At 40.3% G+C, this 121,896-nt stretch overlaps 1 protein-coding gene across 12 annotated transcripts; it reads right to left on the reverse strand.

The window, feature by feature from the left end:
- Window positions 1–37,856: 37,856 nt before the first annotated feature.
- postn (periostin) lies at window positions 37,857–121,352 on the reverse strand. Of its 12 annotated transcripts, XM_008103837.3 has the most exons (25): window positions 121,152–121,352; window positions 115,744–115,842; window positions 104,044–104,108; window positions 103,370–103,527; window positions 101,446–101,610; window positions 100,147–100,293; window positions 94,823–94,964; window positions 86,551–86,763; window positions 86,013–86,147; window positions 85,155–85,303; window positions 79,358–79,494; window positions 72,718–72,848; window positions 71,194–71,324; window positions 70,753–70,855; window positions 69,419–69,486; window positions 64,774–64,819; window positions 61,507–61,587; window positions 58,272–58,325; window positions 56,670–56,765; window positions 55,839–55,928; window positions 54,819–54,899; window positions 52,307–52,387; window positions 48,959–49,045; window positions 47,961–48,002; window positions 37,857–38,325 (listed from the first exon to the last, which is right to left on the reverse strand). In XM_008103837.3, exons 1-25 carry the CDS (start codon window positions 121,274–121,276, stop codon window positions 38,255–38,257), a joined length of 2,697 nt encoding a protein of 898 aa, XP_008102044.1. In that variant the 5' UTR covers window positions 121,277–121,352; the 3' UTR covers window positions 37,857–38,254. The 12 variants fall into 12 exon arrangements, with proteins under 12 accessions (XP_008102044.1, XP_008102046.1, XP_016846657.1 ...); XM_008103839.3 differs by lacking the exon at window positions 56,670–56,765; XM_016991168.2 differs by lacking the exon at window positions 55,839–55,928.
- Between the last annotated feature and the right edge of the window lie 544 nt (window positions 121,353–121,896).

The following is a 121,896-nucleotide window of genomic DNA, read 5'->3' on the forward strand; positions in this document are numbered from 1 at the left end:
AATGTTCTGAAAAATTACTATTCATGATGCGCTGAAAAGTCTGAAAAGGCCCAGTTTGAGAACTTCATATATCAAGAGACACAGTGATTGTGCCATATAATTGTCAAAATTCTATCATCTAGTTGCAATTAGAATAGGCCCATTGAATCAAAAGAATTGTTTCATGTTTTGACTCAAAAGGTGATTGATACAATGCTACACTAGTTGGGACTAACCAATAAGATTCAGAACACTATTTCCTAACAGTGGGATCATTTCAGCCCAATTACAAAGACTGCAGTGGATAATCCAGCTTGGCTGTTGCTTTTGAAAATCGCAGTCATGTTTCTGAACAAAAGAAAATAAAGCTTTCTGGTTTGACACTATTTCAGTTTTTTTAGTACTGATCATGTGTTTATTATGCTTACATGTACAATGGAGACAGAAAAACCTGTGGATGTGGGTTAGTCTGTATGCTGTACATTGACATTGTCGAAGTCTTTTATGGCTGGAACCTGGCCATATAGCCCGGAAAACATACAACCCACTCTCCGTCCATTATTTCTCAATAATCACTTTGGCACTGTGACTGAAGTTGTGACTGAAGTTGTAAAATGGAAGAATCCAGATGGCTGCTTGACAATTCAAGACAATTGCATCATTGTAAAGAAAGACAAAAAGCAAGAAGGATCTATAATGGGCAGCTCAATTCATTCATCCCTTTATTTCTATTTAAAGTTTTCTTATTAATTTCAAATCTTTTTATTGCAATAGTAAATCCAGCTGGTACATTGATTTTTTTGTTTGATTTGCATTTATCAAGATAATTTATGAATAATTGTTTTTTCTTTTCAGAGTTAATACTTTTAAGAAGTTGTTGTTTATTATGCTGTCTCACACTTTATTGTGAAACAGTGGCGTATAAATCACATTCATTTCCTGGCCCTACTTCTTTGTCATCCGGTACTATTTAATTTTGGATACCGTACAGCTGCAGTTGGAGAACATGCATTTATCCAACCAACATACAAACAGCAATGGGGTTGATGAGGCTGTGGGGGACGGGGGAGAAAAACATACTTTGTTGAGAGGGTCTAGGTCTTGAATCTTTCCTGGTTCCTGTGCATACCTTATATGTTTTTCCAACACGTTTTATTCTTTGCTATGAAATAGAATCCAGATTGTAGTATGTGGTTCCTATTTAGCAGAATATAAAATATTTGATTTTAATCTAGGCTTCAACGGAGTTGGCCAACATGGTGCAGAACTCTGGGGTGTAAAATCCAGTACTGTGGATAATTGGACTAAACGACCATAGTGACCATCCCACAAAGGTCATTTCATTTTTATGAGCAATGATATACTTTCCTTTGCTACTGCAGACAGCTTCCCATATCAAGACATTGCATTGGGCAATTACCTTCTTTAAAATGTAAAAGATCTAACATAGGATGATAAGGCAGATGGTTTGGCAGAACATCCTAGGCTCCTTCCAACGCCCATGAGAACTGACAGAATCTTTCCATTTGTTTCAGTGGTCTCTGGATAGAGACTCCTGTAATTATAATAGCAACTGGAAAACCTGACACAACCACAACATTTTCTCTTTATGTCCCATATTATTTAAAAACATTAAATGGTTTCTGAAAATGCTAGCTTTCAAGCACAAATTCAATCTTTTCCATTGCTGAATGTGACAGAATGAAAGGTTTCTTTTTTAAAAAAAAAACTTTCCAGGATGTGACCTCTGAAGTCCAAGGAATCAACTTTGAATCCCATAATTCCTTTGCAGAATAAATGGTCAGGTAACCCTTTATTCAAAAAATGATTATTTCATTTCATGGGCACAGAGTAATCTTGCAGAGAACCACCTCACTGGCTACTGCTTCAATATCTTTCTTGAATTGCGGTGTCCAGAAATAGACACAGGATTCCAGGTTTGAACAGTACTATAGCATTACTAAAGTATTTTGCTTGTATATTTCATGTTTTACCATCCTGGAGGAGGCTCCTCTCATGTCCCCGCATGGGGAGCTAGAGGCGACACACGGGTGCTCACCTCCCTCTCCCTGGATTCGACTTGTCAGTTAGCAGCCCTTGCCAACACAAAGGTTTAATCCATTGCACCACCGGCGACTCTACTATAGTACTAATGTTTTATTACTTTCCTCAGGCTAGACAGTATACTACTGATGCAGCCAAGTGTAACATTGGCTTTTTTAGTTGCTGCGCCACATTGTTGGTATATGTTCAGATTATCTATGTCTACTAAGACTCCAAGATCCTTTTTCATGTGTTCAAGTGTCAAGGCAGATATCACCTATCCTTTATCTGTGCATTCCACTTTTTCTAACAGTGTAACGCCATACACATCTCTCCCTTTTGAAAGTCATTATGTTAGAGGCCATTTTAGATTCTGATCCTTTCCTTTGGGATATTAGCTATCTCTCCTAGCTGGCTGTCATCTGCAAATTTGATAAGCATGCTTTCAATTCCATTTTCCAAATCATTGACAAAGATGTTAAATAGCATGGAGTCCAGGACAGGGCCAATAATCAGTTCTCTCCAAGAAGAAGAGCCATCGGTATGGAGCCTTTGGATTCAGTTGGTAAATTCATAAGAAATCCTATTTTACTAATTCGTTTGACAAAATATAAGGGATATAACTGTCAGAAATGTTGAAGATGAAAATGGCCATGTGCTTAAATTCCAAGTGTTTTAGCTTAATAAGTTGGTTAATAAGTGAATTATTTAGCTTAATATGTGGGTTAATAAGTGAATTATCCCTATAAGTCTCTTAAAAGCCAAAGGGAACCAAAAATGAATTGGTGTCAGTTTGAATCGTTCCCTATGATTTACATTCCCCCCCAATCTTCCAACCACATATCCAGACCATCTGAAATCAGTAGAATATTTTCCATTGGACTCAGTAGGTGTTGGATAGACCTTCTCTTGTAAGTAAAGACATCTGTTCTGACAGCCATGGAGCACTGAAATATGCCAAAAAATCTAACCATCTCATCGTAGATATATTTGTCAGTATCTTACCAGTAATTAATTATTTAAAGTGACACTTTTCTTTTTACAGAAAGACAAAATCCTTTGGTCTAGCATTTAATAGCTTTATTAATAATAAGGAGCCACAACCACCAAAACTGAAAAAAATGCTGTATTTGTTTTTGTGTGCTTGGGCTGCTATTTTCATATTTTCCTCAATGGAAAATATGAAATATGCTTTAAATAGAAAACAACATTCTTGGGTCTCCAAATATTTGAGCATCTTGATTGAAACTGTGCAAATGTCTCTCTAAACGGTGCTATATGCTTCCAAGTAATATACATTTGCCAGCAAATATGGAAAACACAAGATTGGCCATCAGATTGGAAAAAATCAATTTATATCCCCATACCAACAAAGGGAAACGCTAAAGAACGCTCAAACTTCCGTGCAGTGGCACTTATCTCCCATGCCAGTAAGGTAATGCTCAAGATCCTGCAAGGCAGACTCCAGCAATACATGGAGCGAGAGTTGCCAGGTGTCCAAACCGGGCCTGGAAAGGGCAGAGAAACGAGAGACCAAATTGCCAATATCTGCTGGATAATGGAGGAAGCCAGGGGGTTCCAGAAAAACATCTACTTCTGCTTTATTAACTATTCTAAAGCCTTTGACTGTGTGGATCATAATAAACAATGGCATGTTCTTGGTGGTATGGGGATACCAAGTCACCTTGTCTGTCTCCTGAGAAATCTGTATAAAGACCAAGCAGCCACAGTAAGAACAGATCATGGAACAACAGACTCGTTCAAGATTGGGAAAGGAGTGCGGCAGGGCTGCATACTTTCACCCTACCTATTCAACTTGTACGCAGAACACATCATGCGACGTGCGGGGCTTGGCAATTCCAAGACCAGAGTTAAATTTGCTGGAATTAACAACCTCAGATGATACCATTCTGATGGCCAAAAGTGAGGAAGAGCTGAGGAGCCTTATCACCAAAGTGAAAGAAGAAAGTGCAAAAGCTGGGTTGCAGTTAAACATTCTTGAAAGAACTGGGGGCGGTGACAGCTGACAGGGAGCTCTGGCGTGGACTGGTCCATGCGATCACGAAGAGTCGGAAACGACTATATGACTGAGCAGCAGCAATATACATTCTCAATAGTAGACTGTAGATCAATTAAAAATATAGTCAACATTGTTATCTAAAAGATGTCCTCTTTTTGATCTGAAACAGCACAGGGCAATATTTGCTTGCTGAAAAACTAAATATCCTTTGCTGTAATTGATAAAGCTCCCCTGCCCCTGCCCTCAAATATGTCGTGAGCGAGTTTTGGCTTCTGGAGAGTAAAATCTGAGAAACTCTCAGGTGCACTTAGTTGTGCATGAGTATTGAAGGAACAAATCAGATGCGCTCTTTCTTTGGTAGCAATATACTTATGTCTTCTGGCCAGTGTGCAAAAAGCTTTTCACTAGCCCCTAGCATGCCCTTCAAATCTTCCCTTCCCCAAGGCTGCCAATGACCCCCGGGGAAGAGGTTGCTGCAGGCATTTCCTGTCTGCGGCAGATTCACGCAATGAAGAATGAGACCATTTCAGGGGTAGGCAAAGGAAAATGGAACAAAGTTATCCTAAGTAGACAAAGGTCTGGAGCAGCAGCAACAACACCAGGGGAAAAATGTGGAGCCTGCTCTGAAGTTGCACAGGAGTATGGTGGGAGTAGTGCAGACCAGTGGTCCCCAACCTTTGGTTCTCCATTTGTTTTGATCTTCCAGAAATCTCAGCCAGCTTACCAGCTGTTATGAATTGTGGGAGCTGAAGTCTAAAACATCTAGAAAACTGACGGTTGGTTGGGGCATGACTTGGAATGAGAATTTCCCCTTCAGCTTCTTGTGGGGAAGAAGCAATTTGAGAACTCCACAACCAGCAGTTTATGCCGTTTAGGTATAAAAGTTGTTGGAGGATTAACAACATGAACTAGTATTTGTCTTAGGACTCATCGGCAGTTTCTCAAGACGCTTGTGACATCGGGAAAAGGGCACAATTTCAACACAATTTGGAAATGAAGCCTCACAGAAGTCCCCCCCACCACCCACATGATGTAAGGGCACTTCTGATGGGACTCCGTGTAGCATGCAGCACATGGAACTGGAGCCCTAAAGCTGTCTTCAGGAGTCAGATACCCAATTATTAAGAGCTTAAAGCAGGGAAAGGACTTGGGATGGCTGGCCATCTCAGATGACAGGAAGAGATGGTAGGAAATGAAGGAGGATGGTTTCCTCTGCTTTCCCCCTCTTTTTGCCATTTGTCTGTAAGGCCAACAGTGAATACTAAAGGGAGTAGCAGTTACAGATAAGATAGAGCCTCGGGTAATCATCTTAGCCCCTTTGTGGTATTTCCTGTAGCAATAAAGCTGAAGAAACAATGATAAAAAGCTCTTCCAATTGTATTATAAATAAACTTAGAGACCTCAATGGAAAGCAAGTTATTTTACTCATCACATTTTTGTTTAATCTGAATGTTGTTTATTGTACCGGCCATGACATTAAATAATGTACAACCTTTAAAGTACAATAAAACATTTTCCAATATAAACATTAAAATTATTTCATAAACTGGCTCTTTAAAATTACAGTAGCAGTGACATGATAACAATAACAATCTTTTATTTGTATCATCCCAAACGATTTCCAGTTCCATTTCTAGCCTCCGCTATGGACTTTACTAGTTTAGCTCAGATTTTTTGGGCTGCAACTGTCATATCTCCATTAATTTTAATTTTGGCTCTTTGTTCTGTATATATTCTGTTGTATTCCGTTAATGAATCTTTCCCCTTATCTTAGGTTCTTTAGTGATTCAATGATAAAATTCCAGTTTAGTCAGTCAAAGGCGTTTTCAGCATCCAATAATAAAAGTGCCCCTTTTTAACTTTTGCATTTTGAATGTGTTCAATTATATTTAAGATTATCCTTGTGTTATTTTTAATTTGCCTTCCAGGTAGAAAGCCTGTTTGATCAGATTTGATCCAGTTGTTCAGTGTTGATTTTAATCTATTTGCCAATATTGCTGTGAATATTTTATAATATATACTTAACAGTGAAGTAGGTCTGCAATTTTGAACCAGTTTTTCATCTTGATTTTCTTTGGGGATTAGAATAATGCTGGCCTCCTTCCATGTCTCTGTTATTTGATTTGTTTCCAGTACAGAGTTCATTATTTTTGTAGTATCGGTGTTACTTCATCTTTCATCATCTTGTAATATGTCACTGTATAGCCATCTGGGCTTGGGGATTTATCTGTCTTTAAGTTGTGAATTGCTTCATCGATTTCCTGTACTGTTATTGATCCATTCAAATGTTCCTGTTCTTCTTCAGGGAGGGTTGGAAGCTTTTGAGTTTTATGTATTCTACTACTGCTTCTGTTGAGCCGTCTACATTTTCGTATAGATCCTCATAAAAGCCTTTTAGATGTGGTTTTATCTTTTCTTCTTAGATTTCTTTATCTTCATTTTTCAATGAAATTATATATTTATTTTGATGTTGTGTTTTTAATTTATTTGATAGCCATCTGCCTGGTTTATTTGCATGTTGAAAAAAATTCTGTTTGTTAAATTTCAATATTTTGTCCATTTGTTCAACCAAAATCATTGATGCTTGGATTCTTAGTTCTTCAGCTAGTTTTTTATCTTTTGGTTGTTTCTTATATTCAAGCTCCTTTTCTTTAATTTCCAATTGAATCTTGTGCAGTTTGGTTTGTTTCTTTTTCTTTTCTATTAAGTTGAGATGTATTAATTTACCCCTCATATAGTATTTTGCTGTGTCCCAAATTGTGTATGGTGACATACCCGGAATTGTATTTAACTGTAAAAATTCTAGAAAATCTTTTTTACATTTCTTTAGGATGTCTTCTTTCTTAAGTAGTTGTCATTGAGCCTCCATGTCCATTGTCTGGCTCGTCGTTTTAGTTACATCGAAATGGGGGCATGGTTTGATACCAACCTTAGATGAATATTGGAACTTAATAACTGTGTAGTAATGCTTTTTGTGCCCCAGATCATGTCAATTCTTGGCAGCGAATTGTGTCTGTCTGATCGGAATGTAAAGTCTTTTTCAGGTCCATGCTGAAATCGCCACATGTCTATAAGTTCTAGATCAGTTGCTAATTTCCAAAAACTTTGTGGAAGTTATTTTCCTTTGCTTTGTTTTTTCTTCACATATTTTCTGTCTATGTTCTGTTCCACTACTGAAATCTCCTGGTATAACTAGTTCATCGTAGTTTATATTTTCTATTTCTTTGTGCAATTTGGTAAAGAAGACAGATTGTCCATTGTTTGGGGCATATATATTGGCTAATAATTCTTTTTGTTGTCTAGATCAATTCTGCTCAACTGAAAGTGTCCTTCTTGATCTGCTTTTATTTCGGCAGGTAGTAGATTTTCTTTTATATATGTAGCCACCCCTCTTTTCTTAACATTGTCCGATGCAATGTGGACTTGGCCTAATTTCTTAAATGTGATCAGATCTATATTTCATTTTTTGATGTGAGTTTCCTGAATAGCTATAACATCCACCTCTGATGATCTTAAATATTGATTCCCCCCCCCCTTTTCCTTGGAGAGTTAAGACATTTGGCATTCAGTGATAGTATTTTTAAAATCCTCATTGTTAAGGTTCTAGTATGTGGGTAATCTGGTCGTCTTCTTCCCTGGGTTCTTCTGTTTCCTTTTCTTGGTCTAAGTATTCTGTTGCTAGTTTCTTATTTATTTTCTTGTCTTGAGAAGATCGACTTCCTTGAATCTTTTGATTGGTGGTTTTTTTGCAGATTTCCTTTTGATGAACTACACTGATCCTTATCCAGATCCGGTTCTAGATCTTGAATTATTGTCTTCATAAAGTCCTGGGCTTTCGTTTCTGACAATCCAATGTTTTTGTTCTTTATAGGTAGTCATTACTCCTTCAGATGGTAGCCATTTAAATCTTATGTTGTGTTGTTTAAGCTTTTCAGTTACAAAATAATATTGTTTTCTTTTCTGTATAACTGATGGTGAGAGGTCTTTAATTAATGTTACTTTGTGGTCTTCCAATTGTACAGGTGTATTTAGATTTTGATATATTTGGTCTCTGATCTTTTTTCTTGTAAATGTAACAATTATATCCCTAGGCAATTTATATTTTGATGCAAACGTTGATCTTACTCTAAACACCTGATCAATTTCCTTTTCTGCTTCTTCCTCTGTTTTCCCTAGTGTCTCTGACGTTAATTCCAATATTAGTTGTTCAGTCTCTGTCATCTCTTCTGGGATGCCTCTGACCCAAAGGGAAAAATCTTTTTGTTTTCTTTCGAATTTCTGGAGTTGAGTTTTTGCACTTAGTAATTCTTCTTGCATTTCTTTTTGTTTTCCTTCCATTTCTGTTATTGTTCTCTCTTGATTCTCTTGTTTGTCTTTTAATTCTGAGATGGATGAGGAGATTTTTCTTAGTTCCTTTCTTACTTCTGTTTGGCTTATTTCCATCTTTTCTTCAAAGTTTCCCAGTTTTTTAAATTCATTTTAGTAATTGCTTCTGTTAGAATCTTCAGTTGATCTAAAATTGTTTGGTTTGTATCTTCAGTCTCATCCTCTTGGGATTTGGCCTGCTGTGATCTAAGGCCGGCTACCTTTCTGAATTCTTCAATTTTCGTAAGCCAATTTCGAATGTTTTGTTTGGGATTTTCTATAATACGTATTACATCATCGGCAAAGGCACAGTATTTATAGTCTTGTCTGTCTATTCTAATTCCTTGTAGTCTGTCATCTTTCTTAATTGCTTTAAGTAATATTTCAAAGGCAAATATAAATATTAAGGGTGATAAGGGGCAACCCTGTCTGGTGCCCTTATTAATTTTAAATTTCGCTGTTTCAGAAAATGCATTGGATAGACTACATCAACTCTAGTTTCTTTTTTTAAAATAATTTTTATTATACTTTTGTACATATATATGTATATACAGATAAGATAAAATAATATAAAAAAACAAAAAAAAGCAAAAACAAAGAACACACCATGGGAGGGGGGAGGAGGGGGGAGTAAAGTGGGGGGCAGGGAAAAAAGAAGAGAAAAAAAAAGAAAGAGAGAGAGAAACAATAGGGAAGATGGGGAAGGGGGCGGTCGACTTCCACTTCACTTGGCAGGTAGGTCTGTCTTTTTCATTTTGAAAATTCTTCATCTGTTCCTCTTTACTTGCTTCTTTTCCCATTGCTATTTTATTGTCTTCTTCACGGGATCTGTGATTAGGTTTGGACTCAATCTTAGGGCGTGTTCTGGAATTTCTTCTTCTTCTTCTTCTTCTTCTTCTTTTTTGTATATAAAAAAATAATTTATTTTCTTTATTTAATTATTGTTATTTATATAGTCCTTCCTTTATTCTTTATTTTCCAATCCTATTTTGTAGCCATGTTAGTTCCTAAGTACTTTTCTATTGCTTGCCAGTTTGTTTCTTTCCTTGGTCTGCCCTGATTCTTTGCTATTAAATAGGTTAGCCTATCCACATTTTTTATTTCCGCCACTTTAGTTAACCATTCCTCTGTCTTAGGTATTACTTTCTGTCTCCATTATCTGGCGTATGACATTCTGGCCGAAGTGGTTAGATATGTCATTAGTTTTTCCTCATTTATGTCCTGGGATTCTTTAAAAATTCCTAACAAGTAGGGTTCCGGAGTCTTTTTCACTTTTATATTCAACATATTTTGTATAATTTCATGTGTTTTATTCCAATATTCTTTCGCTTTTTTTACATTCCCACCAAATATGATGGAAGGTTCCCTCTTTTTCACCGCATTTCCAACATTTGTAGTTTTTAGTTTTATTAATCATTCCTAATTTTGGGGGGGGGGTGATATACCACCTGTAAAACATCTTCATCCAGTTCTCTTTTAACTGGTAAAAATATGTGTGTTTTAACTTCCTTCCCCAGCATGCTTCCCACTCTTCCATTTGGATGGGCCTTCCTATATCTGTGGCCCATTTAACCATATTATTCTTTACCTGTTCTATCTCTGTATTCCATTCTAGTAATATTTTGTAAATTCTTGAGATTAGGTGGCCTGTTGAGAATAGTATTTTGTCCCAGAGATTGTTTTTCCCCATGAAACCCTTTATTTCATCTTTTTTATAGTATTCCTTCAATTGGCCATACTGTAACCAAGTTATATTTTTATTAGATCTTCGTATTTGGGCCATTGTGACCAACCTAGAAGTCTCCTTTGGACCGCCTCGAGAGGGGAGATCCATGTCGGGGGTCTTATTATACATTCTTAGTTTATATTTGTTCCAAGTTTTTATAAGCGCCGATCTAATGAAGTGATTTCCAAAAATTTTCTCGATTTTAATTTTGTCGTACCATAAATATGAATGCCAGCCGGCTCTTAAATCAAATCCCTCTAATGTTAATTTTTTTTTATTTTTTAATTGAATCCAATCTTTTATCCAAATTAAGTTACTGGCTTCGTAATACGTCTTCAAATCTGGCATGGCAAACCCACCCCTTCTTTTGTCATCAATTAGGTTTATCCTTTTTATTCGGGGGTTTTTCCCCTGCCATATGAATCTGCTCAAATCTTTATTCCATGTTATGAAGCATTTCTGATTCCTTAAAATAGGTAGGCATTGAAACAAAAATAACATTTTCGGAAGGATGGACATTTTCACTACTGAGATTCTACCCAACAGAGAAATTTTAATTTTTTTTCCAATTTTCTAGGTCTTTTTTTATATTTTTCCAATTTTTTTCGTAATTATTTTTTAATAGTTGGGAATTTTTTGGGGAGATGCTTATACCCAAGTATTTAATTTTGGAGGTTATTTCAATACCCAATGTTTTTGATATTAACTCCTGTTTTTTCTTATTTATATTTTTAGCGAGGGCTTTTGTTTTACTCATATTAATCTTTAATCCTGCAATGTCACCATATTCTTTAATAGTCGATATCCATTTTTCTCCCTTGTTAACTGGATCTTCAATAAAGCATATAATGTCATCCGCATACGCCTGTACCTTATATTGTACTCCTTGGATATTAGCTCCCTGTAATTCTGTATTCGATCTGATGTTAATTAATAGGGTCTCTAGAGTCATTATAAAGATTAAGGGTGATAGGGGACACCCCTGACGTGTTCCTTTTTCAATTACAAATTCTTCTGTTTCTTTCCCATTGACTAAAATTTTAGCTTTTTGATTTTGGTATATAGCCTCAATTGAATTTTGGAGGTAGTATCCCATATCGAGTTGTTGTATTAAAAGTTTGAAGAAATCCCAGTTTACCCTATCAAACGCTTTCTCTGCGTCTACTGCCAAAAATAGAATTTCATGCTGGTTGTGGGATTCGTAATATTCTAATAGGTCTACTACTAATCTTATATTATCTTTAATATTCCTGTTTGGAAGAAAACCATATTGTTCTTCCTTTATCCAACTTCCTAAAAAGAAGGATTTCATTCTTTCTGCAATTATATTTGAAAAGATTTTATAATCAACATTTAGCAGTGAAATAGGTCTATAATTTTTTATCTCCTCTGAATCAGAATTTTCTTTGTGTATTACTGTAATCAAAGCCTCCTTCCACGAATCTGGCATTTTCCCATTTTCTCTTATATCGTTCATTATTTTATGGAGGTACGGTATCAACTCCTTCTCAAAAGTCTTGTAGTAGACAGCCGTCAGACCGTCTGGGCCTGGTGACTTGGAACTGTCAAATTTCTTTATGGCCATTTGTATTTCCTTTTTAGAGATTTCTTTGTTAAGATCTTCTCTCTCTTTTTCTGTGATTTTTTGGAGTTTTAGCTTTCCCAAATAGCTAGTTATCTTTTCCCTTTCTATCGAATCTTTCCCATATAATTGCTTGTAGTATTTTGAAAACTGTTTTAAGATGTCTTCCTCCAGACAATGATATTTTCCCCCTATCTTTATTCTATTTATGTTTGTGGCCTCTTTTTTCCCATAATTTTCTAGAGAGCCATCTCCCCGATTTGTTAGCAGATTCAAAATGTGTCTGTTTAATATAATTCATTTGCTTTGCTCTTTCTTCCAATTTGAAAAATTCTCTCTTTTTTTGTGTCATCTCTAATTTTTGTAGCAGAACAAGGTCATTTTGGTTACTTTTTAATTCTCTTTCAATTTTTGAAATTTCATCAATTATAGATTTAATATGTTTTTGTTTTTCTCTTTTTTTCCAAACTCCCTGCTGAATAAAGTAGCCTCTCATGGTGGCTTTGCTGGCCTCCCAAACTATATGAAGGGGTGTTTCGTGATTGACATTTATTTTAAAAAATTCTTCCAGAAGAGTCCTGTTTTTTCTATATCCTCTTTCCCTTTCAGCAGGTTACTATCCAATTTCCATCTCCAATGCCTTTCCTTTTGATTTAATATTAGCTCTATGGGATTATGGTCTGTATCCAACCTCGGTAAAATTTTAATCTTTTGGACTAAGGGGGATAGGGATTTAGAGACCCAGACCATATCGATGCGTGACCAGCTTTTATACTTTGCTGAGAAGAAAGTGTAGTCTCTTTCATTCTCGTGGTGTGATCTCCACACATCATCTAAATCATATTCCTCTTTGAAGTCCTTGAATTCTTTTGATAAGAGTCCTTTATATTTTTTATCCCTACTCTTTCTACCCGGGTTTCTGTCTTTTTCACAATTCATCACTCCATTGAAGTCCCCCATTAAGATTATCTTATCAAATTCTTTATCGTACATTAATTCCTTTAATTTTTTCACAAATTTTGATTTAGTCTCATTTGGAGCAAATATATTTATCACTAATATTTTTAAGTTTTCTATATTTATTGTAATTCCCAATATTCTTCCATCCATATCTTTAAATGTTTGTTGGGCTTGTAATTTGGGATTAACATATGTTACTGCTCCTCTTTTCTTTTGTATATATGATGAGTGGAATTCCTGGCCTAATTTGAGCTGTGTTAGAAATTTCTCTGGGCCATGCCTTATGTGAGTCTCCTGTAACGAAATTATGTCATAGTCTAATTTCTTAAGAGAGTTATATATTTTATTTCTTTTCTGGGGTGTGTTTAAGCCATTCACATTACATGTATAAATTTTCAAATGTCTTCTTATAGTGCTTCTTCTCTTTTTTCGCCTTCAGTTCTCTCCTCTTCTTCTTCTGAAAGTGTTATTTGATTTTCCTCCTCCTCTTCTTCCCCTTCTTTATCCTCTAACTTTTCTTCCTGATTGTCTTGGCCTTTCTTTAGTTTGCTTTGGTGTTCTAGGAATTCTTGGTCAAGCGCCCTTTTTTTGTATACATTTGCTCGTGACTTTGAAGTTCTGAATTGATCCTCTTCATCCGATTTCTCTTCCTCTTCTGTTTCTTTTTTCAATTTTTTATAGAAGTTTCTTGCTTTCGCTTCGGAGGTAATCCAGTATTTCTCTCCCTTATAAGTGGTCATTAGACCCTCTGTCTTCTCCCATCTGAATCTTATTTTATGTTTTTTTAATTCATCCAGAATGAATTGATACTTTCGTCTTCTATTAAGAGTCTCAGTCGGGTATTCTTTCAAGATCACTATTTTCTCACCTTTAAAAGTTATTGTATTCTTATTATTAATTTTTAATATTTCATCTCTGAATATTTTTTTTGTAAAGTTCACAATCACATCCCTCGGCGTTTTGTTCCTTTTTGCATAGTTTGTGTTGATTCTATATATTCTATCCGTTCTGTCCTCCGCTTCATCAGTAGAACAGTTCAGGATGTTTGCTATAATTTCAATTATGATTCTTCTTATGTTCTCTTTCGCCTCCTCCCAGACATTTCGAAACCTTAACTGATACTCTAGCTCTTTTGACTCCAACAGTTCTTGTCTCGATTTAATTTTGACTGTCTCCAAGTCCAACAATTGTACTTCTTTTCGTATTTTTTCCTGTGAGCTTCTAATTTCTGCCTTTTCCAATTTTAAATCTTGTAATTCCTGATTTATTGTCCCGATTTCCTATTTCATTGTTCTTAATTCCTCCTTAATTTCTTTCTTAAAGTCTAGCATTTGTTCTTGTGCTAACTTTTGGTAGGCATCCTGCTTCTCTTGCATCCGTTGCAATTCCTTGAGAATTGTATCAGTCATGTCTCTTATATTTGGTTCCTCTGAGATAGAGGTCCTTTTTTGCATCATCTTGGGGTCTTTATTGTCTCTATCTCTTAATTTGTATGCCATTTCCCCTTTGATTTGATTTGATTTAATTTAAAATGTTTTATAATACAGGATCAAGGATTTATTTGTTTTTTTTATTATTTTTGCAAAAATTTATCTGTTTTGTTCCTTGGGTATTGTTGGGTATCGCTAATATCCCTCTATTTATGGTTAGCACCTTCTATTATGCCTAGGAATTACAATAGGTTCCTTCCTTAATTGATTGATTAGTGGTACCTTGGGGGAGTATTGCTTCAGGCCTCTATAGTCTGCGCAGTTTTTTGAGATACACTCTTTCACCCCTTACGCCTCTCTAAGGTGTTGTGTTCAGGGGTCTTTCTTCGGGGTATTTGATTGTAGAGAGTTCAGATCTCAGTGCTTGCTCTTCCCAGGGGCATTAGGGGCAATTAAATATTAGGCTTGCCTTTATCTTTGTCTCTTTTCTCCCCAATCCTCTCTCCAACACCCCTCTATGGGCTACTCAACCTTTCTGTTGGTTGAAGTTAAATTTCACTCACTTTACTTCTCTTCCGTGGTCTTCCCAATATCAGTCTCTATATGTTTTCCTTATTATACCTTATTGTTCTCCCTTCCAATCTCACGATACTTCACTCCGGAACTTATGTACTAGCGTGGCTTCCAATTCCACTTTCCCCCAGTCCTCTCGCTTCTTTCCTCCTCTCGCGGGAGTTGGCGTTGCACTCTCGCTCTCCCTTCTCTTCTCTTCCCCCTTGGCTCTGCCTTCACCACTGGGTCCTCCAAGGGCTTCCTTATCTTTACCAAGATAGCGTTTCCAAGGTCAGTAGTCAGCATTCGCCATTTTATTTTCTTTATAGACCTTTCGATCTGTATATTAGTACTTTAGTGCTTTTGTACATTAGGCTCTAAACTTTAAGATTAAGATTAAGGTTGCCTCAAATATAGAGTGGGTCTCTTGTATCCAGACTCTTGTGACCAATCTTACTCGATCTCAGATTGGTTTTCCCCCCCCTCTATACAATTGTATATTGTATGTTCGCTGATCCAAGCAAAGAAAGGTCGAAAAGACAGTTGTTTAGCTTAACCAAGATTAATTAGTTAGTAAGTGGGAGCTTCTCTCACCAATGTAGCTGTTATCATTAATCACTTACCCAGCCGCCAAACCCTCTTCTCTTCACTTTCACTTTCCCCCGCAAACCTCCGAACGGTTATCCAGCTTAGGTTATCCAGCTGATATCAAGTCAAGTAAGATTTCTTACCCACTGTCGGTGAAGTTCTTTCTTTGAAAGTTTTCTTTTTCCAATTTGTGGTTGTTGATGTGTGTGGGCTGGGGAGAATACCGCGATTGCCAGGGGCGCACGCCGGTTCGCCTAAAGCGCGGTTCGCCTTTCCCTGTGGCACCTGAGTCCCGGGTCTTTCTAGGGGATCTCCCTTGAGGGGGGACCTCCTCTATAGACCTTCGGGTGATGCCGTGGGATACGCAGTCTCCTCGTATCTATCCACGCAGGAGAGGGAGCACTTTGCTCTACCCAACCGCTAGGATTAGGCTGGTCCCTGGTTGAGGACACAGAGGACTGGACTCCCCGCCATGTTCCACACACCGGAAGTCCCAACTCTAGTTTCTTAGATAAGGTTATTTTCTGTGGGCAAGCAGATGAAGGGTGGTATACGGCATATGTTCTGTATCTCATAAACTAGAGCTGATAGAGGAAATCTGGTGCCATTTTTGGACTCAGCAGGTCAAATATATCCAGAAACAAGGCTAACATTTGAGGCACCAAAATGTGTGTTGGCTAGCGTTATTAGCAGCATTCCTCAACCTGCCTCAAAAATGAAAACATGGTCAGTGAACTGCATTGATTATAGAAGCAATTCATTAAAAGCTGGGAGAAATTAACTTGGAAAGTTTTCTTTGATTGGACTATAACTGTCATGTGTTCTTCAAAGCAGTGCTTGCAAAGATATTAAAAATACACATTGGTATGCGGAGCTTGGAAAAGTTATTTTTCAGCTAGGGATTTTTTTTCTTATTTCTTATTTGTTAACTGGAATGGCATATTTTGAACAACTTTGCTGAATCTATCAAACTCTTTGATGCTAGGACCTGTCCCCCTCTGTAACATCCAGTTCCCTACATCTTGGATTTTGTCTGATAATGCAGGACCCAAAATGCTGCTGATATCGCAACCCACTGAGCTGTTTTTAAGGATCAGGGCTGCTTATTTTTAATCATGCCATGCAATGTTCTTCCAACAATAAGGTATTATATGAGAAATAAAACAGTATATAAATGGTAAAGGTGAAAATAAATATTTTAAGATATGTTCTCCTTTTATTCATGTTCCTCCTGGAGTCCTTCCACAGTAGCAATTCAACCATGTTAAAATATGAAAACATCCTGATTTTGAACTGCTCAGCAGGAAAATCTTAGCATTTTGTTTTGGACAGTAGTTCTTCTTGGAAGGTGACAAAAAACCACAAGCCAAATTGTCGTTGTTGACCATGACTCACTAATTCATTTCCCTTGTATTGATAAAAACAAGTTACACAGGAAATAGCAACAGCATATGTTGATCTAACCATTATTTGGTTCAGATGACATCATTCAGTAATTTCATGCCTCTAGCATGAAATTTGGAGAGCTTTGTGGCTGTTGTCCTCCATCCAACCATCTTTCCCCCCCTTTAGTGTACCAGTCTATTCTAGAAACCAGATGATTAGGTGACTACATAATTAAGACACAGACAGTAGTGTTATCTATCTCATGCTATATAAAGTAGTTGTTTAATACCACGGAGAGACAAAAGTACTTACATAAGAGATCTGAAACCAGTTTCCTACTTATGCTTGCTTACTTGACTCACCATGAAATACAATAGTGAGAAAAAGTTTGTGAACCCATATGACACATATCACTAAGCAATATCAGAGTGCAGCCGGGATGGCAAAAGGTAATATTAAGGAAGTGTCATTGGTTCCCATGCAGACCAAAAGGAGGCACTAACAGTCAATGGGCTTGATGGGCCTCTCTGATCCATCACAGATTTTTGCCTCTGGGAGATTTGAGAAATCTTCCTAAGCCTGCAAACCCGTACCACTTCCCCTACCACTACCCAGGGCTGTAGCCAAGGGGAGGGGGTTAGTGGTTCAACCCCCCCCCCCCAATTCAGCTTAAAAAAACTGGTTTACTGATTAATTTTAACTGATTAACCAAATCCCCATGAGTGTCCACTGAAGTTTATCTGTCATGAGTGTCCACTGAAGTTTATCGATGGAGCCTGATTTCTAAATAATTAGATGGTAGGGACCTAACAGAAGCTGAAGAGATCAAGAAAAGATGGTGAGAATATACAGAAGATCTGTATAGGAAGGATAATAGAGGATAGCTTTGATGGTGTGGTGAGTGAATTAGAACCAGACATCCTGAGGAGTGAGGTTGAATGGGCCTTGCTAATAACAAGGCAGCAGGAGACGACGGGATCCCAGCTGAGTTGTTTAAAATCTTGGAAGGTGATGCTGTCAAGGTGATGCATGCCATATGCCAGCAAATATGGAAAACACAAGATTGTCCATCAGATTGGAAAAAATCAATTTATATCCCCATACCAAAAAAGGGAAACACTAAAGAATGCTCAAACTTCCGTACAGTGGCACTTATTTCCCATGCCAGCAAGGTAATGCTCAAGATCCTGCAAGGCAGACTCCAGCAATACATGGAGCGAGAGTTGCCAGATGTACAAGCTGAGTTCAGAAAAGGCAGAGGAACGAGAGACCAAATTGCCAATATCCGCTGGATAATGGAGGAAGCCAGGGAGTTCCAGAAAAACATCTATTTCTGCTTATTAACTATTCCAAAGTCTTTGACTGCGTGGATCATAATAAACTATGGCATGTTCTTGGTGGTATGGGGATACCAAGTCACCTTGTCTGTCTCCTGAGAAATCTGTATAAAGACCAAGTAGCCACAGTAAGAACAGATCACGGAACAACAGACTGGTTCAGGATTGGGAAAGGAGTGGAATTTGACCTACAAGATGCTGGTACGCATGGTGGAGCAGCAGAAGGCAGTCCATGACATCTCCCTTACATTGGTTGCACCCGTAAGCAAGCTGGTGCCAAGCAAATAAGAGTGGGGCACCATCTCCCAGCTGGTCAACGTTCTGAGGCCCTTTAAAGATGCCACCAAGACCCTTTCCGCCACGAGAGCACTTCTCAACCAGGGGGTGCCTCTGGTCTTGGGGCTGAAGAGGCACCTGGATATGCTTGGGGGTGGGCGAACGCTCGACTCTGGCTGGGCTGCTGACACCCCAGGTCCAGGAGGTGGTGAGGAAGTTGACCCTTGCTGTCCAGAAATGCCTAGAGCCTCTGCAAAGCAGCAAGGTCCATATGCTGGCAGCCATGTGAGATCCACGGCTAAAGCACACTGCCTGCCCCAAAGACTTTCCAGCATGGAAGGTGTAGCTTGTAACCCTGGTGAGGGAGGCGTACATCGCCAGGGTGGGGGATATGGTCCCCGCTGCCACACCACCACAGATGCCCATAATCCCCAGCACAAGGGGCAGTGCCGAATTCGACAGTCCAGTGGTGTCGGCTGAAAGGTTGCAGAGGGCTTAAAAGCTGCGCCAGCAGTGGCGAGGGGACGCTTTCTTTGAGGAGACGGTGGCCATACTGGCACAGTCGGGAACGTCTCTGTCGGCCAAAGTACGCAAGAACGACTCGGCCAAGTGTTCAGTCAACCGGAGCCTGTCTGCTGCGATCTGTTGGCCTACTGGACTTCCCAGGACCATGTGTGGCTGGATCTATCGCATGTCAGCCACACGTTTCTCAGCTGCCCTCCCACCAGTGTGCAAAGTGAAAGGGTCTTCAGCATTGCGGGAGATGTTGTCACCCCTCACCGTAGCTTGCTGGACCCCCTTTCATTCGAGAAGCTGGTCTTCCTGAAGGCCAACCTCTCAGTTTTGAAGTTTCCAGAGACTCCTTCCCCACCCCGCGATTCTTCAGCTGGGGCCAGATTCCATAATGCAAGAAGGGGTTGTGATAGTGTTGCACCTTGGAGCAGACCCCTGCCCCGTGATCCTTCCGCTGGGGCAAGATTCCCTCCTGTGGTGGGGCGGGGTGCCATGCCAGCCTGTAAAAAGCCAGCCAAGATGGCCCCTGCCCTGTGATCCTTCATCTGGGGCAAGATTCCCTTCTGCGGTGGGGCGGGGTGCCACACTGGCCTGCAATGACCAGGCAAGATGGCCCCTGACCCATGATCCCTTCTCTGGGGCAAGATTCCCTCTTGGGGTGGGGTGAGGTGCCATGCTAGCCTGCAACTGTAGGGCAAAGATGGCACCTGCCCTGCGATCTTCTGGGGCCAGATTCCCTCCTGAGGTGGGGTGGGGTACTACTCTGGCCTGCAACTGCCAGCCAAGATGGCCCCACTGGGGCAAGATTCCTTTCTGGAGGGGCTGAGGGAGTGGAAGCCAGCCAATAGTGGCTGGCTGAGGAAACACCCCTGCCCTGCGATCCTTCTGCTGGGGCAAGATTCCCTCCTGTGGTGGGGTGGGGTGCCGCGCTGGCCTGCAATGGCCCTGCTCCATCATCCTTCAGCTGGGAAAATATTCCTTCCTGGGGTGGGGCGGGGTGTCACTCTGGCATGCAACAGCCAACGAAGATGGCCCCCACCCTGTGATCCTACTCCTGGGTCAAGATTCCCTCCTGTGGTGGGGCGGGGTGCCACACCAGCCTACAAAGGCCAGCCAAGAGGGCCCCCACCCCACGTTTCTTCCACTGAGGCAAGATTTCCTCCTGTAGTGGGGTAGGGTGCCACGCTGGCCTGCAACGGCCAGCCAAGATGGCCCCCACCCCACAATCCTTCAGCCGGGGCAAGATTCCCTTCTGTGGTGGGGCGGAGTGCCTCGCTGGCCTGCAACGGCCGGACAAAGATGGCTCCTGCCCTGCGATCCTTCTGCTGGGGCAAGATTTCTTCCTGGAGGGGCCAGGGGAGTGGAGGCCAGCCAACAGTGACTGGCTGAGGAAACCCCCTGCCCCACAATCCTTCTGCTGGGGCAAGATTCCCTCCTACTTGGAGTAGACCCCTGCCCTGCGATCCTTCCACAGGGGCCAGTTTCCATAATGCAACAACGAGTTGCGATACAGCTCCTTCATGGTGGGGCAAGACTCCTTCCCCCGCCCCGTGATCCTTCCGCTGGGGACAGGTTCCATAATGGAAGAAGGGGTTGCGATACAGGTCCTTCACAATGCGGCAAGACTCCTTCCCACACCCTGCAATCCTTCCACTGGAGCAAGACTGCCTCCTGGAATGGGGCGCTGTGTGCCATGCTGGACTTCAGTGGCCAGTGGAAGATGGCCTCCACCCCTCGATCCTTCAGCTCGGACAAGATTCCCTCCTGCAATGGGGCGGGATGCCTTTTTGGCTATCTGTTGCGGGTCAGTGTTGCACCTCAGACCAGACCCCGGGCTGGCCTTGCTTTGTGGGAGTTGTCTTCTGCTGTTTCCTTCAGTAAGGAAAATATTCCTTCCTGGAATGGGGCAGGATGCCTTTTTGCCTGGCTTTTGGAAGCTGGTGTGGTCCCTTGGACCAGACATAAATCAGCCCATGCTTGTAAGCCAGAGGGAAAGGAATGGCCACTCAGGAGATGAATGTTGTTCCAGCGGATGCACGCTTTACTGTCATCCCAGGCATTGTAATACTTTTCATAAGAGATCTGAGTTTACAGATTAATGATAACTCTTGGGCAGCATGGTTCCAACAGGAGAGCACGGCACCCACAACAATGACATTGTAAATGGTGTCACTCCCATAAAGGTATAGAAACATACCCGTCTGGAAGACATAGAAAAAGACTGGATGCACTCCATAGGCTTTGTGCAGGAAGCATATATAGAATATAACATAACATGTTATGTTATGGAACATAGTGCAGAAATAAACGTGAGAAGCCAGGCCAGGGGTTCATGGGGGCTGCCCATGGAATGGACTCCTTCCCGGATGCCCGCAGCAGCGCATTGGCCCAGGAGAAGTGCCTGCGGCCCAAAAACCCCTGGTCCTCATCACGTGGGGCCACTTCCAGGACCACATGCCACTCCATTGATGCATCTTCCCTTCCAGCAGGCCTGGGGGCCCCAAATGAGAAAGACCTGGCCTCCATGCTCCTGGTTGAAACAGGAGACATGGCACCCGTGAAGCTCTCCCAGCCCTTCTCTTGGTGGGAGGGAACTGGGCGTGTGCTCCCGAGCAGTGGCATACCTTGCTTTGCCCATCCTGTGAGGTCTCTACATGGCTGGGATGTTTGCGGCCAATTTCTTGTAAATGTTTTCCAGGTGGAGTGGCGGACGAGTGTGTTACCGACAGCTGCGGCAGCTGAAGGCGAGGTTGTGGACTTAAGGACAAGAGGACTCACGACTTTCACATTGTGGAAGTCACAGAGTCCTCTCTGCTGGATTTCCCAATTTTGGGGAGCCCAGCCATGCCACGTTGACGTTACATATTTTGAGTTCAAGCCCTCTCCCCCTTTTGGGTTTGCTTGTTTGTTTGCCCTCTTCAAAGCACTGCATGGGTCTAATTTCCAGAAACCCTCTCTGCAGGAGTGGATTCCTTAAGTCTGGGGACCCCAGCCATGTTACACATAGCCGAATCCTTCTTTGGGTTCAAGCCCTCAGGGTTCAAGTCACAAACTCTTGGCTCCAAATAGCCCTGTGAAACGGAAAATAACACTTTCAAGCCAGGAACAGATTTCCTTATTCGGAGGCCAATTGGCCTCTGGTGTGCTATGATTTTTGTTCCTGGTTGATAACTGTCACTTCCTGATTGGTTCTATCATAAAAACATGGGAAAACTTTATTACACTGCCAGAACTTTGTCTTTGCGCAAGAGACATGGTGCTATGATAGCACATTATGGTCCACTGTCCACCAATTTCACAGAGTTTCAGCCACAAAAACAAAGTTTCTGAAGTAGAACAAGGACTTTCAAAGTCAAGACAACCCAGTGAAACAGGAAATAAGACTTTCAAACCAGGGACAGATTTTTGCAATTGTTAAATTTTTTTTTTTACAAAATTCGTCAAAAATCAGAGGATGTTCTGAAATTTGGTGAGCTAGCAGTGGTAAATGTCCACCATTAATGAATTAATTACGAATATTCCGAATTTTTGGAAAGTTTCAAACTTTTTGCTTCAAAATTTGGAAATGACTTTAGAAATGAAATGACAGCGCCCCCTACTTTCAAAGCAAGTTTAGAACCATTTTTTTCATGGATCGCACATGCCCAATTTTTACCTGTCCTTGAATTCAGGGGCTGTTTTCCCTGCCTGATGTAGATGATGTAGATCTATTGTGTAGATGAAGATATGGGACCTAAACCCATGAACAGCAGCATGCATATTATAATTGTACTACATGCTGGAACACATTTTTATTGTCCAAGCCAGATGCTTACAAAAATGTGTCACCTGTAAAAGATAACTATCATACAGATGAAACTGCTGCCCATCATAGCTTCTGAATGATATAATTAACACCTGAAACATCATGACAGAAGGTTTCTTCAGTGTACAGTAAGGACAGAAGAATGAGTCCAAGTATGAAGTAATTTCTTTGCAAAAACAAGCTACTGAACCCAGGTGATCAGTCATTATAAACTTTTAACAGCCACAGTTGTCTGTTAACTGCCCTTAGAGCCAGGCTTTAAGATCTATGAGAAAATAATATATTGATGTTCTTGGCAGGGATCATATAGTTTTCACAGATAGAGAACTTCTTTAATTTTTTGTGGAGAGGGAAAACTTTCTTTCTCATTCCCCTTTTAAAGAGATATATTTCTGAAGTAGTCAGACTTGAGTCAAAGGATCCTTGAAAAAAAGATCTGCAACGAGACATGAATGCAATGATCTTGTACTTCTTTGGATATACATTAAGTATCTTTACAAGTATCTTTAAACCATTTCTAAGTTTTAGTGACTAAAGAAAACCTATTACATTTTTCTCTTGGTAAGTTTGTTCGCTAAATTTTCAAATTTCAATCATGTATGCCAAGAAGGAGTCAGTGTAATGTAGTGGTCTGAGTGATGGACTAGGATTTAGGAGACTAGGAATAAAATCCCAATTGAGCCATGGTAGCCATACTGAACTACTGAGCCTCCTCTATTGGGAAGGCCCTTGTGAACTCAACTCTATGATTCTATGCTCTCTATGATAATTATTTTTGTACCACTTTAAATTAAGTGAACTTGTTTAAATCTTGCATGCAGTTTAAAAAACTTGATCGTTGAGTCTAAAGAGCACTCTGTCTTATTCTGTCCAGAGAATTACTCAAAACGGTGAAAGCATTTTAACATATTTAAAGTGGGAGGCAACTGCACATCTGTGAGATGTCATCATAGTGCCTTGCAATTTCATAACTAATTTCCTATTAATATTAATGTGCTTCCTTTTTGCTGCACTTGTGGGTTAAAGACTAACAAGAGGCATATTTTTTGTCACATATCTTGAATAAAAAGGGTTGATCTTCTGAAAATTCTTAGTATTTCTGTCAAATATTTTGCAATAGGATACACATATGGAAAAAATTGTACCAAGGACTGTTTGCTGAAACAACATCACAATTATTTATGCTACACTTTGATTATTCTCTCCTGGGATGTTTAAAGAAGCACCCCTTCTTTTCTCTGTCTTGCTCTCTCTGTTGTTATTGTAAAGGCTATCAAATAACAGATGAAAGAAAGCATATTGCTTTTATTTGGAAGTATATTCTCCAAAAATGGTTGCAAATAGGAAAACAACAAGATATATGCAGGCTTCAGTCCAAGATTGCTGACTAACCAATGAAATAAGGACACCAGACAACAGCATGGGATAACTGAAGACAACTTTATTTGACATCATCTCTTTGAAAATTTCTTCAAGAACTGTAATTTTTCAAGAACTAGTTTGTCAGGAGTACATGCGAAAAAGATATTCAAGTCTTCGTGGACAACAAGTTAAACATGAGCTAACAATGTCATGTGGCAGCTAAAAAAGCTAATGGGATTTTGGCTTGCATAAATAGGAGTGTAGTGTCTAGAGTCATGCTAGCCCTCTATTCTGCTTTAGTCAGACCACACCTGGAATGCTGTGTCCAATTCTGGGCACCGCAATTGAAGGGAGATGTTGACAAGCTAGAATGTGTCCAGAGGGAGATGACTAAAATGATCAAGGGTCTGGAGAACAAGTCCTATGCGCAGCAGCTTAAAGAACTAGGCATATTTAGCCTACAGGAGAGAGGGCTGAGAGGAGACATGATAGCCACGTATAAATATGTGAGGGGAAGTCATAGGGAGGAGGGAGGGAGTAGGCTTGTTTTCTACTGCCCTGGGGACTAGGACTGGAACAATGACTTCAAACTACTGGAAAGGAGGTTCCAACTGAGAGCTGTTCAGCAGTGGAGTTCTCTGCCCCGGAGTGTGGTGGAGGCTCCTTCTTTGGAGGCTTTTAAACAGAGGCTGGATGGCCATCTGTCGGGGGTGCTTTGAATGCGATTTCCTGCTTCTTGGCAGGGGGGTGGTCTGCTGTTTGTAGTAATCTTTAATCATAAGAGATCTGAGTAGAACCATCACATTTCTGGAATGAATCTGTTGGCTTGATACAATTATTTAATTTAGAAGCATATTAATAATGTACTACTTAACTTAGAGGTTGCATGCCAGGCCGTCTGTCAGGAGATTTTTGATGGTGCCCTTCTGTCTGGAAGAAGGGAGTTGGACTAGATGGAGGTCCCCTCCAACTCTAGGATTTTATGACAATGAAGATTTGGTTAGTATTGGTTTCTTCTATTAGTTAATATTAGAGACATTTCATGTTGTGGCATTAAAAACATTATTGTCAATTTTTTAAAATCCCATAAATCAGTAGATGTATAAATATTTCCGAAACTTGGGGAGAATGACTCCCTGTTACCTAGTGTCATTGTACAGAAAATTCAAGGAGATAGCTCTTGAATTTTTAAATTGTTTATAAAAACCTTGAAAATTCCCTAAAAATCAGTGCATAAGCAAAATGTTTTGAAATTTGGTGGGCTAAGAGTGGGGGATGGGTTATACCACTATAGCAAGTTTTATCATGATAGCTCTAAAAATGAGGGAGAAAGAAGCCCCTGAAGTTTCCCCGCGGACAGCAACAATTTCCTTATTGTGCATTCACAAGAAATGATAACGAAATTTCGTTTGTCACATTAGAGTTATGAAATCTTTACCACCAAAACCTTAGAAACACTTTAGAAATGAAATGCCAGCCCCTCCTAGTTTTGTAAGTACTTTAGAATCATTTTTAAAATTGATGGCACATGCCTACTAGCAGTTATCATTCTTGCTGCCGCAAAATTGTATTGGCCTATTTCTTTATCATCCTGGTTAAAGCTTTCCCTGAATAAGCCCAACAGACACATCACTGAATTTTTTCTGACCTTATTTCACAACATTTTATTTGTTTCCTTAATTATGTTGCTCTAAAATCTTTGAACATCCTCACATGGCCACCACATATGGAAGAACATTCATCTCTGTGTTCATCTCCAGCACTTGTCTTGTTGAGATTTAGCTATTTTTGCAAGTAGGACTGGTTTTCCCTAATTGACCCCACTATTGTAAATTTGAATACTTTCTTCCAGAGTAGTTCCCAGATTTCTAGGTCTATAATTCTCCCTAGGTCCCTAACCCAAATGATCATTGCTGATTTTCTCTATTGTCTTCTAGGTTATAGCCTAGTAAATATTAGTAGTCTGGAGATTAATAGTTTAATCCCTTTTTCCAGTATACTTTCTAATTCTGATTCTCTTATTGAAAAGCCAATTTTTAAAATCTTGCATGTAGTTGATAATGGAAACAACCATTAATGTATAAGTCATTTCTTCTTCTTAGGTTCCATTGGCCTTTTTCTCTAGTTAGATACTCTCTGTATGATTTTTCCCTTGAGGTTGGCCTCATTATTGCTTCTAATGGTCTTAGCCATAGGAGTGTTTTTAGTTCTATAACATATTTATATATTTTCCATATATCTAGGAGACTTTATCTGATTCCATGTCTGTTGAAATCTTTATTTAACTTATCTCTTTCATACGAAAGTGATGCATGCCAGTCATACCTGAGGTCATAGCCCTCTAGATTAAGTAGATTTTGATTCTCCCGGTGGCGAAGTGCGTTAGGTCCCAGGTTCAAACCCCAGGAGCGGCGGGAGCAGCCGCTGTTAGCTCCAGCTCCTGCCAACCTAGCAGTTCGAAAACATGCCAATGTGAGTAGATCAATAGGTACCGCTCCGGCGGGAAGGTAACGGCGCTCCATGCAGTCATGCCGGCCACATGACCTTGGAGGTGTCTACGGACAACGCCAGCTCTTCGGCTTAGAAATTGAGATGAGCACCAACCCCCAGAGTCAGACATGACTGGACTTAACGTCAGGGGAAACCTTTACCTTTACATAGTGTTATTTAGTTTCAACCTGTTTATCCCTGTTGCTTCATGATAGTGTCTGAGAGCTGGTAGATTCAGGCTCCCCTCTCTTTCGCATCCATTACATTTCTCTATACAATCCTGGCTCTTTTTCCTGCCCAAATAAATCTGGTAAAATCCTTTTTCCATTGAGAAAACATTTTAGTGCCTTTGATGATTGGTAGATCTTCAAACAGGAACAGCATTTTGAGCAGTACCATTATTTTTATCATAGCAGGTCTCCCCAATCAAGTTATCGGTAACCTTTGCTATCTAGTCAGGTCTTTTTTGATCTCTGAACACGCTCTCTCATAATTGTCTTGAAAACTGTTTTTCTTTGTGAGCTATAGACCTAAATATTTTACTTTTGTGACTACTGTACATTCTGAATTTTCTTCCAGTTTCATACTACTATTTGTTCCTATATATAAATATTTAAAATCTTAGATTTGTCCTTGTTGATCTTAAGTCCTGATAAGTTTCCATAATTATTCATTTTCTTCAGAAGCTTTTTCACACTCTGTAAGGGGTTAGTTTAGATAGTAACCATGTAGTCGGTGTATGCTCTAATTTTGAATTCCTGTCTTTTAAATTTAAAACCAATACCCTTCTCCTCTCTTATTCTAATGTTTAATATTTTTAGCCTTGGAATAAATAGCAAAGGTGACAAGGAACCTCTCTGTCTGGTCCCTTTTTGGATCTCAATAGTATTTGATAGTTGTCCATTTATGTTTAGCCTAGCTCTTTAATTTGACTATATTGCCCCTACCGCCCTTTCAAATTGATGCCCCAACTCATATCGTCCCAAGAACGTATCTAAAAAATTCCCAACTAATATTATCAAAGGCTTTCTCTGCGTCAACAAAGAATAGTGCCAGATCTCTATTTGGATCTTTTTCAGTCACTTCTAATATATTAAGGATTGTCCTCTCATTCTGGTTATGGTGCCTATTTGGCAGAAAACCTGCTTGGTCCTCATAGTGTCTTTGTTAGTATCTGCCTAAATCTGTTTGCTAAAGTTGTCACAACAACAACAATACAAACAGATTGTATTTGTCATGCAATAATACTACAAATTGTCTGCTATATAAAGAATTTGACTGGCTTTCTTGAATGTTACTATCACTCCTTTCATTTTGTACAATAGAATTAACATTGTTGAATAATTTTCTTTTCTGGCAAAATCATCCATGTTTTCTCCTCATTAATAGTACCTCTGGAATACAAATTTTGTTTGGCTGTACAAACTGCTATTATGCTTACCTCTGGAGTTAATTAGAGATTATTAAACATTTTCATTATTCTGGGCAGATTTGTGAATTGTCTCCAAATGACCAATTTCTCTATCTAGGGAATCAAGCAGTATCAGTTTGCCTTTCCTTTTCAGTGGGAGGTCAGGAAAGAACCACAACAAACACTTTAAAATGTCAGTTAAAAGGAAAAACTAGATGAACCATGAACATTGCAAAATAATATTCTGTGTAAACCCATGGTATTCCAGTAGATTTTTTTAAAAAAACCAGTCTTGCTTAATGTTACAGGAATTTCTGAGGAAAACCTTTGGCAATGATTCCACACTTGTTCTGGACATTTTTTAAAAGTAGATCCAAGGTCAGAAGGAGGGCAAGCTTAGCAATTTGTAAATACAACAGAAGTGTTGAAAATGTTGCATCATTTTTTTTTACAAATGCAAGAACAGCTTTATTATATCAGAAGAAAACATGCATGCGCTGTAGCTAGTATACTGGCAGGGTTTGTAGAGGCCCAGCAGAGATATTGCTATTATTATTATTATTATTATTATTATTATTATTATTATTATAGCTTTAAACTGCTTTTCTCCCATGAATGGGACTCAAAGTGGCATTAGACCACAACAGACACATAATACATAATACAAAACTCCTCATCCCACAATCCAACACATAAACAATGGGCAAATGTGATCCATGAAAAAAATCGTTCAATACTCGCTTCGAAAGTAGGGGGTGCTGGCGCTTCATTTCTAAAGTCATTTCCAAATTTTGAAGCCAAAAAATCTGAAACTTTCAGAAACTTCCAAATCTTTGTATGTACCTTGTTAATGGCATGTGCATGAAAGGAAACATGATTGTCAATAGGAAAATTGAGGGGCTTCTCTCTACCTCATTTTTTGAGCTATCCTAATGAAATTTGCTAGGGTGGTAGAACACATTTACCACTGTTAGCTCACCAAATCTAAGAATGTTTGACTTATCCACAGATTTTTGGCAAATTTTCAAAGTTTTTTTTTTAAATAAAAAAACTTTTTAAAATAATAACAAAAATCTGTTCCTGATTTGGGAGTGTTATTTCCTGTTTCATTGGGTTGTCTTTACTTTGAAAGTCATTGTTCTACTTCAGAAACTTTGTTTTTGTGGCTGAAACTGTTATTTAAAATAATAACAAAAATCTGTTCCTGATTTGGGAGTGTTATTTCCTGTTTCATTGGGTTGTCTTTACTTTGAAAGTCATTGTTCTACTTCAGAAACTTTGTTTTTGTGGCTGAAACTTTGTTAAATTGTTGGACAGAGACTCAACAAACCATAATGTGCTATTTTTATAGGACAATGTCCCTTGTGCAAAGACAAAGTTTTGGTAGCATAATAAAGTTTTCCCATGTTTTTATGACAGAACCAATTAAGAAACGACATTTATCAACAAGGAACAGAAGTCATAGCACACCATCAAACCACTTCCGACAGAGGCCCATCAGCCTCAGAATAAGGAAATCTGTTCCTGACTTGAAAGTGTTATTTCCTATTTCATTGGGTTTTCTGGGGCTGCGAGTGTGTGACTTGCCCAAGATCACCCAGTGGGTTTCCATGGCTAAGTGGGGAAGCAAGCCACAAGTGTAGTCCAACTCTCAAACTACTACACTACACCATGCTTAAGAGCCCCATAAAAACCAACCAGGAAGGGAAGGGGGATTTCTCTCCTGGATAGGAGCAGGTTTAAGATCCCCATAGAAATGCCCCAGGAAGGTAAACAGGCTTTCTCTCTTGGATAGGAGCAAGTTTAAGATCCCCATAGAAATGCCCCAGGAAGGAAAGGGGGTTTTCTCTCCTGGATAGCCAGGAGAGAAAACGCTACAGGCTTGGTTTCTATGGGGCTTTTAAACCCCAATGCTAGCCAGGACATTGGTTGAATTAAAACACTTTCTCATATATCTGAAGGTTATCCAAAAGTATTCCGAGGCATGGGTGCCAACGATTTGAATTAGAAAGTTAAATTCGAAGTGCCAAACCACCTTTTGTGGTTCAGAACCCAAAATAGATACAAATTTATTATGATTAATGACGATTCCGATAAATTTGCCCATGCCTAATAAACAATAAAAAACACTTTATATAAACCCAAATTATAAATTACAATGGTGCTTAAAGGGGAAACACCCAGTCATAAAGATTGTGATGGATGCATTGCTTTGTGACAATATTCTTTGGCTCCAAACTCACAGAATGGTTCCTAGCCCTTCTTATTCTGTGTCACATTCATGAACATTAAAACTTAGCTCACTATTCAACATCTGATTCAATGTGTGTGTTCTAATTGGGATTTTCCAATAGGATTCTAGCCTCCACATGGCACTATTTCTCTTATTTGAAAGAAACTTCTCAGTGGTGTTCCCCTCAAAATAACAAAGCTGGAATTAGGATATTGAAACTGCTGGGGATTTGTGCTATGGTTATTATTAAACAAATGTAACCTCTAAAACCTCCCATTTCTGTTTGGCAGTATCTCAGCAAACCCCTTGAAGGGGTATAACTTCTTGCTTTCAAAATGCAGACCCCTTGTCCAACTTCTTGTTTTCAAAATGGTCCAAAACTGGGAAAATGTAGCAAATGGTGTTTCCCTCATCTTGCCTTGTCTACATCATCAGATGTTACTACGGTGATGAAATTTGATCACTGTAAGATCTTTGACAATATTAATATCAATATTAAATATAATATTAATATAATTCTATTTTTTGGATTCTTGATTGAATCTTGTGAAGCTTTCTTGCTAAAGCACATCCTGCAATAGTATATTTAGGGAGGTAGCTATGTATGTGTAAAATGAGGGCACTGCAATATGAAGTCTTTCCCCCTCAGTGAAAAATTTCCTAAATTGCCTAAACTTTGGACTTACCCAGAAAAAAATCTCTGGCAGTATTGAAACTTTTAATTTCTTTTTGTTTTGATTTTATCTTCATATTTATGGTTTTGGATCCAAACTCTTTCATGGAATATACTGGCTTTTCCCTTCTTCATGTTCTTCTTCATCCTCCTTCAATTGGCTACTTTTCACTTCTAGACTCTTGGAATGTTTCAGATATTGCCTTTCACCAATTTCCACTAAGATTTCTTTTTACTACTCAGGATGTATAGTCAAAACGATAAAAGTGTTTAGCAATATTAAACTAAATTAGCTAAGCATGGGATTATCTTCTTTTATTATTAGCACTGCTCATTCCCTTGCATGCTCATTCTCCTGCATGGGACTAGATGGTCCATGTGGTCTCTTCCAACTCTATTATTCTATGATTTCTGTTGAATTTTCTTACATTAGGCTTCCTGGTTGATGGTCTTCTTAACTACCCCTGGAATAGGATACACAGTGCTATGTGGAATGGAAACAAACATTTTTAAGTGGCTTCCACAAGACCATGGAATGGACAATCTCCACCTCGTGCCTGATATTCATACTGTTTTACATGGTTTTAGAAGATTTGCAGGAATCATCTGTTTTGATTTGTGTTGGACTGCTGTTAGAGTAGATCTGCTGGCTAATCAGATGGTGTTGGCCTACCTCATTTTTGGCACTATTTTATTGTGTTTCTGCGATAATGATTGTATTTCACTTTGAATGTTGCTTTCAGCTTTGGAAAGCTGCAAAAAAAATCAACACACAAATATGTTTATCTTCATAATCATGATCTTCACTCCAATTCCAGAAAACCTCAAATCCCAAAGACTTACTCTCCAGAAGATGTCAGATCCCAAAATCTTCTTTCCAGAAAACTTCATATCCCAAAGTTCTCCACTACTGGCTGCCCACAAATCTAAATGCATAAAGGAATGCCCACAGTAGTATGGACCAGGAGACTGTAAGGGCATGACACATCCCATACTACTCTCCTGCCAAGGTCCTGCTCTTTCAACATCTATCCTTGGATGGATTTCTATTTCTGTTTCAGAGTGCTAAGAACAGATATCGGTTACAATCATTCTCTCCATATTATGAAGACAAAGAAGAAATAATACAAATGACATCTCCACTTTGCATCTTCCTGCATGGACTTTGCCTTCTATTTGATTCTTACTGAGCCATTCAACTTTTTTCATCTCTTCATTGCAGAAGGAGTCACTTGGCTAAAGTCATTGTGAACGGTCCTTAAGATATGGAGGGAAAATATGTCTGGAGGGAGTATATATGTCAGGAGGATTTGGAGGATAAGGAAGGATAACAAAACTGAAGAATTTATATGAGGAAATATGGTAACTTATATAAGAAGGTACGGTAACTGCCACCAATGTGAGGTAATGTCTTTTAACGTAAATGATAAATGGTAAATGGTAATGGCTTTCCCCCAGGCGCAGAGTGAGGTAAGGAGACTGATCTTTATGAACAACAACGAAGTTCAAGTTTATTTGTACATAAGCTTGTGGTTGCAATATATAGACGTTTCAGGATCTTGAGTTACAGTGCAGTCTTATTTGTATGAATACTTCTTAAACAACTTCTCTTCAAAGAACAGTGATCTAACTATCACTTTAACAATCAAGCCGTGGATTGATTTTCCTTTATTTTTTAAAAAACCGACTCCCTCTAGACTAAACTCCCAGTCAGCTTATATCCTCAGCCTTTCCCTGAATGACAATAAGCTGCCGTCTGCTTGTGTGAACAAGCCTCAATTTCCCAGCTTTTCTAAGCTGTCAAAGAGCAACCTCTCTTCAGCTGATTCCAACAGCCCCTAACTTCCTCAAAAGTCGAACAGCAACTAACTTTTTTTTTTTTAAAAAAAGGGTTTAAGCTTTAACTGCCAACTAAGCCATGCCCCCTTTTCCTCCAAAGAGAGGCTATGTTGCTATGGCAACCTGTTGTATACTGTTTCCAGCTGGCTTCTATGCGAGGCCTGCCTTCGTTAATATATAACTCCTTTTTTTCTTTTAACAAACAAATAAAATCATATTAATAATTTCTGTTAACTCATAACATCCTTACAGTCATGTTTCAACAACTCCCATTTGTAACAGTAGAAACTGGCCAAGGGAACTTGGTGGTGTGTTATTGAAATGTCCGCTTTCAAAGAGCTTTACAGATTTGAAATTTGATTAACTTCACCCTTGATTGATTCTGATTACATAAACAAGTGAAAAATGTCATCAGGAATAATTGAATGTCAACAGTAACACTTTCCTCAGAAACCTATTTTTAGAATTAAATAAATTGAAGCTCAACTGGTTTACAAAAAAGAAACAGTTGTTTAGAGCTAGCTGTACTCCTACCGTGTTTCCCCGAAAATAAGACAGTGTCTTATATTAATTTTTGCTCCCAAAGATGCGCTAGGTCTTACTTTCAGGGGATGTCTTATTTTTCCATGAAGAAGAATTCACATTTATTGCTGAACAAAAAAAGTGAACATTTATTATATACTGTACAGTAGTTGTCATCACAAACCAGCATAACCATACAAACTGTGAATCCTATCAAGAATTTCTTGTTACTACCAATATTGCCATGTACAACAATACTCTATGGTACGTACATTTACTGATGCTGAATACTGTGGTGTTCTGTTCGTTGGGCATTCTTCCAAATAAAAACTTTGCTAGGTCTTACTTTCGGGAGATGCCTTATATTTAGCAATTCAGCAAAACCTCTACTAGGTCTTATTTTCTGGGGATGTCTTATTTTAGGGGAAACAGGGTATTTGGAGAGAATTCAGCATTTGCTGATCCTTGAATTGTCCCAAATATATGTAAAGTCACAAACCAGAAGGAAGGTTCAGTTGGAAGACCTAATTCTCCAAGGAGTGGAAGTGTTTGTTCCCTTAAAATCAAAAATAAGGGCTTAAAGGCTCCTCTTATAATCATATGCTGAATTTTAACTCTGTTTACTCTGAACTAGTTATCCACTCAGAATTACTTTCAAGGAGAAGTTTTCTATTTAGGAGTTTTTCCAAAAAGAATAGCAGAAACCAATAGCAAAATACCCAAGAGCCAAACCCACTCACAGCAGGTATCTCACTGGGGCTTCATAAAACTACTCAGAAAGAAAATACTACCCATTGTGTTATATGAAATAAACCACTTATACATGATGTCTACCTCATTATATTGAAGTCCCATGTAAAATGACTCAATCATGCCTATTTGCAATCTGCAAACCTCTTTTTGACATAACTTGGATATTTTGCATTTAGAACTAATTTTGGTAGCATTCGCTGAAGCAGTGCTTTTAGGAATAGTACTTTAGCAACGGTAGAAAAGGATGTCTCTTTGTTTTGGATTTTAGGACACTTTTTAAATCAACATATCTGCCATAAAGCCCACTTGCATCAATATAATCTATTACAGGGAACTCTGTGACATATTCCAAAGCATTATAATTAGAGTCCTTGATGAGTATTTACTTGAACTATTTTGCCTCATAGTGACTCATTGAATTAGGAATGGGCAGTGAAACATACTAACACCTTCCCATGACTGCAGATAGTTGACTGGAAAGCTGCATTTCATGGAACCTTATCAACCAATACTGATGTCACTGGGGAAACACACTTTGTAAACCATTAGCAAATATAATTCCTTTGAATAATAATGGCTGCAATCTGATATGGGTCAGTGTATCATACATTGAGATAGACTCAGTTTCTGAGTCTCTTTGAACATGATTCTGAATGGATCCTATTAGATGATGGCTGTCCCATTCTGTCAGCAACCAATTGGAACCTATCTGAAAAATGTGACAGAAATTGCGTAAGTGCACACAAGCTTCTAATCATGTTTTTTTATTTAATATGTTTCTGAGGTGCTGTTTAGTAAAACCAGTACGTATCCCATCAGCTGAAATCTCATGAAAATGATAGTTCGAGATTTTCAGGCTACATGACTGCACAATATCATAATTTTTTTTAAAAAAAGTTATGTGGGGAGGCATTCTAATGGATTGGGAAGAGCCAACCTTCTGTGGTGTGATGAGTCTAAGTGGAGCAGTTTTAAAATGTAAGAACTGGATGTGATGGGGTAAGTATGCATCTTGTCTGAATACAGTATACATCCAGTCCTTAAAAAAATGGGATGCACACTGATATAAATGGAGTATATCCCAATGTGATACAGTCCTAGGTCCACACTCTTCTAGGCTTAATTACCCCATTTAATTTCTTAATTACTGAACAATCTTTGAGTCTCCCAACATGGCCATTCCATGCTTTGAGGGCAGGTGCAGAGAAATCCCTTATTATGTACCCATAGCCAGACATAAAACATTTGTGTTAACACTAAGAACCCTGGGTAATCTTGGAAGACCTCAATGCAGCAATTATTATTACAGTAGAGTCTCACTTACATAAACGGGCCGGCAGAACGTTGGATAAGTGAATATGTTGGATAATAAGGAGGGATTAAGGAAAAGCCTATTAAACATCAAATTAGGTATGATTTTATAAATTAAGCACCAAAACATCATGTTATACAACAAATTTGACAGAAAAAGTAGTTCAGTATGCAGTAATGCTATGTAGTAATTACTGTATTTACGAATTTAGCACCAAAATATCACAATGTTTTGAAATCATTGACTACAAAAATGTGTTGGATAATCCAGAACGTTGGATAAGTGAGACTCTACTGTATTATTATTATTATTATTATTATTATTATTATTATTACAATGGCCCAGAATTGTACCATTTTCAGTTCCATTTTTGATGGACCCTCCTATTCTGTTTTCCAGAAGAATCCAGAAATTGGGGGGAGGGGGTGTCTTAGAATAATAGAATCAAAGAATAGTAGAGTTGGAAGAGACCTCATGGGCCATTCAGTCCAACCCCCTGCTAAGAAGCAGGAAATCGCATTCAAAGCACCCCTGACAGATGGCCATCGAACCTCTGTTTAAAAGCCTCCAAAGAAGGAGCCTCCACCACAGTCCGGGAGAGAGAGTTCCACTGCCGAACAGCCCTCACAGTGAGGAAGTTCTTCCTGATGTTCAGGCGGAATCTCCTTTCCTGTAGTTTGAAGCCATTGTTCCGCGTCCTAGTCTGCAGGGCAGCAGAAAACAAGCTTGCTCCCTCCTCCCTATGACTCCCCCTCACATATTTGTACATGGCTATCATGTCTCCTCTCAGCCTTCTCTTTTGCAGGCTAAACATGCCCAGTTCTTTAAGCCGCTCCTCATAGGGCTTGTTCTCCAGACCCTTAATCATTTTGGTCGCCCTCCTCTGGACGCTTTCCAGCTTGTCAACATCTCCCTTCAACTGCGGTGCCCAAAATTGGACACAGTATTCCAGGTGTGGTCTGACCAAGGCAGAATAGAGGGGGAGCATGACTTCCCTGGATCTAGACACTATACTCCTATTGATGCAGGCCAGAATCCCGTTGGCTTTTTTAGCTGCCGCATCACATTGTTGCCTCATGTTTAACTTGTTGTCCACGAGGACTCCAATATCTTTTTCGCACACACTGCTGTCAAGCCAGGCATCCCCCATTCTGTATCTTTGCTTTCCATTTTTTCTGCCGAAGTGAAGTATCTTGCATTTGTCCCTGTTGAACTTCATTTTGTTAGTTTCGGCCCATCTCTCTAGTCTGTCAGGGGAAAAAAGAAGAGGAGGAGCCACTACTGCCAGATTTGCGAGGCCATTCACATGCCCCATCGCCCCTATTAACTGAAAGACTGCTTTTGATACATTCCATTTGAGGCTTTGGCTGGGTCCTGCCCAGTCTCTTTTCAGTGATCCAGCTGCCAGATGCTGAATTTTTGAAAATCTCAAATCACCAAATGGAATTCTGCACACCTCTATTATTTAGCATCAGGACATAAGGGACATAGCTGCTACTGCAATCCTGCCCACTTTCCAGAAAGCACTGAATGGACATGTAGACGGTTGCAGAGGCTGTTCTGTTGGGGATCTGAGGAAGAAGGACGAAAATACTAATCCCTGCAGCAACCCAGAAAGAGCATTGGACAAAGGAAAGAAACAAACACGTGCCTAGCAAAATTCCACACATTATTTCTCTTTCAATTAACTTGGCAATTTGTACACTGTTTGTACATTATGAACTACATATTATATATTACAATTTACAGCATTATCATTTAGCAAATTTTAATGAATATTTGTTTCAGAATAGAAATATAAAGGCACATCCTAATTTATTTTGACAAAACATTGTAGAATTAAGGCATCTTTGTGTACTTATGCTATTCTCCTCACAAATACCCTTGCATAGTTGACAGAGAAATATTGTGTAAGCAAATAAACAAGTTATAAAAATGCAATTTACAAACATACCCACATTAGTAATTGAAAATACCAAAGCATCTTTGACACAAATTGATATATTTCTTCTGAACCAAAGCAATTTTGTATACATTTTAATGGTCCATGAGGAATTTAACATTATGTAATCCTTATGATTATTTTCTGTACATAAATGAAAAACTGAGGGTAACTTTATTTTGCTGTTTTATATTATGTAATGAATAGACTCACTAGATCAAATAGAGTTGCATATGTTTGTTGTTACAGAACCTCTGTTGATTTCAATGCACATTTCATAATTCAGAGAATTTCAGCCAGAGAAGCAAATCCACAGACAACACAACAAATGACAAAAAGATGTTCTTTGAATGGAACTGATTTCGTTCCACTGAAGTGAGAATCACTTAGCTTTTTAATTCAGATTCTTCAGAACCTTATAGATCAGTCTTTATCAGACTTACAATTTCAACCAGGGGAAGTGGTGTAACCACAAGAACTTTTAAAATGAGTTTCTACTGAAAGGCCTAAGTCAAAGCTAGAGAGCACCTGGCGAATCAATGAAATTCACCAAAGTTTTCAGCAACTTTCCACTTATTCAGTGAACCAGCTCTAGATATCAACCATCATTTTTTATGCGTGTGTTTTAATTTTGAACTTGCAAATAATTGAGGAACTCCTGAAATTTGGATAATTTTTGAGGAATAAAAACAGGAGAATTTAGTAGGTTCACTGGCAAGTACTTTCATACAGTGATGAAAACAAAGATGCTATGCCAGTGGTTTAATATCCATTTATTGAAGGTAATGTTGTCTGTGCCATAATGACACTTAAATAGGTCATACAAAGATAATCCTCAAATAGTTTTGACGATCTTGATTTACATAAAGAAATGATAGTGTTAGCCTCACATAGTTTACATGCTATGTCTTATAATCAGATGGGATTATATTTAATTTATACATTTCCGATTAATAAAAAAATGATACATTCAGAGTTAATCCCTGCTCATTAAGCGTACTTTTAGGAAGCGCTTCCTATTACATGTTCTCCCATGTGATTATATGGGGTACAGGTTGAAATGCCCAATTGTTAATGAGACCGTGTGGTTCAAAAAATGTTTTTTCTGGTGAAATAAGATCGTCCCTTGTGACTGCTGATTATTGTTTCAGTTCTTCAGTTCTCTTTCTGTGGATTCTGCTTTTTTGCACCAGGACGGACAAGCCGTGTTCTTCTCCGTGGTGATCCTGTTGACCCAACCCAAAATTATTAAAGTTAAAAATGTTCCAAATTAATTCATTACAAATTTTAATATCTTCTCCGCAAATCAATAAATATGGGAAAGTTCAGGAAAGTTCAGGAATGCAGTGGCTGATGGTGGGGGTTCTGGGAATAGTTATTTATCAAGCTCTGCAGAGCATCAAATTTCCAGTCCCCTAGCTCAACTGATTCTTTCCTAGAGATGATACTCCCTCATTTTAGTCGTCATGGATCAGAAGAACTAAATTTTCTTCTGTGACAATCTTCTTAGAATGTTATTTCATTATATAATGGATGTTCAATCCAGCATATACAAAATCTGCATTTAGTGGAAGAACATTTCATATATCTCTGACATAAAACATTTTTTCCTGTGAATACCAGTTAACGCCAAACTTTGGAAGTCACCAGTAACCAGAGCTTGGGGAAATTACTGTTTGCATGACAACTTCCACAGTTGCACAGTCTGCAGCTTACTGTGGCGGGGGAATTGGGTTATTGTTCAAAATGTAATGCCTCCAAGCTGTATATATAAATAATTAATTACTTGTAGCTACTGTATAGATTTGTGCACAAGACAATTTTTTGGCAAAATATCAATCCCCAAAAAGGTCAATTTATTCTCAGTGGTGGACACACTCTTTTATCTCTACCATTTAGTGTACTTGAAGTGGAGCAGAGAGGCAAGATGATTTTGAATTCTGCTCCTGTCTTCTGGAGTACTAGCTATCCCTTCCAATTTGGTGTAATCTGCAAACTTGATGATCATGCCTTCTAACTTTTCATCTAAGTCATTAATAAAGATGTTGAACAGAACTGGGCCCAGGATGGAACCCATGGCACTCTACTCACTTCTTTCTAGGATGAAGAGGAAGCATTGGTGAGCACCTCTTGGTTCATTCACTTAATCAATTACAGATTCACCTAACCATAGTTTTGCCTAGCTCACATTTGGCAGGTTTGTTTGCCAGAAGGTCATGGGGGACCTTGTTGGAGGCCTTACTGAAATCCAGATATGCTAAATCCATGGCATTCCCTGTGTCTACTCAGCTTGTAACTCTGTCAAAAAAAAAAAAACCAGATTAGTCTGGCATGACTTTTTTTTTTGATAAATCCGTTAATTATGAGTGATGACCGCATTTGTTTTTAAGTGTTTGCAGACCGCTTCCTTAATTATCTTTTCCAGAATCTTGCCCGGTATCGATGTGAGGCTGACCAGATGGTAATTGTTTGGGTCATCCTTATTTCCCTTCTTGAAGATAGGACAACATTTGCCCACCTCCAATCTGCTGGAAATTGTCCTGTTCTCAAAGAACTCTAACAGATTATTGCCAGTGGTTCCAAAATGACTTCCACTAGTTCCTTCAAAACTCTTGGATGTTGTTGATCTGGCACTGGGGACTTGAATTTGTTTAGAGTGGCCAGGTATTTCTGGACAAGTTGTTTCCCTATTTGGGGTTGGATTTTCCTCTAATCCTTCATCGACTTCATGTTGCTGAGATTGAGGACAGCTTTCTTTGTGTGAGAAGACCGAGGCAAAGAAGGCATTAAGTAGTTCTTCCTTTTTCCTATTCCCTGTCAGCATTACCCCATCTTCTCCTCACAGAGGCCCTATCACATCCTTGCTCTTTCTTTTTCTACCGACGTATGTGCAAAGAAGCCTTTATTATTTTTAATGTCCCTGCACTTAAGCCTTGCAACAGGAGTTATTTGTTTGAATTCTTCTTTTGTGATTTCTCCCTTTTTCCACTTCTTGTGCATGTCTCTTTTGAGTCTTAGCCCAGTTAGAAGTTCTTTGGACATTCATTCTGGTTTCTTTGCACTTGTCTTGTTTTTTCTCTTTGTTGGTACTGTTTGCAATTGCGCCTTGAGTATTTCACTCTTGAAAAACTCCTGTCCATCCTTAACTCCTTTGTCTTTTAGTATTGCCATCCACTGAATGCTATTTCTTTCATTTTTTGGAAGTCAGCTCTCCTAAATTCCAGAATGTGATTTTGTCTTGTCTTCGTTTTGGGTTTTTTTTGAGCCGACCCAGGATTTTATCATAGTATATTTATTGTATGTTGACCCATGACTTGTTTTATTGTTGATCAATTGTTTTATTGTGATGTTTTTATATTGTTTGTGACCTGGGCTTGGCCCCATGTAAGCCACCCTGAGTCCCTTCGGGGAGATGGGACGGGGTATAAAAATAAAATTATTATTATTATTATTATTATTATTATTATTATTATTATTATTATTATTAGTTTTGGCCTTCCTTTGTATGGCAAACTGCAGGAGCACATGGTCACTTGCCACTAAGAATCTGACCACTTCGATTGCACTGACCTTATTTATTTATTTATTTACCCTATTTATACCCCTTTCTCTATTCTGATGGGGACTCAAGGTGGCTAACATATGGCAATTATTCAATGCCTTGGCACATACTAAATAAGCTTAAATAGATCAATTAAAATTAATACATATTAATATTTAAAAACATTACATTCAATATTAAAATCACATCTTCCAAACTTGTAGTCTGAGGCCATTCCGTAATCATTGCACATGTACCAAACCCTTGTCTCCTCTACCTTCCGAACTATAAAATTGTCTGCAAAGCAAGAGAAAATTTTGTTGGGCTTTGCACTCTTGGCCAAGTTTGTTTTCCAGCAAATATCGGGATAGTTGAACTCGCCCATGACTACTATATCTCTTCTTTGTGCCTGCTTGGTCAACAGTTGACAAAAGGCTTCATTGAGTTCTTCATCCTGGCTCGGTGGTTTGTAGTAGACACCCATGACAAGACCTTTTTGAGTCCAAGTTCCATTGATTCTTATCCAGATGCTTTCAAGCTGGTTTCCCAGATTGCAGTCTTGCATCTCATCTGCGGCATAACTGTTTTTCACTTTTAAGGCTACATTCCAGTGATAGGAGTCATCCCACCAGGCTTCAATGATGCCTATGATATTGTAAATGTGGAGTTCATCTTGTTTATTTCCCATGCTCTGTGCATAAGTGAAAAGACACAAAAGCCCCTGGGATCTTCCCCTGAGCTGTTTATTTGGGGTTACTGTGCTCTCACTGCTTGGTCCTTATTGTGTTTTCTGAGCCTGTTATTGACCTGTACTATTTTTCTGGCCTTTGCAGTCTGCGTCTTACAATGGGGATGAGGGATGAAAAGACCACCTGTACATTACCCTGCTTTAGCTTTGTTCTGAGAGCTCATAAATTGTTTGTGAACTTTTGAAAAGTATGCCAAGCAGTGTAATTTGTTCCTACATGAAGCAACAAGAAATTGCTGTTGTTTTTCTATTAGCAAAGAAAGTGTAATAGCGGGCTGTGTGATGTGGAAGTCCATCTTTGACATTTGGCAGGAAAGAATGTTGCCCTGCTGCTGCTCCTGGAGAAGTTACAGGGCCGGGTCAGTGGGGGATATCTTTTTGGTAATTTTTTTAAGGGAGATTTTATTTCTAGAAAGAGAAGAAATTCCTAAAAATCAGGGGATGACCCAAATGTTATGAAACTTGGTGGGCCAGCAGTGGTAGATGTGTCCTCCAACAGTGGCCATTTTCATCACAATAGCCCTAAAAATGACAGGGAGCTCATGAAGTCCTCCCTCATTGCCGCAAATGGACCAGATCTAGACGTATTTTTCAGCTACGGACAGAAAACGGGATGCACACAAAAATGGATCTGCAGGTCACCTGAAATCCAGATAGCAGAAATGGCTCAAAGTTCAGTTGAAATACACAAGTCTAGTAAGGAGCACAAAGCTTAAGCAGTCAGTCTCTATTAAAAATGGCCACTGCTTCTCTGTCAGAACCCTGCTACTAGAGCCTGGATGTGGCTCTGAGTTTCAGGGTCACTGACATTGATAAGACACCTGCGGCTCAGGACTCGGAGAAGAAACGGCTGCTGGACTTGGCGGGGAATTTGCGCGGGGTTTTACTGAGCGGGAAGAGACTTTTCAAATGAGGGGAGGGTATATAAAGGATGGTTGGCCGGAGCCTCCCATTCTTGGCTTTTTTGATGTTCATGTTTCCTACAGTAAAAGTTTCTGGTGATATCACAGAGAGTCTCGTGTGTTCATTCAGGAGCGGCTGTGGTGAGCTGACACTAAGCCAAGAATACGGACACCATCCCGCTGTAGCGGTGAGGTGTAACATGCAAGTGGAGGATGAAGAGCTCTTGGGCGCAGGAGGAGGAAGGTCGGAAAGGGCCACTCCCGAGCCGGACGCTGAGTTCCACCAGCTGGCGGCCCTGGCGTCATCCACCGCTTATGCCCAGCCAAATGGGGTAACCCAGAGGCGTGGAGTGGTGCGGGGAGACAGCACCGGAGGAGAGGAAGGTTCACCTTCCCCAGGCCCACAAAGGATGGTGTTTCTGGAGGAGAGGATGTCGGCGATGGAGACCACCCTGGCAGTGATGTCGAGGGCGATGGAGCGCCTGGCGTTTTTGGCGGAGCCAGAGAGAGGAAGGGAACTTCGGGCTGGCTCAATGTGGGACGTGAGCGTGGGAAGCGGCCAGGGCTTTGCAGACCTCCCAGCACCGAAGGGAAGGGAAATGCGAAAGGAGCCCGGCGCCCGGCCCAAGACCCAACCAAGCCTGACGCAGGTGGAGGAGAGTGACGACGAAGGGGAAAAACCTCCGAGAATCCCAGCTACGCTCCCAGCTGAGACCCTGGTGCCCCTGGCGAATGCCGGGCGTGGCACAGGGCCAAGAGAAGCAGCAGCGGGGCCCACTGGTCCGCAAGGGGGCTTGCGACGGGCGGAGGATTGGGGATTGCCACCACAGGGACCCCTACCAAGACGAGAGGAACTAAGGATCGAGTTTGGGGGAGAGTCCTCTGAACTGGATTTTTTCCTGACCACGGTGAGGGGCTATATGGAGGACAATGCTCACACTTTTAGAACGGAATCCAGCCGGATACGGGCCATTGGTGCAGTGTTGAAGAGGGGAGCGGCTAGCTGGTACGTTCAGCTGCACGCGCGGCGCGACCCATGTCTGGGGTCACTCCGACGCTTTATGGGGGCCCTGGAGACCCGTTTCCGAGATCCACTGGAACAGATCCGGGCGAGGGAGAAGTTGAAGACCGTCTCCCAGGGGCAGAGGTCGGTATCTGAGTATGCGGAGGAGTTCCAATGCCTCGCCGAAAAGGTGCCGGAATGGTCTGCAGTAACAAAGATAGAACTCTTCAAAGAGGGTCTCAGGCGGGAGATCCTCTCCTGGGCGGTGCATCGTGATGAGCCTGACACACTGCGCGGATGGATTCAGCTGGCGGGGCGCGTCGAGACATCGCTGGCCCAGGCGAGGAGGCACCGAGGAGGGCTACAGCAGCGGCCGCAGATGAAAGAGGGGAGCCGGAAGGAGGGATCAGCCCCAGCCGGGAGGAGAGCGGAGCCGACAGGGAACGTGAGCGCCAGCAGGAGTGGCTGCTTTGTGTGCGGCCGGTTGGGCCACAGAGCTGCCGAGTGCTGGCAGAGAAAAGGGGAAAGCGGAGGCCTGCCCAAACCAAGAGCCGTGGCAGGAAAACGCGCCGAGGAAGAAACACCGATGAGGCACCATTCGGGGGGGTTGGTAAGTCAGGACAAAGCTATGATAGTGGTCCCCATTCAGCTTGAAAATGGCAGCAAACAAGCAACCTGCAAAGCGTTTGTGGATTGTGGATGTTCCAGGAACATCATCTCCCCTGAATTAGCCGAGGGATTGGGATGCGAAAGAACGAACCTAGAATCCCCAATAGCTTTTTCGCAGTTGGACGGATCCACAGCATCGGGATCGTTAGCTAAGTACAGTGCCGAAGATGTAAAGTGTAAGATAGGGAGTTGGGAAGGAAAGGTGTCATTTGTGATATCACAAATAGCCAGCTATAATGTTATACTAGGCATGCCGTGGCTGGGGCAGGCCAACCCGCAAATCAACTGGGAGGATAAGAGCATGATCTTCAGGATGAATTTGGAAGAAGGGAGCCAGGAAGGGGAGAGGGAGCCAGGGAAAAGGGGGGAGGAAGACTCTATCAGAATAGCAGATCTGGCAGATAAATTACCCCCAGAGTATCGGGATTTTGTGGACGTGTTTGATGAGAAGGAAGCAGACAATTTCCCACCGAAGCGGAGAGTTGAAGTGAAAATAGAGCTAGTCCCAGGAGCAGAGCTTCCCAAGGCAAAAATATACCCGATGTCCGCTAGGGAAAAGGAGGAACTGAGAAAATACATTGATAAAAACCTAGCGAGGGGTTTCATAGAGCCTTCAAATTCCCCTTTAGGGGCGCCTGTGTTGTTCAGGCGGAAAAAGGACCAAACGCTGAGGCTCTGCATTGACTACAGGGGCCTAAATGCAATCAGTACTGTAAATAAATACCCCCTACCCTTAGTGAAGGACTTGATCGCCCAGTTATCGGAAGGACAGATATTCACTAAATTGGACTTAATTGAGGCCTACCATAAATTGCAGATCAAACCAGAGGACAGGTGGAAGACGGCCTTCTCCTGCGCATTCGGATTATTCAATTATCGTGTGCTCCCCTTCGGTTTGTGCGGGGGAGGGGCCGCGTTCATGCAATTAATCAACGAAGTATTGCATCCATTGTTGTACAAGGGAGTCTTTATTTTTTTAGATGACATATTGATAATGTCTCGGACTAAGGAGCAACACGTAGAACTAGTCAGGGAAGTCCTACAAAAGTTGAGGGAAGCGAAACTGTATGCGAAGCTTGCCAAGTGCGAGTTCAATAAAGACCAGATAGACTTTCTGGGGTATAGGATTTCCTCCCAGGGAGTGGCGATGGACCCTGCGAAGGTGGAAGACGTGAGGGGGTGGGAAGCCCCCAAAACACGGAAGCAGCTGCAATCCTTCCTAGGGTTCGCAAACTTCTATAGAACATTTATCAAGGACTTTGCGCGCCTCACTTTGCCATTAACGGATTTGTTAAAAACTAAAGGCAGGGGAGAAACAGCCAAAGTGAAGGCCCCAGGGGCCAAACTGACATGGACAATAGAATGCCAGGAAGCTTTCGAAGCCCTTAAAAAGCGTTTTACTGAGGAACCTGTCCTACAGCACCCTGATATGTCTAAGGCCTTTGTATTACATTGCGATGCGTCAGACCGGGCATATGGGGCAGTTCTGCTGCAGAAAGACGAGGGGGGGAACCTGAAGCCATGTGGCTATCTGTCAAAAAAGTTTAGCGATACAGAAAAAAACTGGCCGATTTGGGAGAGAGAAGCCTTAGCGATTCTAAAAGCACTAGAGTGCTGGAGACACTTTCTGGAAGGAAGTGGAACACCGTTTGAGGTGTGGACTGATCATAGAAATTTACAGTATCTAAGATCCCCTCGTAAACTATCAGCGAAGCAAATTAGATGGGCCCAATATTTCAGCCGTTTTGATTTCAGACTCAGATTCTTCCAGGGGAAACATAACATACTCGCTGACGCTCTCTCTCGGATGCCTCAGCACGGGGGAGGAATTCAGGAATCTGAAGGGAGCCTGTTCCTAGATAAGCAGTGGGGCCTGGCAGTACTAACTCGAGCACAAGCGGCCAAAGAAAACAAACGTACTGCCATTTCCACGGGGGGAGGAGAAATATGGGAGGAAGAGTTGAAGCGAGCGTATGGAATGGACAAATGGTTACAAACTAACAAAGAAAAGGGAGAATTGTGTGGGGATTTGGTGTTTGTAAATAAGAAATTGTATATTCCTGAATGTTTAAGACGAGAAATGTTAAGGAAGTGCCACGATAACAAGGGTGCGGGTCATCTAGGCCCCACCAGGACTATTAAACTGTTGGCCAAACAATGCTGGTGGCCCGGAATGAGGAAAGACGCCAGGGGGTACGTCACGCAGTGTGAATTATGCGCAAAGGGAAAAACACCACCGGGGAAGCCCCAGGGGCTATTGCAGAAGGTGGTGGAGCCCATGAGGCCATGGGAATGCGTGGCCATGGATTTTGTAGGCGAACTACCCCCCAGCAGAGGCCACAGATACATTTGGACAATATTGGACCTATTCTCAAAACAGGCACACTTTGTGGCCCTGCCAAAACTCCCCTCAGCTGAAAAACTTGCTGATTTGTATGTGAAGCATGTATATCGCCTACATGGGTGTCCCGACAAAATAATTAGCGACCGGGGAGTCCAATTTACGGCAAAATTTTGGGGAAAATTCTTACAGCTGTTAGGAGCAGAAAGGAACCTGAGCTCGGCTTTTCATCCCGCAACCAACGGGGGGGTCGAACGTACCCAACAGACACTGTGCCAATTCTTGAGGATGTACACCAATTATAGACAGGACGATTGGGCGGACCTTCTACCGTTTGCTGAGATGGCTTTTAACGGGGCCGTACATTCGGCCACAGGTCGTGCCCCATTCGAAATAGTATACGGACAGGAGGTGGCACCTTTCCCCAGGCTACCCGAGTGGAAGGAAGGAGAGGGCCAGACCGACAAGGAATGGCCGGCCAAAATTAAGCAAGGGTGGCAGACCGTGGTGGAGGCATTGCGGGAAACACAAAAGAAGTACAAGCTCTTTGCAGATCGTAGGCGCCGAGAGGGGGACAAATTGGGCGAAGGGGATCTGGTTTGGCTGAGCACAAAAAACCTGAAATTGGGGTTCCCATCTAAAAAATTGGCTCCACGCTATATAGGGCCGTTCAGGGTAGCAAAAAGAATAAACGAAGTGACCTATGAGCTGAGGCTACCTAAGGACCTAGGAAAGGTACACCCGGTATTCCATTGCAGCCTGTTAAAAAAGTATAAAGGAACTCTGGACAGCGGAGAACAATAGTTGTGTTTAATCTTTTCCTTCCAGGACGAAGGGGAGGAGGACGCCATGTCAGAACCCTGCTACTAGAGCCTGGATGTGGCTCTGAGTTTCAGGGTCACTGACATTGATAAGACACCTGCGGCTCAGGACTCGGAGAAGAAACGGCTGCTGGACTTGGCGGGGAATTTGCGCGGGGTTTTACTGAGCGGGAAGAGACTTTTCAAATGAGGGGGAGGGTATATAAAGGATGGTTGGCCGGAGCCTCCCATTCTTGGCTTTTTTGATGTTCATGTTTCCTACAGTAAAAGTTTCTGGTGATATCACAGAGAGTCTCGTGTGTTCATTCAGGAGCGGCTGTGGTGAGCTGACACTTCTCTGCTCCAGCTCATGCACCCATACTGGTGGATGTGTTATATTCTCTAGACTTCCCCACATTGCTGCAGAACATCACTTGAGTGGAAATAGAGGGTAATGGGATGGGAGCACTTCTCGCCTCTGCTTTTTGTACCTGTCTGCACACTGTGTCTGAAAAAGAGACAGCTCCCTTTTTTGCTCTTCTCTCCCCATGTTTTTCCAGGCTACATTCTCATTCTTTTCCTCTTATTTATATTCCCTTCCCTTTCTGCATTACAGATGCAGAAATTTAAAATCATCAATGTAATGTACACTTCTCAGTTAAATAGAGCCTCTCCTTCTCTTTAACTCTTCATAAGTACCTTTGAAAAGAAAGGAAAATTGGTTGCTACGTGTGCTTAGATTTTACCCTTGACTTATCCATGGATCTTAGCAAAATCCATAACTTTGGTCTCCTTAACTTATGCATAAGAGTAGAAATTATCTTAAAGAACAAATGTAACATATACACCCTTCTTACCTTGCGTCCTTCTAGATGTTTGTACTCTCCTTACAGGTGTTTCTTTAAAAAAAAAACATTATTTATTATAAGGGTTTGTTGCAGACAATAAACACTCATGCTAACATTTTTTTTTGTAATTAAATTATTTCTTAAAGTTGACTTTTCAGTACATTGAGGTTATAACTATATAAATGCACATATTTTACCAGTTCTAGGATAATGGTGTTAGTGTATCTTATTCAATAGAGACGAAATGCAATTCTAAAATACTACTTAACTGACTTGATGGCCCATAATCACCTTCCAACTCCCTGAGTTTATGACTCTGTGTTCATATTGGCCAGAGAACCACCAGTCTAACCTCAACTGTAAAACATGTCTGCTTGTGACTTATAATAAATGAAATGTAAGTAGTTGTGTCATAACCATTCTATTACATACTTCCAGGTCATACAGAATGTTGGCTACAAGGTCAACACATGCCCCCCACCCCAACCTTTCTCTTCTTCCAATTTTATAATTCTAGAAAAGGGTTCTAGTCCAAGAAAGAAGAAAATGTGAAAAAACAGTTGACATTTTATGTCTTCTTCCTCCTCCTCTTCTTCTTCTTCTTCTTCTTCTTCTTCTTATTATTATTATTATTATTAACACCCTGATTTATGTCTCCTAAAAGAGACTCGAATCAGCTTAACATAAAAGCAATAGCTGATGTCCATTATCCATAGAGAAAGATACAAGAAATAATTGACAAGTCTGCACTTATTGTTTGCATTGGAATTGAAATTGTCATTTTTGAAATATACTGATCATGATCAATCAAGAATTTCAGCTGTGACATGATATCTACAGCAAGAATTGTTACCATCTAATAAATATAACACAGATTTTCAAGCTGGACATGTAACTAGGCAGGAAACTGTAGCAAGGGGATTTGGCCTTAAAAAATTCCATGAAAATAATCATAAAGCTTTATCGAGAACAACCATTGGCTATGTGGTTGGTTTCATAGAACTAACCTTCTAGATGAATTTTCTTTATTTCTGTCTCAACAACCTTTGGCTCTCCCTGAATTACTTTAGTAACCTTGGTGTACTCAGATCCAGCTATGATAAACATTAAAAACAACAATCAATTAAGAAGCAGATAGCATTTTGACAGAAAAACAATCCAGACCATGTATATCCCTAAAACAACTAAGGCTGGATACAGCTGCATTATAAGAACTGACTGTTCTGTGACATCATCTGTTTTAGGGATAGAAGCTATGCACTGTCATCTCCTGCCATATCCCACAAAATGTACAAAAGGACTTGCACATCTGTACATTCAAATCATGACCATTTCGGGGTTCTATGTCACAACTTGCAAACAGCTTGCTGTGTTGCCTTGGGCAAGGGTAACATTTCCTCTATGGGCTTGTGGCATTTTCAGTTGGAAAGGGGGGAAATCTGGATGAAGTCCAAAATGCCAGTGAGCCAATAATAGCAACCTCTAAATATTTTGAGGTGTGTGTGTCTGCACCAGTGCATGTGTGTGTATCACACATGCACACATTACACTGATTCTGAAACAACTGCATTGGCTACCAATAGAACATTGGATCTCTTACAAGATACTGGTCCTAACATTTAAAGCTCGAAATGGCCAAGGACCATTATATCTTAGGGACCGCCTCATTCCTTTTATTCATCAGTGGTCACCTCGATCCTCCCAGGAAAATCTCCTATACGTACCGGGCCCTAGGGAGGTACACCTGGAAGCTACAAGGCGTAGAGCCTTTTTGACCTATGCTCCAATTCTGTGGAACTCATTGCCTCCATATGTTAGAGCAATGTCGGAGTTGCAACCTTTTGTAAAAGTGCTCAAGACTTGGCTGTTTGGTTGTGCATTTAAGTAAATCAGATCTAATTTGCCAAATAGTCACTGTTGAATGTTTTTATGTTGAATGTTTTTATATTGTGGAATGATATTTTAAATTGTAAGTCGCTCGGAGCACTCTGGTGGAGAGCGACTAATTAAGAAATAAAGTGAAGTGAAGTGAAGTGAAGATAAGGGCATGTGATGGCAGTCTGTGGGAAAGGGTCTAGAACAGTGGTTTCCTAACCTTTGCTCCTACAGGTATTTTGGACTTTAGCTCCCACAATTCCTAACAGCTAGAAAGCCAGAGGACCAAAGACGGAGAACCACTGATCTAGAAAAATTAAAGTGGGGTGAGAAAACTAAGCATCAACAATGGAGGCAGTGCAATTGATAGGCTGACTCACCGAGTCCAAAATAAATAAAGCAAAACAACCGAGTACATTACAAAGTAAACAAGGTAAACATAAGTTGTCAAATCATTCAATGAGGTAAGATTTCTACTTCCTGACAACAAATATGCCAAAAAGTTGTGGTCTCTGTTACGATAATTCTTTCTTGGTTTCTTTATATCCAGACAATGTTTTTGTTGTGCAGTCAACAACCACAAAGCCTTAGCCTTTGCATAGAAAAATGATCTTTTGTAGAAAATACTATTTTCTTAATAGTTTGCTCCACAGTGTTGCTTTTTCACAAATAAGATGCCATATAGGAATGGCTGTGGCTGGAACATTAGTTTGAGCTCTGCAAATGCATTCCAGACTATGGTTGAAACCTGGGCTTCCATATTTAGGTCTGAGTACCTGTGCAAGAATTGTAACTCAATCCTTCCTTATTCCCTATTTATTCCTGTACTACTGTTTTCTGCACTAATATCCCTATACAAGACTTTCAGATGTTAGTAACATCATTCATTCATTCCTGATGAAGAATTTGAAATGATGCACTGCCAGAATCAAGTTTTCCACAACTGGCCAATGTAATGGCATGAAAATTGATGCCTTTCAGTACTTTTTATTTGTGATCTTTGTGATCTCCTTTCTCCAGGTTCTTTATACAATTCTTATGCACGACTCCCACTGCCCCCACCCCAATTCCTGATTAATTCTGCCTGATATTTCAAGATCTGGCTCAATGAAGAGCCAGTTGACTATGATTGATATTGCAATCTTCCGAATTTGCCACTTAGTTAATCATAGCAAAACTAAAGTGGATTCGTTTCATTTGGAGCAACAAAAACATCTGTAGCTTGAAGTTTACAAGGCGTGTCTTTGATAAACTTAGCCAAATATTTTTTTCTTCCTCTCATTATGTATGCCAAATAATTTTGACCTACAAGGATGGATAAAAGATAAAAATTTTAGGCATTACATTTTCAAAAGTTGTACTAGAGGCTTTTTGTGGTATTTCTTGCTGAAGAGTAGACTGTTAAGGTGAAGATGAACAACACAATTCCTGGAACACAGTGTATTCATTATATATGATTTATTAGACTAAGATGCTTTTGGCCAACAAGAGCTGGCAACTCTGCAGCTCATGACAGAATCCTCGCATTGCAAGCACAAGTGGCTGGGTCTGGACACAAAGTCACATAGACTGAAGTAAGTATAAGGACATTGGATGGGTGGTCACTACAGCAGTTTTTTTTTGTTAAGCTTTTGAGTTAGAAGCCAACTGAAAGGTCTTTTGGCCATGGGACAACACTTGCAACTGTTATTATGCTAATCTGGTCTGCCTTTGTACGTGTTTTCATGATGCTACACATAATCATTCTCTGCTTGGTTTCCCATCAGCATTTCTCAGTTACACCCAGTCCCTGCTCCAAACAACAGTTTTCATGATATTCCTATGTCACATCTGCTAATAACATATGCTACTGCCACTGATGTCCTGAGAGTTTGGAAAATTGATAGTGCCAGATTATAATGGTACTACAGTTATTATAAAAAATTTTGAACCTGACAGAATTGGAAACTTCTGACTTTTAACTGAAACAAGTTTACATCAACATGCACCATGCAGCTTAATGATGAATATACTTACTGTAGCATTGAAGATAATAATAAACTTTAATGCAGAGAACCTGTAGACATTTCCAAAGAAGGATGCTAAACATGCCTATATTATGTTATGAGCAATGAACATTTGTTTACAATAAGTAATGTAAAAGATTTGGATATCTTCTTGTATATTTTGTATGTATTTCTTGAAGGTCAATGTTTATTACAGAATACTTGAATCAAAAATAAAATCTTCATTGCTCATGTGAAACTGTTTAAAGACTGAATTAATTTATTATTATTATTATTATTATTATTATTATTATTATTATTACTCAGTGTAGGTTTTGAGAGGTAAACAGAATACTCAAAGATCAGTTTTTCATACACATTAATTTTTGCTCTATATGATTTTGCTCAATAAGATCAGTCTTTAAAAAGTTAAGCGGTTTCTTGTCATTCTCATGAGTTCATTGCAACAAGGTTAGTTGCCTTGCACTCACTAACCTCCCTGGAGGAATCTTTTGATTTCTTCATCTTCAAGCAAATGACCATCACCTTCAATGAGTTTGGTCACCTTGGTAACCTCTGAGAGGACACACGTTTATGGCATGACATTGATTTGTGTCAGACATTGAGAAATTTCAATTGCAGCATATTTAAAAAGCATATTTTATAAATGATACATATTTTGCAATAATAAGCATAATGCCAAACATCTGATGTTTTCAGGAAAAGAAAGCAATGGTTGCCATGTGCCACTAGTGTACAGCATATATTGACTTGAACAAAAATTAAAGTATCATTGAGGTATACATTATTGAGGTAACTCCATCTATACCAGGCATGTGCAAACTTTTTAACTTGGGGGCCACATGGTGGGCCGGAGCGAGGTGGGTGAGCCAGGCGGGGAGGGAGGAAGGAGGCCGGGGGGGGGGGGGTTGGTGCGGTGGTGGGGGTGGGTGGGAGAGAGTTTCACACATGGCAGCTCATCAGCACTAGCAGAGCATCTGCCTGACCTGCATCTTGGTCTCCACTGACACGGGACATGCAGCTGCCTAGAGCTCTCATTCCCTTCCCTCCTGCTCCTGCTGCTCTTCTTTCCGAGGGGGAACTTGCCCTTGAGGAAGGTGGTGGCGGTAGGGAAGAAGGAAGAGGAGATGAAAGAGGAGCTGTCCTGCTCATTGTCAGAGGTAGAAGACTGGAAGAAGGGGAATGTACTGGCTCAACATTCAGGGCGAGCAGTACGGGAGGCGAGGCCAGGACATGGGAGGCGGGGCCAGGTCTGGCCATGCCCCGCCTCCCGCATCGCATGGCCACGCCTCCTGCAGCGCGGGGGGGGGGGCGCAATTTTTACCCCCCGCTTAACATTTAAAATTTTCTCGGGCCGGTCCTGAGGCCAAGGTGTAGGCCAGGTAAAGGCTCTGTCTGGGGCTGGGGCTGCAGCTGTGTGTGACTTCCCTGGTCTCCTCTCAGCATAAGGACGTGGGCAGAGTGCCACATCCTCATGCTTATAGGAAGGTGAAAGGTAGGAAGGCCTGAGAAAAGAGCCCAAAAATCCACCCCCCTCCCCTGGGGCTGGGTTTACCCATACCTGATCTATACTGACCATTCAATGCAGTTAGATAACAAATGCCCACAAAACACATTAAACATGCCCTTAATGTACATCAGTGCTCTGTAATCACCATCCAGACTCAAACTGGTTCCAAAATTTCCTGTGTAATCATTTGCACAACAATACTTTCTGCCCTACAGTGCATCTTGAATACTTTTGCCATGAAGCCTGACTATAGATCACATAAGCATTCACACTGGATGCTTTTTCACGGGAATATTAGAATGTCTAAAAATAGACCTCTCTCTCTGGGCTCTTCAACACAGTCATTTATTTTGGGGCAGGATTTGGATTTAAGAAATCCAGTTCACTTTGGAGTGCCTACACAGGCACCCCTCAAACCTGTTCAAAGATGCCATGGAGGCCCCATCTACACTGCAATATAAAATCCAGATTATCTTCTTTGAACTGGATTATATGACAGTATAGACTCACATAATACAGTTCAAAGCAGATAATCTGGATCATCTGCTTTGATAATCTGGATTATATGGCAGTGTAGATTCAGCCAGAGTTTGTAAAGCTCCACTGATTCCAGATCAAACTGAATCCAGACTTTTTAAAAGCTTTTTCAGTGAAAATCACTAGTTGAAAACAGCAAATTAGTGCTTTAGGTAAAAAATTCTAGCCATTGAAATGCTTTCCTTACAGAAAGAGAGCCATTTGTTTACCTTCACACATGCTCTTAACATGGCTTCCCTCTGTGACTCCCAGAGTTTAACTCTGTCCTGACAAGCATTCCAAATGCTTCTCCTGCTTTCCAACACTGCACTGTTTATACACTGATTGACTTCAGTTCATTTTATGTGTGATGTGAAATTTCCGGTGAGTTTTTTTAAACACTAAGTTTTTGGCTGGATGCCGGTTGGAGGTTGCATTGGGAGGTGTACATTTTGTAGAAACCCCAACCTCAAGCTGGATTCCAGCCAATTTATAGTGCCTGTGTGGTTGGGGCCTTTCTCTTTCTAATCTCCTTGCTCTTAAGACATACAGGTGTGAATCCTGAAAATCATAATTATCTGACTGCCTGGAAATGTTCACAAGTGTATCTGTTTTAAACTCATCATTTTTGGAAGTCTCCTATGTTCCCACTATGTGGGAAAGGCAATTCATAAATTAAATAGATAGATACATACATTTCAAATACTTATAAAATGTATCTAATATTTATCATTCATGCAACATTAACATTAATCAAATTGCATAATACTTACAGTAATACACATGTGTATATTGCTGACCAACATGCTCAAATCGACATTCCTACAAACTCAGCAAGTAACCAAGAGTTCTCTTGCATATACACTATTCCTTTCACACATACACTGGTTGACTGCAGCCACTAAAGCAACAAGTATACAGTTCAGTATTTTATTCTTCCTTAGTAAGATGAATACTAACCTTCTTCCAGCAATTTCTTAAGAGTCTCCTCAGCATCTGCCCCATCACCTGTAGTGATGTGGGTATACTTCAGTTCAGGACCTGAAATGAAAAAGAGTGAATGAGATGCATTCACTTGCTAATTCTTAGAAAGTATTCTCCACAATTTTCATTGTCATGTTGTAATTAGCAGAATCTTCTTCTCAGAAACACAGTAATTGTCATGGAGTGTGTGTGTGTGCGGGATAATGAAAGAAGGCCCTGGTAGAAGACTTGCCTTTCATCAGCACTTACAAGCTAGTGAACGCTCAACAGTTGGCTACAGACCCAGAGATTTCAACATACAACATACAGAACATTGAGGTTTGTAAAAGTGAACAGACATATGTTGCAAGAAATATGTAAAGTGCCGTGGTTGTTCAAAGAGAATTTACTACCACATCTCACATGAAAACTGATATTACACAGCTTCATCAGGATGTGGTTATATTATTTGAGTACATTAAACAGTAAACATTTATTTGATGAACAAACAAACAAACAAGATGCACATGAGATGGCAATGATATCTACATATTTGGACCTAAATCAAAATGTTGGTCCCAACTAAATTAGACTCATTAAATGGTAAATCAATACTTATATAAATCCTACTTATTTAATGGGTCTGTCCTAGTTGGGGCTCACGGTCATATTTAAGTCTTTTAAAATAGGGAATAAAATATTTTTCTGCAGTATTTTAATTGCATTACTTAGGCCCCATGTACATTGCCATATAATGCAGTTTGAATTTCATTATATGGCCAGTGTAGAGTCATATAATGCACATTAAACAGCATTGAACTGGATTGTATAAGTCTAATTAGGTCTGAGGTTTCTTCTTTCTTGTAGGATCCTTTCTCGGGAACTCAGATAGCGTCACCAGACTAGAAAAGCTTGGATCTGCTGGTAATAACTAACCCCAAATGGCCCAGAATCAGATGCGAGATCCATATGATTGTTTGTAAAATTTAAACTTCTGTATATTTTGGTATAGTTTACCTTGGATAATTCTTTCTTCTGTCACTTCTTTTTCAGTTACTTCCACTGGAAAGCCGTCAATTATTTTGGTGTATTTTTTAATTTTAGGTTCTAATAAAAATGTTTTTAAACATTAGAGACAAAGAAATTGACAACTGTGTTTTTTAAATTTGGTTGTTTTGATATTTCTCAATGCAGCCAAAGAATCTTTATTTCAAAACTTGGGCCAAAAGGGATAAATGTTAGAAAATGATAGAACTTAACTGTTAAGTGAAGAGCACGAATGATGCCATTTTCATTTACAAGCATGCTAATGTTGCCAAGGCCAAATATTTATAATCTCAAGCTGTGAACATGAGAGAACTTTTAAAACAAATATTTTAAAGATTCATTTTACGCATTCATTGAGTTTTTAGACAGATGTTCAGATTTTGTTTGCAATGTCAATGGCAACAATATTGAGTTTCTCAAGGTATCAGAGACTGAGATTCTTAGAAGTATATTTAATATATTGTAACATGAAAACAATGGAAAGAGTTGCAAAATGGTTTTTCAACATTTCATCTCATGGCAATGATTCAGGAAGCAGATATCAGAGATGTTAAGAGGTAGCAATGTTTCAGCATGCAAAGTGCCACAGGGAGAACATTGTATGTGATTTTGTTTACTGGTATTGATAAGCAAAGCAATGACAATAATAAAGAAATACTGTAGTATAATACACCATTATAAAACATGCAGAAAGCAAATCCAGCACATAACAGAACTTCTCCCTTCGGCCTTGCAAAAATCATCAACAATATTTTCTAAATCATTCTGGTTAGTAATGCCCAACCCGCAAGATATAGTCACCTCCATGAATCACTTTAGATACTGTTTCACCTTCCCTGACCAGCTTAAATTCTGGTTCCCCTTCAATCACTTTGGTGATTTTTGTAATGGATGGCACTGAAAAGCATTGTTGCAAAATTGAAAACTGTGTTACAGACACATGACAAACATATTGACAAATGGTCAAAACATGTGATGCTCTATGTACAAAGAAAATATGTCCAAATAGCATATATTGTTATTAAAGTTCCCCGTACAAAGCTCAATTTGGCAGTCTGGTACTGCCAAATTGAGCTTTGTACGGGGAACTTTAATAACAATATATGCTATTTGGACATATTTTCTTTGTACATAGAGCATCTTGTGTTTGTGTAGATACTATACAAGTATTCTGGGATTTTGTATAGCAAAACATGTGATGGGACAAGCTTCTAAATGTTAACTTCTAACTTCAGGGCCAATCCTACAATTTCTACGTCAATGAAATGCAAGTCTTCAGAGTATTGCAATACCATCATGACACAAATGTGCTTGAAGATCAATACCTAGAATTCATGATATATACATGCATAGGATTGCTGTCTATGATGTAACATTACAGGTACTGCATGAGTAGGAGTAAGGATCTCTGGGTGCTTCCACACAGCCCTAAAATCCATACCGAAACGGGTTAAAATAACCTGTTTTGGCATGTTTTTTTTGTCTACACCCACTCAAATAGAAATGTAAATATAAATGAGAAAGAGCAGAACTCTTAATATGTCCACCCCTTGCTAGCAGAGGATCCATCCAGACAGGCCCAAAATGCAGGGCCTGTCTTGGTTTTTACCAGAGGCATCCAAACTATGCCTTCGGTAAAAACCTCAGACTTTCCTGGGGTGTGTGTTGAAATCAGAATGGCATGAAGCCACTACGAAATCCTCCATTTCCCCTAAATTTTACCCAAAAAGGTCCCTGGCCTGAAAGCCTCTCCTGGCATCCTCCTGGTGTGAGAAAATGATACCTGAGGAATGGGAGGGATGAGGAGGAAAATCCCTTCTCCTCAGTCATTTCAGGCATAATTTTCCTGTGCCAGGACATGCAGAGACCTCCTAGCAGCCAGGGACCTATTTTTCATAAGCTTTAGGGGGAAGTTGTGGGCTGGGGGGAGGAGGTGGCTCCAGTAGCCCCAAATGTGCAGGATGGCTGTGAAACACAACCAGTCAGTCTCCACAGACCCAATACCTTATTAGACCTGGGCCTTTCAGGAAGGCCAGGATCTAATGAGTTTGGAATAAACCAAGGAAACTTTTATTTATTCCGAATTAATTCATTTTTACCGGAGAGCTTTTGCAAATTAGATCAAATAGCAGTAAATCAGGACATATGGGACTTATAGTCATTGGAAGTATCCCTGAAAATTCCTTTTTGAAACTACATCTCCCTCATTATCTCAACAACTGTGAGGCCTTGCTAGGCCATCATTCCCTAGCTGTGTGACTCCCCCAACCCCTTAACATCCCTATTTATGACTTCACCTAAGATTTCTATTAAGAAAATGATTAGTGAAAATAAAAGTGTGTGTGAGGCCAGGATACCACTACAACTCAAATGTGCTCCACTAGTGTTTCTCATTGTACTTACCTTCAATCTCTTTGCGAATGGTGCTACCAACAACTCTTGTTATTGTTTTAACATCTGTGATAGGCAATGATAAAAATATATAGCTTTAGAGAATTATTATTATTATTATAGAATTATGTTTTAGCTTTTAAAGAAAACATTTTAGCTGCAGTAATTTTATTCATTAATCATGTAATTCTAATCATAGCAGGGTGGTGGTGATGGAAATGCAACAGCGGGGAATAGAGCTAGTGCTGTCCTCTTGTTTGGTTAGTCATTCAATGCACTTGAAAACATCTAAGTAGGGGCCATATGACATCTGAGTAGGGGCCTTTGATTTTCAAATCACAAATATCAAAATCCCTAAAAAGTGAAAAGAAGTATGTTTCAAACAGGATATTTAAATGTATGTTGTACTTTTATTTTACCCACTGTATACAGCTGAAGGAAGAAAAAGGAGGCTACACCTTCTTCTGGATGGGACTGCCTGAAGAAGAGCGAAGAATACACAGAGGTGGATTTGCTATCAGAAATGACCTGGTGAAGCACCTGACTGAAGCACCCACTAGCATCTACGAAAGAGTCTCAACCCTCCGAATTACCTTGCCAAAAACCAACAGGCAACCATCATATGTGCCTATGCACCAACACTAGATGCTGACGAAGAGATCAAGGAAAAATTTATTGTCAGCTGGATACCGTCCTATCGGAGATACCTAAGGAGGACAAAATCAACCTCCTGGGGGACTTTAATGCAAGAGTCAGACGGGACTCCGACCTGTGGCCAGTGATCATAGGAAAAGACGGGGTTGGAAACAGCAACTCGAATGGCATCTTGCTATTTGGAGAGCACAACCTTGTCATCACCAACACACTCTTCCACCAGAAAAACAAGCTCAAGACATCATGGAAGAACCCCTGGTCAAAGCACTGGCACCTCTTGGACTATGTAATTACATTTGCCAGAGACCGCCGCGATGTGCTTCTCACAAGAGCCATGACAGGTGCTGATGACTGCTGGACGGACCACAGGTTAATCCGATCCACGATGGCTATCAAGATCGCCCCCAAAAGCAGACTCCGATGAAGAAAAATAAGGCGTAAAATGAACACCCAAGCCCTTCAGGAGCCCTCCAAACAAGCCCTTCTCCAAACAACACTCAAGGATCATCTACCCACAGAACACCCAGAATATGTTGAGGAACATTGGAACAAACTGAAGACCTCCATCATCACAGCCTGCAAAGAAACCATTGGATACCAAACTAAGAAACATCAAGACTGGTTTGGTGATAACGACAAAGAGATCCAACAGCTAATTGATAACAAAAGGAAAGCCTTCCAAACATGGCAGAGAGCCAACTGTGCTGCTAAGAAAAGGATCTATGCCAGTGCAAAAGCTGAGGTCCAAAGAAGGACCAGAGAACTCAAGAACATCTGGTGGACAAAGAAGGCTGAAGATATCCAACACTTTGCAGAAACCCATGATGCTCAGGGATTTTTCAAAGCCACAAAGATCATCTACGGACCAAGAAACCATGGCATACAGCCTCTACGCTCATCAGATGGAACCAAACTTCTGAAGGACAAAACATCAATTGCACTACGTTGGAAAGAGCACTACTGCTGAATTGCAGATCCAATGTGGCCAAAGAGGTTCTCTCACAAATCCCGCAACAACAAACCAGGGATGAGCTTGCAGCACTGCCTAGTTTGGAAGAAGTCAGCAATGCCATCACCCAACAAAAAAACAACAAAGCCAGCGGACCTGATGGGATCCCGGCTGAAATCTTCAAAGAGGGTGGACCTGAGCTGATACAACAACTCCACCAGCTCATTGAAAAAGTGTGGGTGACTGAGAAAATCCCAGAATACTTCAATGATGCCACCATCATCATCCTTTTCAAGAAAGGGGATAGAACAGACTGCGGGAACTATCGTGGTATCTCCCTTCTAACCTCTGCTGGGAAAATCCTCACAAGAATCCTTGCAAACCACCTTCTCCCTGTTTCAGAAGACACCCTCCCAGAATCCCAGAATCCCAGAATGGCTTCCGCCCCTCCAGAGGAACAGTGGACATGATCTTCACTGCACGACAGCTCCAAGAAAAATGCAGGGAACAAAACCAACCTCTGTACATGGCATTCATTGACCTTGCAAAGGCATTCGACACAGTGAATCGCAGCGCTCTCTGGACCATCCTCCAAAAAATCGGGTGCCTTGAAAAATTTGTGAACATCCTGTGGCTCCTCCATGATGACATGATGGCAACAGACTTGGACAGCAACGGCTCCCAAAGTGACCCATTTAAGGTGAAATCAGGTGTCAAGCAGGGATGTGTTATTGCCCCTACCTTATTTTCCATCTTCATCGCTATGATACTTCACCTTGTTGATGGGAAGCTTCCCACCGGAGTGGAACTCATCTATCAGACAGATGGCAAGCTATTTAACCTCAGCAGACTGAAAGCCAAAACCAAGGTCACCACAACATCTATGATAGAACTCCAATATGCCGATGACAAGGTAGTCTATGCACACTCAGAAGAAGACCTACAAGCCACTCTAAACACCTTTGCAGAAGCATACGAGAAGTTCGGGCTCTCATTGAACATCGAGAAAACCAAAGTGCTCTTCCAACAGGCACCAGCCAATCCCTCTGCAATGCCAGGAATACAACTTAATGGTGTAACATTAGAAAACGCTGTGGCAAGCAGTGCTGCGGAGTTTGAAGAGGCACAAATGGAAGGCTTAAGGGAGAAATGTGCCAAGAGGAAGGCCCATCAAGCCAACCCTGACCAGGACCGCCTTCCACATGGAAACTGATGTCCTCACTGCGGGAGAACATGCAGACCAAGAATAGGTCTCTTCAGCCACCTAAGAACCCACCCTCAAGACCCCATGACTGGAAGACCATCATCCTCGAACTACGAGGGATCACCTAAGTAAGTGTCTGTATACTTGCTGTGGCTTTTTGTGCCCTAGCAACAAACATGGAGAAACAAACAAGGAGTTGGAGCTAGGAAGATCTCAAGACACTAGTGAGGTTACCTTCTCAATTCCTCAGTACATTTCTTGTCAGTCATTGCAATCATTGCTGTAATTGTAGTAATCTTTTCATTAGTTTTACCACATTTCTTACACTTGTTAACAGTTAGTCTTACAATAAACTGTAGATGCTTATAGCTACTTAATTACATTTTAATCCTATTGTGTTTACTATCCTTCTTGCTACTTCATCAGATCAACCATTTTACCTTCATTTCCAAGAATGGGTTCAAAGCTGCCTTCAATTACTTTAATCTTTGGATCTACAACTTTAGTAATAATGCGGGTGGCTGAAAGAATAAAAGAAATAGTGCAAATTAGCAAACATATAAGTTTTTGAAAAAAATTTAAATTCATCATTTGTTTTGAATTTGCCATCAATAACACTATTTTATTTTTTTATTTTATGTCAAAACATTGCATTAATAAATAAGTATAAAACTAATAAAATAGAGGGAACACAAGCAGCTGAATAATTGTAGACCAAAAACTGGCAACAGCAACTGCAATAACACTATGTAAATGTTATTTCCTAATTGGTTCTATCATAAAAACATAGAAAAAGTTTATTAAACTGCAAAAACTATAGCAAATTTTTCTATAGTTTTTCAATGAATTTTCAATGAATATCTCATATTCTCAACCAATTCAACATAATTTGTGGCAGCCGCAAAAATGAAGTTTCTGGAGTATAACAACCACTTTCACACAATTTAACAGGAAATAACACTTTTAAACCAGGAACAGAAATGTTTTTAGGATTTTGTAACATTGTGTAATCAAAGATAATTTCCCTGTCTTATATACATATTTCTATCACCAACACTGTGATTGTATCTTCATTTTATAAATGTAAAGCATTTTATTTAGTTTATTTTATTTATTTTGTTTTATATCCCGCCCTCCCTCCCTCATTGAGGGACTCAGAGCAGCTATCATATGGCACAATTCAATGCCATTCAATGATCCATCTCACATTCAAACAAAAAAAATCAATACATATAAAATCTATAATACTCCTTTAACAACAACACTACATGGTAAACATTATAAAACTAACTATAATTAAAATTCAAAATAGCTTCTATCTCATTTCCATTTTCCACATCCATTGCACCTAACCCAGTTGACTATTGTCATCCACAGAAAATATTTTATCTGATATCTAAAGGACTACAGGTAAGGTGCCATTCTGATATCTGGAGAGAGTTTCAGAGCTGAAGAGCCACTTTTGAGAAGGCCCTCTCTTTCATTCCCACCAGCCGCACATGCGACAAGGGTGGGACCGAGAGTCGGGCCTCCCCTGCCAATCGAAAGGCTTGGGCTGGTTCATATCGGGAGATGCGGTTGGATAGGTAGGTTTTTATTTATTTATTTATTTACATCATTTATATTCCGCCCTTCTCACCCCGAAGGGGACTCAGGGCGGATCACATTACACATATTAGGCAAACATTCAATGCCTTTTTAACACAGGACAAAGACAAACAAACATAGCTCCTAGCGGGCCTCGAACTCATGACCTCCTGGTCAGTGACTCATTGCTCTCCCGTCTGCGCCACTGAACTGTTCAGAGCTTTAAAGGTTAAAACCAGCACCTTGAATAGTGCCCAGAAGTACACTGGTAGCCAGTGGAGCTGCCATAACAAGGGGATTATTCACTTCCTATATGGCGCTCCAGTGAGCAATCTGGTTGCAGATCTTTGTATCAGCTGCAGCTTTCAAATGGTCTTCAAGGACAGCCCTACGAAAAGCTCATTACAATAATCCAGTCTGGATGTGACAAGGTCATGGACCATGATGGCCAGATCAGACTTCTCAAAGTACGGGCACAAGTTTTAATTGTGCAAATGCTCCTCTGGCCACTGTCAACACCTGAGGTTCCAGGGTCAGTGATGAGTCCAGAAGAACATCCAAACTGCAAACATGCATCTTCAGGGGGAGTGTAACCCCATCTTACACAGCTGTAACCCTACATCCTGATTGGCCTTCCGACTGACTAGGAGGACCTCTGTCTTGTCAGGATTGAGTTTCAGTTTGTTCGCCCTCATCCAGTCCATTACTGTTATCAGGCACTGGTTCAGGATTGTGATGGCTTCCTTGGAATTGGGTGGAAAAGAGTAGTAAAATTGGGTGTCATCTGCATAGAGGTGGCACTGCACTCCAAAACTCCAGATGATTTCACCCATCAGCTTCATTTAGACGTTAAAGGGCATTGGGGGATAGAACAGATCCCTGAGGAACCCCACAGGACAAAGGCCAGGTGTTCGAACAGGAGTCCCCCAGCACTACCTTCTGGGATCAGCCCTCCAAGAAGGACTGGGGCCACTGCAAAACAGTGCCCCCTAGCCCTATCTCGGTGAGTCGGCCCAGGAGGATACCATGATCGATGGTATCGAAAGCTGCTGAGATGCTGAAGACAATCAACAGGGACACACTCCCCCTGTCAAGCTGGCTGCAGAGGTTATCCACCAAGGTGACCAAAGCCATTTTAATCCCATGGCCAGGCCTGAAGCCGGACTGCTATGGATTTAAATCATTTGTTTCTTCCAAGAATCCCTGGAGTTGCGAAGCCACCACACATTCCAGAACCTTGCCCAAAAAGGAGAGATTTGATACTGGCCAATAATTGTTCAGTTGGGTGGAATCCAGTGATTGTTTTTTAAAACAATGGTCTTACAACTGCCTTTTTCAGGCTTGCTGGAATTTTACCTTCTCTTGCATTCACCACCACCTTCACCCACTCTGTCAGTCCCCTCTGGTTCTTTTGATCAGTCAGGGACATTGAAGTCCCCCAGCACTATTAGCCAGTGGGACTCCAATGCCAGGCTAGCTCAGGCAGAGATACTGTTGAGAAGCGGAGTGGACAGTGCACCAACAGTATCCCTATTCTGTTCCAGTCACGCACCCTGAGGTAGACACATTCAAATGAGGTTGAATGTTGAATGATGGGGCACCTAGTCAGGGAGATGGAATCTCGATAGACCACTCCACCTCCCTGCCCCTGAGGTCTAGCCTGCTGCTGCACTGAGAAATCTGATGGACAGTTGGGTAAGATTGACTCCCCCAGCTTCGTTCAGCCAGGTCCCAATGCCAGGTTGCATGCTCATCCCGGATTAGGTCCTGGATGATAGTTGTCAAACAGCTTACAGACCTGGCATTCAGCAACAGCATTTTCAACCCAGAGGGACTCCTGAGTTGTCAGAGTGGACAAACATTAGCTTGCCTAATTAAGTTCTGTATAGCATATGTAAGTATATGCAATTTTCAAGATGCATAGATTTTGAATACCTTTAAGATTCCACTTTAAAAAATATTTAAAGTGACTACCCCATAAGGCAAATGTTCAGTTCCTTAGCAGTTTTTTGACCATCCTAATAACCTGTGGAGTCCACTGAATTTCACAACATTGTCATCCAGTTGCATACCCAAAATTCTGATTGTTTACCTTGTATTATAACTTTTAAAGTACTTACTGTAAAATGTCATTGGGATCTCTTTGAATGTGCTACCTCGGACAAACTGGGTGGGGAAAGAGAAAAAGAAGACTTTAATTCAGTATACACAAACTAGAAACTGGAAAATAAAAATATCTGAGTTGCAATTCATTAGGTGACTTATCTTCTGATATTTGAAAGTATATAATTGTTTTTATTGTCATCATCTTTCCCCCCTCAAAAACAAGAATTGGTAACACCTTTATTAGACCATTAAAATATTTTAAAAGGTAAAATTTTCAAATTCTCAAGGACTCTTCATCAGATTATGTGTGGGAAGAGAAAATGAAAATTCAAAAAATCTTAGCTAGACATTGGTTAGAAACAATTGGCTCTATTCCTCTAGATTAATTTAGGTGCTACCATCTTACACTATAGGGAAGGAATGGTTGCTTACCAGTAACCGTGTTTTTCTGAGTGGTCAACTGTGAAGTCTACACATATGGTAATTATTGAACCTCCGCAGCAGTGTTGGAACCTTTAACAGGTGCTCTAAAGCACTATGGCTATGTCCATGGGTGCCATGTGCATAGCCCAAGTGGCTGCCGTGCGTATGTCTTCTAAGGACACACCTTGGTTGAATGCTATAGAGGCTGCTACAACGCTAGTGGAGTGGCCTTTGATGTGAAGCGGCAGCTCCTTGCCTGCCATCTGGTAGGCCAGTCTGATTGTGGCAACCACCCATGCAGATAGATATTGGGTGGATATTGGGAAGCCCCTGGGGTATTTCAGAAAGAGTTTGGGTGATTTCCGGAAACTTTGGTCCTGTCCAGATAAAAAGCTAGCATCCTGCGGGCGTCTAGGAGATTGAGGGAGCACCCCAGTAGCATAAACAGATTTTGAAAAAATGCAGGCAGGAAAAAATGCTGGACAATTGGGTCTTGGAAGAATGAAGAGTTTTTGTGTCTCCTTCTGTAGGCTGAAATCGCAGCAAGATAGCATTTCATGGATGATAGTGGTAGGCCTGAGCTTGTGAGTGAGGTGAGAAACTCAAGAAGGACCAGTGTAGGTGCTAGTAATGGATTGGCACCCTGTTGGCATGCAAACTCAAAAATTAGGCTCAAAACCCACTTCTCTGTGGTAATCTCATGCCATGCCTTAGCGAACTCTGCCAGGTGGGCTCCAAACTGAATACTGGTTTGCGGGTCATTGGGGGTGGTGTGTTATCTCCCCCTACCCTGGTGGCGTGAGTATGTCGATGCTGACTGCCTTGCTGGTGGTGGCTGTGCAGGCTGCGGGAACTGCCTGGTGCCTGTAGCATAAGTCCTTTGATTGTATGATGTGGAAGGCGTCCATCTGTCTCTGGGCTGATAAGTTCCCTGGGAGGAAAAACTGTATTTGTAAGCAGTTTGCTTCATATCTTAAGTGTGTTTAAGCTGTGTATTGGTTTCCAGATTGAATAAGCCATTATCGTGTACTCTCTGCCAGCACATTGCTATCTTTCGAGAGGGTAGAGGCACAGAGCCATGCATGCCGGCGGATTGCTGTCGCCATTGCGAACATCCGCCTGGCGACATTGGCAGTATGTTTTCCCATGTCCTTTTCTGCTCTTATGCTAGGGCTTCTTGTTTGCATGCTTTTGCAAATGTCTGATGCATAGAGCAGCGCTTTAAGATGAGTCTCCTTGTTTTTCCTAGCCTGCGGTGTGAATGCCAGGCAGGTTGTACATGTCTTTACTCATTGTGCCTCACCCAGGCAGAAGAGACACTTGTCCTGCTCATCTGTATCTGAGAGTTTTCCTTCATAAGATACATATTTTAAAAAAACTGAAGTAGACATACCATAATCAAAAGATTGTAACAAGGTAGGATATCGGAGCTTACGAGAGCCAGACAGTTCGAGGTCAATACCAGAATGAGTAACCAAAGGTAGGTTTGTAGGTAAGTTGAAGGTACGTTTGTAGAGTAAGTTTGAAGGTAAGTTTGTAAGGTAAGTTTGGAAGTAAGAGAACTACTTAAATGCTGCTGCTAGGCAATGGAAAAAAGGAACTGAGGCTACATCCCCTCCCATCACCTATATGCCTTTTGGATAAGGTGGGTGGAGCCATAGCCATAGTGCTTTAGAACACCTGTTAAAGGTTCCGACACTGCTGCGTGGGGGCAATAACTACCATATGTGTGATTTCATAGAGACCACAAAAGAGAAGAGATAGCTTACCACACAAGGGAGATTGCACTACATGTCTAACTGTTTACCTTTACCTTTAACCTAATTGCTTTTTCCTTGTTGCCCATCTAAATTGAATCCCTACCTTCTATGTAGTTTCTGTGTCTCACACATATGGTCACTGTGCCTCAGCAACCTGTTCTTGGCAAAAAACCCCCAAAACTTTCTGGCAGGAAATCTTCACCTTCTCAATGTGTATAATTCCTTCTCATTTTACCCTGACCCCTTTACTCTGGTGTAGAAATCACCATGTTTCCTGACACCACTGGTCCCAAATAGCAATAGCAGCTATGTCCTTCAAATAACGGAACCAGAGTTATTGGCAGCCCTTTATATAGAGGTATGTGTGTGCTTCAGGCATGTGTGATCCATGAAAAAAATGGTTCTAAACTTGCTTCGAAAGTAGGGGGCGCTGTCGCTTCATTTCTAAAGTCATTTTCGAATTTTGAAGCAAAAAATTCAAAACTTCACGAAAATTCAGAATATTCGTAATTACTTCGTTAATGGTAGACGTTCATGAGCAATTGCGAAAAACTGCACTGAGGGGGGAAATTTAGAGGACTCTCCCACCCTCATTTTTGAGCTATCCTGATCAAAATTACTACAGTGGTAGAACACATTTACCACTGCTAGCTCACCAAATTTCCCTTATCCTCTGATTTTTGGCAAATTTTCATAGCTTTTATAAAACATTTTTTTAATAATTGCAAAAATCTGTTCCTGGTTTGAAAGTCTTATTTCCTGTTTCATTGGGTTGTCTTGACTTTGAAAGTCCTTGTTTTACTTCAGAAACTTTGTTTTTGTGGCTAAAACTATGTTAAATTGGTGGGCAGTGGACACCCAGCAAACCATAATGTGCTATCATAGCACCATGTCCTTTGCGCAAAGACAAAGTTCTGGCAGTGTAATAAAGTTTTCCCATGTTTTTGTGACAGAACCAATCAGGAAGTGACAGTTATCAACCAGGAACAGAAATCATAGCACACCATCAAACCACTTGGGAGTTGCAGTGCCTTCAGGAGGCCAATCAATCAAACAAACACACAAAGCAAAGCAAATAGAGGCAGGCAGGGCCTTGTTTGAACCCAGAGAAAGAGATTTTGTTGGATGTCCCATGCTGAAGGAACCCAGCTAATTTGGGTTCTGAGAGCAATGGGAGTTGCAATCAATCCAACAACCCAACACACACAAAGCGAGACAGACAAGGGCTTGGTTTGAACCCAGAATAAGCCTTGGAGTGCCTTGAGGAAGCCTGGCCAAGGCCACAAACACAAAACAAATAAGCCCTTTCCCCTACCACCCCCTCTTTTAATCCAAAAAGAAACAGCTTCTTGTAGCTGCTTGCAATGCTTAATGCTTATTTTTTTTAAAAAAAATGTGTTACTAGTTTCACCCTCCCAGTCCCAACCCCCACCTTTTTTAAAATCAAAAATAAAATGTGCCTTTACTTCTCCTGCTTCTTGATTTTTAATTTTTTAAAAGAAAAAGGACCCCTTTCCCACCCTTTTCTTCTTCTTTCAATGGCTTCTTTCATGGCCCCAATTCAGGCCAGGCAGCCAAGGCAATGGCGCAGCAAAAGAGAAAGATCAGCCACCCACTGCAAACCCAAAGCTAACCTGCCTCCCTCTCCGACCTCCCAGCCCTGAATGAAGCCTCGTGGCTTGCACAGGCACTTTTCAGGGAAGACGTCCAAGCCCCCTTACATAAATGTGCACTGCGATTGGTCAGGGAGGCAAACCCAGGCTAGGCTGCACCTCCCTTAAAACCAAGTTTTACTGCTTCAAAAATACATGGCTTTATTTCCGATCAAATTATGAGCCCATTACAAAAATGGGCTCAGATGCTTTGAAATCATGGGCTAGATCCGATGCAATAACCCACGTCAGAACCCCATTCACAACTCGGAATACATACGATTGTATTCCGAGTTACGACAATTCTGATAAGTTCGCCCATGCCTAGTGTGCATGTATCTGTGTGCACATGCATGAGTATCAAGTTGCCTGTTGACTTAGCGTGACTTCCACAGGATTTTCTTTGACAAGAAATATAGCCCATAACATTTGGTACATATTCATTGGTGGTCACATATCCAAATACTAATTAGGATTGTCCTTGCTTAGCTTCCAATATCAAATCGGATTTGGTGCCTTCAGTGTTTTTAGCTCCTGCACTTTAAAGAGAAAAGGAAAACAAATTATTCTCTGCCCACTGAGGTGAGATCTGAACTAACACATCAATCTGACTTTTTAGATCTGCAGACTTTTCCTTGGGACTTTAAGTATGGATCCTGTGGCTTCAACATCTAGCCAGAAAGATTTTAGCACTTTTGTTTCTATTCCCCCACATCAAGCTTCTGTTTGAAGACTGTTAACTGCCCAAAACAGGAGATGCTGTGGGGAAAGCCCACCAGTATGGCCCACTTTGCTTTTATCTCAAAACAATGAAACAATCGCACCTTGATCTGAATGTACTTAATCAGCTTTTTGAGAATTGCGAGGAGTTGATCATTTCCAACCGGCATATCTAAAATAAAAAATAGATTAAAATAGATTAAAAACCATAATGCTTTTATTTTTGTAAACTGTTTTGAAAAGTGGGATAAAATAATTCTAAGACATGCTCCTTCCCTCCCTCTCACACACATAGATTATTCTTTGAATCTTTTTTTTATTCTCCATATTTCTCCGCAAATGATCCTTAATATGCAATTTCCAGATTCACTTCACACTGAAAATTAGCAAAACATTGTGGCTTCCTCATCTATGCAAATCAAATATACTAAAAGATGGGGAAGAGGTTATTCAGGCAGAATACATTTCCTTATTATAAATATTTGCTCCATGAAGTACAAAAAGTAAGCTAGAATGGTTCGTCTTTTATATTTAAAAAAGGCTTTGGCAATAATGCCAACATACATATACATTCACAGGGTGTGTTTAAACAGCAAGCACATAATATGTTGCTACAGTTCATCATTTGTCAAGTTGCAGTTTTCAAGTTTCCATGATGGTGATAGTTAGCTGGCAACATATTTAAGGGCCCATCCAGACAAGCCCATATCCTGGCACCTGTCTCGATTTGTCTGGTTCCTGGAACTCAAAAGACAGTGAGGGTGCCCACCCATTCCCCCCAATTTAACTCTAAAAGTAAAGTTAAAAGTACCCTCCTCACCTCCCCTCTCTTGGCATTGTCATTTCCTTGAGTAAGAAGACGGCAAGGAGGGAACTTATGGTGGCCAAGTACTTTTTATTTTACTTTTAGGGGTAAATTGGGTGGCTTCAGGGTGGCTGCATGCCATCCCGATTTTAATTGGGATGGTATGTAGCCCCCCCCTCAAACCTAAGGGTTTTTTTGGCTGATATGGGGACTGAAATCTGTGCCAATGTGGGGTTTTTAAACCCACTTTGACACAGATTTTAGTCCAGCCTGGAAGCACCCTATGCCACTTTCCCATACTGCCATACTTCTAAAATTTCTGAATATTTCTGCAACTGATGCTGTTGTTAATTACCTGTATAGACCTGATGGGAGACAACTATAGTGCATCGGGGGGGGGGGGGGGGAGTCCCAAGAGAAACACTGGCTATTTGAGAACTACATTCCTAAAACAATGCAACTCAGAGGTTCAAGATAACAAGTACTTTGTTGACCTACCCCTCATAAAGACCAACATTATGGATGAGTGATAAAAGTCAACTTTCTTGATAGCCAGATGCTACAGAAAACCAGATTATCTTTCATAAAGCACTTTACCAAAATATTTTATGAATATAATAATTCAGAACCCACCTGCAGGATACAGAAGTTTGTCTATGACGTGAATTACACCATTGGTTGCCATGAGATCAGATTCTTTTGATTTCAGTTCATTCACCAGGAGACTGTCATTTACCTAAGGATTAAGCAACCAAGATGAAAAGAAGAAAATAGAACATTATAACATTTAAATAATAATTGTCATAATCTCTAATAGAGTTGAATCATGCTTTTTCATAATGTCCAATATTTCATGTCGTTAAGTCTCCATCATAAAATGAATTTGGATGTTATTACAAGTAATGTTAAATAAAGTGAAAAGGAAACTAATAAAATTTTTGGAGGGTTTTTTGAACTACCCAAAGTGTGGAATGCTCTCCATTTAGTTTTTCAGACTACAAATTTTAAGAGGAGGAGGGGGAGGAGAAATGGGAAATGTGATAATATTTTCAAAAATTTACTTTCACTACTCACCACTTTTAAGTACAGTTTGCCACCCTGAATAGTTTTGAGAATGTTGGTTACACCAGGTTCAAATCCACTTCCAATGAAAACTCCCCGAGTCAGATGATAAAGCAGAATATTCCGGAGAGCATTTTGGTCCCCTGGTAAAGAGAAAGGACAGCATAAATCCTGATGCATGAATAATTTATCAAGCCCAATATCTTGTTTTCATGAACAAATGCTACAGAGAACTTGTTATCCTCCTTCCCATATCTCTATATATGCAAAGAGTGAATCAGAAGTCAGGCTCAACAATCTCTAACAAGATTAAGGAATCTTTTCACCAAAAGGAAAATTACACTATTATAATTAACAAGATAGATATGATCTTTTAAATTTGATGAAAACTGTTTTTTGATGTGTATGTTTATATTGTAAGCCGCCCTGAGTCCCCTGATGGGTGAGAAGGGCGGGGTAGAAGTGATGTAATAAAATAAATAAATAAATCTCTGATAGGTTTTGCAGTTCCTCAGAGGTACAGTAATGTGCTATTAATCCAAGAAATTACAGCTATAAATTGTATCTGGGATTCATAACATCTACACATGGGAGAAGTGCATAAATTCCACTTTAGATGTTATTCTAGAAGTATGAACAAAATTAGAAGTATGATTCCTTTGGAAAGAAAATGTTAAGATCCTATTTGCAGCATTTGTGCAAATAAAACTTTGCTGAGGCCTGCGTATACAGGTAAGAAATAGCTCAACTGCATCCACATGGCTTGCAGTGAGAAACATAGGCCTCTTCTACACTGCCATATAATCCAGTTCAAAGTAGATAATTTGGAATTTATATGGCAATGTAGAAGGGGCCATAATTAAGGTGAGCGTACAAGGGTGGGAAGGACTCTTCTCCAGTTATTGCATTATTTGTAACTATTGCTCCAGAAGGGCAAAGAATGGTGCCAGGATTGTTATCCCATTAAAACAGTGGTTCCAAACTTTTGGTCCTCCAGGTATTTTGGACTTCTGCTCCCATAATTTCTAACAGCTGGTAAGATAGCTGGGATTTCTGGGAGCTGAAGTCCAAAACAACTGGAGGACCAAAGCCTGGGAACCACTGCAGTAAAAGGACTGCTGTCTTAAGGGATATTCACTTCACAAACACTTGAAAAGCTTCTTTCTAGCTTTGGAAGAGTCAATACATCCCCAACACTCCTCTCTCAGCAGAAGGAACTGTCTCCCAGAATTTGCAGGATGCATTTCCTAAAGCAAAACAGAAGTGCTGAAGAGTTCTGCAGCATCAATTTACTTCTTAAGTAGAGTTCAGGACCCTTCCACACACTAGAGCACTTCAAAAAGAAGCAGACCTCCAGTTTTGTTTTTGGCATTTCATATGGCAATTACTGGTTCTTTGGGATAGAGAACTGGCCCCTTTACCCCCAAACAGGTGCAGCATTTTGGATAATTCTTCCTTCAAATGTGTCCAAAATCAGGAGTGACAGGAGTTATCAGCTACCATAGCCTGTCACAAATTCTGTTACAATGTACTTACTCATCAGAGTCTGTTTCTCTTGTTCCGTCAAGCCTTTAAAAGCATCATTTGTTGGGACAAACAAAGTCCAGTCACCGGGTTGGGACAGAACTTCTTCTAAGTTTGCAGCTTCTACTAGGCTGAGGAATATGCTGGGAAGGAAAATAATGTATGAAACAAAGCCACTACATAGTTATGAAAATGTGACATGTTCAAAGAAAGCTGCATGTGGATACGTGTTGTAGCTCCCTTTGGTTGGACTAAGAAGTAATGGATTTAAATAAATGGGTCAGTGTTCCTTGATATCTGCTTTCCACAAACTGGCACCCTCCAGATATTTTGGACTACAACTCTAATAATTCATGATTTTTTTTATCATGTCAGAAGTGACTTGAGAACGTACTGCAAATGATGATGACTAGCCATACCGATTTGAGCAGATGGGAGCCACAGCTAAACTTTTGGAGGGCATTACTTGGGAAACTATCTGAGTAAGGTCCCAACAATGTTATGAAATGGAATATGTGTCTGAGCAGGCATGCATAGGATTCATAGGATTGCCCTGCATGCCAGTACTGCAGTTCAGTACAAGCATCAATCAAAACAATTAAAGCCAGTCTGTTATTTTCTGTCCTCTGCAGCAAAAGCTAGATACACTTCCCCAGTGAGAATATTTTTATTAATTAGTTATTTTATGCCTTTCTATTATTGTTGTTGTTGTTGTTTGCCTCCAGGTTGTTCCTGATTTATGACAACCGGAAGGCGAATAGTTTTTCTTGTCAAGGAGGGTTGCCTTTGCCTTCCTGTGAGGCAACCTAGTGGATTCTGATGTCCAAGCAATTATTTGAGATCTGGTTTTCAGAGTTGTCCAATTACTACACCACATTGTTTCTCTCTTTATACTTATATTTATAATACCCTATGCACTAAATCCCATTGTCCCTTGATTCTATGGTTTTAAACAACTACTGTCCAATATCCAATCTCCCCTTTTTAGGGCAAGGCTCTGGAGTAGGTGGTTGCTGTGCAGCTCCAGGGATTCCCGGAGAATTGTTCCCAGTTAGTGAAGCTAGGAGATATCTGCTCGGACCCCTGGCCTTTGACCTTTGGGATCCCGCAAGGTTCCATTCTGTCTCCTATGCTATTTAACATTTACATGAAACCACTGGGTGAGGTCATCCGGAGTTTTGGATTGCGGTGCCATCTTTATGCAGATGACACCCAACTCTATTACTCTTTTCCATCAAAATCCAAGGAAGCCCCTCAGGTCCTTGACCAGTACCTGACCACTGTGGTGGCCTGGATGAGGGCTAACAAGTTGAAGTTTAATCCTGACAAGACAGAGGCCCTCCTGTTCAGTCGTTCAACTGACCGGGGTATAGGGTGGCAACCTGTGCTTGATGGGGTCACAATGGGATTTTAGTAAATTAACATTTGTATAAACCAGTTAAGAGCATGAGTTTCCACAAGTTTATATTAACAAAAACAAAAACAACAACAACATAATGTTTATATATTGCACTCATTTCTCAAATCTAAAATGTACAAACTATATCTTTAATTTTCCTTACACTTAAATGTAAAATATCGGTTCCTTTCTATTTAAATTCTCTGAGTCTTGGCAGAGAGCTATTAGTTTCAGGCAACCTAAATAGACTAGCTGAAAAGTGTCCTTCGTTTACCTGGAAAACCTGCTTGGCAGGAACAAAGGCCTAGAATGTACTTATTTTGTTGTTTTTCACACTCTACATCTGTTTAATATAAAACTGGATTAAACCACATTTTCCAAGCTGAACCCTTCCCCCCAAATGGGATAGCTCTAAACCCTCCACTCTGGACCAATCCTAGTGTGGATCCTGGCCAGTCTTGACCGCTTGGTGAGATCATCTGGAATTTTGGAGTTGGGTGTCATTTCTATGCAGATGACACACATCTCTACTACCACTGAATTCCAGTGAAGCTCGCCGGATCCTAAACCAGTGCCTGGATGTGGGCCAACAAGATGAGAATTAATCCAGACAAGACATAGATCCTCCTGGTCAACCACGAGGCCGATCGGGGTATAGGGTGGCAATGTTGGAATGAGGAAGTGAGGAAGTGCCATCAGAGTGGATGATGAAGCAGCTGCTCCCCCCTGTGGCCAGAATCGAACATCCTCTCAGGAGAAGGTTAAATTGCCTCTGTGTCTGTCTGTCTGTCTGTCTGTTGTCTCTGTCTTGGTTCGATGTGTTTATGGGCATTGAATGTTTGCCCTATATGTACATAATGTGATCCGCCCTGAGTCCCCTTCAGGGTGAGAAGGGCAGAATATAAATAATGTAAATAAATAAATATAAATACTGTAAATAAACCTGTGCTTGACAGGGTTACACTCCCCCTGAGGACACAGGTCTGCAGTCTGGGGGTCCTTCTGGACTGCCTGCTGATGCTTGAGACTCAGGTGTCGGCAGTGGCTGGGAGGGCCTTCGCACAGTTAAAACTTGTGCACCAGCTGCAAACATAAAAAGCCTGACTTGGCCATGGTGGTCCATGTCTTGATTACATCTGGAAGGGCCTACTGTAATACGACTTCCGGTTTGGCGCTGGAGCAGGCTGCTGCTGGCTGGAGGAGCTCTGGCCCTGCTCATCAACAGATAAGTTTTTTAATAGACTTTTAACTACTTTTAACTACTTCTCTTCATGAAATTGTTTCTCAGCTGCCCTATTGAGTATAGGATACTTTAAAGTTGCTGATAAGAACTCCTTTGCTAATTGGGGCAAAAGAAGCATCCGAGAGACACAGAAGGTAACCCTCCCCCAACAGCTCCTCCAACAACTAAGCAAAAGAGGATCACTGACTTCTATTCAGATCGCTTTTCTGCTCTTGCCAAAAATGATACTGTGGAATGCCAGCCAGATAAATTAACTACACACTCGGGGCATGCAGTAAATAACTCTGACATTCCAAATAACCCCAGTAGAGTCAGTGAGATAAGCGTGAAAGCCATGGAGCAGGCTGATGTACTAAGCTACTCCCACATGTTCCAACTTATTGCTACCACGGTTGAACATTTCTACAAAAAAACTTAGGGAGCTTAACCATAAGGTGGACTCTATCATCACAGCACAGGTGGAAGACAGGCAATTGAAGAGGACCGCTAGTGAACTAGCCTTGGATAAAATCAAGTGCAAAGGGTCTACTCTGCTACTACACAAGATTGCAAACTCCTCAAACCTGGTGCTATCCCCCAAGAAAGTTTGTCAGTCAGTTTACTACTACAGAGGAAAACTCCCTCCCTGGAACACCATCTATCTTGCCAGGAGGCACCTGCAAGCCCTACTTAAGAGAGAAGCAAAACAAATTGATCTCCATACAGTAGAAATGTTGAACTTTGACAGCTACCAAACAAGGGTCATACTAGGCTTCTCACTGGATCACATCCTTCACTGCTTCTGCATTTAAGATTAAAACTTGCAGCACAAGGCATTTCCCCAAGCTGTGTTTTCAATAATGTTGAGATACACCCTTTAGTCTCTAGAGCCACACACTTTCATATGAGTGCAGGAAGTTTAATGGGACATGATCCAGATCCAGAAACCCAACTTCTGCAGTTCGATAAAAACCTCAAGGCCCACTCCAAGGATATTGGGCGAAGCATGGCGAGATTACAAAACAAAGACATAGCTGAACCAAACCCACGACCAGCACAGAGTCATCCAAAAGCTGCCACAAACATTATCCACCTGGAGAGTCAAATCACACATGAAGCAGAACACGCAACTCAGGAGACTCCGCTCATGAACTTTAATTCGGTCCTAATAGAAGGTGGCGAACTGGAGCCCGACCCCCCAGCATTAAGAGTTATCTATAACTACTCACCCCCAACCGGCCCAATATGGGCACAAGAAATAGGCACAGCTGAATTAGAATTACGCATCACTCTGAAAGTGCCCCAAAGGGAAGCAACCGACAAACCACCTCTTACAATTTCACCTGCGTAAATGGGGTTAGATAAGGGAGCAAATGGCTGCATATTTGTAGACTCTCAGGGCTTACTCAACCAAAAGAGATTGGCTCGTACCAATCTACTCCATCTGAGCAAACCAGTACAGTCCCTAGCCCGATGCTTAAGGTATCTAAAACCCAGCTAGGAAAAGCTCAATGACAAGCTCTAAAACCTTGTTCATATCGTGGAACATAGCTGGCTGGGTGGGTAAAGCGTCAAATTGTTATTTTTAAAATTTCCTCAAAAGCGCATTGGTAATCGCTCTTCGAGAAACTTGGGCCTTAAAAAGTGTTGATATCCTAGGGTACTTCACATTCAACCTATTTGCCACCAAACCAAAGTCCTTGGGTGACCCTAAGGGGAGGGCTGGCTATAGCTGTTTCATCTAACATAGCTGTTTCCAGTTTAACAAATCTCCCACCATTGGCACAAGCCGTCCAGCTAACTTTTGCAACCAGAAAAATAGTCCTTGTTAACACCTATATTCCAAGTAGCCCAAGAAAAAATGAAACAATCGATCATTGGGATAAACTAACATATACTAGAGCTTAAATCTGAGAATCCCTTTTGTGACTTCATTATAGCGAGAGACTTCAATGCAAGGATAGGGTCTAGTTTGGTTAATTTGTTGAGAGAAGAGGGCCTGGATGAAGACCCTTTCAACTCTATTGGCACCAGAAGCCCGACACTCTAAGGTCCAATTATGCAACCAAACCGGAAAGTGCCTGATCAAACTGGCCACGCAGCTCAACCTGTTCTGGCTAAATGGACTCACACAATTCCCTAACTCCGGAGAATATACATTCGTCTCATCAAGGGGTTCTAGTGTAATAGACTATTTTCTGATTTCACCTTCCATAGCTAGCGACACTGATTCATTTGCTATAGACAATTACTTGCTTTGTGATCATCTCCCACTTACCCTTACCCTGAATTTGGAGAGAAGCAGTACTTCCCCACCTGAACAAACCTACCCACAATACACCAGACTGAAGTGGAATGTTAAGATGAAAGGCATGTGCCTAGATATCTTAGACTCTTATGAAGTGATGTCCACAGAAGCTATGATAATTGAAAACCCTGATTTTGAGGAGGCGATCACCGGGTTTGAATCCCTTATAAAAAATCTATTTTTTAAAACTATACGATTGGCAAAGAACACTGAGGCAACCCAGGGTCAGACCCAAAAATTGGTTAGGTAAAGAGTGAATAATAGCAAACAAACAGATCCGCTCACTCTACAATGATTATCAATTCACATCAAACAATCTCCTCCTCACAAAAATTCGAGAGTTCAGACAGCAGCTGAAACTGCTTATGGGCCAAAAACATAAATCCCATATTGTAGCCGACTGGAAGCAACTGCTGGAGGCATCCCAAATAAACAATATCAAGAAATTTTAGTCAATAGTAAACAGAACAAATTACCCCCAGGGATCACCTAGGGCAGACATCTCCCTAGAGAGATGGGGTGAGTTCTTCTCGGAAGTGTTTGCTGAAGAAAACTCTCCCCAAGCAAATGGCGAAAGTGATGTTCCAGCGGGACCAAGCTGGAAGCCAGTTACATGCCAAGAAATCATCTACCTAATACAGAGCTTAAAGTCAAACAAGGCCCCAGGTAGTGATGCTATTATCCCCTAAATATTGAAGGCAAACCCAATATGGTGGGCAAACCTACTAGCAAATATCTTTATAAGGATAAATGAAACGTGGAAAATGCCAAAGACATGGACCTCCTCCGTAATGGTCCCAATATTAAAAAAGGTGACCAAAATGATCCAGCAAACTACCAACCTATTAGCCTGCTCTCTATCATAGGGAAGACTTATGCCAAGCTTCTCTTGTCTAGACTAGAGTCATGGGTCAAACAAAAAAACATAACTGGCCCTGAGCAAGTGGGATTTTCTAAGGGGAAATCAACACTCGACCAGGCCCATGTCTTGGCCCACTTAGCCAACAAATACTCAAAAAATAACCCTAACAAAAGTAAGTGTTACCTTCTTGGATCTTAGGGGACATTTGACTCTGTAAATAGAGAAAAACTTTGGAGGAAACTAGCTTCCCTCAACACTGACCCAAGGCTTCTTTTTTTGGTCATACAGCCCAGAAAACACACAACAACACTTGTTTTGTACTTTTATATGTGCACCCTGGAGTGATTTGTAAACCACCCCGAGTCCCTTCGGGAAGATAGTGGTGGAATATAAAAAAAGTTGTTGTTGTTGTTATTATTATTATCCTGGGCAACCAGATGCAGAATGAAGGAAATTTAAATTGTAACAATGGAACCAATTCTATTTAGGCTCTTGCAGGGGCACATGTGTTCTGACTTGCAAGCCCATAAGCCTCCATCTCTGATCAGGATAAACAGTAAAATGCCTCTGTCCTTGTCTTCAACTGCTTTGTTCAGTTAATTTAAATGGCTATTAATTGCCAGGCAGAATTATTTCTTGCCAGGCAGAATCTTCGAAGTATTATGGCCTAGATTCTATATCAAAACTATTGATAGTAATCCTTCAGGAAACTGTAGGAATTTCATTTCTCCTTCAGAAAAAAACAATTTGAAACTCAGTATTTCAAATTTTGGCTTGGCATCTATCAGTTTCAGTATATAAAACCAAAATCTGTATCATAATGTCAAGCATTTGATGTGGGTAAAAAAAAAATCAATTTACCTGAATCGTTTATCAGATCTCAGTGTTTCATGAAGAGTCTTTTCTGCTGGTTGAATTAGTTGTCTGAAAACATGGATAAATCCATTCCTCCCCTCTTTACTTCCTCGGATCATGCAAGAATTCTCAACACACACAGCCTAGCAAAGAAAAAAATATCAACATTGCATGAGAGAGAGTGTTAGGAGAAAACATGTAAACCATGATTTGGATGAGCGGTTCTCCCCAGTCTTTGTGTTGTAATGTCAAATGGAATGAATCCAGAACATTTGAAAGTGATTTGTTTCCACTCTTCACAGCAACAAGTATGTGGCATTTTCTTGGTTGGCTGTACAAAATGAATCTTGAAAAATATGTCCTTATAATCTGAGTGAGGCAACCTTTTCCTAAATAGATGGAGAGGGGGAATTGCATACTCACTGCTTGTCTGCAGCCAAGTGTTAGACTCATAGATCTGTTGTGGGGTTTTTCAAGGGAACAAGGTAAAGGATTGTGAAGGAACAATTCCCTGCATGATTCAGAGTTTGAACAATTCAACATGTATCCCTTTATTTTCAATATATTGCCAATTTAGTGCAACAGGCCGAGATACACTTATTCATAGAAGAAAATATAAATCTATATAAGGGAGCTGAAATAGAAGATAATTTGAAATGCACTTGAATAAACTGTAAACATTAGACCGTTTTTCACCTCCTACACACATTATTTCTAAGGATGTCACATGCAGATGGCTCGATGTGTGTTCAGAAATTTAGAAACACTCTTGGTGCACTGATTCTTCAGAACATCACGCTCATTATCTATCATTCTAAAAACCCAGTTTGATTGCTCCATGGACCTCATCACATGAAGGTCCTTGATGTGGGGGGCAGGTGGGGAATTCATAAGGCAGTGGGGCAAAGTGTGCAGCAATGGGGTGAATCCATCACCCAATACCTCACATTGCCTGCATTGCCTATCATATGCCAGAAAGCGTACATTTCCAACTTGCTCCCACGCTGTCCCCAGCATTTCCAGTCTGAACACGAGTAGTCTCCCATGTTCAAATTTCTCTGTCATAGAACACTTCATCAATAACAGTCAGCATGAAGCCTCACGGGAAGGGTTCATTTTTGGCCCAGAATTATATATTTTAATATGATCAATGGACAAATTGCAGGTCATTCCAGGGAGAGGGGAAGCACTCAAGTGACTTAAGTCAACCTGTCCACTGCTATTTTCTAATTGAGGCATTCCAAAAGCTGGAGAGAGCAAAGGGGATCAATGCTTCTTTAATGTTTTCCTTGGATTGACTAAGCTTTCGCTATTCACTATTCTACTTAGAGAAAGGAATGGTTCCTTTTTGATAAGAGTTAAGGTACAGCACTTACTTTGATCCATGGGTATGTAGACCCAGATTTTTGGGTTATGTTTTGACTAACATTTCTAGAGTTATACATGAGTTTATAAAGTACTAGCTGTGCCCGGCCACACGTTGCTGTGGTGAAGTCTGGTGGTATGGAAAATAAAGTATTGAAGAATTGGTGGTAGTTAGTATATATTATTTCCTAAAGCAGGGGTCCTCAAACTTTTAAAGCAGAGGGCCGGTCCACAATCCTTCAAATTGTCGAGGGGCCGAATTATCATTTGAAAAAAAAAACAACGAACACACTGCACATGTCTTATTTGTAATGCAAAACAACAACAACAATGAAAGAACAATACAATATTTAAAAATGAAAACAATTGTAACCAACATAAACCTATCAGGATTTCAATGGGAAGTGTGGGCCTGATTCTGGCCAATGAGATAGTCAGGTTAATTAGGATTTTGTTGTTGTTGTGTGCCTTCAAGTCATTTCAGACTTTGGGCCTAAGTCTAAAATTATTTATTTATTCATTTACTACATTTATTTATTACATTTATATCCCACCCTTCTCACCCCGAAGGAGACTCAGAGCAGCTGTATATACATACAATATATTTTATTACAGTAGAGTCTCACTTATCCAACATAAACGGGCCGGCAGAAGCTTGGATAAGCGAATATCTTGGATAATAAGGAGGGATTTATTTATTTATTTATTACATTTATATCCCACCCTTCTCACCCCGAAGGAGACTCAGAGCAGCTGTATATACATACAATATATTTTATTACAGTAGAGTCTCACTTATCCAACATAAACGGGCCGGCAGAAGCTTGGATAAGCGAATATCTTGGATAATAAGGAGGGATTAAGGAAAAGCCTATTAAACAACAAATTAGGTTATGATTTTACAAATTAAGCACCAAAACATCATGTTATACACCAAATTTGACAGAAAAAGTAGTCCAATACGCAGTAATGCTATGTAGTAATTACTGTATTTACGAATTTATCACCAAAATATCACGATGTATTGAAAACATTGACTACAAAAATGGCTTGGATAATCCAGAGGCTTGGATAAGCGGGGTTTGGATAAGTGAGACTCTACTGTATTATCATAGCACAATATTATCATTATATATTACTATATTGAACTATACCATTATACTGTAATATTATATGTAATATACAATTAATATTATTATATGGTATTATTATTAGTATTATATTGTATAACATTAAAATATTATTATTAATATTACATGTATATACAATATATTATATTATTTAAAATGATATAAAATATTATATTATAAAATTGAGGGCGGGGGCCAAGTCAAGGACCTTGGAGGGCCGCATCCGGCCCCCAGGCCTTAGTTCGGGGACCCCTGTCCTAAAGCTTGTGGATATACAATATTTCTGGTTGTTCCTTTTTTTATCTGTTGTAGGCAAGTATGAACACTGCAATTAGCCAGAAAGATTAGCATGTAATGGCCTTCCAGCTTCAAAGCCTGGCTGCTTCCTCCCTAGGGGAATCTTTTGTTGGGAGATGTTAGCTGGCCCTGATTGTTTCGTGTCTGGAATTCCCCTGTTTTCAGAGAGTTGTTCCTTGTAATATTTCTGTTTTTCTATTGTATGTGTAGATGAAAAGGTACCCATATGCAGTGCTTGGGGGCAAACTTAAAAAGAAAGTCTGTGGCCCCCAGAAAACAGAGGATTTGCCAGGCTTTGATGATGCAAGGCTATTCAGTGCTATTAATACTGGCCAACAATGGATTCCTCTAGGTAGGAAGCAGCCAGGCAAGTAGGGTTTATATCCCTGTGGAATAATGTCCAGGGTGGGAGAAAGAAATCTTGTCTGTTGGAGGCAAGTTTGAATGCTGCAATTAGCCAGGATGATTAGGATTTAATGGACTTTCAGCTTCAAAGCCTGGTTAATTCCTCCCTGGGGGCATCCTTTGTTGGGTGTGAGCTGGCCTTGATTGTTTCCTGTCTGGAATTTCCCTGTTTTCAGAGTGTTGTTCTTTATTTACTGTTCTGATTTTGGAGTTTTTTTAATACTGAAAACCAGATTGTGTTCATTTAATGGCTCACAGAAACACAATAATAATAGTAATAATAATAGTAATAATAATGACTTTGATAATACACACTATTTCTCTCCCTCCTCAGCTTCCTCCCTGGATAATTCTTTGTTGGGAGGTATTAGCTGGCCCTGAGTGTTTCCTGTCTGGAATTCCCATTTTCAGAGTGCTGTTTTTTATTTACCATCCTGATTCTAGAGATTATATTGTTCTGTTGTATTATACAACAGTAATTTTTTAATATTATATTTATGATCTTATATTAGCTGGGTTTTTTTTGCTTCTGTGTCTGGTAGTCCATGGTATCTTTCCCCCCTCTTTATATTTATTTATTTTAATTCAAATATACATATATTTGTGAGTGTTTGTTGCATACAGTGCAATACTTTTCATCTATTAGTCTTTCATAATCATTTCTCAGATAATATATATTTAATAATAACAGTCTTCTATTTGAATAGTACATATAAAGATATTATAGGCTCCAAATTAATATCCGTTTCTTCCTTGCCTTCAGTCTATTAGCTTCCTCTATGCACATGTTTAAGTTAATTTTACATTGAGATAGTGGATCATTGGTTGCCATTCATTAACAAAGTTCTCTAAAGGTTCTCCTCTTAAGTGTACAGTTGAGCTGGATTATATGGCAGTGTGAATTTAAGATAATCCAGTTCAAAGCAGATACTGTAGATTATCTGCCTTGGCATTCTGGGTTATAAAGCTGTGTGGAAGTGCCTTGAGTCTATACTGCCATATAATCAAGTTGAAATCAGATAATCTGTATTTTATAGGCAGTGTGGAAGAGGCCTAAGTGAACCCTGCCTGTCTCCCGGGTGCCATTGTGGCCGAGGGGGTTGCAATAACACGAAGTGGGTGGAGCCAAAAGGGGGCCTTCTGACTGGCCTTCTGACTGGCAGCTGGGGAGAACAACTCTTCCTCATCCTTCTCCCTCCCTCCCTCCTTCCGCTTGGTGTTTTTGGCGGTTTTTTTATTTGGATTTTATTTTTCTAGGTTTATTTAATTGAAAGACATAGATTGGATGACTATGTCTTTTGTGGCCAAATTTAGTGTGATTTAGTTCAGTGGTTTTGTTGGGGAAAATGCACATTACATTTACAGTAGAGTCTCGCTTATCCAACGTAAACGGGCTGGCAGAACGTTGGATAAGTGAATATGTTGGATAATAAGGAGAGATTAAGGAAAAGTCTATTAAACATTAAATTAGGTTATGATTTTACAAATTAAGCACCTAAACATCATGTTATACAACAAATTTGACAGAAAAAGTACAGTAGAGTCTCACTTATCCAACATAAACGGGCCGACAGAATGTTGGATAAGCGAATATGTTGGATAATAAGAAGGCATTAAGGAAAAGCCTCTTAAACATCAAATTAGGTTATGATTTTACAAATGAAGCACCAAAACATCATGTTAGACAACAAATTTGGCAGAAAAAGTAGTTCAATACGCAGTAATGCTATGTAGTAATTACTGTATTTATGAATTTAGCACCAAAATATCACGATATATTAAAAACATTGACTACAAAAATGCGTTGGATAATCCAGAACATTGGATAAGCGAGTGTTGGATAAGTGAGACTCTACTATAGTTCAATACACAGTAATGCTATGTAGTAATTACTGTATTTACAAATTTAGCACCAAAATATCATGCTCTATTGAAAACATTGACTACAAAAATGCGTTGGATAATCCAGAACGTTGGATAAGTGAGACTCTACTATAGTTCAATACACAGTAATGCTATGTAGTAATTACTGTATTTACAAATTTAGCACCAAAATATCATGCTCTATTGAAAACATTGACTACAAAAATGCGTTGGATAATCCAGAATGTTGGATAAGCAAGTGTTGGATAAGTGAGACTCTACTGTATATACATATATAGATGTTGCCAGTACATGAATCTCCTTGTAGTCAGATTCTTCTCTTCTTTAAAACAGATGTAGATAAAATGCAGACCATCTAGATGTTCTTCAACTACAACTTCCATCCTTTTTCACCACTGTCTCTGCTGGTTAGGAGTGCTGTGAGTTGCAGTCCAACTACATCTGGAGGGGTAAACTTTGACAATCCCTGCTTTAAACCAGAGCTTTCCTCAGCCACTGGCGATCTCACGTGTTCCACAAAGTGAGTCCCTCTGTGTTTATTGTGATTTACTCCCAGGGAAGAATGTGTTGCATTCTTAGACTTCCAGTCTATTAATAAGCCACTTTTAATAAGCTTACTTTATAGATATACATGACTAACCTGAGGACAGTCTCTTGCAATTTAAATGGTTTCAATATGCTTTTCGTGTCTCAAATAATTTCCAAAATTTATGTTTGCTTACCGTGCGATAGACAAACACTCTGAGCTTCTTCCCTCCCAGAGTCTCCAAGAATTGCCCATTGTACAGGTCATTTAGGCCAATTTTCACTTTCAAAATGTGATTCTGAAGAATCAGCTTAAGGATCCGCTGGTCCATGGTCAAGGTGTCATCTAAGAGTTTGGGCATAACAAATACATTATGTTTTCATTAATGGTATCTTATGCATAAAACATTGAGGATAATCCCAATACAATGATAATGCTATTCATCTTCACAATATAATTTTTGGTTTTGCTTTTTCAATCTGAGACAGAAATCCTCCAAAATTGTCATGTCCACTTATAAGATGGAAATACATGGAGCTGTAGCCCAAGGAATCAATATTTCCAGACTCTAAGGTCTTACAATGAGGATCTTCAAACTAACAGAATTGCCAATGATTTCCTTCAAGCTTACAAGGAGTTTTTAGAATAGCCAGATAAATGCAAAATCGATAAGAAATGCTGAAGTATATCAAAACATTTTCTCATTCTGACAAAACACACACACACAAACAAACTGCATGGGTTCAAACATACTGAGACACTCACATCCAAACTGTTCATTTCTTACAGTCTGTAAGAATATAAAGAATATAAAGATTATAACATTTTCTTTTAAAAAATTGGATCATCTTTTTGCCAAATATTTTTTTTCTGTTTATACAATTTTAAAAAAAATCATTTCAACATTGATTGTATTAGCATTTTTAAGATTAGCAAGAGAATGTCATTATTCAGTATCTTTATTACAATTTAACTTCCTCATTGAGAACATTTCACATAGCTGTGCAAAAGGATGAGGCATATCTAGTGCCGAAAATATTTTTGACTTCCTTACCTGAAAAAGCCCCATTTAGTGGAGCTAGGAGGGTATATTCTTCCTCTGGCCTCAGAGATGCAGCCAAACCAACCTGAGACACTAAATCTTTGAAGGTAGCTTGTTGTGGACCAGCAAGCTCAATAACTTGTTTAGCTGGAAATGAGAAAAGAGAAGATGACACTTCTTACACATTATAGAAATTCATGGAGTTATATTTATTAGTGGAGGCAATAAATATTTTATTTGTTTAACAGAGTAAACAAATCAGCAGATGATCTATTTTCTTATTTATATTTTTTAAACTTTATTTTTATCCTGCCTTTCTCTCGACATAGAGACTCAAGGCGGCTAACAGTGAACATTACACAATACAAGTCAAAAACAAAGCATGAAAATGTGAATATATATTTTTAAAAAAACAATAAATGTAAAGATAAAAATACAATTAAAAGTACAGTTAAAAATCAGACAGCCCCACCCCAAGTTTTACTTAACAGCAACAGTTAGATGGCCAGAGTGCACAAGAAAAATTAGAGATCAACTATATGTCACTCACCTGAGTCAGGAATAAGCACTTGGTCTATGAGGTGAATTACACCATTGCTTGTCACAATATCTTTGCGACTGACCATCTTGACTCCATTAATTGTCAAGCTTTCACCATCACAGCCAACTTCAACTGTGTTGCCTTCCATGGTCTCAAAGGATGCCCCACCCGTGATAGCTTCAGAACATTGAAGTGAGTTCAAAATGTGGAATTTCATCAGAGCTGATTAGGGAAGAAAGCAAAAAGAGCCGTGTGTTCAGGTAATGTTTGAGGGGGTCATGGTTGAGATACAGCAATTATCTAAATCTTTTAGAAAATACAATACAATAACTTAGGACTGCAGCTATGTTGCAACCAAAATTATTTTAGATTATTAGAGAAGACATTTACTTTCAAATGTAATTAGCAGCTCCTATGTTTAAAGTTGAGTACTCATATATACTCATATATAAGTTTACATTATGTATAACTCAAGGACAAGTTTGAGAGAGGGCAAATTTATAGATTTTAATTTAGCCTGTGGATAAAATGAGGGAGTTCCCTGGAGAGGAGAAAGCCCTGTACACCTTAGGGGATCAGCCTCCCTGGCCACTGGCCACTTCCATTTTCTCACACAGGCATTCAAAATTGTGCATTGGAGAGAGTATAAAGGGGTCAGTGCTTCTTTAAAGTTTTTCCAGGATGGAAAAAATTGCCTTTTGTTCCTTGATTCAGAGAAAGGGATGGTGGCATTGGAATGCATTGCCAAAAGAGATCAGGCAATCCCCTACATTATCCAATTTCCATAAGGAACTGAAGACCTGGTGGTGTCGGCAGGTTTTTGAGTAATTATATTGGACTACTGCCGATTTCTGAGCCTGAATATATTGCACAAGATTTCCCTAGCCTAAAATGATACATTTTAATATATTGGGTTTATGGTTCCCGTCCCCTTGATCTGGTCATGTAAGTGTGATTTATTGTTATAATTGTATTATTTTACTTTGTTTAATAATGTGTATTATGTTGTTATGTAATGTTTGTGTTGCTTTTATGACTGTAAACCGCCCTGAGTCCCATCTGGGAGATAGGGCGGTATATAAATAAACTATTATTATTATTATTATTATTATTATGGTTCCCTTTTCAGTAAAAGTTCACAGACAGTATTTACATTTTTCCCCTTGTCCATCAAATTTTATTTCATACATTTCTACCAAATATCAATGTGTTATACACAATAGCCTTAACATATATTGCCAACATAAGCATCTTACAGAAATTAAGAAAATTGTGTGCAAGGTTAAATATAATAATATAGAATAAATAAGTGGTCAGAGGGAGGGAGAAGGGGTGGACAACATGGGTGGCTTTAATATTTTAAAAATTAGTTAAATGTTGTTGTTTTTTTAAAAAAATGATGTATATAAGAAAACTTATGTCAACAATCTGTTGAATGGAAGTGGAATGGGACAGTACACTAACCCATGAATAAGTCGATCTAGAATTTTTGGTTCAAGTTTTTTATTTAATTCTAGGCATATTCAGAAATATACAGCATATATTTGCTATGAACTATCTAGAAATAAGTATTTTAATTACAACTGAGACTGTGGTCTATACTATAACAAGAACATAACAAGCATATGGTGTCCTAAATTATGGTCTTTTCTTCCCAATAAATGCACCATTTACCCAACATTCAGAATAGCTGCCATAAATTGTTCAGTATTGATCCTACAAGGAATGCCATAATCTTTATAGTCTTGGTGCATAGTGCTTGGTGGGGAAGCTCTGAAGAGATTAGAAGAATGTCTTGCCTAAGAGGGTTTGTTCTGACTTTGGTTCTGAGGTTTTGTTGCTCCACAGCTCAGCCATTGTGTAAACCAAACTCAGTATCAACTGGCATGGAAACCTCAATATCCACAAGTTGCTAAAGAGTTGTTCTAGTTAGTAGCTATAAACCAAAACCATAATAAAATGAAGACATCAGCAAAACTCAAAACCAGGAACCACAGCAGAAAATAACCTTAAGACATAACTACTTTGGAATGGACAAAATGGCCCAGACTGCTTTTGAGCATTTTGTCATATTTCTATTGATTTCCACTTATAGTGTCCACTTTCTATATCAGTCTTCATTTTAAAAAATGAAATGTGTGTACAGTCAGCCATCCACATGTGTGAGTTTGATTTTTGGGGATTTAATTAATATGGTCTCTCTAAGAATTTGTAGGTTCTCCAATGCAATTTTGTAGGCCACTGGAAGTTGTGCTGGATGATCTAGCGATTCCTAGAGAGGATACTTCTCTTAGCATTTGTAGAAATTGTACAGTTACCTACAGTTAAAAGTTGACCATAGAGTTATACTGGAGAACTTAAAGTTCTCTCAGGTAAAAAAAAAAAACCCAACATCAGTGTTTTCTTTATTCACCTTTCCTCCCACTTTCATAATGGTCAGGTATTCCAAACCCAGATAATATGGAAGGTGGACTACACGTTTCCTTGCTTACTTCTCCAAATAATCACATTTTGCTGTGAAATTTTCCAAGTGTTGGCATTGTAATATGCATTTTAAAAATTTACCCTTTCCATCCACCATATATGAATTTCCCATAATAGATAGATGTTTATCTGTACAAAGGTCCTGATATCAGAATGCATTCCGGTTCATATTTTGATATAGGGGCTATGAATTAGATTCAGTTGGACTGAATTACCCATATATACTCGAGTATAAGCCGACCCGAATATAAGCCGAGGCACCTAATTTTACCACAAAAACTGGGAAAACGTATTGACTCGAGTATAAGCCGAGGGTGGGAAATGAAGCTGCTACTGTCAAGAATAAAAATTGTGTCTGCTTCTTTCTTTCCTTCCTTCCTGCGTGCTTGCTTTGCTTTCTCTTTCTCTGTACTGGGCCTGGTTCTATCCAATATATTAATGACTTAGACCTTACTAATGCCTTTAATACAGTTCTTCATGTTGTGGTGACCCCCAACCATAAAATTATTTTTATTGCTATTTCATAACTAATTTTGTTACTGTTATGAATCATAATCTAAACATCTGATATGCAGGATCTACTTTCATTGTTACACACTAAACTTAATCACAGTATACTGATTAATTACTAAACAATATGTACCGATAATAATACGGGAGAAGCGGAGGGAGGAGAGAGTGAAGGAAGGAGTTAAACAAGAAGGGAGAAGGAACCACCGCCTATATTCGAGTATATATGGTATATCAAAATGCTCATCCAATACAATTCTCCTCTATCTGGAGAACCAACTCAATGGCCTCCTCACAGAGCTGTTATCAGACATTGATCAAGTACCAAGGGCCTATGAATCAAAGTAACTTCTTAAGGCAGGGGAACGACGGGACAAAGGTGGGGTTTTTTTGGAGGGGGGCACCTTTCAGGAACAAAATGGAATAGGCTATGTAATAAGATGGCAACAAGGTCATGTTAATATTAATTTTAAATATTTAAAATCTGTTGGGCAAAAGCTTATGAACCCCTAGTCAATTAATCTGAGCCTTATTATTTTATAAACAGATCACTCAAAGAAAAAGTGTGGTCTAGATCTTTCCTTCTGCCTAAAGAATCAACAAGATCAAATATGGCTCTGAAGCCAAATATTCAAATCTTTGCCCTCCTCACAGCACTGAAAAAAAAATCTACTAAACCTACTGCCTCAGGCAATATACCTTGGAGGGCAGGGAAAATTCCCTACATGTTGGGCTTTTCTCAACTGGCATGCTAACCAAGCAAATTTTCTTAGAGATATATATTATCTCTATTAGAGTTATTCAAATCCTCTGGAACTGATTTGGAAGTAGTTATCAAAACTGCTTATCTTTTCAGATATGGTTTGGAGAGAGATAACAAATTGCTTCTCCCCTGAGAGATCTAAATTTGACTTTAGGTTTATTGAACAGTATTAAGTTGTACAAAAATGCTGTCTGTTTTTCCTCTAAATTATGGATATATATTTCAAATGCACACACAGGGGGAATTGCTAAGGCTTTAGAGCTGGGATGAGGATGTGAGATAATTTTTTTCACCCACTATCCCGTTTCTATTCATCTTAGTACTTGCTTATACAAAATACATTTTTACTGAAAAATCATCAAGAATGTAGACATATACACCCACAGAGAAAGAAAAGGATAATTAATGGTATGACTAAGGCCTAAGATGATATTAATACAGTTTTACAAGGAATGTTATTTAAATCAAACAAACTAAAAACTTTCATATTGGCTAATCCCATGTTAGAACAAAACTGTGTTATACTTAGAAGGATGAAGATAATCCCTTGGGAGACAGTGACATGGCTTCTTTCTAGTGATTACTTCCAGACATCCTGTTGCTAAAGCAATCAATCCTTTGATAGATACTTTATTTCTTTTTCTTTTGTAACATGAAGCAATGAAAGCTTTCACTCCTACACTCCTCATGTATCAACTGTCTTTTCTGAATGAGCTAGACAGATGTTAGCTGTAAGCCACTAAATGGGACTTTTCTTTCCCTTTTTTATGAAAAGGATATATTTATGGGGTACAAAAGTTACCAATTTGAGCTGTACTGGGGATATTTAAATGCAAAACTTGTTTTACTGGAGCTTAGCTGGTGGAGGCTTTGCAGGCTCAGCAGGTTATTTCCATTCAAATGTGCTACAACACTTTTATCTGCTCAATGTAATAAGCACAGCATTTTAGAGATGGGACTCTGTGACATGACCACTTCATTTCAGTTGTCATTTTACTAAGATGATAGCACACAACGTCTTGTCCTTACAAATGATCTGAAGTTGATTTTCACTACCTGCCATGTGAACTACAATAGATGTCAGCCAGGAGTATTGGATAAAAGAAGTGCGAGAAGGAGTACTGGATACAAGAGGCCTTTTCTTGCCTTACATGACCTCAGTTCTCCCACTGTTATGCAATGATAACCCCTTATACAAAGATTAATTGAAGCAATTTATACTTTCTATGTGTAGTCTCATAGCTGCTTGCCCACTAGTGAATTTGACAGCATAGAGACATGGGAATAGGGAAAAGGCAGAGCTGCTCAACACCTTCTTTGTTTCAGCCTTCTCCCAAAAAGAGATTGGTGTTCAACCTGACCAGTATGAAGCTGAAGAGGTAATAGGGGAAAGGCAACCCAAAATAGGTATAATAATAATAATGATAATGATAATAATAATAATATGCCTAATAAATATGCCTAATGGCCAAACGATAAAGTGTCACCAGCCAGAGGCCTATAAATATCTGGGCATATTACAGCTGGACAACATCAAGCATGAACATGTGAAGACTGTGGTCAGCAAAGAATACACACAAAGGGTCAGAAAAATTCTCAAAAGCAAGCTCAATGGAGGCAACACCATCAAGGCCATAAACACCTGGGCCATACCTGTCATAAGATATACTGCTGGCATTATAAACTGGACACAGGCAGAACTGGACAGTTTGGACAGAAAAACAAGAAAACTCATGACCATTCATCATTCACTGCACCCTCGCAGTGATGTTGACCGGCTATATCTGCCTAGAAGATCAGGGGGCAGAGGACTCTTACAAGTAAAACAAACAGTCAAAGAAGAAGAACATGCCCTGGCAGAATATGTAAAGCAAAGTGAAGAACCTGCTTTGATTGAAGTCAAAAATCAGAAACTCCTCAAAGCACAGCAGACAAAAAACCAGTACAAGAAAGCCACAGTACAAACTAGAGCTGACAGCTGGCACAACAAAACATTGCATAGAAAGTTCCTTGACAAAATTGAAGGAAAAGCTGATAAGGAGAAGACCTGGCTCTGGCTCACAAATGGGACCCTGAAGAAGGGGACAGAAGGCCTGATCCTTGTAGCCCAGGAGCAAGCCATCAGAACAAACGCAATTAAGGCCAAGATGGAAAAATCAGCTGATGACCCAAAATGCAGACTGTGCAAGGAAACTGACGAAACCATTGATCATATCCTCAGCTGCTGTAAGAAAATTGCACAGACAGACTACAAACAGAGGCACAGCTATGTGGCCCAAATGATCCATTGGAACTTATGCCTCAAGTACCAGCTCCCAGCAGCAAAGAACTGGTGGGATCACAAACCTGCAAAAGTATTGGAAAATGAGCACGCAAAGATACTGTGGGACTTCCGAATCCAGACTGACAAAGTTCTGGAACACAACACACCAGACATCACAGTTGTGGAAAAGAAAAAGGTTTGGATAATTGATGTTGCCATCTCAGGTGACAGTCGCATTGACGAAAAACAACAGGAAAAACTCAGCCGCTATCAGGACCTCAAGATTGAACTTCAAAGACTCTGGCAGAAACCAGTGCAGGTGGTCCCGGTGGTGATTGGCACATTGGGTCCGTGCCAAAAGATCTCAGCCGGCATTTGGAAACAATAGACATTGACAAAATCACGATTTGCCAACTGCAAAAGGCCACCCTACTGGGATCTGCACGCATCATCCGAAAATACATCACACAATCCTAGACACTTGGGAAGTGTTCAACTTGTGATTTTTTGAAATCCAGCATATCTATCTTGTTTGCTGTGTCATAATAATAATAATAATAATAATAATAATAATAATAATAATAATAATAATAATAATTCTTATCTATTACCTGCCTCTCCTGATGGCTTGAGATGGGGTACAGCAAAAATATATGAATATAAAATATATACAAAAATTACATAGATAAAAACACAGATATATTTAAAAACCTGCACCAAACAAAGATACATAATTGACATATAATAGCAATAGAATGTAAATCAAAACTCATGATTGAAATTTGACTGGGTAGACCTGCTGGAATAGTTGGGTCTTCAATTGCATTTTAAATTCTGACATCTCTTTATATTGGCTCCCTTTTCTGAATAGGTGCCTCTCCGGCCCCTTCCACACAGCTGAATAAAATCCCACATTATCTGCCTTGAACTGAGATATATGGCAATGTGGGCTCAGATAACCCAGTTCAAAGCAGATATTGTGGGATTTTCTGCTGTGATATTCTGGGTTTTATGGCTGTGTAGAAGGGCTGTCCGTGCTCTTTATCTATGGTGCTGTATTTTTATTATTGGAGAATGGGTTGCATTATATCTTTGTATACTTTCCATCATAGGCTAGATTTACACTGCCATATACAATCCAGATTATCTGCTTTGAACTATATTATATGGCAGGGTAGACTCATATAACCCAGTTCAAATCAGATAATGTGGATTATCTGATTTGATAATCTAGATTATATTGCAATGTAGATCCAGCCTGACTTAGGCCTCTTCTACACTATTATATAAAATCCAGATTATCTGTTTTGAACTAGATTATATGGCAGTGTAGACTCAGGCAGGTTCCAGATGGTAGTGCTTAGGGATAGCTGCCCCTCCAAAAAGGAGCAGTTATGTGGTATTCCATGAGGTGTCTGCCAACTTCAAAAGGCCACCCTACTGGGATCTGCACGCATCATCCGAAAATACATCACACAGTCCTAGACACTTGGGAAGTGTTCGACTTGTGATTTTGTGATATGAAATCCAGCATGTCTATTTTGTTTGCTGTGTCATAATAATAATAATAATAATAATAATAATAATAATAATAATAATAATAATAATAATGATACCTTATTTTGTATCCCGCCACCATCTCCCCGAAGGGACTCAGGGCGGCTAACATGGGGCCAAGAACAGAAAAGACAAAGTATGAAGTAGTCTAGGAATACCTGGCTACTCTAAATGAAGTCAGGTCTCCAGGGCCAGATGAACTACATCCAAGAGTATTGAAGGAGCTAGCAGGAGTCATTTCAGAACCACTTGCAATAATCTTTAAGAATTCTTGGAGAACAAGAGAAGTCCCAGCAGACTGGAGGAAGGTAAATGCTGTCCTTATCTTCAAGTAGGGAAAAAAGAGGACCCAAACAATTACTATCCAAGTCTGTCTGACATCAATACCAGGAAAGTTTCTGGAGAAGATCATTAAGGAGACAGCCTGCAATCACTTAGGAATGCTGAGTGTGACGTTCTCATTTTTTAAGTAATTCTTAATTAGCTCCCAATTTGTTTGCTTTTTTGGTCTGCCATTATTATTTGCTAATAAGTATGTTAGTGTGTCCATGTTCATTATCTCAAGTATTTTATTATAGCAACTGTTTCTAGACTAGTTAAGTGTCTAGGACTATGTGATGTATTTTCGGATGATGCGTGCAGATCCTGTCAAGCATATTTAACAAATAATTTGTTCCTCCTAAACTGAAACCATATTGAAATACCTTCAGAGGCCACTTTGTCACCCATGATCCTCTCCAAGACGCCACGTGGAAGTTTTTCAAAAGCTTCATTGGTAGGTGCAAAAAGTGTGTAGTGCCCAGGTTTTCCAAGAACATCCATCACATCTGATGTAAAAGCAGCTGCCTAAGATCAAAACAAGAATTGAAATGAAAAGCATCTGATGAAATGTTTGGTAATATGTTGCAGTTGATACATTAAAAAATAAACAAAGACTTAAAATAGTGAAAAATGTGCAATTTTATTACGCTGGGTAAACACTACTGATAATGCAAACATTAGAAAATTTGTATTTGGTAAATTAAAATAATAATAATAATAATAATAAATAATAATAATAATGTTGGGCTTTGCACCTAATCATAAGCAGTATGTTATGAATCACTTTTTAAGACATTGATTTTATTTCCAGGAGAGTAACATATATGTCAAATGATGACATCAAATCTCGGAAGTATTTTCGGTCTTTTGGTTTTGCTTCATGTCTCTTTATAAGCTACTGACATGAAGTACATAAAGTACTGACATTAGTAAGGGTACTTGACCTTGTTATTTGACTTGCAAAATGAGTAATTCTCTCCAAGTTCTTTCCCACAATATTGCAAATTCTATAACCTATTGCATAAGCTATTGGAAAATGACTGCACCCAGTCTATGGGCACATATCCTTTTGGCAAATGTGAACCTCCATGAATATGTGGAGACCACCTTTTGAAAACTACTAGTCAAGAAAAGCATGGCCTTGTTAGAAGTCAACTCTTTGAGCAAGTGATATTTACAAGCATTAATGTAATAGCACACAGGGAACTGTTAAACGGAAGAACCATGACTTTAAACTGCCAAGGATAAAGACATGCCACTACAAAAATATATTTTGTTAGCAGAGGATGGTTGTTTCTTTGCAGTTGTAATTCCAAAAGATATACACTCCCTTGAAACTTCTTAGTTAAAAATAAATCTCAGAAATAAAAAACAAAGTCTTCTTTGAAAAAATTTCTTATTGAAGTTCAGTTATGGATAGGATATAGCTTCTTCTCTGTGTTGTGTACACAGGGTATCATTCTTAATCAATATTCCATAGTCTTTAGTATAGTTGTACTCACTGAAGTCCATAATCATACTGTCTCCCTTAAAGTCCAAACAGACTTGTCTACTGAAGTCCAAACAGATACTTGCATGCACCCACCTCCTCTGAGGTCTGATGCTAGACTGCTCCCATTGAACAGATACTGAACACAAAATGGAGTCTTGAGTCTGCACATGCTCAATACAGTCACATGTCTATAACTCCTCCCACATCAAAGAGGCGTAAACTGGCAAATCAACATACATTTAGAATACAGGTTACCAAATATATACATTAACAAATAAATAGTGAGTGGCTTGGGAGGTTGCTATTTCCAACACACAACTCCCATCTGAACAAATGCTGGGCTATAGTTGAAGATTTTTTTGTTAATTTGAATTAACAAGTACTACTAAATAATAAGAAAAATCACCAAACTCTGCTAAGAGGTAAGGCTTGTCAACACTGGACCCAAGCCCCGATTTGGACTAGTCTGTAATGTGGAGCAAAACAGATTAACCTGATTTTAACTTGCATTATCTGAAGTTGGGGAATGCATTTGGAGTTTCAGCAAAACTAGAAGTAAGTAAAGCTTTATTTCTATCCCGCCTGTCTCCCCATGGGGACTCGGCAGCTCACAGTATAAAAGGCAAACATTCAACGCCATTAAAAACAACAACAACAATAAATTAATAAAATTCCAGTGGACAATACAGCGCATTCAACATTTATTTATTTATTTATTTATTTACCATATTCTTCTGACCAGTTGTACCTCTTGGTTAACTCCCTGACATAGCCTCAGTGTTCACCCCAGTCTAAGGCTCTTCCCATGACCTTGTAGCACCTTAACTTCCTTCTTGTTTACAAGTTCCACTCAGTGCACTTTGCCCAGCTCATTTTATGTTTTTACTGCTATGTTTCTCAAGTGTTTTATAATGATTGTGATTTTTAATGCCTTTTAAATTTATTTGTGTGTTTTTGTATTCGATATTATTGTATGTTGGTTTTATATCTGTAAGCCGCCCCGAGTCCCTCTGGGGAGATGGTGGTGGGGTACAAAAATAAAATTATTATTATTATTATTATTATTATTATTATTATTATTATTATTATTATTATTTATATCCCACCCTTCTCACTCCAAAGGGGGCTCAGAGTGGCTCACATATATACAGGCAACAATTTGATGTCACACAAACATACATACAGCAAATAAATATATACATAAAAACCAGCTGTTAAAACATCTCGAACATTAAAACCTATGATTAAAACAACACAATCCAATATCATACTCCAAGTTTGTTCCAGTTGTCATTACACTATTCTGTATTCACTTACTGCACTGAAAGATTACTATCCGAAGACTTGGTCCCACATTTTTAGTTTTTTTGTGAAGGTCAGGAGGGAGAGGGCTGATCAGGTTTCACTAGGGAGGGAGTGAAACAATGAGAAGGCCCTGTTTCTTGTTCCCACCAACCACATTTGCAAAGAAGGTGGGACCAAACGTAGGGCTTCCCCAGAAGATCTTAGCCTCCAAGGTGGTTCATAGACGGAGATATGCTTGGACAGGTAGGCTGGGCTGGAACCATTTAGGGCTTTATAGACTAAAAAAGTCAGCACTTTGAATTGTACTTGATAGCAGACTGCCCCGGTGGTGAAGTGTGTTAAAGTGCTGAGCTGCTGAACTTGCAGACTGAAAGGTCGCAGGTTCAAATCCCGGGAGCGGAGGGAGCGGCCGCTGTTAGCTCCAGCTTCTGCTAACCTAGCAGTTCGAAAACATGCCAATGTGAGTAGATCAATAGGTACCGCTCCGGTGGGAAGGTAACGGTGCTCCTCTACTCACATTGGTATGTTTCCAAACTGCTAGGTTGGAAGGAGCTGGGGCTAACAGCGGGCGCTCATTCCCGCTCCTGGGATTTGAACCTGGGACCTTTTGGTCCGCAAGTTCAGCAGCTCAGTGCTTTAACACACTGTGCTACAAGGGGCTCCTACACCATCATACAATTCAGATTATCAAAACAGATAATTCAGATTATCTGCTTTGAACTGGATTATATGAGTCTACACCGCCATATAATCCAGTTCAAAGCAGATAATCTGGATTTTATATGGCAGTGTCGATGGCACCTGAGAGCTGCCTGGAAGGTGGGAACACTGTTCTGTTGTGGTAGAGAGATGAGTAGTAAAATGCACCAAGGCATGGAGTAACCCAGTTGTCTTGGCATAGGGCAGTGCCCAGAGAATGCCAGATGAACACAAGGTTTATTTTGGGAAGGGTTTGTGCTCCACAATTCCCAATGTTTATGCCAAGGTATCACTGATGCTCTAATTTGGTTAGAAAAATTAGAATTTTTAAATTTTTGGTTAGAGAAATTTGCTAATAAAAAGATCTATGCCAGTGTAAAAACTGAGGTCCAAAGAAGGACCAGAGAACTCAAGAACATCTGGTGGACAAAGAAGGCTGAAGAAATCCAACACTTTGCAGACACCCATGATGCTCAGGGATTTTTCAAAGCCACAAAGATCATTTACGGACCAAAAAACCATGGCATTACAGCCTCTACGCTCATCAGATGAAACCAAACTTCTGAAGGACAAAACATCCATTGCACTACGTTAGAAAGAGCAGTACCAGAACCTGCTGAATTGCAGCTCCAATGTGGCCAAAGAGGTTCTCTCACAAATCCCGCGACAACATACCAGGGGTGAGCTTGCAGCACTGCCTAGTTTGAAAGAAGTCAGCAATGCCATCAGCCAACAAAAAAACAACAAAGCCAGCGGACCTGATGGGATCCCTGCTGAAATCTTCAAAGAGGGTGGACCTGAGCTGATACAACAACTCAGGTATACAGGTGTGGGTGACCAAGAAAATCCCAGCAGACTTCAAGGATCATCACCCTTTTCAAGAAAGGGGATAGAACAGACTCTGGGAACTATCGCGGTATCTCCCTTCTAACCTCCGCTGGGAAAATCCTCGCAAGAATCCTTGCAAACCGCCTTCTCCCTGTCTCAGAAGACACCCTCCCAGAATCCCAGAATGGCTTCCGCCCCTCCAGAGGAACAGTGGACATGATCTTCACTGCACAACAGCTCCAAGAAAAATGCAGGGAACAAAACCAACCTCTGTACACGGCATTCATTGACCTTGCAAAGGCATTCGACACAGTGAACCGCAGCGCTCTCTGGACCATCCTCCAAAAAATCGGGTGCCCTGACAAATTTGTGAATATCCTTTGGCTCTTCCATGATGACATGATGGCAATAGTCTTGGACAGCAATGGCTCCCAAAGTGATCCTTTTAAGGTGGAATCAGGTGTCAAGCAGGGATGTGTTATTGCCCCTACCTTATTTTCCATCTTCATCGCTATGATACTTCACCTTGTTGATGGGAAACTTCCCACCGGAGTGGAAATCATCTATCGGACAGATGGCAAGCTATTTAACCTCAGCAGACTGAAAGCCAAAACCAAGGTCACTACAATATCTATTATAGAACTCCAATATGCCGATGACAACGTAGTCTGTGCGCATTCAGAAGAATCCGTAGAGATACCAAGTTGCTTGTTTATAAAGCCATTGTCCTCCCAACCCTGCTCTACACCTGCGAAACATGGACGGACTACAGACGTCACACTCAACTCCTGGAGCGTTTCCATCAGCGCTGCCTCAGAAAAATCCTGCAAATCTCTTGGGAAGACAGGCAGACAAATGTCAGCGTGCTGGAAGAAGTAAAGACCACCAGCATTGAAGCGATGCTCCTACACCATCAACTCCGCTGGACTGGCCACGTTGTCTGAATGCCCGATCACCGTCTCCCAAAGCAGCTCCTCTACTCTGTACTCAAGAATGGGAAAAAATATCTAATAGTAATTCTGGGATTGTAGCATGTTCCCTCAGGTATAGCTTTCATGTAAAAAAGGGGTGAAATTTGTGGCTGAGTTTATTCCAAAAGTGTATTTGGCACAGTTCTGGAAATAAACAACTTTATCAACAAAGAGATAACATGTTCAGCCAGAAGTATTCCATCTCTGAAAGGGCAAGAATAGAAAACTGTTGGAATGTGATGAAACCTACTGGAATAGAAAGATATTTTGAATAATTATTTTTAGACATTGCATCAATTTATGCTTCTTTTATTTTGCACTTAATTGTCTCCTTTTTCATTTAAGGGTACTAATTTGCATTCAATTAAAAGGCTAAAGGGCATAATATCAATGAAGAAAACAGAAAACTTACTCTGAGAGAAGAGAGATCATCTTCTACTTCAAGGAAGTCCTGGATAGTATTTCCAACGGGGGTCAGCACACGGTCAATGACGTGCACTACACCATTTGTTGCAATCTGGTTGCCATGGATGACTCTGGCACAGTTAACGGTCACAACCTGTATTTTGAGAATGGTGTGAGAAAATATTCAGAAAAAAACTTGCTATATAATTGACTCTTTCTGTTTGACGGTTAGCAACCAGAGGAATATGCTGGCAAATTTACACATGTCTTCATTTTTTATTCTTGCTTCTAATTTGTTTATGTGATGTGCAATGTTCTTGAACCAATCTAAATGGTACATATTTTGCAATGTCTTCTTACTTGTCAGTTACATTTCATTCCCTAGTATTTCAGGGTTGGTAGCAGTCATAAATTTTAAGCTGATTGCAATGAAAGAGAATTGCATGGTTTTGTCATTAATAAGAGATATCATCAAGTCAACTCTTACTTATGGTGACCATTGACAAGATTTCTTGGGGTTGCCTTTGCCTTCCTCTGAGGTTGATAGTGTGACTTGCCCAAGGCCACCCAATGGGTTTCCATAACTAAACTGGTGATTCAAACCCTGCTCTTCTGGAGTGCTAAAGCTGGATCTACACTGCCAATTAAGGCAGTTTCAGAATTCAAATTAACTGCATTGAACTGGAATATATGGCAATGTAGACTTATATAATCTAGTTCAAGTTTAGTATACATTATATGAGTCTACACTGACCATTATAATGCAGTTCGAACTGCATGATATGACAGTGTAGATGGAGTCTTAACCATTACTGTCTCTCTCAAAACATTTGTTAGATCTTCATTAGTTATTATAAAGGTTACTTTCAGTATATTATAATAAAATATAAGAATACTAATGGTTTAGATCCCAAATATTTCAGTCAGAATCAATGAGACTTCATGGTGCCTGCATATTAATATTTGCCCTCTCCAAGAAACTTGGAGTTTTGATGTCTTTTGTGAAACAGGGAAACTCCTTAATAAAATATCTAGGCACAGAAAATATTTTAGTATCTTTAAACTTTCTGTCTTTTAATTGCACTTTTAATGGTAGTTTTGTATCTTTTATTCTTTTATTAGTTTTAATATTTGTAAGCTACCTGGAATTAATTAATGATATATTGATTAGATTGACTAAGCAGCTGGACAGAAACGTTTTAAAGAAATACATAGCTCTGAATAACTTTGTACTTAACATAAATTGCCCTCTTCCTGACTTCAGGGTTCATGTTAGTAGAACTCTGTAAAAGGCGAACAGACTTACACCATTGGGGTAGTGATTTATATGAAGGTTTTGGTTGTTGTACATAGAGACCAGAGTCATGCCATTCCTAAGGTCCTTGGTCAACATTCGCTTGTTTATCATGTGGTTATGGAGGGCATTGTACAGCTCAATGTTTACATTCTCAATCAGGCCGCTGTGGATTTCCTGGGGGGAAAAGATTCAGTTAGACTCTTGCAGAAATAATATCAATCAGCCACATAGGCAGTAGATTTCTCCACCACAAGTAAAACATCTTTTCAAATGTTTTAGAATGCTAATGGGGATAATAAGAAACAGAATGCTTGGAGAAGTTTCTAGGCTTATATTGCATGGTGATCTAACAAAATTAATAGCTGCTACTTCAAAGTCCCACTGCATTGCTGGTTATCACCCCCCCCCCCCACCAGCTTATTTTCTTGGAAGTCTTTAATAAACAACAAGGTCCATAATATATGGTAAAACCTTTATTTGGCTAACCAAAAGGTGCCAAATACATCACACTAGCTTTCAATATTTCAGTATTCAATAGATAGGAAATATAGTGCTAAGATGAAGATCCCAGCATCTCCATTTCGTAGCTTTATTTGTTTTTGTTTTTGATTAAAGTCAACATGGTGTTGATTGCAACATTTTATGTCTTCCATAATTATAAGTTATATTTTCAACTATTTTAGGGGCTCTTTCAGCCAGTCTAATATGCTGGACCTGTCTCACTTTTACCTGAGGTATCCAAACGACGCCTCAGGTAAAAGTGAATTAATGCAGAGAAAACTAGGTTTCCCCAGTTTGCTCCACATTATTTAAATTTCTTAAAAGATCTGGACCTTGAGCTAAAGTCTAGATCTTTCCTGGTGCTGGGCTTGTAGGGATTGACTCTCAGGACTGCTTCCGCAGTCCCAGGGGTCAGTTCCCACAGCCATCCCAGTCTCCTTGAGACAGAAGAAGTGGGAGTATGTCCGCCCCTCCAGCCCCCCATCTCCCCCAAAAGACCTTACCAGAGGGGTCTCTCTGTAGAGTACTACTGATGCATGAAAATTGTGTGTCAGGAGGTGGGGGGAGTGGTTTCCCTCCTCCCTCCACCTCTTGACATCATGCACCAGGAAGACTGTGCAGAGGGACTTGAGCTGTCGGCAGGCCCCTCTGGTAAGTTTTTTTTTTTAGGGAAATAAGGGGGCTGGATGCTATCCCGGGCCAACCAAAGGTTGACATGGGATGGCATTTAGCCACCCCTCAAGGGAAAGCCTGGGGTTTGGGTTGGGGTGAGAACAGAAACCTGGAAGGATGCGAGTTATTTTAACCTGCTTCCTCCCTGATTTTAGGGAAGTGTAAAAGGACCCTCAATTTTGTTGGATTATGGTTGTATATGTATGAAATGTAAATCAAGTGTTTTCTGCTGTTAGGCAAGAGTGTGTGTTTCAGTAATGAAACAGTTAACAGCAGGCTAGTTTTGACTGACAGCCTGCTGTTGACCTATCAGGCATGATTTGGAGGTCGGAACTTCCTTCGGACTGAGGAATGTGCTTCTTATCTCTGAGTGTGTTTGAGCTGGAGCTTGCCGAGCAAAGAGGTATAAGAGAAATGCCAGCTCAGAGCGATGGTTTTTGCTGTGCTTTGTAAATATGTTTGTAGATATTGAATAAATGTTTGGACTTCAGACTACTGATGTGTTTGAGTCTGACATTGAACAGAGGAATTGGTGTGGCAGACGATTGCAACCAATTCATCAGGGTGCTGGAGAAGATGATCAATGGTGTTTTGAAGAAACCCACCCAGCACGCACCCTGACCTCCATGCTAACACATTTCAGTTACTATTTTCCCCCTTTACTTTCTGAGCTTCTTTTTTCTCTGTTACTAATCACTTCCTTTGGTGTAACTATTCCTCCCTCCTGCTGGAATTGTTTTAAAAATATGGAGATAATTACACGGTCCAAAAGATCCCAGGCTTCGTTGCTTGGTGCAAAGAATGTGTAAGAGCCAGGTCCTTCGATCTCTTCTCTCAGCTTCGACATGTCGGAGTATCTCTGAGTGGCCGTAGCTCCCACAATGCCCAAAGTGCCATAGACATGATCTATGGGAGCAACTGAAAGAGAAAAACAATGTATAATCTATTCTCTTAGCTGCCTAAATAATTTCTCGCCCTTGTTTCATTGTTGCCATTACATCTGGAACAATTTCTCTTTGCTTTAGTTCCTTGTACTTCTTTTTCTATTTCCTAGATTTAGCCTGTGATCTTCTTTATAAAACTATCTGAATTATGGGATTAAAAGTCTGTCCCAAAGGAAAGGAAGCCTTCATTTCAACTTCCTTACATAGCTGTGCGTATGATCCATGGGGGCCACAAAAAAGCAGTACTAATCCATACGGACACTGTCAGGAGGACTAAACTTACACTTTTATACATTTCTATCAATACCCACTTTACATGTTACACCACACATATGAGTAGAATATATTCACACAAATAAGAGCATATTCATTTCTTTAAAAAAGGAGAAGTCCAAATTTGGACAAGTGAACTTTCCTTCAAGAAATGCTTCATAGCAGGAACATTAAGGATGTATGATCCATTTTTTTCTTCTCATTGAAAATACAATACCTGCAGGACAGCCACGTTCACCTTCCATCTTCATGTAGCCAGGACAGCATTCGTATAAAACAGTTCTGTAGAGAACCAGAGGATGAGTAAAATATCACTTCATTTTCATAGCTGTTGGCATCTTAATCTCTCCTTCACCACCACCACCACCACAATTTTTAATGGAAATACACCAAAAGATGCTTGCTAGAATTAGAAAAGTACAAAATGCAAAGCCATTTATATATATCAAAATCATCTCACTTTTGTGCCAGATTTCTGTGTTCTTATGTTCTGTCACAAAGCGAGCTTAGTAATAAATTCACAACTCGCGAAGATTTGGTTAACATTAGAATGATAGGTTTTTAGCGCCTCAGTCAGGGTTTGTGAAAGAATGCCTCAGAGCTAACAGCAAATTGGATTAGTCTTGATTTCCCCACCTCCGCTCAACATAGTGGTACGTTGCAAACCTTTTCTGAGAGAAAGAAGTACCTCAGTTCTTGCCTCCACCACTCTTCCTTTTGCTTTGGATCTGGGTTGTCTCTGTTGGCTCTTCCTCGAGAGGAAAACTGCACCATTCATTTCCCTTGCTTGTGAAAGAGTAACTTAGGGTCACCATGAAGACCCTGCAACATCTTCATGATGAAAAGTGGAGAGTTGATGTTTTTCCCATTGGAGGAAGTGATGACAAAAGCAAGCCAGAGGTAAACAAAAAGGAAGAGTGATGTAGCCAAGTTAATCTGGTAACTTTGGTACATAGAGAAAGGAGACCGGTAGAGGTAAAATGCTTGGAGGGGGGAATAGTGGGTGCCAATGGCTACTCTGCTGTAGTGCTACATATGAATCATAGAATCATAGAATAGTAGAGTTGGAAGAGACCTCATGGGCCATCTAGTCCAACCCCCTGCTAAGAAGCAGGAAATCGCATTCAAAGCACCCCCGACAGATGGCCATCCAGCCTCTGCTTGAAAGCTTCCAAAGAAGGAGCCTCCACCACAGCCTGGGGGAGAGACTTCCACTGTCGAACAGCCCTCACAGTGAGGAAGTTCTTCCTGATGTTCAGGTGGAATCTCCTTTCCTGTAGTTTGAAGCCATTGTTCCGCGTCCTAGTCTGCAGGGCCTCAGAAAACAAGCTTGCTCCCTCCTCCCTATGACTTCCCTTCACGTATTTGTACATGGCTATCATGTCTCCTCTCAGCCTTCTCTTTTGCAGGCTAAACATGCCCAGTTCTTTAAGCTGCTCCTCATAGGGTTTGTTCTCCAGACCCTTAATCATTTTAGTCACCCTCCTCTGGACGCTTTCCAGCTTGTCAATATCTCCCTTCAATTGCGGTGCCCAAAATTGGACACAGTATTCCAGGTGTGGTCTGACCAAGGCAGAATAGAGGGGGAGCATGACTTCCCTGGATCTACACGCTATACCCCTATGTATGCAGGCCAGAATCCTGTTGGCCTTTTTAGCTGCCGCATCACATTGTTGGCTCATGTTTAACTTGTTGTCCACGAGGACTCCAAGGTCTTTTTCGCACACACTGCTGTCAAGCCAGGCGTCCCCCATTCTGTATCTTTGCATTCCATTTTTTCTGCCAAAGTGAAATATCTTGCATTTGTCCCTGTTGAACTTCATTTTGTTAGTTTTGGCCCATCTCTCTAGTCTGTCAAGCTCGTTTTGAATTCTGCTCCTGTCTTCTGGAGTGTTAGCTATCCCTCCCTGTTTGGTGTTGTCTGCAAACTTGATGATCGTGCTTTCTAACCCTTCGTCTAAGTCGTTAATAAAGATGTTGAACAGAATCGGGCCCAGGACGGAGCCCTGCGGCACTCCACTTGTCACTTCTTTCCATGATGAAGACGATGCATTGGTGAGCACCCTTTGGGTTCTTATCCAATTACAGATCTACCTGACCGTAGTTTTGTCTAGCCCACATTTTACTAGTTTGTTTGCCAGAAGGTCGTGGGGGACTTTGTTGAAGGCCTTACTGAAATCCAGGTACGCTACATCCACAGCATTCCCTGTATCGACCCAACTCGTAACTCTACCGAAAAAAGAGATCAGATTAGTCTGGCATGACTTGTTTTTGGTAAATCCGTGTTGACTATTAGCAATGACCGCATTTGTTTCTAAGTGTTCGCAGACCACTTCCTTAATGATCTTTTCCAGAATTTTGCCTGGTATCGATGTGAGGCTGACCGGACGGTAAGCCTCACATATGATCTCCCTCTCTAAGGCTTAGACTCGGTGCCTCTGAGGGCAACACAAAATCCTTTTGAGGGCCATATCTAGCCACTGGGGCGCATATTGTTCAGGCTTGCGCTAGAGTATCTATCTATTTAAATCTTGTGCCTGCCACCTACAGAATTCCTGGGTTTGTAATTTAAGGATGGCCTTTACACTGCTCATCCAGAGAGGCACTGGTCCTCCCTAAACTACAAACTCCAGAATACTGCAGGAGGCAGCAACATGATTTAAAGTGGATAGATACTTTATTAACTTGATCCATTGGTTCATCCCATGCTCCCGAGCAACATAAAAAATGTTGTTCTGTCTTCTTGAGTAGAATAAGTCAGTTACTGGATGTAAGTTAAAACTGATGCATAATTCTAATTAATTCAAGCAGTCTGCTTAGTTGAGAGTAGAGTATTGCATTTAGGTCAAAGCACACATGGCTTTTATTCTTTATGAAAAGATAACTTCTATAAGAAGGAAGGACTGGTCACATTATGACATTCATTTTCTATATTCCTAACGTAGCTTCATTACTGCTTATGGATATTGTCTAAAGGAGTAATTATGCACCCTGTAAGAGTTCTGGATGTGATGGAATTCAGTTTACTGGTTTATATTAATCAGTGAAAACATATTTTATTTTTTCCTGAGCTATTTAACAACTTAAAACTATAACCTATTACATTAATTGCTTGCTATTTGGTTATGAAAATCCACCTTTTAGAGGAGAACGTTCAGGCTACTGCCCTTTCCTTCCCATGTGAAAGTAAGATGACTTTGTAATGGGCTACATAGATGTAACTGAGTACAAAGAGTGGATTAAGACTTTATAAGTGGCATTAAGATACATAAACACTGCACAAATGTTGTAAGATTCTATTTGTGGAGGAGTGTGTGAGTGCATGGTCCATGTATAACTTTTCTAGGTTGAGATTTGCACCAGAACTATAAATGTGTGGATGTAACTACAAACTTTGAATGATAAAGTTGGAATTGCCCACAAGGCCATTCATGCAGGAATACAGCATCAAAGCACTCCTGACAGGTCAATTTAACTGATGTTGAATACCTCCAAAGAAGGAGATCCCACCACACTCTGAGGCAGCGTATTCAACTGCCGGACAGTTCTTACCCTCAAGACATTCTTCCTAAATGTTTAGGTGGAATCGTTTTTTCTGTTGCTTTCTGTTTAAATCTGTTGCTTATATCTTAGGGTTTCTCTACAACAGTGTTTCTCAAGCTCTGCTTCTCCAGGTGTTTTGGACTTCAGTTCCCAGAAATCCCAGCCAGTTTACTACTGTTAGGAATTATGGGAGCTGAAGTCCGAAACATCTGGAGGAGCAGAGTCTGAGAAACACTAGTCTACACTGTGGAATTAATGCATTTTGATTCCACTAACGGTCATGGCTCAATGCTATGGAATCCTGGGATTTGTAGTTTGGTGAGGCACCAGCCCTCTTTGGCAGAAAAGTCTAAAGTCCTGGTAAACTATAGCTCACACAGTTCCATAGGATTGAGCAATAGGGGTTAAAATGGTTTCAAATTGCATTAATGTTACAGTGTTAATGTATCCCTAGCCTAAGGAGCAGCAAAAAAAATGACATCCTTTCAAATATTTAAATATGACTATCATGCTGCTGCCTAACTTTCTCTTTTCTAAGGTAAACATACCTGACTCCCCAAGCTGTTCCTCATAGTGTTTCCCTTCCAGACTTTTGATGATATTTTCTGGATACATTCCACCTTGTTAATATCTCGGTTGAATGGTGGTGCTCAGAACTTGAGACAGTGTTATTCCAAATGAGGTCTTACCAAACAGAATTAGAATGATACACTTACTTCTCTTGATCTAGACCAGTGGTTCACAACCCTTAGCCCTCCAGGTATTTTGGGCTTCAGCTCCCACAACTCCAAACAGCTGGTAAGCTGGCTGAAATTTCTGGGAGTTGAAGACTATATTCATATTTGCTTCCATGCGATGGGAACATGACGTTCTATAACCATATTCGCAAAACAAAACAAATCCCTACACTTACACTATACACATTTCTTGTCAATATGGGTCACAGGATACTGTGTCAGAACTTGACTTTCCACACCCTCTATTTTGCAATGCCTGAGGAGAGCTACAGTAAAGCTGATTTATTGTTGTTTATCCTATTTCATCCCCTCATCATCAACTTTCCATTTCAACAAAGAGATATGAACCTATAATCAAATACCAGCTGGATAGAATAAAGTTCAATATGTAAATGGGAAGAGTCAGGTTGGATTTACACTGCTCTATATCCCAGGATCTGATCCCAGATTATCTGCCTTGATCTGGATTATAAGAGTCTACACTGCAAGGTAATCTGGGATAATCAGATAATCTGGGATCAGAACCTGGAATATAGGGCAGTGTAGATCCAGCTCCAGTCAGGCCATTGCATCGATTTTTGGCATATCAGAGCACTTTGCAGGGCACATTGAATTAGGAATGGGAAAACTGGCCAAGATGGCAATATAATAGTCCTAGTGGGAACAAAAATTTGACCATCAATAAACAATTAGGGGTACAAAGATGAAGAGCCCTCTGACCTAAGCTACTGGGCTCACTTGCTACTAACATAATGCCTGTACCCGTGTCAATAAACTACATGGAAGTCTTCATGTTACAGTAGAAAAACAAAACAAAACGTGGGGCCAAAAGTAGAACCCAAGCTTGATTCTGGTCAGAGTGAAAAAAATGAGAAAGATATAATTGTAAGCAGCTTTGCCCCCTCCCCCATGCAGTAGGGAAAAAGATTAGTTTAACATAAATGTAATGCAGATGAGCCATAACATTTGCCAAGCTATAATGTTTAGTGCTAAAATGTTCTTTAAGTATATTTTGGATGATCATATTCCTTTAAGCCCATAATGTGCATGCTCTAGAAGACTCCAGGAGTTCCCGTCTAGCCGTCACTTGGCTTTCAATATGCAAACCCATATGTTCCCCTCATGGTTCAGTGCAACCAGAAAGGCTGACACATCACATATATGAGAAGTGCGGGGGATGTTTGGAGAAAGGAAAGATTCTAAGGCTTGACTGGAATCTCTGGCCTCTGCAAATATCCTCAATATCTGATTTTATATGATGCCCATATAATGCCACTACCACATTAAAGCCTTCTTAAGAACTAGACGAAATATCTCTGAAGTGAAGCAGCCCTCAAACAGCTCAGCCTTTTTGCTAATCCAATCTCGCTCTTGCAAAGGACATGCATTTTGAGTGAGCCGAGGCTTAATCCTGCTGAGCAAAGCAGGAGTTCCCTCTGATCAACTCTCATCTACAAAAAAGGGCAGGATAAGACACAAAAGATAAAGAGTACATGGGCTTCACTCCAAAGCCACCCATGTATGGAAAAGGAACTTTTTTCCCTTGGATCACTCAATAGAGTAATCTCTTTTACACTTTACATTCATATAATCTCTTTAAGATTTCTATAGCTGAAACCACTATAGTGGTTTTCTGGTTTAGTTTTCTGGGTTTAGTTATTTCCACAGATGATAAATTTGGCAACATCTGTGGTATAATGCATTTCCTCAAGTACAAACTGTACTCTGTTGCTTTGAGGAGGGCTCTTCCCTTGGGCAAACAGCGGATATCTTTCTCCCAGGAGGTGCAGAGGATTTTGATGGCAAAAAAGGGACAGGGTATATTCTGCTCTTAAAAATAAATGATGATAATTCACAATTACATTCCTGCAAATATTTGCTTTTGTGACCTCTGTGAATTATGCAAATGAAATAGATTAGTATATATTTTTATTTATTTATTTTACTCTTGCTGGTCATGGAATATTGTGTGGTGCGGAACTACTCTAATAGCTGGCTCACTCTGCCATCACACACTGGCTGCTTCAGATGCTTTGCTGAATACAAAATATCAGGGTTCATATAACCACTGACAAAGCCAGATGGACCTGATAAGTAGGTATATAAGACCTGCCTCAGTCAGCTATGGGTACCCCTGTGTGAGAAGATTTCCAGAGTCAGGGTGCAACATTTGAGGTGGTGCTGGGGAGGAGGGGATGCAGCCAAATAAGGCATCCCAGGGAGAAGCGCAACAGAGTTTTTGTGACCCTGAGGCAAGATAGATTGGATAGCCAAAATGACAGGCCCCTTAGAGTTAAAGTCTTGCTGCTAAATGCCAGGTCCGTAAATGGTCAAACAGCAGCCATTCAGGATTTGATCTTGGAGGACCAGGTGGACCTGGTATGCATCACTGAGATCTGGTTAGATGAATTGGGTGGGGGGGGGGTCAATCTCACCCAACTTTGTCCTCCAGATTTCAGGATGCATCAGCAGGCTAGGCCCAGGGGACGGGGAGGCAGGGTTGCAGTGGTCTATCGTGAGTCAGATGCCCAGTGCTGCAATTACCAAACCTGAAAGTGGGTAACAGGGACAGACTGGGGATGCTGCTTGTGTACTGCCCACCTCACTGCACAGCATTCTCTACACGAGCTAGCGGGGGTGGTCTCAGGCCTGGCACTGGAGTCCCAATGGCTTATTGTGCTGGGGGACTTCAACTTCCATGCCGAGTCCTCCTCGTCTGAAGATCAGAACTTCATGGCCTCCATGACAACCATGGGGCTGTCCCAAATGATATCTGGGCCCACCCATGTGGCTGGACACACTCTTGACCTGGTATTTATGGTGGATGGTGATGAAAACATCATGTTAGAGGGACTGTCAATTGTTCCGTTGTCGTAGACCATCACCTGATCAGGTTTAGACTCACCGCAGCCTCTAACCTCTGCAAGGTTGGGGGACCTACTTAGATGGTCTGTCCCAAGAGACTTATGTATCCGGATGAATTCCTGATGTCTCTTAGGGAGTTTCCTGTCATGGCGGCAGATGATCCTGTTGAAGTCTTGGTCAACCTCTGGAGTTCAGAGGCGAATAGGATGGTAGACATTAGGCTTGTACACTTTGTTGTATGTTCGTTAAATTTGGATCTCATTTGGATCTAAAACACTTTAGAAGCAAGTTTTGACCCACCTCCTCACTGCCTTCCCAATATTAAGAATTTGAATCAAAAGGAGCCTTCAATTCTTAAGTCTCAGATGTCTTCGGGTGTCACTGTGACCAAGCCCTGCTGAGAGGTGAAGTGTCAGCAACCTGAGTCGCTTCTGGTGTGAGAGAATAGGCCGTCTGCAAGGACTTTGCCCAGGGGACGCCTGGATATTTGGATGTTTTTACCATCCTTGTGGGAGGCTTCTCTCACGTCCCCGCATGGAGCTGGAGCTGATAGAGGGAGCTCATCCATGCTCTCCCTGGGTGGGATTCGAACCTGGCAGCCTTCAGGTCAGCAACCCAACCTTCAAGCTACAAGGCTTTACCCCTCTACATCACCGGCGGCTCCTCAGAGGTGAAGTCAAACAAGGGCTGATGGAGGAGGGAGGGAGAGGCGGAGGCATCGTTCTTGTAGTCATTTTTTTTTTAAAAAAAATGTTGCTTTAAAAAACGTTGAAAAGTCCCAAAAATCAGTGGATGTGTGAAACATTATGAAACTTGATAGGCAAAGAGTGATAAATATATTCTACCAGCAGATTGTAATTTTCTCAATGTCTATTCTTTCCAAATGCTGGCTGAGATCTTTTGGCACGGCACCCAATATGCCAGTCACCACCGGGACCATAGAATCATAGAATCATAGAATAGTAGAGTTGGAAGAGACCTCATGGGCCATCCAGTCCAACCCCCTGCTAAGAAGCAGGAAATCGCATTCAAAGCACCCCCGACAGTTGGCCATCCAGCCTCTGCTTAAAAGCCTCCAAAGAAGGAGCCTCCACCACGGCCCGGGGGAGAGAGTTCCACTGCCGAACAGCTCTCACAGTGAAGAAGTTCTTCCTTCAGGTGGAATCTCCTTTCCTGTAGTTTGAAGCCATTGTTCCGTGTCCTAGTCTCCAGAGTGGCAGAAAACAAGCTTGCTCCCTCCTCCCTATGACTTCCCCTCACATATTTATACATGGCTATCATGTGTCCTTTCAGCCTTCTCTTCTGCAGGCTAAACATGCCCAACTCTTTAAGCTGCTCCTCATAGGGCTTGTTCTCCAGACCCTTGATCATTTTAGTCACCCTCCTCTGGATACTCTCCAGCTTGTCAACATCTCCCTTCATTTGCGGTGTCCTGAATTGGACGCAGTATTCCAGGTGTGGTCTGACCAAGGTAGAATAGAGAGGTAGCATGACTTCCCTGGATCTAGATGCTATACTCCTATTTATGCAGGCCAAAATCCCATTTGCCTTTTTCACCCCTGCATCATATTGTTGGCTCATGTTTAACTTGTTGTCCATGAGGACTCCAAGATCTTTTTCACATATACTGCTTTCGAGCCAGGCATCCCCCATTATTATACATTATTAGCTAAACCCGACCACGCTTTGCTGTGGCTCGGTATGATATGAAATGAATGTGAAAGTAAACGAAAGTATTGTAGCGAACATTAATTCACTGAGAAAACACATTAAGCTGTTAAAATCTGTATAGAATCTAATAATATAAGAAGTATCTCTGTCTTGTCTGGATTTAATTTCAACTTGTTTGCCCTCATCCAATCCATTACTGATGACAGGCATTGGTTAAGGACCAGGACAGCATCCTTGGCATTTGGTAGAAAAGAGTGATAGAATTGGGTATCATCTGCATAAATTTGACACCGAACTCCAAAACTACGGATGATCTCCCCCAGTAGTTTCATGCATAGGGGACAGAATAAAGCCCTTTGGGACCCCACAGGCCACTGGCCAGGGGGTCAAAGAGGAGCCCACCAGCACCACCATCTGGGACCAGCCCTCCTGGAAGGACAGAAGCCATTGTAAAACAGTGCCCCAAGCCCTATCCTGAAGAGGCAGCCCAGAAGGTTGATGGTTTCAAAAGCCTCTGAGTGGTCCAGGAGAACCAGCAGGGACACTCTCCTCATATATACTGTAGTTCTTTTTGTAGATCCTCCACCAAGGCGACCAATGCCATCTCAGTTCTGAAACTGGGCCTGAAACCAGATTGGAATGGATCCAGATAATCAGTTTCATCCAAGACTTTGGAGCTGAGAGGCAACCAGCTTCTTTAGAACCTTGCTCAGGAAGGGGAGATTTGAAACTGGCCGATAGTTGCCTAGTGTTGGTTTCTTTTATAAAGATCTTACTACAGCCTCCTTGAATTTAGAGGGCATTATGCCTTGGGTCAAGGAGGCATTTACCAGCACCTTCACCCACTCTGCCAGTACCCCCCCCCCCCCCCCCCCCGCGGCCGATTTAATTAGCCAGGATGGGCAAGGGTTGCCTTAATTCCTGCCAAGATCTTGTCCACATCCTCGGGTTGCACAAGTTGAAAAGAACAGGGACAAGCAGGTGTTTCAGTTACATCCACGGAGACTGCATCAACACTGGTGTCTACGTTGGTGAGGATCCAAGTGACTTCATCTGCAAAGAACCTTGCAAACTAATTGCAAGGTTGGACAGGGTTCAATTGTCCTCTGACCATTCAGAACAACTCTCTTGGGTGGTTCTTTGCAGATGCAATGTTGGAGGCCACAATGTGTCTTTGTGCCACCTACATTGCCAGGGAATAGGCTTTTAAATGAGCTCTAGACCATGCTCAATAGGATTTGCTACAAGATTTACACCAACACAACTGCTACCAGCTCTTTGGAGTACCAAGGAGCCAATGTAGCTCTGCTTTGCAAAAGGAGACATTCAGGAGTGATTGTGTCAATTGCCCTGGCTATTTCCGAGTTCCAGAGGACTGCCAGAGCTTTGACACAAACTGGCAGGAAAGTCCCCAAGAGCCTTCAGGATCCATAAGCCTCCTGAGGCAGACCTTCCTAATTGGTCCACCACCCCTGCAGAGTTTTAGAGCCCTGGCGAGTCTAAACCTAATCCATGACAAAGGAACTGTAGAAAGTTCCTCCACTATACCATCACTATCATCCCGTCCTAGGCTGAAGACCAGGTCAAACGTGCATCCAGCACTGTGGGCGGAGCCAGAAACCATCTGAGACAACCCCATGGTTGCCACAGAGGCCATGAAATCCTGAGCTGCTCCCAACAGAGTAGTCTCGGCATGGATGTTTAAGTCCCCCAGCATGACTAGCTGTTGGGACTCCAACACCAGGCTGGAGAGCACTCCTGCTAGCTCAGGCAAGGAAACTGTTGAGCAGCAGAGTGATTGGTACACCAGCAGAATCCTTGTTCTGTCCTGGGCACTGACCCTAAGATGGACACATTGAGATGGGCCACCTGGTTAGGTGGATAGAATCCCTATAGACTCCTCCTTCCCACCTCCTGAGGCCTTGCCTTCTGCTGCACACAGAAACCTGGTGGGAAAAGACCAACCAGATCTTTGTGATGCAGGCCTGGTTGGCATGCTCATCCAAGATTAGTTCTTGGATGGTTGTTGTTTTCCATTTACCTACCTGGCATTAAGCAGCAGGATTTTCAGCCCAAGGGGCTGCCAACTTTGTTACCCAGAGTATTTGTGTGTGAAAGTGGTCCAGGTGCCATGAGAATTCTCTCATGCTCCCTGGATCACCTCCCCTCCTGCATCTCTTGTGACCGGAGGACATAGTGCCCTGGAACCCACTCCACAGACGATGTGTGTAAGGCTGGGCTCTGGTTACCAGGAATATCTAGGGAAGGTGAGACAGTGTATCGGGGGGGGGGGGGGGGGGGACACTAACGCTGGTTCTCTTGAATGGGTAAAGGGTCTAAAAGCCTGAGGATGTCAGAGCATGGTCTTATAACCCTAACACCCATTGCCTGAAGACAGATTTAGGGCTCTGTTCTGTACACTCTGGAAATGGAGCCCCACTGTGTCCTCACATCATGTGATGGCCTTCATAGAACTAAACATGGGACTCCATTTCTGAAGCACATGGAAAAAGAGCCCTAAACCAATAGGATTAAGTCCTGGGTGAAACTATCAGAGGACTTTCCTGTCAATTTTTTTTCAGAGCAGGTTTGCTTTTGCCTTACTCTAAAGCTGACAAAGTGTGACTTAACCAAAGTCACTCAGTAGGCTTCCATGGTTGAGTGGAGATTTGTTCCCTGATCTCCAACATCATAGTCCAAGACTTGTCATTACACCACTCTGGCTACATGGTAGCATATCCTTTTTAAAAAAATTGCCTTCTGACAGACAGTACAGGGTGACAAAGACAAGGACAAACAAACTTTTATCCTACCGCTGTAACTATACTGAACTCCATGGTTTCACATTGATGTGGCATTGAGGGCTGTGCAGTGGTGGTTGGAGTGTGGAGGGATGGGTGTGTTGCTTTTGTGATATGTGCTGGGGAAATCATATAATGTACAGTGTACAAATTACAATAAAGTTATTCTATTTAGTAGAATGAATCTGAACTAGTTTGTCAAGAATCAAGTTCAAAATATGAGATACATAGTGCAGACTCTGCATGCAAAAGAGAAATTGGCCACTCATTGTTAGTACTGATGATAGAGGCAGGACTTACGCTTTCTTCCCACAGATGGCTCCCTGGTACCAGTTCCTACATGTGCTGAAATATTTCTTGTTGGTTCCCATAACTTGTTGGAGAGCACAGACATTTGGCCTGGTGGGCAAAGAAAAGAAAGACCAATAAAAAAAAACCCTTCTCAGCATTAACACTTACAAACATATTCAAAACTAAAGATTTACAGAATTACAAGTATGAGTTGATTCTACTCAGTTTCACATTTCCAGACCTCATTTTGGTTCAGCTCCATAGACCAGTATGGGAGAAATCCTCATATGTATATATGGAACCCCGGTGGCGAAGTGCGTTAAAGCACTGAGCTGCTGAACTTGCAGACCGAAAGGTCCCAGGTTCAAACCCGGGGAGCAGAATGAGCACCCACTGTTAGCTCCAGCTTCTGCCAACCTAGCAGTTCAAAAACATGCAAATATAGATCAATAGATACTGCTCCCGCGGGAAGGTAACGGTGCTCCATGCAGTCATGCCAGCCACATGACCTTAGAAGTGTCTATGGACAACACCGGCTCTTCGGCTTAGAAATGGAGATGAGTACCAACCCCTTAGAGTCGGTCACGACTGGACTTAACGTCAGGGGAAACCTTTACCCTTTATATATATATATATATATATATATATATATATATATATATCCTCTAAAATATTTATTTTTCACACTTTCTCTCAATATATATTTCTTTGTATACTGTTTATCAATGTGTGTGTTTTGGCAAGCGAACTTTTACAATATCATGTAATTTGTATGTCGTTTTAATACAAACACATTTTCCTGCATATTTCCCACTAGTTATGTATCTTGTGTCTGCATTTTCCTCTAATGTATATATTTTTGTATGAACTGTTTTTCAGAGAAAATAGTATCAAAAATTCTGGAAAATGTAAATACAGTATGATGCCCATATCTGCAGGACTTGTGCCCATAGTTTCATTTATCCACATTTGGCAAAATATGTCTTGCTAGATATTTTCTTGGTCCTCCATCATGACTCTGCGGCATTCTTGGCACCCTATTTCAATACGGTTTACTATTGTTTGTAATTTCACATTTCCATGTAAGACACACCTGTTTCAGCAGGCTTTTGATCTCCGCTATTGCTGTTTTTAAATTGATTAGATTTTAGCTGTTTTTGTAAGCCACTCCAAGCCCTGGGGGAGTGTTTTCAAGATTTTTTTAAAAGATATTTTAAAGATGTTTTTAAATTGTTAGATTTTAGCCTTTCTTGTAAGCCGCCCCGAGCCCTAGGGGAGTGGCAGCATATAAGTTTAAATAATAATGTATATGTATATGTCTGTCTGTCTGTATATACTGAGCCCTTGAAGGTACTCCCCCCTCCTTCCTCCCCCCCTCTGCATTTCCACTTCCTGTTTTGTTTTCTTTGCACAAAGAATATAAACAATTGCTTATTTTTTTAAGCCTGTCCTGCCTTTGTGAGTTTTGTGGTCATGCCTTTCCTTGTGGGGTGCCCCATTGAAAAGCATTAAATGTTTATTTAAATGTACAATTATGCAGGTTTTTAATGTATATTTAAATTTTATTGTAATTTTTTAAGTTTGAAAGACTTTTAAATCTGATGTAAACTGTTTTTTTGATGTATATGTTTATATTGTAAACTGCCCTGAGTCCCCTGATGCGTGAGAAGGGCGGGGTAGAAGTGATGTAATAAATAAATAATAAATAAATAAATAAATAAAGTTTGGGAATTTATCCCTTCAGATATAGAGGCCATACCATACTAAATCTGTTTCCATTCATTTATGGTTTATTGAAGTCCAAATTTGGTGTGTTATTTGATGAAACATTGAACAAATGTCTCCTCTATCTTTAACTATAACCAGAGTCTATTTCCTAAGAAACAACTTGGCTTTAAAAGTTGCATGGGACTCCAGACAACTACAAGTCAAATGTAAGAAAGATTACTTGGACAGAGAAGTCTTACAAGATTTTTCCAGCGGAAAAATGAATATTGGGTCCAAATGTGATTAAATCAACATAACCACATTTGGTAGCTCTAATTGTGTATGACCATAGACTTAATCCTTGTTCCCTAAGGGTTTGTTGTGCAAATTCGGCTTGTCTCTCAACATAAATAATAGCCTGAATCTTGCTTGGGAATTCTTTCACTTTCTAAATGTTTCCAATATCCAGGTTAATGGCTGATTATTCATATCTGAATATCCAATATTGGAGACAGACACATTTCTTTTATAGAGGTAGGAACAGTATGGTAGGGATTTTATTGGCACAGAAGCATCTGGTTTCTGTTGAACATAATAGTTCAAACAGCCATTTATAATTTTCCATTTATGTCATTCACAAAACTTTTCCAGCAATCAAGTCTCATTAGCTCCATATGTGAATCCCAGCTGCTCATAGGGGGCAAGATAATCACACAATCCTTTGCTCCCATGTTTTGGAATAGTGGGCTGGTGGCAGTTGGTAGTGTTTCAAAAGTCTGTAAAAATAATCAAGCAACACACAGGAGAGAGGAGGATTAAGCAATTCCATCTTCAGTTCTCTCATAAAATATTGTACTTTCCTCAGCCAAAAGGCCAGACAGTTCCTGGCATCGTTCTTAGAGCTCTTGAGATCTGGGGCTCCATTCAGTGCACTATAACTATAACACTATGATTCCATTGTAATTGCCATGGTAGTTTACAGTGAAACCAATACAATGCAATTTGAAAATATACAAACATCAAAATAGAATTAAATATTAACAGTATTTATAAATAAATGTTACAACTCTCCCTTCAACTGCCACAACCTGGAATCCAAAGGATATCGCCATGGCAGTTATAGTAGAATTGTAGTTATGTGTGTAGTGTGAAAACAGTATTGTTTTCATGCCTTTCATAAATGATAGTTTGTATCCAATCTGTGCCTTTACCATGTAAAATCTACTGGCTTCTGCATTAGAAATGGTAACAAATCGGGTGAGGTTGAATCAACCATTTCCCCCTTTGACACCCAAAGAGGTGTCATTTTGCTTTGTAACTGAAGTTGTGTGTGTATGTGTGTGGGGAGGAGTGTCTTACAGGAAAGGTAAATGCTAGCTTGTTTTCATTGTTACCATTTGGGATATCACAACAGCACACAAATAAATAACCCCATAACCAAAAGAGAAAATGGCGAGACACGGTTCAACTTTTTGCACAATGTGTTGCTTTATTATGACATGCAATGTTTTCTGTTATTGCACCTAATATAGAATAGCAAGACAGCCTGTTTTAAATAGGTACTAGCTGTGCCCGGCCACACGTTGCTGTGGCTAGGACTTTATTTTTCTTTTCTTTTTGTTGTATGAATGTAGAGGCATGGATGAGAGGTTGTGCTGTCAATTTTCGAGGTTGTGGGGCGTTTAGTTTAGTTGTTTTGTCCGGTGCCGTGATTCCATTACCCTTTTATATATAGCGATATATAGTTTGAAAAATATAATTTACTTCCTTTTTGTCATTAATATTTATGTATTTGTGCATTTATGTATTTACCTTATTTCTATCCTGCCTTTCTCTACCCTGGAGGGGACTCAAGATGGCTTACATATGGCAATTATTAGATGCCTTAAAATACATACAAACAGAGGCTTAAAATCAATTAAATTAGAATCAATACTATTAAACATTTAAAACATTACATTCAATATTGAAATCACATCATCTGAAAGTCATAGTCCAAGGCTGTTCTGTTATTAATTATACATAATTTCAAGTCTATTGCACTGTATTAATCACTGAAAGCTTGATCCCAGAGCCTGATCTTCTGAAGGCTAGAAGGGAGGAGGCTGATCTAATGTCGCTGGGGAGGGAGTTCCACATCCAAGGGGCCACCACTGAGAAAGTCCTGTCTCTCTTCCCCGTCAGCCGCACTTGCGAAGCAGACGGGACCGAGAGCAGGGCCTCCCCAGACTATCTTAAGCTCCGAGGCGGTTCATAGGGGGAGATATGTTCGGATAGGTAGACTGGGCTGGAACCATTTAGGGCTTTATAGGCTAAAGCCAGCACTTTGAATTTTGCTCGGTAACAGATTGGCAGCCATTGGAGCTGGCGCAGCAAGGAAGTTGTGTACTCCCTGTACATTGCTCCGGTGAGCAGCCTGGTTGCTGCCTTTTGGACCAATTTAAGTCTTCAAAGGCAACCCCACCTAGAGCATGTTGCAGTAATCTATGTGGAGTGTAACAAGAGCGTGGACCACTGTGGCCAAGTCCGACTTCCCAAGATATAGGCGCAACTGGTGCACAAGTTTTAATTGTGCAAAAGCTGCCCTGACCACCGCCAAGACCTGGGGTTCTAGGCTCGCTTTATATAGTCTAATTAACCAGCTTAGAATGAACAAAATTATTCAAGCATGCTTTTTAATTTTTTTACTGTATTTGGCACAATAGTTCATAAACATTTGGCATAAATTCATAATTAACCAATGTGAAAGGAAGGAAGGAAGGAGTTTCATGTGTCAGGCTTTCTGAGCATACAGTATGTTTGGGGAAGGTGCCTAGTTAACTGACTGACCACTAATTATTTATTTATTTTAGTTACAGCATTTATATTCCGCCCTTCTCACCCCGAAGGGGACTCAGGGCGGATCACATTACACATATAGGCAAACATTCAATGCCTTTTAACATAGAACAAAGACAAGACAAACATGGCTCCGAGCGGGCCTCGAACTCATGACCTCCTGGTCAGAGTGATTCATTGCAGTGATTCATTGCAGCTGCTCTCCAGCCTGTGCCACAGCCCGAGCCACTAACTAAGTTTGGATAACATAAAAGGATTACTATTTGGTAAATGACCAATGCATCTTACTCACTCCACAATGTGGGATACATATTCTGCTTTGCCAGGAGGCACATGCATCTCATCCCATTTCATATGTTTCGGCAGGCTTTTGAGTTCTGTTATTGATGTTTTAAAAGGTGCTTTTAGGATGTTTTAAAGATGTTTTTAAAGATGTTTTAAAGATGTTTTTAAATTGTTGATTTTAGCCTGTTCTTGTAAGCCACCCCGAGCCCTGGGGGAGTGGCGGCATATAAGTTTGAATAATAAATAAATAAATAAATAAATATGCTCTGGGATGGAGTTCTTGCATTAAAACCATATGTAGAGCTGAGCTCTGATATGTCCTGGCACAGTCTAGGACCTCCTATAACATCCCCACAACAGAAGTGAAAAGATGTATTTTTTGTTCATGGCTGTTTTAAACCATTTGAACTGATTAACAAATTCTAACCTTGCATTTTTTTTCACTAAAAGTTTGGTAGAGCAGCAAGAGCACATAAAAGGCATTTGTAACAATTTACTATAGCTAAACAAAGCTTTGGTGTTTGAAGGAAGTTGAATTTAGACTATAGGTTGTGAATACTTAGGTAGGAAATAAAATCCAGACTTACCCTTGTTCACGTGCCCTGATCCGACTGTGGCTCAAAATCTTGTCATAATGAGCAGTGGCAAATTCTGCAGGATGAAAAGCTGATAGGAAACAAATGCTGACTGCAGCAACCCAAAGGAGTTCCATTCCTTTTGCCTCTCTCTCTCTCTCCCTCTCTCCTGTCTCCTGGACTAGTCTGAGAAGAGAACTGGCAAGGGGCTCAAGAGAGCTCAATGTTTATATACATGCTACAGCACAGTGGGAGGGGAAAATGTATTAACCTGAGACTTTGAACCACCCTCATAAGAAGAGGAAACAGCAGACACTATTTCACCAGCCCCTGCATAAATGTGGAACATAAAGAAACTCTGTTCTGGGATTGTCTTCCCCCTTTCCCTATATATTTCTGGAGGCGTCACACACATCACACCTTAAGTGATTATTTAAGCAGTTGGAGGGACTGGGTTATTGTAACTATTGCAAGGCCTTCTTTATATTGTGAAGGCAACTGGCACAATCTTTATGGTATTTTTTATGAGTACTTGATTAAAATTTATGGTTCCAGGCTCATTCTTCATGTGGAAGAAGAGCAACTGGCCAACTTTTCCTAAATGGGCAATAAAGAGGAGTCCCCGGTGACACAGTGGGTTAAACCCTTGTGCCGGCAGGACTGAGGACTTGAAGGTTGGGTTGCTGACTTGAAGGTTACCAGTTTGAATCTAACCCGGGTAGAGTGCGGATGAGTTCCCTCTATCAGCTCCAGTTCT

The sequence above is a fragment of the Anolis carolinensis genome, chromosome 2 (genome assembly GCF_035594765.1).
Source record: "Anolis carolinensis isolate JA03-04 chromosome 2, rAnoCar3.1.pri, whole genome shotgun sequence".
Classification (NCBI taxonomy): Eukaryota; Metazoa; Chordata; class Lepidosauria; order Squamata; family Dactyloidae; genus Anolis; species Anolis carolinensis.

What these genes read in the sequence shown, in the direction of transcription:
- postn (XM_008103837.3), bottom strand. Translation starts at nt 121,276, where the DNA reads ATGGAACTCCTTTGGGTTGCTGCAGTCAGCATTTGTTTCCTATCAGCT. An exon ending in TAAATCACTACCCCAATGGT is followed by an intron (nt 100,294 to 101,445) that starts GTAAGTCTGTTC and finishes CTCAAAATACAG; the next exon opens with GTTGTGACCGTTAACTGTGC. An exon ending in CAAACTTCTGTATCCTGCAG is followed by an intron (nt 69,487 to 70,752) that starts GTGGGTTCTGAA and finishes TTTTTATTTTAG; the next exon opens with ATATGCCGGTTGGAAATGAT.